Source organism: Corvus hawaiiensis, chromosome 6 (genome assembly GCF_020740725.1).
Source record: "Corvus hawaiiensis isolate bCorHaw1 chromosome 6, bCorHaw1.pri.cur, whole genome shotgun sequence".
Classification (NCBI taxonomy): domain Eukaryota; kingdom Metazoa; phylum Chordata; class Aves; order Passeriformes; family Corvidae; genus Corvus; species Corvus hawaiiensis.
Genome location: NC_063218.1, coordinates 20584305 through 20706200, shown reverse-complemented (window position 1 = coordinate 20706200; position 121896 = coordinate 20584305). Strand labels below are relative to the sequence as shown.

At 40.5% G+C, this 121896-nt stretch overlaps 2 protein-coding genes and 1 long non-coding RNA gene across 5 annotated transcripts; all 3 read right to left on the bottom strand.

The window, feature by feature from the left end:
- Positions 1-577: 577 nt before the first annotated feature.
- Positions 578-75789, bottom strand: STON2 (stonin 2). Of its 2 annotated transcripts, none has more exons than XM_048307241.1 (7): positions 75715-75789; positions 58950-59158; positions 58265-58519; positions 51833-52030; positions 11622-13457; positions 6344-6546; positions 578-5068 (listed from the first exon to the last, which is right to left on the bottom strand). In XM_048307241.1, the coding sequence occupies exons 2-7, from the start codon at positions 59035-59037 to the stop codon at positions 4985-4987; spliced, it is 2664 nt and encodes an 887-aa protein (XP_048163198.1). In that variant the 5' UTR covers positions 59038-59158; positions 75715-75789; the 3' UTR covers positions 578-4984. The 2 variants fall into 2 exon arrangements, with proteins under 2 accessions (XP_048163198.1, XP_048163197.1); XM_048307240.1 differs by lacking the exon at positions 75715-75789 and adding an exon at positions 75160-75180.
- On the bottom strand, positions 26328-31383 carry LOC125327583. The gene is made up of 3 exons (XR_007204322.1): positions 31300-31383; positions 29967-30119; positions 26328-29007 (listed from the first exon to the last, which is right to left on the bottom strand). It is a non-coding gene; the product is annotated as an uncharacterized LOC125327583 (long non-coding RNA).
- Positions 75790-83567: 7778 nt separating the features above from the next.
- Positions 83568-120094, bottom strand: SEL1L (SEL1L adaptor subunit of ERAD E3 ubiquitin ligase). 2 transcript variants are annotated; one of them, XM_048306324.1, is made up of 21 exons: positions 119920-120094; positions 112883-112920; positions 112309-112531; positions 108659-108826; positions 107964-108069; positions 106093-106255; positions 104540-104593; positions 104402-104461; positions 103704-103785; positions 103236-103390; positions 102427-102483; positions 101358-101426; positions 98815-98892; positions 97594-97656; positions 96693-96780; positions 96308-96456; positions 95561-95726; positions 94028-94099; positions 92241-92413; positions 88771-88899; positions 83568-87534 (listed from the first exon to the last, which is right to left on the bottom strand). In XM_048306324.1, the coding sequence occupies exons 1-21, from the start codon at positions 120011-120013 to the stop codon at positions 87331-87333; spliced, it is 2391 nt and encodes a 796-aa protein (XP_048162281.1). In that variant the 5' UTR covers positions 120014-120094; the 3' UTR covers positions 83568-87330. The 2 variants fall into 2 exon arrangements, with proteins under 2 accessions (XP_048162281.1, XP_048162280.1); XM_048306323.1 differs by having other exon boundaries at positions 94028-94102; positions 119920-120093.
- Between the last annotated feature and the right edge of the window lie 1802 nt (positions 120095-121896).

Here is a 121896-nt window from a genome sequence, read left to right as displayed (position 1 = left end):
ACCAGTCTGCCCAGACCTCCTGAACCCCAGCATGTGTCTGCCACTTGTTGAGTACCCCAGTACTACCGAAGGCAGTACTACAGTCACCCCTGTCCATTAGGCTTTGCTGTCCCATTATTCAGGGTTGAGAAAGACACTTTTTATAGCTAGTGTATAAAATAGTATTCCAATTACTTTCTTATATATGGCAGTTGCTGTTAGGTTTCTGATACTGTGACCAAAAGGACAGGAGTTTTTTCTGGGACTGGTGCACTTCATGTTTCAGACACATGTGCTGTGACCCACACCAGCACCTAAGCTGAAACAGTGAACTGCTCCTCCATCTTTTGCTTCAGTACTACTCCAAACGTCTGTTACGTGGCTCAAGCTCTAGGCCTGCTCCATTTCCTTTGCAGTCTGTTGCTCAATCTGTATGATCAAATGAAATAATCTCTTTTTTGTATGTAGTCCCGTAACTTCTACTTTATGTTGTCCTTTATACCATTCAAAATATTCCCTTTCCTCTTCTGAATTCAAGACCTCTGATTTATCAGAATATACAGCACTTACAACTTTAATTTCACAGTAAAGATGTGGATATGCTGTTTCATCTTAACATTTATTTAAATTTTCATAAAGTTTAAACAAAACATGACATCCCATTTCAACTGATAAAACAAAAAGAAAAAAAATAAACCACTTCTATGAAGTTAGCCAGTGTATAGACTTATTTTACAAAGTAAGAAGGTAAGAACATGTTACAAAATAATAATTAAACCAATCAATGTCAATAGTGCAAAGAATGAATTGCAAGTAAGAAAGAGAGAGGGAGGGAGGGTAGGACGGATGGGAGGATGGATGGATGGATGGATGAACGTGTGAGTGGGTGGCTGGCTGAACAAAACAGGAACATCAGGAACAGTTGTGCATGTTATCACACAAAATTTTGTATCTTAGAAAAGTAATGATGTAGATTTCACTTTAGTGGCAGAAGAGGGTAAGTACTTAATCCGTATCCGTAAGTGATCTCTGTGTGCTGCAAATTCTTGTGCTGGTCAGTTCTGGAGATTAATACAGCTATGCACACAAACTGCTAGGAGTCACTGAAAGAAATTTTTCACCATCTAGAACACAGGGGACCTATCAAAGGTGTGACTAGTGCACTGAAGGGGCAAGGAAATTACCAAGAATTTTATGCAAGCAATAGAGTCAGCACTTCCAGGCTGAACTTTGTACACTTTTCCCACTTGCTTTCATGCTCTTTTGCATGCAGTTGCTCTCTATCCTGGGAGGTGACTGTTCAAGAGGGAGTTTTAGCAACCACTAAATATGGGGACAGGTGTTGGATATCCTATCAACTAAATGTCAGCCAGCAAGCCACCAGCAAAGGAAAATTATTTCTGCAGTTTCTAATGATGCTGCTACATCTGACTCCTTCATAGGATGACTAAATTTGAGTCTAAATAAAAGAAAGAACAAAAATAACATCAGTCAGTTTTAGTATTTCTCAGCTGAATTTACCCATTTTCCTTTTCTAGCAGAGTGTCCATAGTTAATAAATGTAAGAGACATTAACTAAAATAAGCTCAGCTGCCTGGAGATATTATTCCTCTTTACCCCTTGTGATCAGAGACACTTTATGTTTCTAGGCAAATTTCCATACAATACCTCAAGTCTTACCACAGTACAAATATTAAAACTGTAATGAGAAACAAAAAGAGGACTGAAAGTGAGAAAAACTTCAGGGAGTAAATGTATGCTTACCTTGAAGGCACATTTCCTGCATGGAGTGTTTGAGTACTACAAAGCTTTCAAATATACCAAAGGACAGTGACTGCATCTTTCTCAAAAGAAGTATTAATCTGAAACTAGTCAGAGAGATTTTTCCACATGATAAAAAAAAAAAAAAAAAAAATCATCCCCACTACAGGCATTGCTTGTATCTAAATGATTTCTGCTACTTTCAAACTCACAAACCTCTCAGATCTTTTCCCTTCACTCCAATCAACAGTCTGTTCAAATTACTACTATACTCACATGGGTGAAGAGTATATGTACATAAAGTATGCATGTGACAGTGTGTAACTGAAAAACTGGCACAATTTGATCAATAAAGAACAGTGGAGACCTCAATAAGGGCACTTAGGATCCCAGTGTTCAAATTCTCAATGCTTGTAATGGTGCTGGACTGAAAAAAGAATTTAGTTGAGACACCTGGTGACACCAACACTAGACTTTCTAAAGATTTTGGTTATTAGCACTCTTTTGAAAAATCAAACTGCTTACTACAGTCCTTTATTAGGAAATAAGATCTTTTGAAACTCTGGCTGAGGTATTCATCCTAAACTCTTGAAAATTCAGTGGCAGGTACATCTAAAAACACTCTCTAGAGATCAGAATGAATTAAAATAGCTTTCATATAAACGAGAACACTTTTCCAGTTTTGCCTGCTTAAATTCATGATGACTGGAAGAGATACTTATGTGTACAACTAACTACATTAAGAAAGATTAGAGTCGGGTTTTTCATTCATTGATTCTGAATTTGAAAAAAAATCATTGATGAATTGGTAAAGACATTAGGTAAATCCATAAATCTCCAATACGTTTATCTTTCAGTTTCTGGAACATAGAATATTCTGCGGCACAAGTATGATAGAGGCTGAATAGTTTAACAATTCAACAGTGATGGAAAATTATATTCCTTTTATTTTCTCCCCTCTTAAGGGGTACAACTTAACTTTGCTAACTTGTATTACTTATTTGTGTTTCCACGAGCTGAGGGGCAATAGGTGAAAATTCAGACACTGAGCCTACAGGTCAGAGCAGAAAATCTCCATTTCTTTCACAAAACTTTCTCACATTTCCTCAGCAACATCTCAGCACTGCTTCAGCTTGGATTTTTTTGATTTCTTGATGGTGGGATTTCAAAAACTGTACATTAGGAGCTGCAGTGAAAAGCAGGAAAACCACCCAGAAATTCTTTGACTGCCTTTGAACATAAGAGTGAATTTTGTAGAGAGGAGTTGCCGTGCAACTCATCACAGCCAGCCTGTGACAGAGCTGAGAACCAGTCACAAATTCAGCCCCGTGCTCTCGGATATTTCTAAATCTATACAAGTGTTATCATTAATAATATCAGAAATTTTAATCCATTGATCTCAAAATTCTTCATAAAAGTTAATAGCATTCTTCCATTTACGGAGAGATGTTGTAAATGCTTAGTACTGACTGGTGTGCTCCAAGGAGCATCCTGGGCCCAGAAGGGCTACCTGCAACAGAGAATTACAGGGTTATTAAGAAGTCCTAGAAGGACTTCTTATTTACATATTTACAGCGCTCTACCTGTGTCACTAGGGTGATGCAGGCTTGAAATATAGGTGCATTTAAAAAAGGCATTTGTAAGTTCCCTACAATTTGTGTTAAATTCTACCTCTACCAGTTTCAGACTCAATGAAATTGATTTCATGTTTTACTTCGGATTTTAATATTGTAGTAATTTTTATAGGAGTCACAGTGAAAGTAGTAAATCAAGGGTGTATTAATTTTTTTATATCAAATATAAAATGAAATAAATTTATAAAACAGCTTTCATTTTAATTCATTATGATTTTAAATTACATTGCCAAAGTTTTGCAAATGTGTATTTTAAAGTCAGTAGTAACCTTTCAAAAGATAAATGATTTAATAAATTACTTATTTTACATTTAACATTATGTGACATAATATTACACAAGCCATAGAAAGTACTAAAAATGGGTACTTTTAACACTGTTTTCTCTGAAAATATGTGTAAATGAGTGATTTATGTCTTCTGCATTTTTATTTAGAAAGAATTTTTAAGACTTGCTACTGCTTCCAGCCAAGTGGGGATAAAAAATCTCCATGACAGAAGTTTGTTGTTAATTTTTGGAAAGAGATTTTGGGGCCCAGTTAATGTGAGTAATATAAAGATACAAATTACTTATATTGTGGGTTCAAGATAGAACATGAAAATAATATTGTGCTGGACAGACATTCAAGGATTTTCAGGAAAACAACCAACATTGTCTGTTAGAGTAATTGTGTTCTGACATTTTCAATAACCACCCATTTTACTCATCCAGGAAAACACATAAAAAAACCCCAAACCCAAAACTAAACCCCCATGTTTTTCCCTTCAATATCTTTCTAGGCAGGAATGATCTAATCTTAACAAAGTCCCTCCAGTATCTCCACTACTGTAACACACATTCCCTATTGCTAGCAGCCATAACCATGTTCAGTCAAGATACCAGAACGGCTCAGACTAAAAAGTAAAAATTTTAAGCAATTGCAGAGACTTTCTTGTAACTTGTGCAGACTCCATGAAAATCTGCACAGTGTCATTTGAGGGATGAGACAGGAAGGGGTGAACAGAACAACAGCTCTGTGATCAGCTGTCCTGTCTGTAGTTCATCTGCTTAAACACAGAGACCATTCTCTTTGTTTAGGATGCAGGGCGTGTTGATTCTCCAGAATGATGCTCAGGGTTTTCACTCTGTGGACCATTTCAGAAAGGAGATTTTATATAATTTTTCACTTGATCCTTCCTGAATTTTATTTGCCAGTTCAGAAGGAAGAGACTCAGTCAGTGACCAAACCAAAAGGCATTGAAACAAAATGCTTAATGTGGGAGGGCAAGATTGTGAGATAAAGGCTGTTTTCTAGTGTGGCTGTGATGGTTGCCAGACCATACTTGAGTGCAGAACCTAAGTGGTGAAAAGGCAGAAAAGGCAGGCTTGACTGTACAACTGTACTTACATTGTTCCAGCAAAAGCCCCTGGATCCCACCCAAACAAACCACTGACGACCTTCTTCTCAAAGTATGGATCATCACAAAGAAAAAAAATGATACTCTTCAGAGCATTATTTTAAAAGTAGTAGTCCATATTTTTTTTAAAGAAAAATACCCAAACCCTGCAAGTCCTTTCTTCCTGGTCTGTTAATCTGACCACCCGTCTTGGGACCTGCGGACTGATCTTCCCTTACTGTGTAGCACATTCATTGACATTTGCAGTACTTTCTCCCTTCAGATCCTCATCCAAGCTTTTTTTCTGCTCTATTTCAACCTGGTAGAAGAAAAAGAAGAAGAAAATTCGTAACAAGAAAGGAAAACAAAAAACATTCAAAAATCTTCCTCAGTGGTGGTTCTTGTGCTCAGGTGAAGAAACTCTTGGTGAACTGAGAGGGTTGTGAGGACAAACAGACTGAGGATCAGGGAAAATTGGATTTTATTTACTATAAGGATTTTCAGTCTAATCTAAGCAGTTCTACAATTCAACAGTGTCATGAAATAATTTCCAGAAGAGATAAAGAGAATTCACATGATTTTATATTCATTATCATTCCCAACTGTACTCTGAATACAAACCCAGAACCAAATCTGCAGATGATAGGTAGATTCCTAAGTGACACCAGAAAACCAGCCTTAATTATAAATTCTGCAAAGACTATGTATAAAGCAAAGAGATTAATTTTCTAAATGATCTTGAGTTTGAAGAGACCCATAAGGATCATCAAATCCAATTCCCTGCTCCTTGAAGCAGTGCCTAACACTACCCCAAATATCAGCACACTCCCTGCTGTCCTCAGGCTCAGAGGTGCTTTGGCCTACAGATACCAATTTGTATTGGGAGAGGGCCAAGGGGATCTATGCTTGGGTTTTAAATTTCCACGTCTCTGAAAACTCAGGAATAATCCAATGTTTTAATTCTTAAAAGGGATACTTAGGAAGATCAAATACCATCCCCAGGAAGTTTAAGTAACCACTAAAAATGTAATTACAATTACCAGTAAAAATATTTTCCATAAGAGTCTTTTCAGAATCTTTTATCATTGCTCTTAAAGAAGGCAGGTAGGATGCCAATTTCTCTGCTGAGTATTCAGCTAACATGCAAATTTACTGAGATATTTTGGCAGGTATATACATAGTGTACTTTCCCATCTGCTTCTCTCCTTAGGGCAGGCAGAAGGAAGAAATATTTCAGCAGAGAAATAACATGATCCTTTTGTCTGCAGTAGAACTCCCACGGTAGCACTCCCACTATAAAGAGCAGTAAAACTCCCTGTTCAAACTCTCTCCATAACAGCTAATCCCCGGGAGCTGGCCGTGTGCATGCTCTTCCACAGGCAACAGCAAGCAAATTTATTCCATCTTTGCTGAGGGATAATCCACTGCTTATTTGCCATGAATCAATAGCTGCACATGGGTAGCTACTGCACACACCATGGCATGTGCCAAATTCCCACTTCTTTCGTCCATGGTATTTTATTTGTCTGCCCATAGTTTTCAAGACAATGAAGCGTGCAAAGTAACCATGGTCATAACCACTGCTCAGTTTTACCTTGTAACTGTAGTGTGCTGAGTAGTTGACCCACTTCCTCACATTGGTCTTGTCCTCGACAGAGATGGACCGAACAGTGGCTTTGGACGCAGAAGTGGTGGGCATGTCAAATTCCACATCTACATAGCGGATGAAACTGGAAGGCACTTCCCGGTCAGAGCCAAGCTCTAGGTGGCAGAAGAAGCAGTGAGGATGGCCAGAAGCTGGAAAAAGAGAAAAACCAGTCATCCAATAGGATGAAATTACGCAGTCTTTAGAAGGCTTAGGCATTGCAACATCCCACTTGACCTCTGAAACAGAGATGGAAAAAAAATGCCACTTGGTGTGAGTCTGGGTAAGAATTTAATCTAGAGTCAGCCTCATATTTCAAAACAGTCTATCCAAAGTTCCCTTACTGCTGGAAGGTTTGTAAACTAATGTGTGTGCAGCAAATCCAGTGAGAGCCTGTGCAGTTCAGCAGAGACCAGGGATATGCAGCACCATAGCTGGAGCCAAGTTATGAATGAATGGGTACAGTATCAAGCAGATATAGAAGCTCAAGTTCTGCAAGCATTAAAATACATCTCCTGCTTTTCATCAGGATTAATTATCCCAAGTAGAGTACTCACTCATTTGCCCTGGTTCTGGAGTAAGCCAGGATCTCTGTTTGACAGCCCTTCCTGGCTTTTCATACATGGAGCATGCTTTTTCTGGATCAAAAGCTGTAGTGCACAGCAGGCCTTCCTGGTGGTCCTGCCCACCACAGGAGAGCAGCAGCCCTAGGAGCTCTCAGGGAGATCACCATGCCCTCCAACACTGCAGTGCTTTTGCTTCTGGCTAGTTCTTGGACTTGGCTGTGGTGGGCACAGCCATGGTAGCAGCGCACTTCAGCATCTGCCATGGGGCCCTTGGGTGACACAGCACTGCTCTCTGGTACTGCATTATGAAGATGCCTAAAACTGGCTTAAAAAATCTGTGTTCAGCACTCAGTACTGGAAAACAATCCCCAGTCTCAGGCTCCCCATCCGTTCATATCTGTTTCCTCACACTGTACACTTTCAGCAGACTCCTCATTGTAATTCTTCCTGCTCATCTGCTTTGCAATGCTTTTCCTCTCTAGTTTGCTGTGGGTTGCTCCCTCCTTCAGACTGGAGACCCCCAGCAGGCCAGGAGAAGCGGCTCTGTGCTCTGGTGCAAGCCACATCCACAGGTGCGGAATGTTCAGCTTGTGCTGCTGCACTCCTGAGCTGGCATGTGCTCAGCTGCTTTTGGGGTGAATGTGTGTGAAGGTATCACTGGGAAGTGTTTAACTGGGCTTGAGCACACTGCATGCCACGTGCTTTGGAGAGCTGAGCTTTTAAACTATTCATAATTTCAACTGGACACCTGGAATCAGCAACCTCTTTTAACACACCTAAATGTGGATATTCAAAAAAGAAAGGAGGGGGAAATGAGAGGCAAAAAAAGGTGACACTATCCCCAAATGCATAAAAATTATGGACGTTATTAATTTAAACCAGCTCAGTATGGTAAATAACAAGGCAAATGGATTATGAAAGCAACTTCTCCAGTGAAGCTACTGCAAAATTACCTAGCCCATCAGTGCTCACTACTGCCCTGGGCATGAGGCTCATGAGGCACCACCTCAGCAGACTGTTCAACAGGCTCATTCAGAGCTCTTTCTCTAATGGACAGGTACACTTCTTACTAAAATCAGAAGGAAATCAATACCCTGTTTTTGTTTTGCACCTCTTGTTTCCTTGAGCTACTAATCATTTATTCTGACAATCAAGGATCTGATAGTATAATTCATATATATGTATGTGTAACTGTGATTGGAGGGAGTCTGTTCCAAATGACTCATGACACTCCAAATGTCCCAACATGTTTAGATTAAAAGATTTAACTTACTCCAGAAAGTATTCCAGGCAGCATGCCTGGGATCCACAGCCAAACTAGAGAAAAGTTCAAATCCTGATCCAAGGCTCTACACAGATGCTACATCCCTGCTTCACAGAAAGAGCATTTTCCCATGACTGAAGACTGTTTGGATGTTTCCCTAGTATTCTACTGGTGGATTAAAAAAAAAGAACATATGAAGCCCAGCCAGCAGCAACTGTAGCTGTAAATAGCTTGCAAATAGGCTTTCTTTATCTAAACTCTTTTGATCATATTAACTTTAAATATAAGAAAGGCAATAAAGTTTACCAAGCTATTTTGGACAGGACTTCAGCAATGTGCTCAGTAGAATACAGTCTATATTTTTTCCTTAGGTCAAATCATAGTCAGAGTATGCACTGTCCTTCGTTTGTCATGTGCTTTTCAATGTTCAGTCATAAGCAGATGCTTTGGCTACAAAATAATACAGACAGTGCTGATAACACTGTCTCCTAGAGTGAGAGTGCAAAGAGCCCCATCCCATTAGAAAGCACGAAAAGAAAACATTTAGATAAGTGAGCAAAGCTGCTGAAATAATTCTTAACAATTTGGGTTCTTAGGACACTACAACCTGCACACAAGCAGAGAGCTTTGGTAGGGACATGCTCTCCTGTGGATGGCAGGCCTGGGGGTCATGCCACTCACCTCTACACAGAGACTGCACCAGTCCACATCTGGGGAATGGAGTGAAGCACAGGAGGTCCAGTTGGCTATCTGGAGACCTCTGGAGTTCTGGGATTGTGTTTGCAAGGGATTATGTGTCAGAGCACACAGGGTGGATGAACAAGAAGTCCCATAATGTGTACCTGCATAGGGACTCCTGGGAGCATGTCTGGCAGACAGGCACATGTGCTGGAGCCATGCAATGCATATGCCCCGAGTGGTGTGGACCCATTGTGGGGCCTCTGGAAGCAGGTGGAGCTGCAGGCTGTGGCCACCTGCAGCACTTCCCTCAGCTGCAATGTAATGCCACTACTACTCTCCTGCCCTGGAGTCCCAGGCACCAGAGCAGTTCATTAGCAGGCCAGATTTTACAGAAGACCCAGAGTGCTCTTAGAGGTGAGTTACAGGTATCACAGTAAGAGACCATAAAGTGTGAGTCAAGGGAGGAGTTTTATGTTTAGCGCTTGAGAACTGCATCATTTATAAGGACTTTGCAAATATGAGAAGTTGGGTTATTATTTGACTTGTGGATAGGGCTGGATACAACCAAACGTGCACAAGGCTGGCATTTAGATCCCACATCAGTATCACTTGGACAAAAGCGTATGTGGTCCATCAGGCAAATCTAAGAAGGAGTGGGAATGAATGCTTCTGAGTACCACTTATATACCTCTTTGTTTGCCATATACTTTGAGAAAAGAGAACCATAGGATGAAGTACCACCAATAAACAGAAATAGTCCCTGAAGAGCAAGGTCAGATTTAAACTACACTTGGCCTGCCCTGTCGTCACTTTGGGATTCCCTCCCTCTCACATACCTCATGTGTCTTGGCCAAGACAGTGCTTCCAAGGCTCTTCCTTTCCCTGAAATTACATCTGATCTGACCGGAGGGGTGAGGACACTCTCTTCCTCTCAGGATGTAAACAAATATCAACTGCCCTGCGTTTTGCATGATGACACTGATGGATAGATGCTCTGTGGCAGGGGTCCAACAGCAGCAAGAAATCTGTAATGTATTTCCCCCTGTCACAGTGTATATACAATAAAGAGTCACAATGGGAGAGAAGGAAACAAGAGGCACAGATCAGTATCTCCCACAGAGTAGCAATGGGTAAGGCAGCATCACATTGCAGGAGGCAGTAGAGACAGGAGTTTTGCCTCTTCTCCTGGTTTGGTACTGGCATGTTCTGTGATTGTGTTAAAGTCTAAGGGCTTTCGTTTCCTCAGCTGTAATGTCTGTATGGTACACTGAGATTTTTGGAGAGAAGACGCCACAGAAGGCCCAATTTCACAGCATCTCATTCTCAGAGCTCGTGCAGATGGCATATTGAGATTTTCCTCACAAGCATGTTACTGCTCATAAACAGTCTGAGGTTAATTTTTCATTGCTCTATTTCTCTCAAGTTTCCAAGCTTTGTCTCCTTATGCCTCACACTACAGGAAACATGGAGCCTTCCCTTTTGTCAGTGATATCCCTCCAAATTTGTAACCTGCGGTGTAAACTAGTGTCCTTGGGCTGAAACGTGACCCAAAAGATTAGGACACTTGGATCACTGTTTTGCTGACACTATAACTCAAACTCAGGAAAAACATATGTCCTTAGAGAGTGCCAAATCTGGTACTACAATGAACTTTCCTTCAGGAAACACTGAATACAGAAACCCTCTCAGTCACCCAGATGCATTACTACAGCATTAATACCGAAAAGTCCATCTCATTTGTAGAAAGCTATTCTAGATCAGAGAAGTCAAGAAGTAGAATTCACTACAAATAAAAATAAACCTGAGTTGTCCAGCTTTGTTGTGCACTGTGGATGACAGGCAGCAAATAGAATGACTGGTAGAAATGGCCAAAGGGAACAGTAGCTTGCCTACATTAATTGAATGTTTAATTATGACCATGTTACTAGAAATACAAAGACTTGGGATAAAAATACAAAGTGGGTTTCATGCTGGTATTCCCTCTTCAGGTTTATTGCCTGTCTGCACTGATTACAGAAACATAGCCACAAAATGGTGTTTGGAAATTTCTCTATTTTTTTTTAATGGTTGAGCAATTTTTTCTGTTCTCTTACAATCCCTGTTTCAGAGAATTTATGGGCATTAATTGTGGCATATGCATTGAAATATATAGCACTGGCCTAGTATGCTTGGCAATACATGGAAAAGATATCAATGCAATTTATCTGAACTACAGCAATTTATCTGATCCTGTCATTCAGCCCTATAGCACAGAATCTTGCTTTTGCAAGTTGACTGAAAAAGCCCTGCTTCCCTGAGCACAGAGTACTGAGCTGGTGCCTAGGTTTCAAAACCAAAGAATCACAGAACCACTTAATTGGAAAATACCTTTAAGATCATCAAGTCCAACCATTAACCTAGCACGAATCTAGTCTACCACTAAATCATGTCCCTAATTACCACATCTACACCTCTCTTAAATACCTCCAAGCAGACAGAGAACACATATTTTTGTATCTAGAAAACCTTGAACTGTTTCTGTCATTAGCTATATTTGTAGTATATGTAAAACTATTGCAATGAAGGGTCAGATAAATGTTTCATGCAACTAACTTATGTCTTTTGGTATACTACAAAGGATGATATATCTCTCACCATTTAAACTCAGTATTTCCTATCTTTCAAAACACAGAACTTGTTTTAGGTTATTCCTGCGGAGATGGTATGCACCACTCACCTGAGTTTTTGTCAGGCAGTCGGTTTATCCTCCATACGATGGAATTAAAGGCATGCTCATATTTGGCAGTTCCCAAAGTTACTCTCATTACTGGCTCAGAACCAGACAGACTGGTTGATCCAAAAGTGGCTCCCTTGTTCACCTTGGCTTTCAAAGATTTCTCCCCCAGGACACTCTCCCTGCGGAAGTTCTTCACCCACTCATTTGGCACAGGGTAGCGGATCATCACGTTTTCACAAGGGACCTGAGTTAAAGGGTCATGATTGGAAGAGAACCCCGTGGACATCATCAGCCAGCTCTGCACCTCCACCTCAGCACCATTGATGCTGGCAGCTGTCCTCAGAGTAAAAGGCAAAGTTTTCTCAGCAAAGACAGTCCTGAATCTCATCAGTTCAAACCGGCAGGCATCCAAGGGGTTGAACAGGATAATACGGGAGTTATTAAACACATCCTCATCCACACATGAATGGAACCGGCAGCTGTATAATTTAATCCACTTAGTGGTAGTAGTGGGCATAATATCCTGCCTTGCAACTATTTCATTCCCTTTGATCAGGATATCGTTAAGGCCCAGTCTGCATTCTGCCAGGCCAGAAAGGAAGCTGAGAACATAGATATGAGTCAGCACACTGTGCTGGAGAATCACACTATCTCCCTTGCCCAAGACGCCATGAAACTCATCCCTGACATCCACAGTGATTTCTTCTTCTTGATAATTCAGTCCCACTGTGCTCAGATCTGCTGATGAAGCTGGCAAATTCATCAGTGTATCTTGCACAGCAGTGATGAAGCTAAGGAAGTCTTCATAATCTGTAGTCCCAAGCTTGATAATTTGCTCTCTCTCTGCAGTGTGTGCAATGGCTGGCTTAGGCTGATACTTCTTTTTCTCCTTGTACGTCGTACGATCCAACCGCACACTGTGTATCCTTCCATTCTCATCATAGTTCTGGAGTTTGCGCTCTGAAATCTCATGATTGATTTCAAGTTTGAGTTCCCGGAAAGGCTTCTCTAGTCCCTTCTCATAAAAAAGCTGTATACATCCACTCTTGGTCAGCTTGACATATATTGGTCCCCAGTGCCTGGATGACATGATGTTCTTCTTCTCTGGGATTCTGAGCATCATTGGCCATCCATCCTTTGGCTGAGCTGGTGCCAGGTTAAATAAAGCTGCATCCAGATCATATGGCATCATGGGGTCATCATCAGGCAAGGTAGGACTACTCACGTGATCTGGGTCTCCAATCTGGAGCTGTTTGAGCTGCTCTAAAGCATCTGTGTGGGTTACAGTTTTGTTTGCCTCATGGAAACTGATGGCATCAGGCTCTTGATGGAGAATAATGAGAGAGTCTCTTTGGTTTTTGCCTGGAGCACTGGAGAGAGAAGAGCTTTTGGAACGCCTCTCTTGCTCCTCAAAGAATGAGCTGAATGGATTGATGGGCGAGGGTTGGACATCTCGAAGAGATTCATCCAGAAAGGGATTAGTAGCGCTCCAGGGTGGTGTTTCAACAGAAGGCAACTTGGCTAAGGAGGAGAGATCTAGTTTTTGAACTTTGGAGAGGTCTCCCAATGTGCTTTTAGGACGTTCTCTTTTCTTCAAGGATGCAGTGAGATTAAAGTTAACATCTGGAGCCTGTGCTTCTGCAGGTGGGGTATCTGTTTTCAAGGGAGAAAGGCTCTGTGGTGAAAAACTGACTTCATTGTCATCAAAAGTCACCCAGCTGGGAAAGCGAACTGTGGTTGGGGTAGATGAATGGCCATTCATGGAGGTGTTGTTCAGCTGCCAGTTGACAGCCTCCATATCTATCTCTTCATCTTCCTGGAGAGACGAGGAATTGTCTTTAAAAAAAGAGGGGAGGGGAGGAAATTTCAGCTAATTATTCTGAAGTTACCTAGTTCTCTCCTCAAAAAAACCCCCACAGTCTGCATGCTCAAGGAAGGCCTATTCATATGTCACGCAAGAATAAGATAGTCAAAAGACTTGGCTAAAATGCTGAGGAGTCTGACAAGAATTAATGAAAAAATACACAGTTGAACACAGAAAAGGAATCCAGAAAGAAATATTAAAGGAATGACAGCAATGATCGTATTGATCTCATCCCAACATAATGACCTAAAGGAGAAACCATGTCATGGTGGTTTTTTAAAACTTCCCTCTCTGAACTTTCAGGATGCATTTCTTCTCTACAGGTATCTTTTGTTCTCTGCCTGGAGTGTTCCCTCACTCTTATTATAATTTTTGCCTTTTCTGTCCCCATACCCTTTGCTCTAGAGAATAATCCAGTAGGAAGAGGAATGAACATTGAGGAAGAGCACATCTCCAGTCTGTCCCCATGTACTTGTCTGTGCATTTGCTGTTACCACAAAAACACAAGGGGTATGGTGATGGCACTGTAAAAGGTGCCTAGGTGTGGTTTTTGCCCAGGATGTGTTCAGTAAAGAAACTGAACACTACCCAGTGTGCAAAAGTCTGACAGTCCTTGGATATATCTCTGAAACATCTCTCAGAGAAGCTGTGATCTAGGCATATATGTTAGGATAAGGAAAAATATATTTTTGACTTGTGTTGTGGAAGCTGCCCTCATTCTCTCTCAGGACACGGCACCTTTGACTGCTCTTTTCCTAGTCTCAGGCTCTGTCAAGACACTTTGTAGAAAACTGTATCACAGTGTGCTGTTTCAGTCCCAGCTCTTCCCAGGATCACTGCAGTGGTAATAAGGCGTTTTCCAAAATGAGCACAAATCCTCAGTGTTCAGAAATTTAATGATTTGCCTCCCATTTTCTTCCCACTGAGCTAATGAATCAGAGTGCTCCTAAAAATGAGCAGCAAGCATGAAATTATACTCTGTAGTTGCACTGCAGGTTTGCTCTACATGATACAGCAGGGCTGGCATTTGTGCTTTTTGCTTCTCCCAGACATCCCATGTTTTACATAAGTCACTGTTCTTCAGTACAAGCGAGTAGTAAGTGTAAAATGTAGCACTGTGGTATAGCTGTGCACCTGTGATTTGAGCAATATTTACAACAACAACAAACTATTTTAAGTAATTATTTAAATTGCCACCAGTTCCCAAAAAAGATGAGCTTGATTTCCATTCTGCCTCAATCATAACAGACAATTTGAATTTTTATTTCAGTTACCATTTAGAATATGAAATAGGGAATATTCATGCTAGCCAAAGTGCTGCCATGAGCTCATTATAATGTTTTGGCTAACTTGATATTCTGGGCCTCTCATTCCAGCAATATGCAAGTTTACCCAACCTTCTGATCTAAGGACAAAACATATGATCCAAGTTCAAAGGGTTATTACAATTTAGAATTATATATGAAGGTTAATGATACCAATTTGCTTTTCAAGCCACAGTAATACAAAGCAATGACAAGAACAGATAGGTTTTACAGACTACCCATGCATTGCAAAGTGTATTTGGAAAGAAGTGCCATTGTCTCAGTTTCTCAGGTTTTCTTCTCTATCCTGCCATCTCACTCCCAGCTTTGCACAGTGCCTGTCTGTGGCCCCTACTACTGTCACACCACCAGGTGCAGTGCTGGATTCTTTATCTGCTAAGTACTGCCACAAGGCTATAAACAGATTTGGCGGGGAAAAAACAACAACCCAACTGACTATTATCCACAACCACACTCTGAGTGAGAAAGTAATAAAGAACCCACCAAGAATAATCTGATATTGTTCTGATCCTCAGTCCACACCAATATGTTATCTATGCTGTCCCACATCTTTCCAGGACTTTGGTCATGCAGTGTGTAGCCCCTTGAAGCAAAGGTTTTATGGTAGTTCCGGGAAAACACTGCCTGTTTCTTTTAGGACTTCTAAAATTCCAGTGTTTATAAGATCTGGGTTGCTTAAGAGTAGACCACCTCTTCTCTGCCGGCAATTATAATTTTCTCCCTTCCTGTATCTTAATCTTTGAACTGCAGAAACCAAATGTGATTCCACAAATAAAGTATTAAAACCTCTGGTAAATTTGACAGGCAGGTGAGAATGCCTCCTTGACAGTTCATGTGAAAACCACACAGAAATCACCTGAAAAATTTCTTTCTAAGCTGAACAAGTTTTGTAATATGTATTGCTTTCTTTGATCCAGATGCCCAGAAACACAGCAGAATCATTAACAGATTCTGGTTTCATATATGTAATAATATATAGTTTCATATGTAATAATTGCATAATTTTTATTTTCTAGAAAAAAAAATCTGTAAACTGTTATTTGATTTGATATGTGAAAGTGTCAAACCTGGGAAATGAAATAATCTTTCTTTCCCAAACTAAGATCAAACGTACATTCTACTGCTGCCAAAGCACCATATGGTTGGGTTTACAAATGTTTGAAAAATACAGAGGTGGTTCTAGAAAAAACAGGTTTTTAGCTTTGTCTGTAAGACAATGACTAAGCCAGGAAGATAAAAATACCAATATGCTAATGAGCTAAGCAGCCAAAGAAAGTTACTGAGATCTAGATGAAACAGTGAATCCCAAGAGAAATACTGGCACCTCTGCTGCAAATACAGCATGGTAAAAAAACTTGATAATGTTAGAGGATGGCTTAGATGATTACTTCAGATTTTTCCCTTCTTGACTTTTGATGAGTTCCTGAACATGGGTGCTAAAGTTTAAAATGCACAAGTCCTTCAGTTTGGCAGCACTCTTATAAGTCTGGGAGATGACACTTAAGGAAACAAGTTCCTAAACTAATTTCTTGCTTTCATACCTGCTCTCAAAATTCCTTCCTACAGAACAATCAAAATATATAGATGTGGCATTTAGGGACATGGGTTAGTAGTGGACTTGGTAGTGTTAGGTTAATGGTTGGAATCGATGCTCTGAGAGGTCTTTTCCAGCCTTAAGGATTCCATGATTCTTAGAGGAGAGCTTGCTGATGGGGTGAGGACAGTCCTCAATCTAGAGTGACTCCTGGCTGATAAAGACTAGATCTGCATAAAAAAGGCATAACTGATCAAAAGAAAGCACTTGTTTTTTCCTTCTTGACTTCCTGACTTAGCTTTCCTAAGCAAATGACTTTGATAAGTGTTTACTTAGCAAAATTAAAATATCTTTTAATTGTGTGACCTTGGCAGATTCCAACCTGACAGGTAGCTCCAGCCAGCAACAAAACACAGGAGCAGATTTACAAAGGAGGTGAAAGGGGCAGCAGCTTGGTCTCCTTTCCCAGAGACACCTGCAATGTGAGCTGCCCACACAACTCTGCATCTCTGCATTCATTCCCTTATCTACGTGGTGCCAGCAACCAGCACTGGCTGCACCTTACTGCACACTGTCTGACCTGCATTACCAGGCCATTAAATAATTTGGACAATTAGGTCCCCAGTCAACAATAAAAGGCCAACTTGCATCATAACTTTATTTTTCCTCCACAGGCCTCTTAAAATTTTGTCTTTGTAAGTGTTCAGTAGCAAAATGGTTAATCATTTCAGTATGATAAACTGGAAGACATCATTGTTGCAATGGGTGTAGAACCTCTCATTGTGATTAGCCTCTTGTGACTGACATGACAAGGAAAGAAAGCTTCGGTTCTCTTTAATGTATCATCTTTTTGTTTTTCTATTTGGCTAAACCATGACTACTTTGGCCAAAACCACCAGGCAGTATCATATTACTTGTGCCTGGGGGAAAGGCAGCCATCCAACTGCTAAAGGACGTTGATATTGCAAAGTGTTTGTGATCAAAACTGTGCCATGGAAGTAGGAAGAAGATCTGAGGGTATTACACATCTTTCAAAAAAGGCAGATAACAACTTTCAGAAGTGGATCTGAGCAAATGTCTGAATTTTCACATTTCTGAGTACTCATCTATTTTGCCTCTTGAGAGAAATTAGCTCAGAGCTTCATGAGGTGACTGTGACAAACTGAGGTGTTTCTGTTACCTGAATATATTAATTTATGTATAATTCAGATAGCTCTTTGAACTTTAATAGCCTTAATACGTCACACCTTCCAAAGGGGTGCTCACTTCCCTGATGTAGCCTACACCAGTCCCTCAGACAAAGCAAGCACTGCTAAGATTTCTGTTGGCATAGCTGGATCTCTTCTAGGACTCTTTACATAAAGTCCACCAGACACTTGTATACAGACCTGGTCTTTAAAGATAAGCCAGGTCATGAGGATGCCAGCAACAAAACCTGTGGTTTCTCTGTATAAGCAATTACAGAAAAGCAGAAAATGGAGATAGACAGAACCTGGAAGAAATCAAGGACCAAGCTGTTGCACAATTATGTCTCCATGACAAAGGCCATACTTCCACATAGTTTCCGTGACATCTGTATCTGGTCATTTTCTTGCATTTCTTTCCCATATCCAGGTCACTACAACTGTGTCTGTGCACATTTTTTGGGGCGGTCTGTCATGATTCTGATCTCACCAAGACAGATGGAGTAATTTAAAAGATATTTAAAGTGAATGGGCCATCACTCTGAAGTGATACAACTGGACTCCTATTTCCAGCCTTGGCACCAACCTCTCATGTGGCTCTGCGAAAACACTTCATCACTATCACATCACATCACAGCTTCTGGTTCCCTTCCCACTTTTTTCTAATTTCTGACTGTAAAAGTGTCACAAGTGGAACACTGTCCCTCTGTACCTCAGTATCCAGCACATTTCCAGGACTCTCACAGAACACAGTGTAAGTGGTTAAGTGTCACAGAGGTAGATATAAACCTATAAACTAACTCAATGAATAGTCCTGTTGCACCTACACACCAGAAAAGACTTTCAAGTTTATTACAAGCTATGAAGCCAGGCCTGGTTTTGTCAGCTTTCCTTTTATCACAGCTCTGTTAATGGTAGAAGGTCAAATCTGTTTCTGCTGCAGACACCAGCATAAACATACAGTAGAAAAGTGCCATGGAAACCAGTTGCAAGAATATACAGCTCAAAGCACAGAAGACTTCTTGTCAACAGGAGGGTACCACCTGCTTATTTTGCACAGAAGAAATCCCTGTGAGGATAGCAGTTATTACCTCTGCATGCTTCCTAGGTACCTTTGTTATTCGTTAGTGAGTGGTAACATTAAAGAAATACCTAGAAATGCCCTCTCACAAGCTTGCAGGACACTTTCTTCCCATGAGCTTCAGAACAGATTTTGGAGACGGAAGAAGATGCATGCACCTTGCCTCTTTTCAGAAAGATTAGGAGAGTGGCTGGAAAACCCCAAACCTCTTGACCACCAACACCCATCAGGTTGCAAGATAGGTTTGTAAGCATTCCTCAGACTTTTGAGCATCTCTGCAAGTTCCGGCATGTAGAAGAGGTGACTGCTCACACAGTCCATACCTTTTAATCTTGCTACTGAACACACCGCATACAAAAATTTAACAGCAATTTAATTCTCCAGCATGTTGAACTGTTAGTACAAAAGTTACGTTTTATGGCACAGATAAGGGACATTTCAAAATCACCACAGACTAAGTAACCAGCAGGAGAAGGTGCAAGATGAAAGACTGAAGTCACGGATCTTATCTCTGCGGTTCCCTCTCTTATTCATACCTCTCCCACTTGACTGACTTCTCATGTCATGTTGAATGGATTCATCCTTAGGTAACTTCTCAATTCATAATACTCTGCCAAATCACAACATCTCTTCGAACATGATTGTCTAAATTTAGGCCATGTAAATCACTGGCCTGCTTAAACCTAGTGTAGTTGAATTTCAAATCCATACTGCAGTAGTACTACATAGACTGTTCCCAGCAGTGCGTTAGGAACTACTTAAATACAATGCCTGTTGCTTGGTTAACTATTCGAAATTCATCACAAGTCCTAGAAGCTTAATTGTCAAAAGAATTTAAATCACCTGAAGCTACAAAGAAGTTATATCACAGAGCTTCCAGATCTATTTAAAACACAATGAATTTCATCTAGCTTCAATTAATTTATCCCCATAAGTCTCCATATGAACTGCTGTATTTCATTTTAAATGTAAGCCATCATGGAGGTACTAAACTGAAGATGAAATACAAGGAAATGATGACTCAGCCCTCACAGCCAGGTTGCAGCAGCCCTCACACTGCAAGAAAAACTGTTGAAAAGGACAGTCCTCTACATACGATCTTAAAGGACCCCAGAAGCTTTTTTGACTTATTCCATTGATATTTTGACTTTTTCTTACAGTTCTCTATCTACACAGAAGTCTGTGTTTTTGGGAAGGTAGGACTACTGTATTTCAGGCATTTGTGCTTGCAGCGCTTCATTGCCCAGAATGATTTGTCTCGTGTCTCCTCCACTCATGCCACCACTTGCTGCTTGGAGAAGGAAAAGAGCATCTTCCAAACCATTAAGACACTGGTATCAGACTACCAGAACAGTGGTAGTTGCAGCTGTAAGTCTCATTGCAACCAGCTATGTAGGAAGCTATCAATTTCCTCTTCTCTGTTTATCTTTATTCAACTGGAGAAACTAATTAATTCAATCACAACCCTTTCACTCTTCCTTGAATAAAGAAAATGTTCAAGATAAAATTAGTTTACAACACAGAACTTTCCCACATGATTTAATTTAAAAATACTCGGTATTTTTATTGTGTTATGTTTATCGAGTAGTTAAAACTCTGGTTCATAAAAAAAATTCCATACCACCCACATGTCAGATGTGGTATGGAATAACTGAAAAAATATTTCAGCAATCCATAGTCTGTGTACAGTGAACTCTCTTTTTCCTTGTACAGATCTTGGCTGCAACTACAGGTTTGTAAAAGTTCCTTACATGTTCTGCAGCGTGTGCTGTGCAGTGCCCTAAGAAATCAGAATGGATCTAGCTAGTCTTAAGACAAAACCAGGCATCTGTAACACATTGTGCACAAATCGGATAAATTAGATTTGTGCAGTTTGTGCAACAGATGTCCATATTCAGAAAATGCTCTTTCCAGATCTACTGCTTCGTTTTTAGCCTGTAAACACTTAGAAGTTAGTGTACTAATATTCCTAGACAGAACTGCAGTCAAGAACAAGCATACAACCTATCCAGGAATCACCAGAACATTGCAGCAACGAGAGATATATAGCTTTGAAATGCAAGTGCCTGTGTGCCTGTGTCTCCAATTAATACCAATTTATCATTTGAACAGTAGACTTCAAATTTGACATAGTTCATGCAAGTAATGGACAAGGTTGTTAGTGTCTTGGAGAAACTCTTAGATCTTCACGTCAGGCAAGAATTACATGGTAGAGGCAGTAACTTTTAAAAGTAATAAAATTCTCCTAGTCATAGGTGGAAAACATTTCATAGTAAATGTTTTCTAAGTAAAAGCACTGTTTATCACTTAAACACAGCTTTTTTTTTTTTTTCCAGTAAAGATGGCTACTCTAAAAAGAAATTGAAGTAAACACTTTTTGTTCTCTTAAGATACTTAAAAGAGTGGAGTTCTTCTCTTGTGTAATGCAATGGTAGTGACTGGGTCCCACAACTACTACAGAAAAAAAGGCTTTTTTGATTTAGATTTTGAGAGTCACAGATCTAGAAAGATCCTGAAGATCAGTTCATGTGTTTCCATTAGCTGGCCAGAAGGTGGTACATTAACACTGATATAATTGGAGGAAGTGTTCCAGATTTTTACAGGATTTAGACAAGACTATGCCTGTTCAAAGAATTCACATGATACATGTGACATAATACTATTTATTTATAATCAGAGCCAAGTTGTGAACAGATCTCACATAAGTGGTGGAGAAAAGATTAAAACCTCCTTCTTCTACCTGAGACCTTGCTTCTATTAAACAAACAGGTATATTTATAAAGTAAACGTCTTAGCAAGCAAGCACACCTACATGATTCATTACAAAGCACCTTCGTTTCTACCCCTGAAGACATGGCATAGATAAGACTGACATATTTTTACCACTATGTCATCTAACTGTGTTCTCAGCAAGGTGCGCTCAGCCCAGACATTACCAAGACAGTGACTACACCCTAGACTTAAGTCATTATTACTGCCATGGGAGTACTTACACTCCCAGTTTGGGTAGGCAAGGCAAAGCCTGTGTGTGAAGGGACAGAGCAGAGCTGGAAAACACAAAGCTGAACCTGTTCCAGCAGAGAGATCAATGAGAGAATGACAGATTCTCTGTAGAAGAATGAATCACGCTACTTCATCTTTCATCCACAAGGAGAACAAGGAGCAAATGAGAAGAACAAGACGTGCACGACGTTTTTCGAAAGTGGTTCCTTTGAAAGTACTCTGGCAAAGATAAATGAAGTCAGTTTTCCTCAGAGTAGTTTGTACTTTGCTTCTCTCCACAGATGTCTGCCTCCCTCTCTGATTTTAATACACAGCACATACAGCATATCCTTCAACAGTGGAACTGCCACTGAGATGAGACTATTGACCTCATGAAGAAATGAGACTGAATAAGGAAAGAGAAATGCTTCTGCAAGCCCAGGATGCTTCATGAAGTTGATATTCAGCTAGCAGAATAAATCTGTAGTCAGCCCTATAAATGCAAAGACAATCCCACTCCATCTTGGAGGAGCTGATGCTACCATCCATTGAACAAGCTCTATTTTGCAAAAGGAAATTACATAAATGCCTCACACACAGACAATATGTTACTTCATTATGCCATAATTTTTCAAGCAATATATGGTGGACCAGTAACAAAATACAGAGGTTTGCAGACCTTGTTAGTTTTGTCTTGAGTGCTTGAGGTAATACCACATGGGATAAGCCTGACATTTGCAGTGCCAGACTGCAGGTGGAAATGTGCCAGCTACTGGATCCGCTCAGTATCTGGGGTCCCACTGAGCAGCATAACCTTTGACTGCAAAGCAACACTCTGTGGTCCCATGCATTGAGTTACGGATTCAAATGGCCGCTGCAGTACTGCATAGGTGTGGGGTCTGGCCCTGCTGAATAAATGTGAGAAATGTTCCCATAGCCACAGGAGAATCCAGAGCAGGAGACCATCATGTGTGCTGAGTGGCTGAAACACTCTGGGTTTGCTACTGTCAGTCCATCAGTTCAGAAACTGTACTGGTAATGACCACAAATGGTAACATCAGCTGATGACAACTTGGCAGTCAATGCAAAATAACTGGTTTTCTGATTCCTAGGTGGGCAGTTCATGCATGGCTGAAGCCAGTGTCACCCTAACTATCTGCTCAGTCTTGTGCTGACTCTTTAGCAAAAAAAACCAAGTCAGTACACAGGGATGTTGCATAAGCCTGTACCAGTGCTCAATCCACTGCTTACAAAAATAAACATTGCACATCATTTAGAAAGAGACAGGATATTTTACATCTTCAAAACGCACTACTGCAAACAGTTCTGGCTCCTCACAGCATTTAAAAATAGTAGCGCTAACTTCCTCATTCCTGTGCCCAAGGCATTTCCCAGGATCAAGTTTTATATCATATCAAGTCAGCAGCTCACATCCTGTCTGCCAGATATGTCCACATATCTCAGGTCATCCGGTCACAAGGTAATCTCATATTGATATACTACCTTTACCCTGAGCAGTATCAAAATGATTTACAAGTTATGTCACTGGTGATATTTAAAAAAACCCCAAAGACCCATTTAGGAATTTCTAATGTAAGATCCTATCGAAACTTCAATTTCAGTTATATATTTTAATAATTTAGTTACCTGGTGAACTGTAAAGACAAATGTGTTTCATAGTCAACACACTTGATACATAGCTATAAATTATGGAAGATAGCAGTGCTCAACTTTTGCCTAATGCTAATACTTTTCACCCCTGTAGCTTGTTATGCAAACGTTTCCTGTTTAAAATGCAGAGAAGACCATGTAACTGCAGGAGAGTAACAAGGAGAGTAGCCAGTTTGGCCAGTTCTTCTTGGCTCAAAGCATATGTGAGCTCCAGGCTACAGGGAAGTTTTATGAGCTAGCAGGTGAGGTGCTCAGTGCAAAGGTGAGAAGATCTGTAACAAAGCCACGTGTATCTGAATTTGTTTTGGTTTTTTTTTTCATTTTGGAGGGGCTTTTGACACATAACACAAAGGACTGAAGGCAACTGGCCGGAAATAGTATGAGAAAACAGAAAGGACAGCCTGATCTATGTGCAATGCCTGACCCCCACAGCTATCACTGAAGATGCACCTGCCAGCTCAACACCCACAACCTCAACAAAAAATGTTAATTAAAGGTGCCTGAGAAGCAGGATGATGCAAAGGATATGACACAGGAATGGGCTGCAAAAGTCTTAGGTGCTAATCTGAACCATGTGATTGTCTAAGTGACCTTCAGCTAGCAGTTTATGGCCTCTGCTCCACAAGTTTTCCATCTGTAGCAAAGCAAAAATACTGATGTAATGGGAAGGGTTAATGGCTGTTGTCACGTGTGTTTGATAAATAGGCTATCATAAGTCATGTGAAAGCTTGTGGGCTTTCTAGGAACCATACAGGATAAAGGGGATAAGCAAGGAAACTCCTGTAGGGAATAAAATAATTGGAGACAGTAGAAGCTGTGGCCCTTGGCTGAGCAAAACTTAACTCGTGTGTCAAGGCAGCTCTTTGTGCATTGGCTGTTGCAAGCATGTGTATCTGGATGAGAACAAAGAGGAAGGTGGAGGAACTGGAGTAAACAGCTAAGGCTCAATGCTTAAATACCGGACTGGCTGTGAACAGCAAGGAGAAATGCTGGGCTCTTGCTTCCTCGTGTTTGTTCCTCCCACAGGCTGAGAAACGGGGTAGTGCCCCCATTATTTACAGGCAGGGAGGATTCCACCAAAAAATATTGGAGGCAAGTGAAAAAGTCTTATCAAGACCTTGGAAAGCAAATACTTGCAGCAACAGATCCTGAAATATGCTTGTTACACTCAGATAGGCACCACTTTATTTGGTTATTGTTCTGTTATTATCTTCAAAATTCATACTGGGCTGTTGCTAAGGTGGTTGCAGGGTGGAGTCAGGGTGCTGCATTGCCGGTTTTCACCTCTTGAGGCCTTTAAAGATGTGTTTTGCATACATGTTGAGCAAGACAATTTAGAGACAGGACACCGTAAGAAGAAATATTCCCACTATTGGTAACCAAACTTCAGCCTCCTTTACAGTGACACTGATCTCAGTTTTTGCCCACTCACAAAAAAGTAATGCTGCAGGGGTTGTCTTGGAGAGTGTTAAGAAAAGCATGGCTGTACAGTCAGAGTTCGTGTCTGCCCTGCCAGTCTGACAAGCACAACCGTACCATCAACAACTTCAGCCAACATTGGAAATTACCGGAGTTGACCCAGCTCACCCGTTGTATACATATAACAAAAGGACTCCCAAAGAGGGTGGAACACAGAAAACTTGTCAGCTTGTTCATCCAAAGACATTTTAATTAATGGTCCTGCTATACAGCCCTTGCCCAAGTCTGAGAGTCTTGTTATCATTCCCTGGTGTTATCAGCATGTCATCTCCAACGTCAAGGCAGCTGTTGACCAGCCTGGGAGGCTGCTATGACAGAATGGCTCGTTTTACAATATATTGGTCTGATTGATGAGGCCATTCCCCCTTTTCCACACTTATCTGTTCCAGGCCTGAGAGTCCCCTACTAGCACTACCAGTCCAGGCTCCCACCATAAAACCACAGCTGTTGTGCAGCTATTCACAATTGCAGGAAATCAACAGAACCAAATACTGGGTTGTTGCCTATCTTATGTCATTTGGAGTTTTGTTTTTCCTTTTTGTATGTGTGTGTGTAGCCACCACCGTACGTGGGATTGTTCAGGGTCACTGCACAGAAGCAGACAAACAGAAATGATCCAACAAGCAATTTCTTCCTTCCTCTCCTGGACCACGCTGGTGTGATTATAGTGAACAGAAAGGTGTGGGCCTCTGTTAAGCGTGAGAGTTTGAGCAAAAGAGACCTGCACATGAAGAATGGAAAGATGTAACTCATTATGTTATCACAGCACTGTGGTGAGAAGTGAAGAAGAAAGCTATACTTCTGTCCTCTGTGCTGATTTTAACTTCCCATCCTTCCATCTTTAACAGGCATCTTCAGTCCAAGCTACGATTCTGGCTGGGGGCAAAACACAAGAGTATACAAGGTCCAAATTTCTATATGCTAGTCCTGAATAACTTCTCAGATGCACTGATTTCTTTTCTCATTGTTAAGTTTTAGCAACCCTCATCATCACCTAGTCTTAGCTGTGTGTCCTATTTCATCCCCAAATGATGTTCACCATTCCTCTGATGGGAATGCAGAGTGGGGAGGAACAGGGAATCCTGAAAATTTCTGTCCTGAGGTACTAGAAGTAGAAATTAGGCAGGGTACAACGGCTGGACAGGGTGGAGCTCTGACAGTGTCAGGACAATCCCTCTACAAAATACACCACAGAAAGCTAAATGGAAAAACTTCTGCATTCTTGAAATGTGGAAGGGACCTAACAGATCTCTTCAGAGTACAGGACAAGATTAGGGAGGAAAAAAAAAGGGGTGGACAGTGTGATAGGAAGCCTTACTGCCTCTATCACCTAACTACATAGCTGGTTTGGTGGTGGCAGAGAGACAAGAGCTGAGCACAGAATGTGACCAATGTGAAGGAAAACAACAGGGCCCCCACAGCTGCTGTGCCCTGTAAACAAAGCTCAGCTTTCTGAAGGGCCATGTGAGATTTTGCAGAAGAGTCCTGAAAGAACTGAGGTCTGCTCAAAGGAAACAACAGGGATTAGAGAAAGAGGAACATGGGATAATAAGATAAGGACTTTATTGAGCTTAAACAAAAGGCACTCAAATTGTAAAATATCTATTTTAATGTATTTCTACAAAAGATCAATGAACATTCAACAGATAAATGGGCAACACGTAACGAGTAATTAAAATACCCCAAAGCAGTATCTCACATAGTGGCACTGATTGGTGGAGGAAATTTGACAGGAGTTACCTAAGAAGAACAACATTGCTATGGACAAGAATTACTGCTCAGTTCACTTGTGAGCAGTCTATTCTAACATTTCAAGAACTAAGGTGATCATGTCCTAGGAAGAGATTTTTTTTCTTCATGAGATAATGCTGCGAAATTGTTTCAGTATGTTATGAAAATGGGGGTGGGAGAAATGTTTTTTGTCCACTGATCTATTTGGATACGGTGGATAAAATACTTATATAAAGTGTCAGAAATAGCTGTCAGATGAGAAAGTACCACCAGCGGACTTCCACTAGGTTACTAAGTCTAGAAAAAATATCTAAAGGCATTTAGGAATGTAATGTATTCTGATCTTTTGCACTGCATCTCTCCAGTTTGCAGATTTGTACCGCTCATCTAGGCCACATCAAGGTCAAATGGTGGAAACAAAAAGGCCAGTCATGTGGACAAGGATATGCACCCTATGCTAAGGTTTGAATTTAACTTCTCACGTGGAATGGCATTTCTTGTAGCCTTTGTTCAGAAACACACATATGAGCACTTGAAGTCATGAAGAAGAATTCTGCCTTCACATTGGCTTAATGAAAGCATGTTTCTGCTTGAGACAAGAAAAGAGAATGTACTGGGAGTGTGTTTATTTGAACCAGAATTTTAAGGCTCTAGAAATGCTGACAGCTTGCAAGATTAAATCCTGTATTTACTAACTCAGCAGTATCCTCCCCCCTAAATTTCTCCATCATCACCACACCACAACATAAGGGGGAAGCTCTAGAAAACAAGGTATCTATTGACACTTGGCAAATCTGCACTTGAGCTCTCTGAGCTGGATCTGAACAAAACTGTTTCTTGGGGTCAGCTCTGCTGATGATTTTGGATATGAAAATTGGTTCACGCATGAAGCAAATTGAAACTCAGATCTCTCATTACACGATCTGAACAGCTGTCAGATGGCAGCAGCCTGACTGTGCAGGGATAAAAACCATGCCACAGTCCTGTGGGCGAGCCGGTCTCCTTGCAAATAGTTTCAGGATGCATCAGGAAGCAATTATCAAATCCCAACAAAACCTAGTTATGACCCCTCTCCTCCTTCACGAACTATCCCTTAGGAGAAGCCAGAATTATTTTTCTCCTCTCTCCCCTACAGTTAAGACATAAATTAAGGGGATCTTTTTCCCCTTTAAACTTTTAGGCCTGTTCAGTCTCTTTGTGCCGAGCCTTTTGTCTTCGGGAAGAGGCTATTCCGCTGGAAGCCGATGGAAAGGCAACTGTCCGGCAGACAATGGAGCTGTCTGCAGAGCAGGCGCTCCGGAGCGGGGCCCGGGATGGCTGAGCCAGAGGCATTCCCGGCCCGTTGCCACAGCAGCGGGGTGAGCGGGCTGCCCTCCCCGCCGGGCTGCCCCTCCCCGGCCGCGGGCCGTGTGCGCAGAGCCCGGGGCTGGGTGGCGGTGCCGGGCCCGAGGGGTCCCCGGCAGCCGGGCAGGGCAGCGCCGGGGCCGAGCGGCGCTCCGTGCGGGCCGGCGGTCGCGACAGGCTCCTCCGCAGCACTGGCTTGCACGGACAAGCCTGGGCGCTAATTACGGAATTTGAACTAGATCGAAATAACATGCACCAAACACGTTAAAAGCATTGCGTGCCGGGAACTGGCATCCTTCGGGGTCCACCAGAAATAGTGGGGAAACCACGGGAGGTCCCTGGCTGTAGTCATTTCACAGGAAACTCTGGCTGATCAAGGATGTTGAGTGGAAGGTTTGCAACTTTAACATAAAGCAAGGACTTATTCTATGTATTTTAGCTCCTTCTCCAGCACAGCATTCTAAGTAGGGAACCATTAGAAAGTCGTTCAATGGAAGTGGCAACACTTTCCCAACACAAAGAATAAATACACACATCATTGGTAGCATTATCCTCTGTAAACACAGGGTAGAGTTTAACAGGAGGGCAGCTACTGGAATCCTATATGCTTTCACCAACTTTTGGCTCTCAGCATTGAGTCTCTGTATATACATGTAGCTCTAGAGTATGGAGACTTTAATAACCCACACCTGAGTCTCACTGTCCAAACTGAAAAGTTCTGGTTGCTTTTGTGATAGGCAAGACTTTTTTCTCAATGGTCTTTGATGGAAAAAGAAAAAAGATCAATTATTATCTTCTTATTTCTCTTCGTATCTTCTTATTTCCCTTCTTATTCACTGTAATGCTTGGGTACAGAAATTGAGGAAACAACGTCAAGCAGACAAAGCACTTCCCTTTTAAGCCAAGAGCAGCTTTACTTTTGAGTTGGTTGGAAGAACAAGGATCCTGCCTGCAGCAGCTGTCCACTCCAACAATTTGTAAACTGTAAGTTTATATAAGTACACCAAAGTCTGAGTGTTCTTCATTGTCTTTTTGGCCTGCAAAGCAGGCTGAAAATTTCTTGAGAAGAGGAGCACTCATGAGAATATATTAACTTCAGGTCAGGACAGAGAGACTCCTGGATCAGCATTCCTGACAACATTTCAGCGATTCTCTGTTGGTCCCAGCTGGAACCTGTACATGCTGAGGCAGCTGCAAAACAGACAATAAGCTCAAGTGAACAGCTTCCAGCTTTGGTAGAGCTCTGGAGTTCAGCTTAAATTTAGGAAGGAGAAAGTTTAGGTTGATTCTTTTCATTTACATTACTTCATTCATTTCCAAACAACGGACCACCTGGAAAGGGGGTATCGCCCTGCCTACCCCTGGATGGCCAGATGCCAAGCAGATTTCACTGCTGAGTGAATATATTCCTCAGATGTCTGCACTTGCACGATGCACCAGATAAAAGATATGTAAAGCAGAACTCCTGTATCCTGCAAGCAGTGATTTTGCTGAAGTGGCAAAAGGGAACCTTTCTTGCTACATTGAGCCAGTAGGAGACACTTTTAGATGGAAATAATTTTGTACACCTCATTTACTGTTGACTGTAAAGGTGTTTTACCATAAATGGTATGTTCAGTAGTATGTACTTAGGGATAATGAGGCATTTCACTCAGGTAAGGAGTGTCAGAGGGAAGTAGACAACATTATGGGATGGATGGCACCTTTGGAAGCAGTGATTCTGGAAAAGATTTGGATGATTATCACCTCTGATGTGATCTGGAGATTAAAGGAACCAATGTAATATTAGTATTTAGGAAGAGAAACATGAAGGAGAAGGGAAATAACTTCACTTGTGTATGTAGTATGGGTCTGATTCCTAGTGGAACCTGATGTTTTGTCCAGAATTCAGGAACACAGAAAAACTGAGGACTGTTCAGAAAAGATTCACAGCAATATGAAGGAATAAAAACTCTACCACACAGCAAAAGACAAAAGCTCAACCTATTTAATCGGCTCTGCGGGAGATTCAGGAACAACCAGTCTGTAAGCACCTACACAGAAAATTATAAAAGAAAAATTGCTGTGATCTAATAAGTGATTTGTGGTAGTTGGAAGGCAACATGGAGAAACTGAGATTAAAAACCATGCAGAGGCAATTAACCACTGACCTGATTTATGAAAAACTCTGCTCAGTGAAGTCACAGGAGTGCTTTAGGCAGGTGAGATTATTCTAGTTCTCACAGGAATAAGTCAGGGTTGTGCTATGGTTTGTGATATGCAGAAGCTCCAGCTATCACTTTAAAGCTTTTTGAACTTTTAATCTGCATGGGAAAAAATATAGCAATGGTTATTTAAGCACCTCCATCTCACTCCCCTGTTGTGTGATGAATTTCAAAACAGCTGAATGAATTTTAGTGCTGCTCCCTCACAGAAAAATATTAATAAAACTAAATTAGGTGTTGATGTCAATTTGAGCATCTTGGAACTGGCTGTAAAAAATGAAAAATTCAAGTTACAAAGAAAGCCAGACTGATACTCAGGTCAAATATAAACGTGTCTGCAAGGATGTCCTCACACAACCTGCTCTCAAAGTACTTAGACATACATGATCCTACACATATTGACATTGCAGTACTAAATGATGTTGAAAATAACAGAGGAAATAAATTTTTTTCCATCAGATTATCCTTTCTTATAGAGCACAACTTAGCTGAATTTTGCTTTTTTGCACTTCAAAACTCGGTTCCCAATGTACACTTTCGTGTAAATCCAGCTGCTTATTCCTGCATACACAAGGGCAACGCACTGCTTTGTGCTTTCAACAAATACCGAGGCACTCAAGTCCCTTAACAAAGCAGCCTTGACGAATCTGAATTGCTCACTCACCCACTGAAATTCTATACAGAGCAGCTCAGAGCTGTTAATCTCACAGCAAAACCTCTTCCAAACCTTCCCTTTCTTGAACACCTCAGCGGGCACAGACACAGATTTCCATTATCCTTTCAGCAATATTTGGAGAAGATTAATATAGCTCTTTTCATATGTTTCGTTTTATCTTCTACTACAGAAAACCAGCCAATTTTTCCTCCGTCTGATCAGAGGAGAAATAACCTCCCACGAAAGTTCACGAACCAAAGCACCCTCCTCCCCCACATCCTCCTCGGCTCTACAACACGGCGCGTTCGTACCAGTGCAGTGGGCGCTATGAATAAAGCACAGGAGGACATCAAATGCCGATTTAGTTGCAAACATACAACTTACAATTCCCTTTTTAATCACTTGTTCTGAGGGGACGAAACGTCTACTCTCTGCCTCATCCTACCAGTAGCGCTCACAGCATCAAACTCTGCCTGTAAATAAAACTTTCCCAAGTCAATGATATCGTGTTGGAGGTTCCCTTGGACTTCATGTGTTGGAGATGTTTCTCCCAATCTCCTCTCTCTGTAGTATCAGCCATCCCTCCGCCTGCCCAGGCGCGCACCTGCCCCGCTGCTGCAGTACCTTGCTTCTGAAAGAAGTTTATGCGCTCCTCCTCCTCCCACCGATGCAAAAAAACCCTACCCCCAGGCGGCCGAGATGACCCGGGGGTCAGGTCCCTCCCATTCGGCGCTCGGCGGGGCTGGCTGGCCCCCGGTCGTGCCCGGCTGGCCCCCGGTCGTGCCCGTGGTCCCGCGGCTGCGGGCGCCGGGGGAGGAAGGCGCCCGCGCCCAGCCCGCCGGAGCTCAGCCCGGCTCCCGCGCCGGCCAGCCCGCCCCTCTCGGCTGGGCAGGGCGGGGAGGTGGGGAATGTGCAGGTTGTGGGCAGATCTGGCACACCCAGGCAAGCAGGAGGTGGGAGATGGACAGACAGGCAGGGAGCAGCCGGCGAAACGGGAGCGGAACTTCGCCGAACAAAACCCCCAAAGTTTTGGGTTTTCTTCCTCCGTAAAAAAAAGCTGCATTTTTTTCGGCGAAACTAAACCAAACTGCCAAACATTTCAGCTGATCACCTCGCAGAAATGCAGCAAGCTGCTCCCCGTGTAGCAGCGGAACCACTGTGTCCCGTTAACTCTTCAGTCACCAACTGCTTTAGGATTGGGATTTCCTCTTGTCCTCTCAAGTGAACTGTTTTGGATTTACTCCAGGCTGGGTAAATATAGAGATAACTTTTAAATGCAAGGCACATACCACATTTTAAAGAACTCAGTCAGTCAGCCAGTCATTTCTAATCTCCTCGGAAACATTTTCCTATGTTTCTCATTCACAGACATGAGTCTCTCTCAAACCAAAGGACAGAAATTCGAGCGTGGTTTCTGATCATTGGAAGGATACGAGATTCCAGTGCAGTCTTACAGATGGAAAATGAAAGGAATAAAGCACCTGTTTTTAAACACCAAGCAAGACAAATTTATGACAGCAATAATAGGATATGTCTATTTCTGATAGCAGGAATTAGACTTAATGATCCAGGAAGTTCTTGCCGGTTCTTGCCATAAAAAGAGGGAGAAGGAGACCCAACTTACCTACCAAACAGCCAGCTCCACCAACACAGAGTGTGCCACTTGCCAAATACACCTCTAGGTATTTCCAAATGTCCTGCTTCAGCCTGTATTGTTTTCTTTCCTTGCCCTCACCTCTGCCCCTTACTAGAGGGATATGTTTGTGTTGATAGGCAAGGAGTCAGAATGGTGGTTAGTGGTTAAATGTCTTTCCTCAGAAAAAAACAAAACAACCAGTAAATTAGGAATGGCCACATGCTGTCCTTACTTGTGCCAGCCTCTCTGCCTAGGCCTTTGCAAATTTGAGCCTGTACTAGTCATCTGAAATTAGATAATTAATGGCAGAGCCGAACATTTGTTTTGTAATCGCCCCCCCAGTCTGCCAACCGTGAAGCTGTCCTTTATGCAACACTGCCATGCCTCACTTCCCTCCCACACCTTGTTGTAACAACTGCATGTAGCAGACAGGGCGTTCTCTATCAGTGTAGGAAAAAGCTTCTTTCACAGAGGCTAAAAATTCCCAGGCTTATAGCAAGTTGAGGCTAAAGCAGAACGAGATGGAGAAAATAGCCCAAGGACAAACTGCTTGAACAAAAACTTTTAAAGGTGTGGGCTTAAACAAACATGCTGGCTGGAAAGGATGAAAACTGAGAGCTGCTCTTGTGACTTTCCAGGTGAACAGTGTTCCTTTTCTCATTTTATCCTTCCTCTTAGCCAAGGGAAAACTCTATGTAGATAATTTTGTTTGCTGTTCTGTCTGTTGCCTCAATCTTTTTGTGTGGCACAGTAATGTAAGATGAGCAGGGAGATGAAGTCATCTTTCCCTAGACTCTGTCTTTTGTTTCTTGTTCCCAATTAGGGTCCATAATTAATCTGGCCACGACGACAGAGCACTGCATGGGGTGCAGGGATGTCATAGACATACTGAAGCAAGCTTGTTTCTCAGGAAACAGCTTTTTCCTCACGAGGTGGTAGTCCCTTGACCTTTTGTCTAATACAAAAAAAATCTTTTAAAATGTGCACATTAATTAACTCAAATTATGGATAGAATCAGATTTGTGGGGAAAGAAATAAAATCTGCTTTCCAAAAAATACATGCACTATAGAGCTGTTATTATCTCTAAGCTGAATGTCTCAAAAACTCTCAAAAGTCTTTGTGAAAAATGTAAAGGATAAACTCATTCCAAAATGCCTGTTAAGCTGGTAACTTGGCCTCTGCTTGGCTGTGGGAAACTTAAGTTCAGCTCTGTTCTTCTTTACACAAGAGCTCAACCAGAGTTTCATGTCTCTCATCTTAGAGAAGGATCCTACCCACCCTGCTATTGCCAGTTTGGGTCCAGTCTGTCAAAACCCCACCTTGGACCTTGATGGAAGCTCAGTCAAAATCCAGTGTGGTCACAATACCTTTCCAACAACCCCTACAGAAAAACTAAAACCAGCTGATAAATATTGTGTGTCTAATTCACCACTTCCAAGACTGTCCCTTGGATGTTTGACACCTCTCTGGCAGATAGTGTTGTACATAGCTAACCAAAGGACCTTTTACTGCTGGGGTCTGTTTGGCAGCCTAATGGATCATTGCAGAGCAAATTGCTGGGGAGTCTCTAAATTCTGGGGACCTCTCTAAATGAGCAGGTCTAATTTTCATCACACCTCACATTCATATTTCTTTTATTCCTATTAATCCTTACAAAATATGAAAGCTGTATGAAAGTCTGTTTCAACTCTTTCCTGAGGCATTTGAAGCATAGATAACAGATAAGGACTTGCTCTTGAGCAGTATCTTGTCACTGCTGGCCTGTATTCATCCTGCAGACATTGAGAAAGACAGAAGGAACCAAGACCAGGCTGAACACAATCCTCGGTCAGCAGCCTTTGGCTTGTGTTTATCATTTATCTTGCAACCACTGAGATCTGGTCAGTTGCTATTCCAGGATCCTTTTCTTGGGAGGAAAAGATGGCAAAATTAAAGCTCAGTAGTTCAGAATGGGTTTCTGGAGTATCATCCTGGCAGGACAAGATTGTTTAGGCCAGGATATAATCAAAGCAAAAATAACCACATAGAGAATGAAAGGCATCAAAATGCATAAGGAGAAAAGATTAACTGAAAGGCAGATACTCCTCAGCTATATAACACATGGCATAATCCAGGCACTAGTCAGAGCTAAATACAGCTTCTCATGACTGAAAATATGAAGAGCCAAACCCACTGATACCTGGGAAATCTATGAGACATGGTCTCCGACGAGTTTCTGCTTGTTACATATTTCCACATGCCTGAAGCAGCATTTTGCCAATAAGCTTCTAAGGTCTGTGAGAAGAAAACTGTGTAGAGAAGTTCACAGGTCACAGTCCACTGTCCCACTGGTCCAGTTCTCATGCTGAGAACTCTCAGATGCCTCCTTCACCCCTAAGGGTGTTCTAACCATGCCTGCCATTTAAATCCATTTGAAATGGATCCCTTCAGATGCATCCCCTATCAGAAGTGACCAAGCCCTTCTCTGACTTCGAGCTGGAGCTCTGTGCCCCAAAGACAAGGCTGGTTCAGAAGTGTCTGAGAATGCTGTTTTCCTCACATCTTGGTTGGATTCCAGCTAACAGAAAACATTTCTCCTGCTGCTGCGAAGTAATCTGTGCTGTGGGCTGAGGAGACCAGGATCTGTGTGCATAGAGAGGGATGGGGTGGGTAAGGAAGCCAGGGGGAATGCAGGGCACTGTTAAGACCTGTCTGACTGAAGAGACACTTTTTGGGTTGGTCTGATGTTCACCCATCCCTTCCAACAAAAATAAACAACTGAGATTTTTGTTTGTCCTGCAAGAATTTACAAATAAGAGTATATATACATGCACACCCACACATATATAGAAATATAGATAATTATATGCATAGACAGAGAGAGCACCCTGGTTCACCTGCTGACCCTTGGGTTGGTCACCTGCTGCATTCTTCCAGTGCCTTGTGACTTTCAGGCACAGAAGAGAGAAAGGCTTCAGCCAGTGCCTGAGGCAAGAAATCTGAAATCCTGGCCATAATGAGTGGAAATCCTACCACTTCTCCAGTGCAGTAACACTGAAGAGAACAGAGACCTAATCTGAAGAAGCAGCAAAACCAGTGCCAAAGTAAATGCATGATCCTCAGGATTTATGAGGGGGAAATACAGCTTAAAACTCTGGCCTTTCATTCTTCTGGAGCAAAGCAAACTCTGACATGCTCAAGGAGTTATGTATTTGTGAAACAGCTCCTAAGCCTTTAATAACTATTACAAAAAGCTGTCTCCTTTATTTGTATCATTTATAATAACTTTATCTTCAAGTGGAAGGTGATTTTTAATGAAAGGCTCGTGTATTCTGCCATGTTACACAAAAGTCACATCTACTGTAACTTACTCCTGGTTGGAAAAAGAGGTGCTAAACATCTGGACCACAGTGTTTCGAAGCTGAGAAAAGCCTCAGTCACCTTAATGACAGACATATTGCATAAGTCAGTTTCTTTACACCAATTTAGAGGAAATTTTGTCCAGTTACTTCTCCTATTAGATTGCCAGCATGGACAGTACAGAATGACTATGCTAACTGGGTCTAACCAGCTTTATCCTCATCTGCCACTCATTTCCATGGGATTGGAGTTACATGGTTAAAATCCCATTCTACTGAATCACTTGAGGAATGCTCTGAGTGACTTACCTCAGGACCAGTAGTTACAGCAAGGGACAGCATGACTCTACCTTGGCCAAAGGGATGAGTTCCAGAGCTACTAATTGTGTTAGGAACGTGAGAAGCCAAACAAAGGCTTTTCACATCTGAGGCATCACGGTTGATTTGTCCAGGTCATGGTCTAAATGGCTGATGGAGACAAATAAATTCTCCAGCCCAGCAACATGCAGTTTAATGAAGACTTGTTCAGTCAGCCTTATTGGCAAGGAATTTTGCAGTGTCTAAGGAGGAGGGGTTGTTATGCTTTCAATAGGACACAAAGGGTGATAATTTTTAATCTCTGCTCCATTCTTTAAAATTCATAGCCAAATTATAAAGTATGAGAAGCTGAGGGGAAAAAAACCCATGCAGGTGATAAAGGCAGCCTTTGTATTCAAATTTCTGTGGGAGAAAACACAGAGTAGAAAATTATGTTGGAGGATCTTCACTGTTCCCACCATTTTACCTCATCACAGGAATTAAAAATTACTTTGTCCTTATAGTCCTGTCATTCATCACAGAAGACAGAGAGCACAAAACATGCCACAGCCATAGTTCATTGCCTTAGTGATTCTAGCAGTTATTTTTTAACAGCAGTTGTATTTTCACCATTTTTACCATTTGTTCACTGTTTTGTACAAGTGTTGACTTGAAAATTACTTTAAAGTAAACTGTACTGGCAGATGCAGCATACAACTTGGAGATCATTTCTGTATATTCACCATAGTGTTTTCCTCTTTCTAAACATCTCCCCTTTTGGTTGTACCAGTCAATGTGGAAACGGACTTTATTAAACACATTGCAAAGCCAGCTCCACTTATAATGAAAAAAATACAAAATATTGCATTTGCCAAACAGAACTGTGATATTTTGTGTTGAAGGCTTTTGAAACAAAAAACTAAAGGAATATATAGGGACTGTTAAGTTCCTAAACTTTTCAGGAAAGACAGTGAGGAATATTTACTTCCCGATGATTACTAAGCAAGTAGATTAAAAATGGCACAAGAACATATTTTACACTTTCATTTCAGGTAGGTGACAGGCTTGGTGTGACTCTAGCAAATTTGGCTGTATTATATGTCTTTCTAGACTATTGCATGGGACTCTAGGTGGTTATGATGTTAAGCATAGAGACCAGTTGCCTCCAAAACTTGTTTATCAACTTGAGTGGCATTTTCCCAATTTATGCTAATTTAAGTGAGGACTAGCATCATAATGTTGGAATATAGAAAATAAAGATTTTTTTTTTTTGAGGGGTGGAGGAATGATTTAATGAAGTTTGAAAAATGAAACTATCCACAACATTTTCATCCATAAAATAGAGTTTTAAAGATAATACACTTTTTTTAATGCAATGGTAGAAATCCAGGTATAAGAGTCAAACTCCTACCATACAAAATAGAAAATGTCTAGGGAAATATTGCAGCTTCAGATTCCTGTAAGGTGCAAAAAGTATCATCACTGATGAAATTTAAATGAGACTGCAGGGCATTCCAGAAGAGCATTAGCTACTGCTAGAATTGGTACGTGTTTTCTCAAAGATTACCATTACTTCATTACTTTGCAACAGTGCTACTTCAATTATCCAGTCAACAAAGAGAAATTTAAGTTCTGAAGTAGATTATGAAGAAATTCTTCTGCATGCAGAAGGGCCTTCTGCTAAGTAAAGGGGAATGACAGTCCCTTTACCCATTTTCCCTTCCCTGCCAGAAGGGAATGCAGGATGCAGCAGGTCACCCACTAGAAACAAGGTGATGCCACTGGCATCAAAGCTTTTAATAATTTATTTTAAATTGGAAAGAAATAGAAGTAGAGCAGCACCCATAAGAGAAAATATGGGCAGGAAGTGAGAAAATCTAAGGTGAAGGAAGGGAAAAGGGACCATGTGGGTTAAAGAGCATTTCTTAGCATACTGGCAGTTGGGAGGCTCAAGAGCCACCTTGAAACTTTCCTGTAAAGCAGGAGACGGGCTGGAGCATGGGGATTAAAGCTGTTGACTAAGAAATAATTCAAATGCAGAAAAAGTATAGGCTAGCCATCCATCCTTTTATTTTCTTCCCCCTTACTTCTTTCCTGGAGAAAGATACCGGGAGGCACATGAGCTGGGTTTCAGGTCTAGCAGGAGAAGCCTCCTGGGTCCTGCTCCCATGCTGTTCGATTTGAGAATGATCCAGGAATTAACAGGTTAACATCAAGTGCCTTTGCTCACTGAAGAGTGACTCTTTTCCCTGGCATCTGATGAGGGATGTGTTGATTTCTACTGACCTGCTTTTCTTTTTATCCAGCAGACAAGGAGCTACTGGCTCTGGCAAAACCCTTCTCCTTTCACACCTGTTTGCTCCATTAGTTCAGGTTTGGGTTGTTCAGACATGTGAGACAAACTAGTTTTATTCTGTGGATGCAGCTGGACTGTCAATCTCAGCAGAGCACAGCTCACCCTTTTTCCCCAGCAGTCCCCCAGCCTCTGCTAGACCTGTAGCAGCTTTGCAGAGGGACAGAGGACAGGGCTGAAGCCTCAGTCACCACTCTTTAACATCTGAGTCTCTAGGCAACTGAATCACCTGGTGAAAATAGATCACACTCAAAACACCTGCTCTGCATTTCCTTAACTCCCTTGCCCTCTCAATAGCCCCCCACTACCGAGAGCATCACTGTCATGGGAACCCTCACGTACATTGCCTCTGACTGCTCTGAGATGCCATCTGGTGTTGATGCCTTATCTGCTGGAGAACTGACCTCTCTTAGCTAAGCTGCCTTGACCTTTATGGGAGATCAGTTCATCTGATGCTGTCCATCTCTGGACACATACATGACTAATCAGGAAATCAACTGCTCTTTGAGATGTTTTAACTGTGCTGTGACACATAGGCTGGTCCCTGCAAGCCCGGGACACAGAACAGCCAAAGGAACTGAAGCTGTCCTGTAATTTCAAACCAAGCAGAGATCAAAAGCATACCTGCAGAGTTTGATCACATTGTGGGGAAGCTCTCATAACACTTGTTATATCTCAAGAATTTGCAGTGGCATTGATTTTAGCAGAGATGTATGGTCTTAGCAGAGCCCTGAGTACATACCCACGTTGTTAATCTGTGTCACTGTGTCTTCACTGCCTTTGCAGCCATGCTAAATCAAGGAAAACTGCTCATGCATGATACAATCTGTATTTATCTTAAGGCCAGATTTACCCTGAAGGCCTGGGGCCATCAGCAAGGGCTGGTCTGTGTGCTCAACAATAAGTACACAGCTCTGCTAAAACCCCTTCAGCTAAGCATGTTTTCACAGACAGCCTTTAAAGCAGTGCAGTTTGGTGGCTTTACCAAGAAGAGTATAATCTACTCACTGAGACGAAGATGCAGAATGAAGACTGTGCAGTCCAATTACAGCATTTGCCAAAGAGACACACCAACACTCAAAGAAGGGGAACAATGCACATGCAACTGCATCAACAGAGCGAAATGCCTTTGTGTCTCTCCCTCCTTGGTGATGAAGAACTCAGAAGATTTGCAGGGAATCCTGCAGGTCTCCCAGGATACACCATAGTTCGCACTAATAATGTGTTGCTGGAGGCAACCAAGCCTGAACAAGCAAATCAGTCCGGGGGAGGAGGAGTGGTGGGTTCATGAAAGCAAAGCCTCCACGAAAGCCCCCCTTACTTCTTTTAAGTAAACTTTCCCACCCAGATCCTAGTTCTGGCTGGCTGGTGAAGGGCCTGCTGCAGACGAGGTGCAGTGAAGTGCCCTGGGCCAACCTCGTGTCCCACTTGTGGAGCCGACTGCCTGTGCTGGAGGCAGTGTTGTGCAGCCCTGAGGCACAGGAAGCGATGAAGCTGGAGCTGTGGCTGGCGTGACAAATGCATTAACACCCTCCAGTTTTCTGCTCTGCCGGGTGCACCATGTGCCTCTCTGTACACTCTGTGCTGGCATGTGCTCCCTTTCCATCCCAGCCCCTCTTGAAGACTCATGCCTACCACAAAGCATACAAATGCATGTGTAGTGGAGGCAGGACACAGCAAGCACAAACACACAGAAATCCTTATGCTTTCTGCACCAGATGAACATTTCTGTTGGGCTCCTCAGGAAGAGGTCCAAATTTTGGTGAAGAGAATCAAGAACATTCTTGGTACTTATGCAAGAACATGAATTTATTTTGCTTCATTCAAAACTGACACTCTTCTTACCACATATTTCTTTGTAAGTACGTGCATATCTCACCACCACACTCACCATTATGCAACCAAAATTTTTTCAGAAAAAGAGGATTAATTTTTAATTCTAGATTTACCTTTCTGCATATGGAAATTGGCCTAAAGCTTGGCACCTGCCTGAGCTAGGTACATATTCTTTCTGTACAGAGTTGCATAGATTATTTTAACTACTGTCAGATGGCTGCACTTAATGCCAGTATGGCATATACCCCAGCTTTTCAAAAGACTCACAGATCCACCAGATCAGTCTGAACACAGAGTCACAGCTACCCTGCTCCCTCTGACCATGTCAGTGTTGTTGTGAAGAGTCATTTATTCCCTTCACGTTGCCAAAACCCAGAGTTTTAAAGATGCCTGTTCTGAGTGCCAGTATGCATGTTTGTGTCTACATATATAAAGGCAGCTAAAAGCAAGATGAAAAAGGTACCCAGTGGTACTAGACTGCCAGCTGTGGCAGATTCCTGGTTGCCCTGTGCCAGAGATAGAGATTGGTTGCTCTGCCTCCAGCAACTGACTCTTACTTGCTGCAGCCCTCTGGTCCTCGGCCCTGTCCTGCCAAGGGTGTGTGAGGTTCTCCCGCAAACAGCAGTTCCCACACCCTAAACAGCACCAGGACCAGAGAGCCTCTGCCTCCTGCTCTTCTCCTTGACTTCATAGTCTTGCTTCTTCCCTGCAGCAGAAACAGACCTTGGTCCCAGCTCCTCTCCTGCTCCCACCCTCCGCTATGAGGAGCCAAGCATGGGAGGCTGTGGAGACAGGTCCTGTGTTCTCGGGCGTGGTGAAGCAAAAGGCAGTAAGAAAGGGAAGAGCAGTGGAGGAAGAGTGAAAAGGGACTACTGACCACACCCACAGCTCCCTGGCACATCACGCCCCTCATCCCCATGGAGCCCTGCTTCCCACCATTGGATGCCCCGGCCCAGCTCCTCTCCACACATTCCTCATGTGACCAGAGCATTCAGGTTGTGGAAATATGGTTGTGCCACTGCACTAATATAAGTGCTGAAGATTTATTTCTTCCCTTCACTGCCACAAATTAGTTATCATGCACGCAACTAATCAGCACATGAATCCAACAGAAAAGGACCTTGCCCTAATCTTTGATTTTTCAAAGCAGCTTTAGCTTCATCCCTGGTCCAACATTTAAGACACCAAAAGGAGAAGTATTTTTGTTTGTTACAGATATTACTTATTTTACCAGTCTCACTGTTCTGCCCTACAACTAAAACTCTTATTTAAGATAAAAGGTAAATGAAGCCAACACAGGACCAGTTGACCTGGAAAGCTGAGTCTCAATGGGCCCTACCTTTCTCAGAAATAATCTTCAGTGGTAATGGTACATACTGGAGCAAAACCAAACCAATATATGCACGTATAAAGAACAAGGAAGTGGGGATATGGTGATAATTAAGCATTAACACATGTAGACATTGTGCCAAAGCTAATGAATATTTTGTCCTGGCTCTTTAATAAGAATAGTGATGCAGAGCAAAGTGATAAGGTCCCAGGAGCCAGGCTAGATAACCAAAAGGAGGGAGTGGAAATGTAAATTACCATTAATGAGGTAAGTAAACATATTGGAGAGGTTACTGTGCTCAGATGAGGAGGGCTGATAAGGTCCCTCCCTAAACTCTGAAAGAACTGACATCTGTAGTTACTGGCATCCCAAGGATTTGAAAGGAATCGATTCAGATGGGAATGGCACTGTACAAATGGAGAAGAGCATATATAGTAACCATATCTTTAAGGGGTAAAAATTGTTCTGGAAAGTACAAGGCTGAAGTCTGACTGTAGTGGTATGCAAGATTTTGGAAGGAAAAATTGAAAAGCATCAGATAATACAGACGATGAAATCTAACTTTAAAAGAGGTAGTTTGTTCCAGCCAAACCTATGAGGTTTAATCAACAACAAATTTTCTAGATAAAAAATGTATTAGAAAAACCATTTAATGTGGTGCCACCAGGGAAGGAGTTAAAATGGAGACTGATACCAATATTAAGATGGCACTAAAAACCAAGCTAAAAGGAAGACAGCCATTGAGTTTTAAGTGAAATATTAGGTTAGAGGAGCTACAAGTAAAATTTCTTGATTAAGTTTACATGATTAACACTATGTTTATCTATATTTTTAAATAATGATCATGGCACAGAAATGAACAGTCTAATGTTATTTGCTGAATACAGACAATTAGGAGGATATGGGTATATAAAAGAAAATCTGAATGTCATACTGAAAGGAGGGATTCATCTTGAGTGCTGGAGTATCAGAAATAAGAGGAAATGTAGGAAGCAATATAAATTTCACAATCAGACATTTAAGGACAATACATTTGTTATAAGGAAGGAACTAATTAATTACATATGAGAGAAAGTGATCTAGGATATAACAATCAATTTGAATATAGTGCAAGGGTACTTGCCTGATGCACTGGCACAAAAGGAAGTAAGATCCTGGGATGTATCAAGGCAACAGTTCTTGAAGATGGGAAAACTAGTATCTTGGTATCAGGCTGTGGTGAGACCTCAGTCTTGCACAGTTTTGATCACCACATACCCAAAATATTTATTCAAACAGCAATGTGAGCTGAGAAAAGCTTTCTAGGATGAGGAGGAGAATGGAGAACCAGAATACTAAAGAGCTTGTCTCATTCAGTTTAGCAAATGAACACAGAGAGATAATTACCCTGTATAAATATATTAAAGTGCTTACACTGGAGAGGGCAAAAAGCTATTTGAAAGACAATATTGGCACAGGAACACACGGGTAGGAAATGGTCATGAATACATTTACATCAGGGTCCTGGGAAATAGATTCCATTCCTATGATCTTAAGTGAATCATGTTTAAAGCTCTCTGAAATGTCTACATGTGAAAATATAGCAGCTTCAATAAACTGTTGAAAGCCTGTAATGGGCTTGAGAACACGGAGCTACAGGACATATGCTGGCAGGATCTCTAATCTCCTTTTAGACACTAAATTAAATGGCTAGATTTGGAGAGGAGCACACTGAGCTGAAGCTGTTTGGAAATTTTGTTCAGCTGTAAAAGGAATAGCTGGGACATGAGAATCTTGAAAACAGTTTTAGGTGCAAAACCCAGATCTGGACTTCTTCACAAAAAGTACTGAGCACTCTTAATAGTTTTAAAAAATTGAGTCCTAAGTGATAAATTCAAATTAGTCTCCATGAAATATACTGCAGTACCACAAGGGTACTGACAAGTCAATTGGACTGGCATCCATGTGACAAAACCCAGAACTGCAATTCTCATTCTTGCTAACCAAGATCAGAATGAAGAAATAGCATGAAGTCTCCTCTTCCTCTCATGCAATATGCACAGTCATAATGCAAATACCAGTTTATATAGGCAGAGGATTTTGGTCTCATCTCTCAAACATAAGGACACTTAAGACCAAATTGCTTCTAATAACAGATGAACATGGTTATTAAGTAAGATTCATGTCATAATCTGTGCTCCAGTATTGTATGGTTTGATCAAGGCTAGATGAGGTAAAAACCAGAGATATTGAAGTAAAGACATAAATCAGCAATCTCCCTAGAGTACTGGCATCCAGCTTTGCTCATTTCTGCCTTGAATGGACAGAAAGTGTTACATTTTTTCCCTAACACTGGGGCTGAATAAAAGAAAAAAGGCATCAGTCCTGATAAAAATGGACATTTATCACACGTTTCTAAGTGAGCACAAGAAAATAAGTTGTCAGCATAGAAGCTGAAGGTTTTGGTTAAATGATTCTATCCACTATTCATGTTTTTGACAAATCTGCTTCCCATTTTATCCCACACTGTTCTTTGAGGAGATTACTCTATAACTGATCCCCTACAGGCATTCATCATCACTTTTCCAATTCCTGTGCTGCGTAGTCCAGTGATCCCCTGAGCCTTTCTTATGGTTCAGATGATATCACAGCAAGAGAGAAACAAGCAAATCCATGCATTTGGGTATTGCGAAATTTCTCATTCTTACTTGCTCTCTGCTGCTGCCAGCTTTTTCACTGGCTGTTTCACTCTGCCAGTTCCATTCAGCCCCTTCATAATCAGATAGGAAATTCCACACAGAACTGGGATCTCTAATCAAGAGCACATGCAATGATTTACAGCTCATGTTAATTGGTACTAGTGCTGAAGCCTTGCTTGCTTCTCTGCCATGTAGAATTGAGGGTGGGAAATGCCAGTTCTCAGGTGGGTGACTCCTCCCTGCGGTGAATCCCGCTGTGGTTTGGGAGCTGTGGAATTGTGTTCCTTGGGGTGCAGCCAGTGCTGTGGGGCACTGGTTGTGCTGCTGAGCAGCACGGAGCTGGGACAGTGCTTCTCCAGAGCTACTCTATGGCTACAGTGCCATTCCTGCCTCCTGTCAGCAGTACAGCAGCATGCTGCCAGGAACTGAATGCAGCAGGCAAGGGAGGGAATGTCGCTGAAGACTGACACTGATGTTTTCCACTTTGAAAGAGCTGGATGTGGGGAGATATCTTGGTGTTCTTCTCTCCCAGCAGCTTTAAGCTTGGAAGCCACTTAGCATCCTGCAGAATTGCTCCAAACAAACCAAGCTGTTCCTCTGTCGACACAGCCATCACAGATAGCTGTTGCACTTAAGCATTCCATCTCCAATTAAGCATTCCATCTCCAATTACGCATTCCATCTCCAATTAAGCTTTACACTGAAATGTCCTGTCCAGCTGCAAAATCTCCTACTGAACTCCTCGGGCTTATCACATCAGCATGTGGGTTTCTGCATTAGAGAGCAACTGGGGCCAACATAAACACTCTGGCTGAGGAATCACAGCCTTACAAACAGAAATAAAGGGCTTTGTACCACCTAGTCTGCCTCATGGGCCTAAGACAAACTACAAAGCATCTCCTCACATCTATTTTCTCAGGATATTGCCTATATAAAGGGAGATCAGAAGGTCAGTCCTGTGACTGGCCCTGGACTTCTCCCTGCTTTCTTTTTAGCTGATCTGACTACATAAAAACATTAGTGAATAGGTGTGAAAAGAGTGGAATCCATCAAGATTACCATGTAGGCTCAGCACTTAGCTCTTCAATAATAAAGATAACCCTGCTACAAGTCCACAGTTACTGTACCGTGCACTTCCGAATAGCCATGAGAACAAAACTCAGCACCTGAACTAGGAGATGCTCCATTAGCTGTTTGCAGCACGGGGCCAATGACATACACAAGATCAGAACTGATTCTATGCTAGCATGCAGACAAGAAAACACTCAATTAAACAGCAAATTTATTACATTTTTTAGTATATATCTATTTAGATAAAAACTTTTTAATTAAAACATTTCCAAGCAATAATGAAAATGAGGCTCAGTTCTTTCATGCTGTCACCTTCTCCTCTCATACTTTGCCTCCTCCTTGTCTTAGACTTGGTTTTCTTAGAATGTGGAGGAGCAAGGAAGGACTAATTAATTCACAGGGGTAAGCAGCATAAGACTCAGCCTAGCAGGCATTAGTAGGAGCAGACACTTCTGAGCTTTCTTCTAACTCCTTTTTTACTCTAAGAGCAATGTTAAATCCTGTCCTCCTACACCCTGATATTTCGCATTGTTCCTGAAGAAAAAGCAAGAATCTGATAGTCCTACAGCAGCATCAACCACTCCTTTGGGAGGCAAGGTAACAGAGCAGATAAGTAATCATTGTTATTTTCTGGGGCATAGTTGAGGCAGATATTGAACCTTTTGAAGTTAGCAGACTACATTTAGCCCCACAAGAGCTGGCAGAGCTGAGCTCAGTGACATCTCAAATTTGCTTTAAGTGTTATCACTAGGAGAATCCTTTCTAAAAATGAAGTTTTAAAGGGATGGAAATGGCTGAACAGGGGCTAACTTTGCTGCAGTTGATGTTAATCAGGACGATATTATGCAAGTATTTTCTCAGGATATGGTAGTATTATAGAATGGCTTGGGTTGGAAACGACCTTAAAAATCATCTTGTTTCAACCCCCCTGCCATGAGCAGGGACACCTTCCACTAGACCAGGTTGCTCCAAGCCCCACCCAGCCTGGCCCTGAACAGTTCCAGGGATGGGGCATCCACAGCTTCTCTGGGCAATCTCTTCCAATGCCTCACCACCCCCACAGTAAAGTTTCTTCCATATTGCCAGTTCATGTTGAGCTTCTCATCCGCCAACACCCCCACATCCTTTTCCTCAGGGCCGCTCTCAGTGCATTCTCTGCACAGCCTGCATTGTGCTGTATATTTCAAACTGAATTTAGGGGTTTGGTGCAGAAATGACTGGGTGAGGTTCTTTGGCCTGAGACATGCAGGAGACCCGACTGGACAATAATAATGACAGCACAGTCTTCCTTTCTGACCTTAAAGTCTATGACTCAGATGACTGCACACCAAGATTATTTTGTAATTCTCTCTACTGAATTGATAGAAAGAAACCTTTGTTTATTGTTGTACCTGTTCTTTCCCCATTCTAACACTTCCCTCTTTCTCCTGGCAGATTTTCTGTGCCTTCCTTCCTGCCATAAGGAGGGACTGAGACAGTAACTCTGGTCCACTGCTTTTAACTGCAGTCTTCATCAGAGCATGACTGTCAGTCTATATGGCAAAAGCCATTTCTATTTCACCTAGGTCCAGCTTGCACAACCAAGCTGCAGGCTTCCCCACTGAAGAACAGGGATGAGGACTGAACACTACTGCAGAGGTCATTGGGATACTGTGGCCAGGAAGCTTTGAAGAGTAGCTAATTCCCAGTACACAGGTCTACTTTGGGATCACAGCACTTCTACTGCTATGAATTATCTAGACCTAGCTTCCCAGATCTGCCCTGTATTAATCTTAAAGAAGCTAAAAATGCTTCAGAAAAATATGGGATGACAACTACGATATGAAACTCCTGAATTGCTAGTTGGTATTGGACATGAAGAATAAAAAACCCCTGCCTCTGGTGCTGAATTTAGCTCTTACAGGTTGGAGTTGTTTAAGAGTATATTTTAGGTGCTATTTGTTCATGGTACTCTGGAGTCCCCTCCTCCTTGAAGCAAGGGTTGGATGTTCCTCTCTGCAGCCTCTCCAGCTGGCTTTGGCAGGCTCTCATGTGCAAGTTTTTCATGAGTCTGGCACTGGGACACCAACACAAGCTGGTTAGTAGTTACACAGCATAACTGAAGTGCAGTTCTGGATGCAAGGTGGTAATCATCAGCATATATAATTTTCCCCCTTTCCCTGGTAATTAACATGGAATAACTTCAGAGCTTGTAGCCTGTTTCTGACATTCAGTGCAACCACATTGCATGGCTATATAATCTGTTCAAAGCTGCTTGTTTGAAACTCACAGAACACCATTCTTGCCATCATCATATCAGGATTCAGTATCTAGCTGGCTGCAGTTACAGAAGAAATGCATGTAAGAAAACTACTGCAGAAAAGCATTAGGAAAAGGTTTGAAAAGTTACTACTTGCCCTCTATTACCTTCAAGAGATAGCTGGAGCTGAGCTTGTCAGAATTGCCATTTCCAGGTTTTGAAACAGAAGCACCAGAACCCCCTTAAACCATGTGTTTTACTTTGAAAATAACAACATTCTCAGAATTAATTTCTTGTGCTATTTATTAACTGTCTGGATTTTGAGAAGTTAGGGGTCACATACACAACCTTCTATCTCCAAACATGCAGATGTTCTCAGAAAATAATAACATAGCAATTTCCTCAGTATCCCAGTAGTCCCAGAGATTCAGGAGAGTGCCAAAGAGAACAACTGGTCAGCAAATTGAACTGTTAACATCAAATGTGGCTTAGCTGCAGCTTTGCTAAGATACGAACCACAACAGAAACAACACAACTAGCAATGATGCACCTAAAACTGCTATGAGGAAACTTATGCCTACACACAGACATACACATACTTTATTATATGACTTTATTATATAATACAGATAGATTCTATTATATATTCTATTAAATTTGTAATAGAATATAGTTTATAAGCGATGTAAATATAGATATTATCTTCTTTATTATATACATACTGACCATATATAAGTATTTATATTTTGTATACAATTTAATTTCAATTTATATTAATAAAATTATTTTAAAGAAGAATGGTGAAATGCAGAAATATAAATCAAGTTGTTAGGGTATTTGGGCACAACCTCAGAACAGATCTCAGTGCTTCCAGATCTATAACCACAGTTACAAGAAGGCCTCTCCCTTGCTCCTCTGACTCGCAGATATTTGGCCTTTTTTGAAAGCTGAGACAGGCATCTGCTACAGAAGGAACAAATACTTGTATTGTATCAGTAACAGAGATGTCCTGTGTTACTTATCTTGCAGAGCACAGCACAAAGGCCAAAAGTTCCCACTTCTTTTCATGCTCATTGATCCAAGCTGAGCGACACGGCGAGGCATGGTAAGAACTCTGAGGCAAGGGGCCACTTCACCAGCACCAAACACAGCTTCACACACACTGAAACCCCGGCTGTTGCAAAGTGCTTGCTGTTGCAACCATGTAAACATGCCCACGTTAAATGGACAGTCTGCTATCACCTGACCCACATTTATTGGCTAGCTGCTGCAGGCTAAAGAGCCCCTCATGCTGACAAAGATGAGGGCAATATAAAAGGCTTCTTGGTGCCAGAGTTCAAACAAGCATAGGCAATGAAGTGCAGCATCTCTCAGCTGCACTTTGATAGAAAAGCAAATCTTTTTCAGTTCTGCTCATGCAACATTTACCTTCACCACTGTGAACATTGCTGCCTTTACATGATATCACTCTGCTTATCCCAACTCCATCAGTCAGGAGGTTTTCTGCAGTCTCCTGTAGCAAGGGTAGACTTTCAGGTTGGGATCATTCAAGTCTCTCTCATCTTTTTCAGATATTCTCAGATATCTTCCTAAGCCATATCGTGCATAAACACATGCATTACATAAAGCTCAAGCCCATAAGTTTTACACTCAAATCTTGTGTCAGTTGTGAGAAAGTTAATTCCCAAACAATTTTACCTGTTTAGACACCAAGATGCACATTCTTATGGCTGGGACTTGTCTCTGTGTAGGCCTGCAGTCAGACCTACCTCAGGCTTTCATCTGCTCCCACACAAAACCCTGTGCCCTGAACTATCACAGGCAGTTGGTGTTTAAGCATTTTGCATGCAGGATAAATTCAAGACAAATGGTGAAATTATGGAACAGAGTATCCTTTCATCCTATTCAGGCAATAAAAATTCACCATGGCTAAAACAGTTATTTCACTTAGCATCTGACCACAGAGTGGAATTTTTCATGCTTTTCTCAACACTAAGTTTTTCCCACTTGAAACAGTATTAAACCCAGACTATTTTATAGACCTGATTCTTCACCATCACGAAGTAGATCAAACATTGATTACTTATTTTCATAGGGTTTTTCAGCAATGAAATTAGTCTGATATTTTTTTCCCTTCAGCAAGCTTGACCTTGGAATCAACATCCTGGCTAACAGTCAAGGTGACTTCATCATCACACAGAGCACGAGGATTCCTCTCTTTGCCTTCATGGCAAAAATACATGCCATTTCATTGCCTTGATGGAGCCTTCAAACTTCACTAGAGACTGAGGCAGCCAGTCTTCTGAGGGGAGAAATGCAAATCAAATGCTTGAATCAAGTCAGGTTTAAAGAACTGAATTTCTGGAGAGGGGCAGAGAGGAAGGAGAGAAGAAATTGATCACACATTTTTTGTCCACTGTGATGGTGGGATGATGGTGGACTGAACAGAAAAGCAGCAAGAACTGTACAACAATTCCATGGCCACTGGGTCCTCAACTTCCCCACTTCCACAAACCTTCCTCATGCCAGCAGCCAGCTCAGCGAGTGGGCTGTGAGGCATGCCAGGAACAGGACAAACATGCACTTTGTTCATGCTGCCCTTTTGCAAACTCCACACCTGGTGATAGGAAGACTCAATGTACTATTTCATACTTTAAGTACCAGTACCTCTAAGGTACTGGAAGTGTATCTTATGTTTTAGGTATCTTATGTTTTAACTAATAGCACAGCCTTGCTTTATCTTACCTACTTTTTTACTTCAAAAATTTTTAAGGTGACTGGAATGTGTTTTTGTACTCATCTTGCTAATAAATATGTCAGTTTGTGACTGACTGAGAAAGAACTAGTAAGAAGGTTGCACACAAAGCTTTTACTGAAGTATCAACTTCACTTTGGGCCATATATAGGACATAAAGTCCCATATGTGTGCCAGGCATATACAGCAGCCCTTTTGTCTTTGACTTTCCTATATGATGCAAAGTTACATATGGACTGGGCATCCCTCATTTCCTTCGCTCAGATGGAGACAGCCCCAGTGACAGCAGCCTACAACAAATCAACAAAACAGAAATATCCAGCACATACTATGTCTTGCCTATTCTACCTTTCTACCAAAAAGTGGTTTCCAAACGCAGAGGTACAGAGAAGCAGAGTGTTCTAAAATAAAAATGGTCACACAGATTTGTGGTAACTTCATTGTTTGAAAAAAAGAAATAGCTCTACTTATCCAAAGTAACTACTACTTCTCCACAAATCCTTTGTCTAAAGTACTGAGCCAGCACCTACCATGTTGCTGTTTATAAACTTGCCCAGAAGTCTAACCCAGCTTCACTGAACCACCAAATAATACTCTTTGCAGGTGTTACATGTATATATTTCTTATGGAAGGGACATATGACTTCAGCAAGGCTTAGGAAGCCTATTCTCACAAAACAGATCTTATTTCCAACATATTTTTACATTCACCACCTGAGAGAAAACACATTAAATATCTCCCAGGTCTGAGTTATCAAGACACTAGGGAATCAATTTTCATCACCAAACTGGCTAGCTACTGACCTTCCTCAGCTTGGGTTGAACAGCTTCCAACATACTGCAGGTGCTTCCTCCTGGAGCTGTGTATTGACTTTTTGTGTCCTGACATGTCAGCTTTTTTTATGCACTGTGAAAGTCAGCTTTGTCATTCAGGAGTTTCCATTCTCCATGGCATGACTGGCACCACTCTGCTTTATTTCTCCTGCTTCAGAGATTACCCAGAGTACAACTGAGGAGCAAAGAGCTACAATGCCATGTAGCATACCTTTCCACAATCAGGATTGTATCTGAATAGAGCCCTACAAGGTCAGATATAAGATCCTTAAATGGTTAAACTCTGCTAGTGAACCATCCTATGTCATGTCTTACACTCTCTCTGCATTACTGTTCAGTAACAGTGCAAAGCACAATGCAAAGAACGCATCCAGCAAACTGGATCTGTGTCTTGGCACTCACTGAAACAGAGAGGGCCATGCAAAGCTGGGCCTGCCTCAGCTCAATACAATGTTAAGAAAATTTCTGCATGGAAATTCAGGAAAGGCATCCAGCTTCTCCCACAACGTACTAGTTCCCAGATCAGCTTAAGCTGATGTGGCACGTGAAAACCAAGTCTATCAACAGGTACACAGTCGCATTTGGCTCTAACTTCAGGAGCCTGCACATGTCAGGCATGTGTAAAATCCAAGTGTGATTTTTTTGGAATTGGAGTAGAACAAAATGTTAGTCTGCCTAATCCTTGAGTTTGTTCTGCTTTGGATCCATTCCCTGAATGGCTCAGTTCTGAACAGTGAGTTTGAGTAGCATCAAAAGGATCGAGATGGAAGCTTGAAGGCTTCCCTCTTACCAGCTGAATCTGCTGCAGATGTTCTACCACTGGTCAAGTCCTCGGTATTAAGTGACTGCAGGTCTGTGTAGGAGGGGGCAATGCTTGGGCTGCTGGTGTCCTCTGAGTTGGTTGTCCAGCTGCTCTCTGAGGCATGGGCTTGCCTCTCAGAAGAGTTGGAAGAAGGGGAAGTCCAGCTGGGTGCTTTTGATGCAGACACTGATTGCAGAAAACAGGTATTGGTTAGAGACATATAGGGCAATCTACCCAAAGATCACAACTATTCCAAAGACATGCTAGATCAGTGTACTGAGGCTCTGTAAATATAAATTCCAACATCCACAGCAACACAATTATTTCATAACAAACACAGAGCAACTTAACCAGTGCCAGGCACTGTTAACCTCCAGCAGTACTCAGCTATCTTGCCTTAGATCCCATACTGCTGGTAGCCATATGCTTTCCTGTTGCTCAAGTATTGGAGAAGCTGTGACTTTTCAGAACAAAATTTCATGTTTCTGACACTGCTGACAAGACCTGAATATGTCTGTTGAGAAACACAGAGGAGTTTTTACAGTACCACAGATTTTTTTAAAGTGGTTTTATTATACTTAATTAAGCATTCCCTATTTGTGACACCCACTCAAATGCAGTCATCAACTCAGGAACGCTCCACATGTAGGGGTAGCATAAAAACAACCAGAAATTGACCTATTGATGTGCACTACGAACAGCTTTTGTTTTTGAACATGCGGAATGGAGAGTCCCAATCTGAATACACTACATAACATTTCTGCTCAGTGTAGACCAAAAATCCTGTTCTACTCATTTGCCAGACTTGCATGTCAAACAGTTAAGTCCTGCCTAACCACCCCCTCAAGTTCAGAACACAGTCATACACATCCACTGCTGTGAGTCTGTATTGTGTACTCTTTCTATTGCATACTCTTTGCCCACAACATCACTTGAATGGTAGGAACAATAGATGACTCTAGTGAGGAAATAATACTAATAAAAAGAAAGTTATGGTTAAAGAGTCTTCCTGAACTATGGAAAACTGTACAGGTAGAGACTAGTTCTAATTTAATATCAGCATAATAGCTATTTTCTAAGTTAGTACCTCTATATTTAGCTGTTACACCAACAGAGATCCTCATGCACCCCAAATCTTGCAGTTACTGAACAACTGCTGACACAGAGCTTCTCTTCTCAGCGTGTAATAAATAAACAACCCTTACTAGGTTGACAGAATTTTGGAAAAAAAAGAAAAATTAACGTTAAAGAAGATTTATCTCTCTCCATCCAAGTGATGTGATGGGGCACTGCCTCATTATGGAAACCTTGTTGTGCGCGCAGACGGAATATCCTAACAGTGCTCTCTGCCTTGCCTCTTGAGAAGTGTGAATTTATTTTGTATCTCTGCACTGACGGCTTCAGGTAAGCAGGCACTGGTATTTTTATATGTGTACAGCTGTGAGCCTACAAACTGAGAGGCTTCTGAGTAGAGTCATCCCTAAGGATGAGGAGCTGAAAGTCAGATCTGTCTCCTTATTGCACAGGTTGACAGCTGTTGTGTTAGACACACAACCAAAGCCCACCCCTCCTCCCTCCAGGAACTGTGCACTGCTGTGCTCGATGCCTGTAGAGAAAGGATGATGAATGTGTGATTATAATGTCAGTCCCGCTCTCAGTCCTTTTGTTAAACATGGCATGAGGCACCTGAAAAGCCATCCTTAAAATTTCACCTGAAATTGCTTTGACAGACAGCACCTTATTTGGACGTAGAGGACAAGCTGAAAAACTGAGCTCTGTATGTGGATCACTAACAAGAGCCAAGTTTATTTTAAAGTGTGCTTTATATCCTAGAAACTGTGGAATTATTCTATTAAAAAAAGATCTTAGATTTGCAGTATTTTTTTGTTTTAAGTCAGTCACAGCAATATGAAAAACCGGCTAATTTAGAACCATGTAAGATATAACAACTTATATACTGCCAACTAGTTTTGTGCTTTCCAAAACCAATTTTTATCTAATATGGTGACTGACTGGACTAGTGTTGCCAAATACTTCTATTTAAGGGCAAATTAATTTTATTCCAGGTAAATTGGGCCATCTTGAACAAATAGAATAGTTTGGTTTTTTTCTAAAAAGAGTCTTGTACTTTGGGAAATCAAAACCACCGACAGCTTTTTCTGCAACAGGTGTTCTTTAAATTCTTACTACAGTCAACTTCTACCTGTGACTGTTCTAGGTTCCCCAAAACTAACCCTTGAAACTAGCAAAAGTGTATTTTCCCCTATGCTGAGCCAAAAGGCTATTTAGCAATCTCAAAAAGCAAGACAAGCAAAAGTAAACATCTACACATGTTTAAGATCTCTCTTCAGATGCTTCTGCTGCTGCTTTTCAGATTCCTGGAAGTACTGCAGCCAAATTCCTACATGAGGCAGGGCTTTTTTGTAAAAATTTTGAATTCAGTCTCTAATGCCAATAGTTGGAGAGTCACAGCCTTTCTGTTGCAGGAATTTCTCAGAAGTCTGTTTGTGTTGAAAGACCAGTGCCAGAACTATCCCTAAAATGCAAATTCTGTAGCATGTGTTGGATACTGAAAATCAACTCATTGTTTCCCAGACCAAAAAATGTTTCCTTCAACATGCATTTTACTTTTCTTGACACTTGGTTCTTAAAACAATGGATTGGTTTTTAATATGCAGATTTACCTTGAAGCATTAATTCCTCTTTAGTGTTTTGAGGACCTGTTCCTTGATCCCTACACTGTATTACAATAAACCATGTTGGTGTAATTTCCTTTCTTATTACATAGGACTTCAAATTTTTCTGATTTTAGGACAGCATCACAGTTTCTAGTGACAGGTGTAGTTTCTGGCTGTGGATCTTGTGTCGCAAATATTGCCCACTTTCAGAGAGAACAGCACAAAGTAGTTAAGCTCAGATATGCTGTTGGATAGCCTCTCAAGAGGCATGGTAGGAGTCCAAGTTATTTGAGCCATTTAAAACCAGACAAAGCTCTTGGGAAGAAGTGAGACTGGCTGTGTGTGTAGGATGGATGATGTAACAGATCTTGCCTTAGTCTAATTTTGGTGCTCTGCTGAATACCTCATTGAATTGAAGAGTGCAGCTAACACTGACAGAATATGAGACTGTGAGCCGGAGGCCCATTGTGTAACAAATGCAAATGTTTTGTCACCCGCTGGCTGTGATCATTTACAGATTGTGTAGTGTTCATGATAGGAGCATTTCGGTCAGCCTAAAAATCTCATTTTTCACTTTGGCAGCAACAGTTTGACTAGGCTGATAATAACCATAACAAAAATCAAATTTCTTCTTTTCACAGCAAAAGGAAAACAGAGAAGAGGTCACCACAATACATCATTTCTGTCACTAAATATTTCTGTAGCCTCACCCAAGAATTTTTGCTGCTCAAGGAGAAATCCACATGATTTGGCAGCTGTCAGTTAACTATACATAAAGCCCAAATGCAGAAATATTTTGAAACAAACATTTTGCTTAGCATTTACTCTGCCTGAACCTGGTAGAAGGAAGGGTTTACAAGAACATCCTAAATAAAGATAGTTCTCACTGTGAGGCTTACTATGGGCGCTTTTCATTTCTGTAACTCAGATTTTGACCTTTCTTCTCATCTTCCATATTCTTTGCCTGTTTGTTCAGCCCTGTTTCTTGCCATCAATCCCCCTGATCTCTGCTCCCTCAGTAATGTCTTCACTTTTCCCAAAACAACAAGGGTTCAGCATTAGCCTTGGTTTTCTTTCAAATTTATTTCCTATAGGACAACCACTACATTCTAGCTGTCTTTATTGTCTTGCTATTTTTTTAGACTCTGAGCAGTTTGGGACAAATATTTGGTTTTGGGGAAACCTGCACCAAAATACTGTAGCCCTAATGTCAGAGTAAGACAGCATCTCTCTCTCCTAGGACCCATCCTCTTTGCTCTCACGGCACTCTGGAAATCCCACTTTCCAAGCCCTTTTCAAAATGTGTTTCCAGGCAGCCTGGCCATCAGCCTGGGTAATTATCTAGTCAGCTGAGCAGCTGCTCAAGCAGGGACAGACAGACAGACGATTTCCCAACAGCGCTGGAGCCCTGACAGGAACGTGACCGGAGGTGCTGAGCCTCCAGGACGTTGCTCTTCACAGCTGCCTGCACAGGAAGCAGATTTCAAATGTGTCCATCCTTCTCACACCAATCCTTCTGTTTGTACTCGGCCTTTATACTCTTCCCCCCCTGCCACCGCCCCAGTCTGGGTATTGGCTATTGTTCTTATGCAGAACGTTTGCTACTGGAAATGAATAATTGCTGTCACCACGGGCTTTCCACGGAGTGTGTCAGCGTACACAACGTCTCCAGCTTTGCTGCCGCCCACAGAAACAATCGTGATCTGCACAATAATGGAGAATAACTAGGCTGAAGTTTACCCTACCTCTTGCTGTCAAATGTCCCTCAAAGCAAAGGGCCAGAAACAAAGAGCTGTCATTTCTTCTTCCCTTTAGAGGCTGTCAGCTGCACTGGTCTGGCCATTTATCATACGCGGTCCAGAATAAGAGTGGGACCAGCTCATAAGCAAGCATTTTAAAATATCCTTAGGAAACATCTCCTTAGGATTCCTATATAGTTCATAGAATAAAAGCTTCCCATGCAAGAATTACATGGAGTACATCCTAGTCTGACTGCTAGGGGAACAACCCTCCTCCATGAATCTCAGTCAGATGCCAAAGTTAGCGTGTAACTATCCTCCCTCAGTGACATGGATCACACAGGACAAGCCTCTACAGGGGCACAAATGAGTGTCTTCAAAACTGCAATGCTTTTGGAAAGTCTATTCTACTCTCCTCATCTCGATATCCTAGACCTCTGCCTACAGACTAGTATTCCCTGTGACTGAAAACACACACCAAGAGGCAGTGCTTTTGCTAAGCACATAACTTAACATTGGGCCACATCCCTCTACGCGTAGGACATCAAGTAATATACCATAAAATTCATTTTATGGAAGTCTCTTTCTTATGATTAGCTTTATTAAGGTTGAGCAAAGATTTTTATTTTTCGTTTAAGAAGGTGCATTTATGAGTTTTTCAGTTAACAAGGATATAACAACATTAGGAAGGAAATACCAAGTCAGAGCAACCAACAGCCCCATTTGAAAAAGTATGTGGCTGTATGAATAAGCATAAGGATCACATAGCCATGAAACTAGAGAGAGAGGTAGAGCACCTCAGTTTTACATACTTACACTTCATGGGTGCTCTTCCTTCTCTCCACATCACAAGGATCAACAAGTATTTACAACTAAGAACCAACAAATAAATATCAACATAAGAAAATCAGAGAAATATCTTGTAGCCTGAAGATTCTCCTACTTCTGTACAAAGGTCTAACCACTGTCTCAAAAGGACTAGTCTGTAGGACCCATCAAAAGAGCAGATGGAAAACCAGATGGGGTTTACCCAAAACCCAATCTAAAGCTGACAATCCAAGTTTTCTGACAGAAGTATTATTCTTGTTACAAGGAATATCTGAAGGACTCAGTGAGCAGAGGAAAGCTATAACTCTTTAAAGTGTTTTAATAATTAGCAATCATAAAGTGGAATTAATAAGAGATAATCTCACTGTAAACATGAAAAAGTAAACTATTATTTTCTTGGGCAATTACTCCACAACCTCCTGCAAGGAAGGACAGAAGTCTGTTCATGCAGAAAAGCAAGAAGCTCTTATAGCCACATCAGTTAGCGTAAGCTGATGAGGCAAGCCAGAGGATTTGCATGCATGTTTAAAGTATGTCAGAAAGAACTGCTACATCTGAAGAAAAGTGTACACAGTGCTGGAATTAAGGTAAACTTCTGTTGTCTTTGGAATTCTGCAGCTGCTAAATCATAGCATCAAAAGACAGCAGAAAGTACCAATGAGCACTAGCACAACAGTTATTGGTATCAATAAGCTTCTGGCAAAAAAAATATGGGAACTATGAGCAGGTAAAGACTATGATCAAGAGGTGATCACCATTCTTTCAGCTCCAGATTACAGAGGCAAATATGGCTCAGACTTTTTTGATGGCTGTTCATACCTCTATATAAGAAATGTCACTACTGAAAACACTTCTATGCTCTTTCCCCATGAATGCATTTTGGCAATCTCCAAGACCTAGTCAAGACACAGGTAGAGTGAATCACAGAAGGCTTTCATTTTCTTTACAAAAAGAAAATATTTCTTGTTCAATGCAGAAGAATAGTGCGAGCCCTTTTTGAAACTCTGATAACATTAATTGGGTTAAAATAGTACAAACAGTACAGTACAAACAGTACTGTACAAACTACTCAAAGTACAACTTTGAGAAGCCAAAGAACAAGACAAAAATCTTGTATGCTCTCATTGTACTCTGTTATCTTACTGGAGCAGACCTTTTCATTGCTTTTGCCTCACCTGTTTGGGGGTGGGTTGATGAAGCACTGGTCCACGGTGCCTCTTCAAACTGAACCCAAGCACTGATGGATGATGACAGATCAGTGCTTGGACACACATGGTTACCAAGCACAGCAGAATCCACCTTGGGTTGGTCAGGTGCCTCTTCCAGTGCTGTGCGGAAAAGGTCTTGAAATTCTCCATTTGCATTGTGGTTCTCTCCTGAGGATGTGTCTGAGGAATGAAAACATTTCACTGGAGGATCCCCAGTGCTACCTAAAATAGAGACAACATAGAAAGATTTACAGGATTGACCATTATTTCATTGTTTTTTATTGAAACATCTAAAATTTGCCATTAAATGTAGGAAATTTTCCTTCACCTAATGCAGTTTTTCATTAACACTGGGAAGTCTTGCACTTGATTATAACAGGTGAGATTTCCTCCATGGTTGGTTGGATACTGTCTTCCATTTTGAAGGACAGCTCCGAAACCTGTAGTAGATCTACATTACATCACATGAGGAGGGTAATTTGCCTTTTTGACCCAAATTCTCCTATTCCATAGGGGTAACAGGAGATAATTCAATCTCTGCACAAACTGCTTCCATGTAAAAGGCAAGCTCTCTAATGTTAGATATATGACAGTAGTTGGTCTAAATCAAGCAAAGAAAGTCTCAAGTTTCAAAGAAAATCACAAAGCTTACCTCGTGGGTTAACAGGGAGGAGCAGCTCATCAGTGAAGGACACCCACTCAGACTGGTGGGAGGCAATGACACTTGTCAGAGATGTCATATTTGCAGCAGGTCACTCATCTTCACTTGGGGATTGTAAGGAGGAGGAAGCCGAATGGGAGAGGTACGGTGAAGATGAGCCAGTAGAGGGAAACACCTCCTCTGCACTTTCTTTTCAAGTGCTGTTAAGACAAGAAAGAAGATGATGTCTTTTTAGAAAATGAAATGGGAGAAACTACTGCCACAGTTTTTTATAATGTACAATGTTAAAGCAATTTATGTACCACAGTCACAGTACTGTCAAACCACTACTGCCTTTGAGACAGGAATGGCACCCATGTCTAGGGGAGGGCTACACTTGAGCAACTCCTTACTATAAAGCAACTGAGGGTCTCCAAACATCTTCATGTTACAACAGTCCAGCACCAAAACCAGTATTTTAGTCCTTACTCAAGGGGCCATGCCTTTCATAATCCCAGCAAGAGCAGATGAGGAGATTCTCCCAGGTTTAGCAAATTTTGATTATGATGCAACTTAATCCTTTCTCCAAGCTGTCAACATGTCTTTGCTCACCTTACTGCTTACAATGTCTAATCCCTCTCCAGAGCAAGCAATAAATTGTATGTTTCATTATCAAAAACATTTATGTAGCTGGTTCTGGAATGAGGATGAGTGGCCAATGACTGTTACCATGGTCTGTGTATAGAGAGATGCCCTCTCATCAAGCTGCACTTTCAACTCTGCTGCTTGACTGGAACTTCACATTTTAATTTTGAAAACCATCTTAGACCTTGTCTGGAGTTAAGCATGATTTTGCTGTAGGTCAGCAAATGTTTTCACAGATGTGGCAACTGAATTTAGTAGGGCCTCCAATGGTATGCACCCCACAAAGATCTGGGAATCTGCTAAATGGAATGGAGCACTGCCAAGTGCTCTGGTTGTTCGCTAGTAATTGGCAGGGTCAGGTCCAGGCAGAGAAATTCTCTCTGACAGGCACCCACGACCACCTCAGATTTGCAAACCACTTCAAAACTCTCAGAAGACTCCTCCTAGGGAAGTATGCTAATTCTGTCCCCAATTTTCTCAAGCATTGAAGCTCTTGTTGCCATGGTACTGAAGTACTTGAAAATACTGAAGCTCACACACTTGACTATTTGAAAGCGCTTTAAGCAGCATTTCTTGGCCTCCTGTCTGTCACCTAACTAAAGGGCTTTTCAGGGTGAAACTTCACATTAGTGTACAGGAACAGATACTTCACCGAGACTTCTCTTCACCCTGTATTAACAACAATTGGGCCTAAAAAACAGACGTATTTAAATGCATTCAATCTTTAAGTATTTTCTGAAGGAGGCAGATCATCAAATGGCTTCCAATATGATTATTCTACTCAGGTACACAAGGTCATTTGTCTGCTGAAGGCAGATCAGCAATCCAGAAAGGGCTGAAAACTTCAAAAGTTTGGAAGTCACCAACCTGCCTGACAACTAGAGAGAATTCATGTTCAGTGTCTGAAGATTAATCTTTTTGAGCAGAATTGAATGCAAAATGTACAATTTCCTGCAAACACAAAAAAGGATTCTTGGAGATAATCCTGATGGTTAAGTGCAATCTGCCATAAGACTGATCCCCTAGCCACAGACTTTCCAGAGCCTATGGCACCCTGACAAGTCACCCTGCATATTTTTCCCTTCTTACACAACCAATTCCCTCCTGCAGGAGGAACAGCAGCGCTTGAGCCCTTCTTCCTCCACTGCCATGGCAGGACGCCTGTCTCCATGCAGTGTGGGCAGGTACATTTGCCTGCCTTGCACAACATATCTTTTGGATACTGTTAATAGAAACTACAAAGCTAAACATAGAGGCAAGCTAAGAGAAAAAAAAAAAAAATCAGATGTTTAGGGTCACTTGGATGCCATATGAGGGAAGGAGAGGATGACCTTGGCATCTTGTTTTCCTCATGTGACCAATTAAGCTATTTGTTTTGGGCTTGTTTAAATATCTGTAACTAAGTTTTCTTTTCCCAGACAACTGGATACTGACCTGCCCTTTCTCCTGGAAAAGTCCTGACAGAAGCATGAAGTGGCAGGAAATAAAAAAAGAAAACAGTTTAGCTTGCTCTTGATGCACAGAGACTGCAGTAGAGCTCTTTTTTTTTTTTTTTTTTTAATTTCAAGGGGAAAAAAGATATGAAAGGAGGCAAGAAAATGGAATGTTTCAGGTGTGCAGATATATGGGAGAATTATACCACTATTTTAAGATGGATTTCCTCTAGAACCCTACTGCCCTGTGACAACCATAATTCTTAAAATCCATTTACTACCAGAGAGAAAAACTAGCACTTCAAAATGGACAGTGAGGTCTATAAGCCCAGAAAAGCATCAGAATACTGTGCATTGAAGGTTATACAACTTCCCCATGACTGGAATTTTCTAGAGATTTCCTAGTTTGGTAAATGAAAGAGACTGTGTTGACTTATCAGGGTTATCACACCTGCAGCCTGAAAGAGAGGAAAGGCAGTCTGAGCAGCTAATAACTTCAAAGATATTCAGAATAGAGGCATTTTGAGGATGCATATGTTAGGTTAAAAAAAAAAAAGAAAACTATAGACTTTTGCATTCTTTCAACATTCACAAAAAAGCCTCAATCCCTCCCCTTGACCTAAATGCCTGTACAGAATTATGAATCATGTATAGCTAATACCTGTGCAGACTGTGTGGAAAAAATACTTCATCCACAAATTATTTTTCACCTCTCATTCCCTCTCCAAAATCCTCCTTAGAGAAAGACCTAAGCCCATCCCACTGTGAACCAATGAGCCTCAGCCAGCCCAATACCAGTGCCACTGTGCATTCAGTTAACACAACGATGCTGCCATTAGCAGAACTACTACAGAGGTAGTAATTGGCACCTCCAGAAGAACCATCTGAATTGTGGATAAACCTGGATCCTCTCCATAGCAAAGCAGTCAGCACCACTATTTAAACACTGCAGCAAGTACTCTGCAAGTGAATTTCAGAGTGCTCCTTCCTGTTCTTCAGACTTCTCAAACATCTCTGGTTATTCGTAGAGGAATTAATTTTGGAGCCTACAAGGACTAAGAACAAATAAATCCTTTAAACTCCAAGTGAGCTACAGTTAAAGCAAAAGTTCATGCTGCACAGCCCAAACAAGAGCAGATGGAAACACATTTCTTGGAGCAAGATATTACCAGGCCAGACCAGCATTATTTCTCTCTACATGAACAGGATTGTTTAGATTGTTACTTCTGGATTTGTGCAATTATGTGCACTAAGCTTTTGGTGCTGAACTGGTTTAAAAAAAAAAGTAAGCTAATTTATCAGATTTTTAGTAAAAATTTGTGAATTAGAAGTTTGCTTGTTTATTTGATACTATCACACAGTAAATACAAAGTAAAGCAGATGTTATACCTGCTCACCCCAATGATTCTTACCATCAATTCCAAGGCAGTGACTTGACCATGAGGCAGAAAAACCCCTCTAAGAAGCTGAAATTTCTGCTTCAGGTGTCCCTTTTTCACATTACAGTTTCACCGTGGTGCATGTAAATCTGACTGACAAGTAGGTGACAGTTATTTCATTTTCCAAAAGGTAGAGATCATAGAGCTGGAAAAAAACTCCTTGTCTCTTTAGTCCTCCTAGTGTTTTGATAAACCCCATTACACAAGTCCTTTTTAAAACTGATGAAGGTTCATTCTAAAATGACAAAACTGCTTTGGTAACTACAAGCCTCTCATTTCAAAACTACGTAAATTCAGTCTACAGCCATTCCTTCTTGTGACATGATTACCCATCTGTCCTTTTGTACAAGTCCCCTCTAGCAACAGATGAAAAGGGGTATCATTGTTCCTCTCCCTTTATCTTGGTACATCAAAAACATGTATTTGAGAAAGACACATAATTATCCTGTGCCAGAAGTGTGACACCCAGCACCTTGTACAATGAGCCCTCACTTTACACACTGTGGGAGTACAAACACCAACAGTAGTAATGTTGATATGGAGAAATGCTTGTGGCTTTTATTGAGGTTTAGAAGTATCAGAAATATCTGTAATGGAATTCAGAAGTATCCGTAATTGCATGATGTTTTTGTAAACATTCCGTTCAAAGTATTTAATTACTCATGTGCTTGCACAGTAAACTCGAACACTGTTTCTCAGTAGATTTCAACTCTCCTTAGAAGAAACAGCTCAGCACAATTAATGTTTTTAAGCACTAAGGGTCATTTCTCCAATTGCTTCAAGTTACATCCATATGATGCAGGCTGCAGTTGGCTTTCTGATCACTACCCAGAGTTACTAGGTTACAGTTATATGGGAAAATAGGAAAAAAAAAATCAGAATAAAAATACTGAGAATGAAATTCAGTTGTTTGCTTTCTTGTTTTCCAAATGCAGTATCAATAGCAAGCTTGTGCTAAGTGTATAGACTCTAAATATATTGCCTTACAGTAATGGCAACACTATTGAAAAAAAATCCTGTAATCCATACAGCAATACTGTTTCTCTTGCTTATACATTCCCTTACAATCCCAGGAACTGAAACATTAACTGGTTACAGTAGTTTGCATTTGGTTTTGTAGGAGACCATTAAGGGAAAACAACTAGACAAGCTGTTAAATTCCACACAGCAGAGAAAAGAAACTATGCCAAAGGGACAGTAAGGAAAGGAAAGACTCTGACCAGGGCTTTTCTCGTAACAATCAAGCTTCTCTCCCACCAGGAAAGCCTCAAGGAAAAATAAGTAATTTTATCTTGACCATGTGTTTGGCAAACCTGTACAGATGAAACAATTCTAGTAGCATGAACTGAGGAATGATTGCTGCCTTGGGCAAATTTCCAAGTGAGAAAGAGCTCATGGCTCTTCCTCTCGGCTTGGCCTGTAACAAACACTGACCATCAGCACATCATGATCTGAATAATAAACAAACTCCAAATTGGAACTCTGTTCTTGAGCATCAAAACCAAGTCCCAAGTACTTCAAGGTGCAACGGCATAAAGAAAACACAGTGCTAAACAACAGGAAAAAAACAAAACAATGAACTTGAGAAACCCAGTGAAACAAAGGAACTGGACTTGGATATCATTCTTACTGATAAAAATTTTACCAACCTCTGCCTAAATGCCTGAGGTAAGATTACCTTATGAATGACCTAGATGATGACAGGAATAAAATCATATCTGGTTGAGTACTGTATTTTTAATATTGATAATATTTTCTCCATGTATACAGCCCCACCAGCTTGTAAATTGCCCTGAGCAAGTCTCTGGTAAAACTCTGTTTTAGATCTCAGACCAGTTTTACCTACTCTGATATATGCTTTTATATGAGTTCAGATGTAGCTTAACAAGTTCAGTCACTATCTGGTGCATTTAACACTCACACAAAAGCTCTCAATATGAAAGGAAGAATTAGGGCCCCAAGGGAGACATGCCTTATGAAACTCCTGCAGCCTCTCTGGAAGAAAGGATGGCTTTTCCCGTTATGGATTATACCAAAGTGAATAGTAACAAGAGTCTTGACAGTGCTGTGTCTGCAGAGCCTGGGCAAATCCACCTTGTCCCATTACAAGGTAGGTCATTACTACTGTCTCCTGGTGATTTTAGACAGAGATGGAGTGGGGCAGAGTGTGGCACTAAAGGTGACATCTGGCACATTGAATGACAGAAGAGCAGATTGGGGGTCTTCCTGAGCCCAGGGCCCAGTGCAGCCACACTAATGACCATTCCCAATTAGTCCAACAGCTATGAAGTGATCTGCCTAAATCCACACTGCAAGTCCACGGCAGAAGCAGCGTTAAAGCTGAGGTGACCTGGAATGACCTTATTTTCTCCAGCACAACCAGCACACATAAAACCATATGCCACAAACACACATCCCAACTTTCCTGGAAGCTCACATTTCAGTGACAGTAAGAGAGGAGAGTCTGTACAGGATGCAGTGGTAAGAAAGTCATAAGCATCTCCCTCAGGAATATTTGCGTCAAGGCTAACATCTGAAAGGTCAACAGCTGCTGTTTTCCCTACACCAAAATTTATCTGCCACAGAAGCTCCTCTATTTTCCAAAGAGAGAGAGAAGACATGTAAGATGCCCTCCTGCAGGCAATACCAGCAAATTTAGGCAGTTCAGAAGGCAATATCTCTCCTTCTGTCAAGGCCATGCCTCAGAAATACTTCATGGATTCTGGATGCCTCATAATGAGAGACAGGGATTCAAAGTCTGATGCTGGAGAAAAATTGTACAACCTCCTCTATTACTTGTACTTCTAAAAACTTGAGAAATGTACAAAGACACTGTAGAAGACCAGCAGTGCAAAACAGAATAGGAATTTTTAATTTAAAAAAAAAAGTTATTTTTATGATTAGAAGTAATATACAGCAGGCAAGCAGGCAAAAACCAAGGGAGGATGTGAGACAAAATGTTTGACAGTGATAATTCACATCACCAGTCACATCAGGAAAACAGAAGTTCTGCATTTCAGGACTTTCAATATAGTTCACTCTGGGTACACGATTCCTTCAAAGTGTAACTGAAGCCTCCAGGCATGTAATTGCATGGGAACTTGAAGGACAACTTCCCAAACTGCCAACCTTTCAACTCAAACTAGAATCTGAGGCAACAATTAGTCAAATGCTTCTCTTACCATATAGAGCAACAGTGCAATAAAACTAGACTGGGACAAGATTACAGGAAAGAGGCAATGTGTCAATTTGTTTAGCAGAACAATTACATCTCTAAAATCTGGCACTTTTATTCCCCCAGGCAGTATTGTACAAACAGGAGAAAAAATAGAACAAAACCCACTAATTTCAGGTTTGTCTTCCCAAAGACTAGAATAGCTCAGATCAGGTTTTACTTTGTTCAGCAAAATTCTGTTGGTAGTAACAGTAGGCAACAGGAAATCTAAATGCAGTAAGGGAGGAGAGGTTGCTAACATTCCCTTTGGTGAGGGTGGGTACATGGTCCTTACTACTCTTCCTTGTTTTCTCAAGGCCTCCACAGGGCAGAAGTCAAAAGCAGCATCCTGATCCCAGACTTCCACACCTGCCCATTGCATGTGACACAGATTTTTCTCTGCTTCAGGATGGTGAATTTGCAGTAGACACAACTATTGCACGACACAATACTATAAAACTGATGCTCCAACCCACAGTATGTGCAGGGAACTGGGTTTAAAAATTGATTTATTCTTTCAAACCTCAAAAAGTTTACATACAAGGAACGTGTTTCAAAAGAAAATTCCCACTGAGCAACGTGGTTTGAACATCTGATATTGATGCTTTTGTATGTTCTTATTTAAATTCTGCACAGACAAGCTACCCAGAGGTATTCCATTTACCAAACCCTCCAAAAGTTCCTGTACTTTATTTGCTGTTGTGATGATTATCCAAGTAGTTTTTTGAAGTTATCTCACTATTGCAAAAGGCATAATGTTCTACAATTAATCCCTCTAGAACCAACTATGCCATCGCAGCCTGACATCACTCAAGACAGCCATCAAGAAGTAAACACAGATAATAAAATCCTATCTACCTGTCCTTCTTCTATACTGGGACTAATAACAAAAGAAACAGGGAAGTAAGTGATCACAAGTTTACTGGAATATCATGCTGGATGATAAACACTCTTTTAGAAAACACACAACCTGGCTTGTGTGAAATGCCATCCTGTTCTGACAGATATTAACTTTCTAGCACTGCTTATATGCACTGCAACAAATTACTGCATTTCAAGTATTCACTGTACAACTCAAAAACTGATCCTGCTTCCATCAGTAAAAGGAGAGCCAGCAGAATTCCCCCTGTGCCTCAAGTTTCAACTGCACAAACGAAACGAGGGCTTCATTTTCTGATTACAAATAAGTTAAATGCTAGAAGATGGGTGACAACATCTTCACTGAAGATGGTGGGTATATGTGTTTGCCATCAATCAGTATCAGTTAAACTCTCATTTTGACTAAGAAAGCTAGGGGAAGAGGAAAAAAAAAACCCAAACCAAAAAAAATCCAAGAAAGAAAGAACTCAAGCCCTCAAACACTAGCCACATTCAAGACAAGAGAGGAACTGAATTCTGTAGACAGAGAAGCTTCACTGGAAGCTGTATGCCTACACAGAGGATGGGCATTGATCTGTCTGAGCTGTGAGTACGCACAGAACAGGAGAACAGATTCAGAGTGAGAGAAAAACACAGAATCCAACTGCGAAAGCATCAGGAAGACAAGGACTATTGAGGAAGTGATGCAGCCCTGAATGAAAGCAAAGAAGTTTTCTTGTGCTGAATGTTGGCTCGAAAGGGGGATTAGGAACACTGAGAAAGTCATCTTCTGTTCAAACCTTCTCTGTATTTCCATATAGCTAACAACTATTACATGTAAATAATTTCTGTGTAATTGTACTTCTATGTGACATCTTTTGTAACTTCTAATCTGTATCGGCACAACCCTTCCAAGGAAAAGAATTAAACAGGGATTTTTGTTATAAAGGAGATCCTTCTCGATTGTTATAGATAAAGGCAACATTAAAATGTGAAATTGTCTCCCAGTTTAAGGAAACCCTGCTTGATTATTTAAAGCCAGGCAAAGTTCTGGAAGAGATGTCACAGGGAACAAGCTTGCTCTAGCAGAAAATTCTTTCGATGATCCAACCAGTCTTTCCTCATTTCCAGTGTCTGAAGAGTCAAATGCAACTTAATGTGATGCCAGGACACTGCAGCCCTTCAGGGCAACCCATAAACATCATGTTTGTTGTCACTCTCTATTTTAGACAGCCTAAATATAGGCCCATTAGACTTGATGTTTCTATTCCTTTAGCATGGCTACTCCTGTTTCAAGAGAATGAAAAACAACTCTAGAAAAAAAATGCTTGTGCAAAGATTGAATTTAAAGGTACCCAGTATTTTATAGAACATTGCCAAAAATTTATCTGAAGTAGAAACAAAGTTCTTGACAAGTCATATTCATACACAGTACAAAAGAATATGTTTGCAATGGTACTGTCTAATGCATTTGTGTCCAATTGTATTTGTTTAGTTGTCAAAACATAAGAATGCATGGTATACTAGCATGATGTAGAACAGAGGTTATGAGAAAATCCTTCATTTTTTCTTGTTTGGTTTTATTGAGGTTTTGGGTTGTTTAGTTTTTACTAACACACACTAATAAGTGGTACTCTATGGTAGTACCCCGATGATAGTGCCTGTGAGACAGCAGGCAACCTTGTGCATTCCAAAAGAGGAATTACTGTCAAAGTAAACTGTCAGAACTGGAATAGCAGGGAACAGTGCATACTGGGTGCATGACACAGCTGTGCAGACACCCTAGGGGAGGTCCCCGGAGACCAAACCCTTTGCTGGGGAAGCTTCTGCAGTGGCACCTTCTTGTATGCCTGGCTTGAGCCAGTGGGACACAAGTGCTGTAGGTGTGTGTACATGCACAGGTTACACAGAACCAAAAGTAAGACCACTATTTATAGGTGCATGGAAAAAGATAATCTCCAGTTTCCACACAGATATAGGAATGTGGTTCAATCTTTTGAAATTCCATGTTTTGAGGAGAGAGAATAATTTAGTTGGATACACCAAATCAATATTCAGAAAAAAAAGAAAGAAAGAAGAAACAAAAAGAGAAAGGGAAAAGCAGATAAATGTACAGCAAGACACTTCCCTGTTCTTTCCTGCGCAAAAAATTAATGCTTCAGTTTCAAATAGCTGACTTATTTTATCATTTCATCATAGAATCAAAATGTTAAAGCTTGAAAAGGACCTTCAAGATCATCTAGTTCCAACGCCCTGCCATGTGCAGGGACACCTTATCCAACCTTGAACACTGCCAGGGTTGGGGCATCCACAACTTCCCTGGGCAACCTTGCAGTGCAGAATTTCCTCCTAATGTCTAACCTACATTTCCCCTCTTTCAGTTTGTACCCACTATGCCTTGTCTTATCACTACAGTTCCTAATGAAGAGGAAATCATGTAAAGTTTAACTGCAGCAGGTGACCAGCCATTCTATATAGTTAGAACTGTGCTCTCCTACATTATGCATGTGGAAACTTACAGAGTACAATGAGAGTCCCATGGTATGACAAGTGAAGTCATGAACATATTCCAGCTCTCAGCTGAGCTTGGGTAATGCAGTATCCCAAATTTTTAGACAAGAATTTAATTCACGTTCCATTTCTGAGTGCTGTCAGATATTCTGTAACTTTCTTCTTTCTGGTTAATGCATGACCTCTTCTGTGTTATGCAAGTACTTTAGTAGAGCAACTGTGTAAAAAAACCCAACAAAATATAAAATCAGAAGTCACTAAACAAACTCCAAGGCTCCTTTTCCATCCAAGCCACCACAAGTTTAAGACAGGTTTATTGTTGCCTTGAAAACTCTAGCGTGTAGTCAGGAAAACAAAGAAAAAAGTTATGAAGACTTCACTCACTTCATCGAACAAAACAATGTAAAGCACTGTAGATGGATGCTGGGCACTCAGGTCATACCAGCAAGGCCTTTCTCCATTAAAAGGTTTGGAATCTGAATACCCTGCCTGTGCAACCCCTCCTAGGTAAGACTCCCAGCAGTGCAGTGTGTTTGACAGCATGGCTGCTTTCTGAACCTGCTCTGGAACTGGAAACAGTGTGGTCGGGTCACCCCACCTCCCACCCAGCCTTACGCAGCCCAAAGTGACCGTGGTCATTCTGTTCCTCAGCCCACAGTATGTCTCAGTAGCACAGCAGCATGATTTTTGGAAATGCCAGTTCATGGCAATGCTACTGCAGTGTTACTGCTCTCTTGCCCGCTCTGGGGAGGCTGAATCCAGCTAACCTTTGGCAAGGGCTGCCATATCCAGTGGACAAGTTTTGGTAGTGGGATGCAGACAAGTAGATTTAAAAATATTTGAGGTATTTACTTCCTCTTTCATAAAGGCACAGGCCCACAAAGGGACAGGGACACTCTGTTACCAAGACTCACTGTGTCAGAGTTGTAAATTTGACACATAATTCACACAGACACAAAAGTATGTTAGAAACTATTAAAAAGTAGCTGAATAAGAACTTTTTTTTTTCAAGACAAACTTCCGGAAAAGAAAGGATTATCCCTTGAAAGTTACTGTCTGTTTCAGTGTCACTGAAGAGCAAATGTAGCTGTTTGGATCTGTGGCTCCCAAAGATCTGTGGCTACCCTCAGTCAGCCTTAGCTCCAAGCACATTCATATCAATAGCCTGGATTGGACACAGGGAGAATCTGCAAACTTTTCTGGGACAAAAAGGGTGAATGCTGGTGTCAAACTCTGAGCCCACATGCAGTGTGGTGAACTATTACAGCAGCCTTCATTCAGAGAGACCGGACGATTAAACTGCAGAGGTCAGAGATGTGTTATTTAGGAGAGGAAAGACCACATCTGCCACATCTATTCTATCTCAGTTTTATCCTCTTCACTGACATTTGAGATTCTGGCTGTGAATGCCCCCAAAGTAATCCATGCACCTATCAACTGAGATCTCATTCCTCATGCTAACTGATGTACTGTATAATTTGCATGCACCTGATGTTTTCACCATGTATAATTTTTATACATACAATATAAGTTTTAACCAGGTAAATACTTGAACTGTGGTGAACTTGAAACAACCTAGCAAGGACCAGAGAAAAAGAAGCATTTCTGCTGGCAAGTTTCTGTCCTTAAGAACAGCTGGCAACTAAACAGCCACTAATCATTAAACTTCATAGGCCAAATTCTTCCCTACAGCCATTCAATTGAAACTGCTCTATTAGAAAACAAACTGGCCTTGTGCTGCGGAGCTTGACCAGCTCTAGTTTCAGTTCTGCAGCTAGTAATACTTTCTCTCTTCAAAAATGCTTAGTAGATGTTTTTTCATGCATTTCCATCACCCACACAACCACAAAACCACCACGAAATTCTGTGAAATAGTACCTTCTGTTCACCAGAGGCCCCTGATTCAGATGGCAAAATTACTGTATCATATAGCCACCCCCTAATTCAAAAATAAATTGAAGATAATTCTTTCATTTAATTTCACAGCTGGCAAACTCAAGAGCACACAGAGCGAATTGGTTTCTGTAAATATTCATGTCTATAAATGCCAACTAAAACTTGGCCTAAAGGAGCATAATGAATCAAGAAACCGCTCAGCAAAAAGACATCCTTTCTCTCTAGCTCACCAGGCAGGTCTGCTGCCCTTGGACCAGGAGCTCCACTTTGAATCTCAGCTCTGGAGCACACTGTCTGCTCTTTGAATAGCAGGAGAGTTTTGAACTACTAGAGCACCTCTGTAGGATCCTGAAGCACACTGGTCAGTTCTGCCCTCTGTTTCAAGCTGAAGGAATTGTGCTGAGACATTTAGTTCAGTTACCTTAATAAAGCAAGATGAATCACACCTCATTTAACTCCAGACACCCAGCCAGACATCTGAGATAGTCACCTGATGCTCTGTTTATAGTCAATAGAAGGAACACAACACCTCCAGAGGATCCTTCACCTGATCTATTTTCAAGTGAGGTGAATCCCCCTCCAAGGAGATTATGGTAACTAACTTGGACTTGTATGTCTTTTTCACACCTAGTCTTACACATATTTTTAGACATTTCACTACAGCTGACTGACAAGCCTTAGTATCACTGCTGAGAAATATTTTCAATATTTTGGGAAATACTTCCTGTCAAAAAAGCACCTATTGAAGGCATTTTGGGATTGATGAGAGCAAAAGCTCTTCAATTTTATGGCTTCCCTTCAGAAACTGTATATCTATAGAACTGATGTATAATAAAGCTATACATTTCAGTAACCTACTTCTTTTAAGATTATTACCTATTAAAGAACGCACTATTTGTTTCTGTGCTTATCTAAGCAACACATTGTCCTAGCATTGATGTCTCCTCTTAACTCTTTTAGCATTTTGCTATGATATTTTTTTTCTGTCAATATATACTAATGATTATGCAAAATTTAAAAATGGGTTGTCAAGTTGGTCAACAGACTGTATCCTAAGTTTACCCTAATAAGCAGCATAAAACCTTACCAGTAGGAGCAGAGTGGTGGAGTGAAATACTTAGCATTAAGGGTACAGCTCTCACACTACCTTTTTTATGGTTTTTACTTACAATTATCTCCAAAATGATCCTGTAGACTTAATTTGCATTAGCACTTGGAGTACATTAAATGAGCTCTTCCTTTTGCTCAGTCTTATCCCAAACAAAATCAGTTTATGTGCTCCAAGATGCACATTGAACTGCAGAAATGCAGGTGATCAGGACATTCATTTTAAAAGTGCATTCCTGCCCTAAATAATGTGCTCATGTATTTACATCCATAGTTTTTCCAGAAGAGAAGAGAATCCTGGAACACTGATGTGTGTCCCCTGGTATTTCCATGGGACTGTTTTTTCAATTTTTTGAATCACAATTTCTGAAATTTTACCCCCCTTTCAGTTTTAAAAAAACCAGGACATTCCACACTGTTCTACTTATTTGCATATTTAGAAGACAGTGAAAATTGATGGCAGAAGTCAATAGGGGATACATAATCCCTACCTGGAAAGCAATCTTACCCATATAGACACCTGTGGATGGATTTCTGGCCCTGTTTAAGGTCCTGGCAAACCTTTCACCACCTACAAGTAGCAAAGATGTAATCCCTAGGGTTTCCAGATGTACAAGCTGAGTTGTATGGCTTCTAATTTCCTAGGACTCAAATTCTTGTGGCCATAATTGCAGCTATAGTTTTGAAGACAACACATGCTCATACCCAACACATACAAGGACAGGCATTCCTTCCTTGAGGTTAACCACTTGTGAAGTTATTACATCCATTAGCAGAATTCACAATTCTGTAAGAAAACATCTGTCATGTTAGACTCCAAAGAAACCTACTAAGGCATCTGAGGACAAAATAATCTGGTTTTGCAGTTGAGTATTTTGTCTTTTTTTTTGTAATGCAACTAATAGTTCAGACAAATTTGCCAAGAATTGCCTTTTGAAGGTCGCCCTTTCCTGGCTGACCTGCAGAGGGAGTTTAAGTGATTTTCTTAGATAAACACAACTTTCAGATGGCCAAGATTATCTTAGACTGCCACCACCACATGAATCCTTAGATTCTATAGCTTAGTTCCTAATGATCTTTTTAATTTTCCAGCTTTCAAACAGAAAGCTGATGGTATTGCAAAGACGGCCTTTAACAGGACTTCAACAATTCAAAACTGATTCTGTTAGCTTACTGCACAAAGCCTCAGTGCAATACCTGGGTTAAAAGCTGCATGAAGAAAGGGTACTACCAGGCGCCAAGTGTCAGAGCAGGAGAATCCACAAGCCATGACCTTATAGCAGATGCCACCTTGGAAACTGTCTCCCTGACTGGAAAAGGCACTGCTTCCGGGGCAACAGAAGCCTTGCAGAGCAAAACATCTTGAGAGGTTTGTAACACACATAGATACCATTTCTCATCTTTACTTGCTGATGCCAGACTTGAAACAGCTGAAAATTACGGACTCTATAAACACGATGCATTTAGCCCACTTACAATATGGTTTTAACCCACTCACAGTCTGGGTTTCTCAACCAGGGAACTGTACCAGCTACTAGTTCTTAACAAGATAGCTGGCAAGGCAGCACAAACAAGGACTTGAGATGGGGAGTTGGCCACTACTGAGATGTAGCTGTTATCTTTTTACCTTGCATCCCTTGGACTGTAATCTACACCAACCACACAGAGTATTAATTATGCCACTGATGTAGTGAGGGATACAAGGAACTCAAATTAAGGAAAGCTCTGCAGTTAAAGACCAAGATATGCTATTCTATTCTTAATGATAATGAAGGACACAAATTATAAGACAGTACAACTAGTCAGAACTGAGATACCATGTGAGAGAGAAAAAATCTGACCCTTTTCTCTTACTGAAAAGTTTAATGGTCATGCTCCTAATGACATCGATATTTTAAAAATAATTTAAAAGCCACAACTATAAAAGAGCAGAGAGCTAAAGTTGCCAGCTGTATTCCTATATATAAGGAAACCTGTATGTTAGATCTGCCAGGGAGTTACTGCTACATGCTATGTACTTTAAAGCTAAATATGAATATAATGAAAAGCCTTTAATAGTATACAGAAAAGGTTGAAGATTTACCTGAAAAAAAGCATGGCATAACAAAGTAATTCACTGTAAACACTGCTGTAAATTATAATCAATCAAATCTGAAAATTCTTGGAGAAGAGAGAACCTACCCATTAGGAAATTAAGTATTTAGGAAAGTCCAATGCATTGCATAATCCCACATAATTAATCTCATACAGATGGGGGAAATAGCTCTTCAAGCTTTTTGGTGATAACACAAACTTTATTAAAACGAACCTTTTTATCTGGACAATATTAAGGCAAAGTCCAGATCTCACTTGTCTGTGTAATGCAGGGTATGTTTTGATCACCTTGGCAGAGAAAAAACTAAATCAGAGTCACATGCCAGAATTAGCAAACACAAGCATTTTCCAAGCAACCTGTAGGCTGAAGTTTACTTGCCCAGACTAGTAAGTTTGCAAAATTTCACAGAAGACAAGAATGATTCATATCTGATTCACAGGTAAAGAAATGCCAATGTTTGCCAAATTTTTGCAATTTGGCAATACTTGACAATACTAAAAGTGCCCTCAAACCAATACTGCAATATTACCCTAAGGATATTTCCCAGCAAAAGGCGCAACTAAAGTACGAGAAGACGTGAGTTGCAAAGCATCACCTGATCTAGTCAAGCAGTCGAGCATTTTTAAACTTTTGTGTGTCTGGAAACCCGAAGTCTCAAAAAGATTAAACCATGGGAAAGAAAAAAATCCAAAAAGTTGAGGCTGATTACAACCAGTTAATCCACAAAACGATTAACAAAAATCAATACAGAAAAATAGAGCTGCAGTACAGAAAGAATATTTAATGTATGAACTAAACAAATAGGCAGAGAAAAGGCTGCCTGGTCGTACGTCAACACAAAACTCCACTTCGCATGGAAATATGTAATTTGAGCTTTTTTAACCTACAATTTACATAGCGTATTGAAACGTGACAACAGAAAGAAGAGCGAGCGATTTTTGTTTTCCTTGCAATATCTTAACCGCAGAAAAACGTTTCAAAGGCAGCACAATTCAGCGGACCCAAGCAAGAAAAAAATCCAAACCGTGAGTAATTCCATGGAGCAGCTGAGGGGTAGGTGGATACAAGCAGCTTTCCCGTGCTGCTGCTAATGAGCGTTAACCCTTCCGCAGCCGCAGAGCCCCGACCCGCTCGCACGGGCACAGCCGCGCATCCCCGAGGGGTGCATCCCCGGAGAACGAGCCGCGCATCCCCGGAGAACGGCCCTGAGGGAGGCTGCGAGCACCGAGGGGAACAGGTCCACACTCGGTACAGATACTCGCGGCGGGAGCAGCGCCACGACCCCGGGCGGGTAAAGGGCAGGAGCGCGGAGGGGAACCCCGGTCCCGTCAGGGCGCGCAGCCGCGGGCGGCCCCGCTCCGCAGGTACCGAGGAGCAGGCGGCGGCCCCAGCTCCGCCAGCAGGGCCACCTGCCTTCGCTTTAGGTTTCCTCGGCTGCAGTTTTTGATGTCCTCCGCCCGCGCCAGCGCTGCCCGCCAGCCCCGAGCCGCGGTGCCCCTCTCCCGGCGCTCAGAAGGCAGAGCGCGGGCCGCGCCCCCTCCTCCCCGCGGGCCGCAGCCGCCCGGCCCCGCGCACCTACCGGCGGCAGAGCTGCTCCGCGGGCGCGCTCCCAGCGCGCTCGGCTCCGGCTCCAGCCCGGCCCGGCCCGGCCCGGCCCGCCCGCCAGCGCCGCCGCCATTGGGCGCTCCCCGGCGGCCGCGGCGCCGCATTGGCCGGGCCCGCCCCGCCCCGCCCGCGCGGAGCCGGCCCCTGGCCCCGCGCCGCCAGCGGGCCCCCGCGCGCAGGTGGCGGCGGAGGGGCGGCTGTTCCGCACTCTCGGTATTGAGCCCTTCCAAGTTTCTCAGGACCATTCTAAATACGATTCAAAGTCAACGGACTTTGCCGTCTCCGCTCACCCACGGGCAAAAATAAATAGCAATGTGCAAATAAAAATTGATAATGCAAACAACTATCCTTCTGTTCGGGGTCATTCAACGGGCACGCTTAAATACAACACTATTTATTTGTAACTGGTGAATTAGTGTACCCACTTTGAACACCAATTAACAGGCACCTCAATTCTTTTGTTGCACCCTGATGAATTTCACGGATTATGTATTAGGCAGGTATAAGAAAGTTAATACAACATCTATGAACCAAATTGTTTTTAAGCTGTAATAGTATTATTATCCTAATAATATAAATTGCATAGTAAAGATTAATATTAATCTTATTTCTGCTTTTAAATAGTTCAGAGAGCAATTTGCATATGGAAATGTCCTTATGGAGGAATTAACTTCTAACCCCAGTACAATTCCTATACTCCAGCTGAAAGGAAGCTTATGCAAAATGAACATGTGCATCATTAGCCCAAACGTGAGCACAGATGTGTACATTTACATCCATTAGTAGATTCAGAGAATGACTCTGGAGAGCTGAGGGAGTAGCAAGCCACCAAAGAGCTTCCTAGAAAATTGAACCTTGCAAGCTGAGAGATGTTAATGACCTTAACATTAGCAATAAATAGTATAATAACAGCCTTAATTAGTAATGGAGACTGACTGTAAAAAAAAAAAAGTTTAATTCTTCTCTGGGTGACCAAAGAGTTTTAGAAAGTGTAAAAACGCTGGGAAAATCTCAAATGCAAAGTGCAAGATGCAACCATGTAATTACAACTGATGTTACACTCAGCATCTTAGCGTGCCTGGTTCACCTGATTGTTTCGAAGGGGCTTTCAAAGAAGGTCGAAGGTTTGCTCCTGGTGCAGAGCAATGTGGGGACACACACACTACAAAGAACACTCGAACCAAAGCTCCTGTGGCACAAGCGGAGGACATCGCGTGTCCCAAAGCACCGACACGAGTGCCAGCTAGAGGTGGCTGGGAGAAAATAGCACACAACTCGCACATTCACAAACCGGACTTGCAGATCCTGTTTTATGCAGCAGTAGAAGATGTTGATTGCCCAGACAAAGCCAGTCACATGGAAGATGTTTAGTTGAATACGCTGCCTGTGGGCCCAAATGGGTTTAGGCTGGGAGTCAGACTCATTTACACGTGTACAGGGTAAATTCAACAAGGACACGGATAGCTCTACTCAGGTACAACTGGTGTCTTTGTTTCTTCTCAGGATTGTTTTATGAGCCAAAAGAACTACAGATTAGTTTTCCAATTGTTTCCCTTTATCTTCCCCATCTTTAATAAATCCATGATCCAGAATAACATTTTTGACCTCTGATGTACTGTGAGAGATCCTGGAGACTTGAAGGCCGTCAATCCTTCCCTGGTTTTGGTCAAGTCCTGAACCCCATTTCTTGTTTTGCCCTTTCCCCTTCTTTGTTTTCTGAATAAAAGTAGAAGCCATTACAGAGTAACTTTTCACAGTAGTATTTGAACTTGTAGTCACAAAGGCAGCTACAAATGCTGTCACAAACAGTCCAACAGTGGCAGTAGTTGCTGTGTCTCGCATTGCTAAAGCACACAGCATGAAATGTCATCAACCAGGTTGTAATTAGGACTTAGCACCAGAAATATATTTTCCATCTTTGCTTTCTTTTCACTCCAGAGCATATTTACTGATAGCCTTTAGGTGGTTTAAAGGCTGAGGAAATGGATGTTTCCTCATTTAAGAAATCATTAAAGGAAAAAGGCTTGCATATAATACATTATCCTTTTTAGCACTTTTTCCTCCTTTAAGCAGATTACCAGGCTTAAATTTGCTCTAGCACCAATTACTTTTTCTGATATTGGGCAAATTGACGTTCCTGTATTAAGGGGGGAGGGGGAGAGAGGTGGGGGGAGAGCAAAGCCTCGTTTTACAACATTTGATTTTCTTACACAATTTATTCCATCCAAGTTACTACATCATTACCACATCAGACAACTCTGTTTAGTACTATTATTCTGTTTGAACTTGCAAGAAATTTTTGCTTTATATTTCTGAAGTTCTTTTACTAGTAAGATCTGGAATGGAAGGAGCAGCAGATAACATACCTGATACAGGTTCTTATATTTTCTTGAGTCTTCTCAGAATCAAAACCACAGAAAACACTTTTGGTCAGCCCTGCAGTGGTCAGGCAGCTAATGGTTATTATAGCTCCTTTCCACTGAAATATTTTTCTACATCAGAGAATAAAACCCAAAATTATTCTATTTAAATAAGTATATTCCATTTCCAGTTGAACATTGTTGTTCCTACAACAGAAAGAGAAGTTAGAATATACTTGAATGTTTATCCCCCCCAAAGTAAGGACATAGGGGAGAAAAAATGAAATTAAAAAATCAAACATACTCCAGAGAGTCCGATTTGCCTACTTCACAAAGATTATATTCTTCCATTTTCTAGAATATGACAATGTTACATATTAACCATAAAAATACAGCATTCTACTCTTGGTATTCTGATTGATGTTAAAAATGTATTTATGGTATGACTACAGGGTTAGAGCATGTGAAATCATAACTAGAAACATATACACTGAGTGACTAAAGGTTAGAATGATCCCACTTCTAATTTATTTTGAATATACACATTGCCTGTTTTTGTTCTTTTAATTTGACAGCTAACTAGGGTTTTTTATGTTAATATTTCATTATAAAGATATTAATAATTCATTATATCTTGGGAAATTATGCTATTTTATTCCACTACAAAACAACGATTCTCATGCAGGCTTTTCTGCAGATTTAATTAAATTTGTCAGTTAACAGAATTCAACACATTTCATCATACTAAATGAAATGAGGTGGAGTGGCTTAACCGTTAGTGGTGTGCCAACAGAGGCTCAATTCAGAAGCATACAGAAGCACTTTGAGATTTTCTTTACCTATCTGGACCTGCTTCCACAATTAAATGTGTACTTCACATATTTCTTTAGACTTTATCACAAAGTACAGTCTCACAGGAGTGATACTCCTCAGCCAGTGAGCTGATATTGACTCAACACACAGAGCAGTAGGACAAACGTGTAGTGCCAGATGATTTGCTTAGCTCCCTTGCCTGGGACCATGTACATACACCTGAGGGGTCTTTGCTCCAGCCGCCACTGCCCAGCCTGGAAGATCGCGTACTTCAGGAGAGACTTGTTTAACTGCACGTCTCAGTAATGACAAGATTAGTTTAAAATGAATATTGCTGGGACAAAGGCACTATTTCTAGCATGGAAGGCCATCACCTTCACTTCCCTTTCACAGACTGGGCATTTTCCCCACAGAAGGACATTTCTCAATGACCAGACACCTTGTTTTGCCATCTAGCAGCGAACCAAAGTAACCAGTATCCACAGAGCTTGTTCTGCCTGCAATCTGAGCAAGTGAAGAGTTTGCAGAATAGCAGTGCCAGCAGTGTAATGGCTAGTGGAGAAGTTTGGAAGCATCAAATGCTTAATGTAAGCATAGAGGGAGCTAAAGGCTTATCAAACATATTCATTTTATGTAATTTGAAAGCTTCTTTTTTTGTAACTGCAAGAAAGCCTTTATGATTTGGCATTTAGAAATCCCACAGAGACAGTGGAAATGAATATTTTATTTGTTGTGTTTAAATAAGGAATAGTATTTTAAAATGATGGAGTCTATTGTTTGTTCTAGCACCTTTCACAGTGCTAAATGGGATAAATAAGACAACTAGATCTGAAATATTAAAGGTGATTTATTTTTAGTTTACTTTTCTATTAATTTTCAGTATTTACCATAGAGTTTTTCAGTTTTCAGCCAAAGGATTATTTGCAAACTGTTTACTCTGAACATGAGAGCTGTGTTTTATAATGCTGAACTAGTATCACCAGAAACATTTAGAAGTATTTTGTATCAATCTATCTTTTGGAACTGAACTGAGAATAACAAATATAGTAAAGAATAAACTCTTTGGGGCTTGTAAACCCAAACATAATAATTAGGCCAGTGTTTTGCAATTACACGTGCAAAAAACCTGAAGTATTTTTTGTGTCTCTATGGAGCTATTCACTGAATATGAAAGATAGAGTAGGCAAAGTTAATATACAACGATTTGTTCAATTTGTTGAGAGATTACATCAATGAAGAAATCCTTTCTTGCTCTGTTTTGAGAAGTTCCTACCTACTTGCACCCTTTGCCTTCCAAAAAATAAGACTCCTAGTAGGGAACCCAGTAAGGCTGTTTGTTTAGCAAGGAGGCAGGAAAAGCCAACACAGCTGCGTAAAGTGAGATCACCACATTTATCTCACTGGGTCTGAATTCTCTTGCTAGAGTCACCTCCCTTTTGTGCAATGTTTCCCAGATTTCAACAACCAAATCAAACACAAAATTATTTGTAAAAAATGTGAAATTCTTTAGTTATCCAGTTACAGCTGAACATTAACGTAACACCGGATGCCACAATAAAATGCATACATATTTTGGTGTGCCTATTCTTCCTAATGAACTGTCCAGTCCTATAATTAATGTGATGAAAATCAGAGATTAAATTAAATACAGCCTGAAAAGAATTAACTAGAGTCCTCCTGACCTCACAGCCCCAGTAATGAAGGTAACTAAACCACTTTGGAAAACTCCCCAACATGTAGATTGCCAGGCCTTCAGCCTTTGAATTCAAAGCTGGATGATTGTTCAAGAAGTATCTTTTTTATAATGCAAAGTTGTAACCCTTAAATGGGAACATTCCACATACTTCTTCAGTAATTTTAACATCAGCTATAATAATGACTTTAAAGTCTATGAAGAGTATTTGACTTTATCGCATATCCCTTTTTAATACTAGCAATGCAAATTGGCTTTTCCTTTAAAATTGCTGTTGATTAGATCTGGAAAACTTTCCAAATAGTAGTAGTAGTAGTAATAATAGTAATAATAATAATAAATTATTTAGAAGCACCTAGAGTGCCATTAAATAATGGAATTTCATACATAGCAAAGTCTAGAGCCTAACAAACATTAAAGTAAGATTGGACAGAAACAAATAATGTAAAATATTTTAAATTACAGTTTTCAAGCTATTTGGATAGCTCAAATAGTGCACCAGATGGTCCCAGTGAAAGAGTGATTTAAAAAATACTTCTTCATCACCTGTTGCTAAACATTTTCACTTATTTTAGTGGGAAAGATTTTGTACTCTAAGAAAATATGGATTTAACTTTGCAAAGAGGCCACTCTCCTGGAAGCCACTCACGTAATATTCCAAACAATGTTTCAAGACAGACTGGCACAAGAGGTTAATGGATTTACATACTAAAAAAGTTTTAATAGTCATGGAAAGGTAATTCTTTGCCAGGTCTTACCAGAAGCTACAGTGTATTTTTAGTTTTGAACTTTTGCTCCACAACTATGAGAAAAGTAAGAGTACTGAATTGTTTAATTTTGTTAAGTGAGTTTCTGAAGCTCCTGCAAACAAGGACTTCTTATATCTCTATGTATGTGTGTGTATATACACACACACACACACTCATAGATACACACACATACTCCCAAGATATGACAGTGACTCTAAGGGTGGAGACTCTAAAGGTCTCAATCTTTGAGACCTCAAGTATTTAACAAGTCCAAGTTGCCAATATTGTCTAATATCTCCTTGTGGCTGCAAACACACACTCCAGGTACAACTTCTTCCCCCCCCACCCCCCCAGAGAAGCAGTTAATTAGATGCAATAAAAAAAGTTGGTATGAATCTTGTACAGAAATGGAGCCACATTTATAACAGATGGGAACTAGAACAACTAATTTTACAGAACAGCCTGTGTTTAGGAGGAAGAATGAAGAAAAGCATATAAAAAATAAGGAAATACAGAAAATTATTGACAGCACAATTGAAGTGCTGTAATTTCAGTACTTTGCAACACAAAAAATTGATGTTCTTCAAAGTTATTTTCAAAAATCTGGAATCGCAACCCATGTTATATGGAAAGCTCAAAAAGTTGGATACCAAAGAAGTAAAAACGTGAGCAACTCATCTCTGAAGTGCTGCTGCCCTCAGAAATCTTACCAGATTTAAGTAGCAATGACACTGATACCTTTTGGGGTTAAAATACTTTGCCTGAGGCTCACTACAAGATTCAGGTACTGTGCTGTAGAAGCTCAATCACATCTATCTCTCTTACTACCTGAAGTGCAGTTATAATGGTGCTCCATCTTCACTTACTTTTCTTTCTGAAAATAAAGTATAAGACTGTATGTTACAGTTTTCATTACCTGGACAGATGGTACACTGCCCTCCCTCACCCTTGGCTTTAGAAGAAGTTGATTACAGTTGTCTGAAGATTTTTAACAACAAGTAGGCTAGAGTGACTTTTTCCTCAATTATTCTTTATAAAACTAGGAATCAAAGTCATGATTCAGAAAATCCATTAAGATAATGATAATTTAAAGAGGAAGAACATTTTGTCATTATACCAAGTAACTAATGAAATGGGTCTTATAGGTTTACAAACTATGCTAATAATATTTTAATTGGTTTTAGTCTCAAGACTAAAATATAGAGAATACAGCAACATAAAAACCAAAACCAAACAAAATACACTAGTTTGCAATGAATATTATTCTGTGGCGTTTTAAAATAAAAAAGCAACAGAAATCCCCAACACTCCCCTACACCACATCATATATATACCTGGTGCTCAATTAATTCCCTCCACAGAACACAACTCCCTATTTTACCTATAGCCTGTAGTCAATAAAGTATCTATACCTGATCTCACCTCAACTGAGTATGTCAGCAATCACATCTCAAACAATAGACTTTTTTGGAAGGTGAGGTATGACCTCACTAAGCTTGAGCTTTGTTAGTTGAACTCAAGCTGGTTTTAGTACCCGTCGTTCTGTTTTTACCTGCAACAAGTGCTATTGGCAGGAGCAGACAACATGGGAAGCCTCCAAATAGTTCAGAAACTATGTAAGTTGGGCTGACGCACAGGAGCACTTACCTATTGATGCCTTTCCTAGCCATTAACATTGCTCCCCCCCCATCCTTACTTTCCTTCTCCCCAGTAACAAGCACACTGGAAAGCCAATCAACTCAATGCATTTACAAGGGTGGACTTGGTCTCAACAGGTGGAGCCTGAAGGGATGAATGGGTCAAAAATGGCCTGAAAAGCAAACGGATTTGTCAGCTTGGAGTAGTCCCTCCCCTCCCCCAGTATCTCTTTCCAACTCACTGAATTATCCCTGTATCAGTATTGAAAATGCAGTAGTAATTCTGAAGTTACTGGTCACGACTCTTGAATCACACAGCAGTTCTGTGTCTACCAGGCATGGTACAAATGCTATATACACTGTCACACACATATACACAGCAGGCAAGTTTCTAGCACAGCTGAAGACAAAATACATAATGACCCATTCCACCTTCTATGCTCCTCCTATGGAATGGAAGTGAAAGAAGTATGACAATCTTTATAGGAAGGGATGCATTTAACAGTGGCATATACCAGTGCATATGACCAGCAATTCACATCCTCTGTTATCATAACCACTGTGAACACTGAGGGTAACCACACAGGTGGTATCTTTATTTCACAAGATTAAAGATACAGTACAAAATGAATCTGTACATCTTTCTATTAACAGAATTTGTTTACACAATTATATTACATTTGACCAGCCTTTATACTGATTTTAAATACAAAATAAATTTACAAAACTCCTACAAGACCCTTTAAAGAACTGTAGCTGATAAAAACAAAGGGTTCCCCCCAATAGTTCCTATTTGCCATACGCATTTGCAGTAGTTCAAATCAAACTAAATCTTTTCAGTTTAATATTCTCTGAAACAAAAATAGAATTTCAGTTCATTGTTGCCTATCTAAAAGGAAAGCAACTTGCAAAGGTGAGTGTAATCCCCTTTTATAGGCCAAAACTAGCATATAATAGGTGGAAATTAGATAATGCATAGTCTTAAAGTCCTTTCACAAGCCATATCTTAATGCTCTTCCTCCAAATTAATAACATTTGATAGTTGTGGTTTTTTTTTTTTTTTAGTAAGAGCAGCTGACTTACAGAAGATGGCTAAAAAGTGAGTAAAACTGTCATAAGTGTCTCATGGGGATGTTTGTATCAAAGGCCTTACCTTTTATTACGCTGTCCCATGATGGACAACATAAAGCAAGAAAATTATTTCAACATATAGCTCTGGGACAAGTTTCACCAGTGATGAACTAAAACCTTGTTTTCTCAACAGTTCAGCATTTCTTTGAACTAGCAAGAACAGCTAATGTCTTTGATTAATAATCTGAGATGCAGAACAATGTGTCTCTCCGTATTTTCGCACAGCTTTCCTACATATAGAAATCCCACCAATAACACTTACTGCTCTGTGGTTCCATTTTCTGTAGAGGGAAAGAAGAGCATGTGTCTGGGAAGGTCAAATAGGCAGGCTCTGGCCTATGTTACTACACACAAAGAATACAACTTTTCGATTCAAACCATGCTGAACACACCCAGAAAGGCTTCTCTTAAATCAAGTTTCCCTTCTAAAATATTCCTGCATATAAACTGTAAGATAACCTGTGTGCTACCAAAAGGAAAAAGTACTTCACTGCATTAAACTGAGCAACTCAGCTTCTTTAGGAAAAAGATGCTTGATTAACTGAGTGCACAAGGAACATATTGCTAGTAAGAGTTAAATATACTTTCCTCAAAATGCAGGTTTCAGAACAGAGTAGCAAGGGATTGTCATAAAAACTTAAGTCATGGTGTAGATAACTGATTTAGAAAACTTATTCATTTCTTTAATCCCTGAGTTAACTTGCCATTATTTATGGTAAGTACCTTTTTTCTTCTACCACTGCATTCAAATGAATGTCATCTGAAAAGTTAGTGGTAGTAATTTGGTGGAAGGGAAAAAAGCAGGAGAAAGACTTCCTTATTGCTCCTTCAAAAAGCAGTTTTTTAAAACGAAATAGCTTGCTGATCTTCAATTGTTTTCTTCTGCTGATTTCTTGGATGTAAAAATGCATCAGATTCACTGGAAATCATCTGTAAGACTGTCTTATAGCAGCAGTGATGAGAGATTCTCATGCAAGTAGGACAGAGCTTTTAGAATTTAGTTATAATAGATCAAACAACCAAAACATTTTAATAATGCAGTAACAAAATTGTTAAATTGCCTAAGAGACCAATACCAATGAACCAATGGTATTTAACTGAAAAACATTTTCCATATAATCTTTAATTTATTCATGCCAAGCTAAAAAGAGTTATTAAGTGACAGTGGCAAAAATATTTCAGAGGGAGTGCTCAGAAGTCACAGATATCTTAGAAATGCAGCTGGGAAATGCTGTACATATAAGACACTATATTTAAGTTCAATACTGTTTCATCTGCTAATGATGATTAAGACTGAACAAGACATTCCTCTACCACATGCTGCAACCCTCCATACTAAAATTAAAGATTTGTCTTCATATGACAAGCATAAACATTGAGAAGTACTGAGAAGTTCTACCTATAATACTAGTACCTTTAATACTAGTCATCCGTGACATTCCCATTTACAAAAGAATGGATTGCTTATCTTCTATCCCAAACTAGAGATCTATTGTGCAATGATCTCCTTGCAAAGGTACCAAGTATGAAACATACCAAAATCTCAATTCTAAATGAAGTGTATTGATATGTTGTTGCCAATACACTGGAAAAACATTTGCATTAAAAGAAGCCCTTAACCCTTTAAACACAACAGCTTTTGTCAGAAAGCAGCTAAAGCCTCCTCATTTGTATTCATTCAGCTTTAAGATGGTATATTCAGAGGGTTTAATGCTAGTACAGAAACAAATATTTAATTACCATTGGTAAAAAAGAACAGACACTTCTGCATTTCGTGCTTCTAAACTACTCCCCCACTGCTTCCCACCCCCAGGCCCGGAAATTATAGTTCAATGAAAATCATCACTAAGTGAAGATTCCTCTTGCAGTCTTAAATCACCAGTCCACAGGTCATACTCTTTACACTCATTAAAAGGCCTTTACATTGACCTGGTGGCATCAAGAAGCCATAAACCACTAGTCTTCTTTCTCTTTGGATTTTCTTGTAACAAGAGGTCCTTGAGATGGCACAGCCAGAAACATTACTGTAACTTTCATCTATGCCAGGTACAAGAGAGGTTGGCTACAGCCAGAGCACCCCTGTAGCTTTGGAGTAGCATCGCTGGCATAAACCCATGCCCTTTTGTAGAGAGTATGCATTTTTGTGGCTCATTTTTGTAGATACATTAAGCAGATGCATGCATGAGATACATACATTTCTTTCTTGCAGTGCAAATCCCTAACAGGATTGTTGAAAATTAAGCATAGAACTTCCAACTCTAAAAGCAAGTCAGCTAACTCACTGAGATATCTGGCTCTCTCCTTTCTTCAATGTGCGCAGTAATACTGGTGCTTTCTGCAATCTAGACTCAGCCTCTTTGTAAAGACAAATTTAAATTTAGGAACACTACCAATGTGGTTTCATGTCATAAAATATTGCAAAGTACACAGGCTCCTGAAAAGTTTTAGAAGTATGTGAGATCTGGGCGCTGTGAGGACAGTTTTCAACTGACAAGCTGTACAGATCCAATCTGTCCCACTCCACCTCACAGGCTACATACTGACTGCTGAGAGCTGTCTAAGGGGAATGGAGGAAAATACTCAAAACAAAAAAGCACAAATGGAGAGTGGCATGTTTGCTGGCTTATTTTTACAGGGTTTATCAATAATCTATGTTAAACCATCCAAGATAGCATAAAAGACCAAAGTGTAAGAAATACTAAAAAATAATGAAATAAGGACTAGAAATACTTGGGATGCAGATCAGGATTTAAGTTCCTAACAGCTCTAATCTTTTTAGAATTTGAATATAGTTCAGCTTCTTAGACTTAAATTGGCCATAAATGTACTATTATTACTTTTATAAAGGGCAACTGCTATCAAGCAGGCAAAAACCTTCCACTGCTATCCTTCTGTCTCTCTGGGAGATGAAAAGGACTCTGAATAAAGAGGAACTAGATACAGCAGGCAACATTTTTGTAGTAGCACTCTTGTGTTTCCATGAAAAAAGCCATAGTGTTATTCCATTGGCACTGAAATAACATTCAAATCAGTTTCAAAATAATTTTCTTATCCCTGAAAAAAGGCATCATTCTAAGCAGCTTTCAAACTTTTTTTTAAACTTCTTTGCGCCTCTTTTGGGGGAGGGACTGTTGATCCAAAGTCCTAATTCACAATGAAAATTGTTCCTTATGGAAAAATCCAGTTCTTTCACTGAGGCTCTTGTTGCTATTGTGGTGGTTGATGCTCTGGGGGTGGTTCTTGTTGAGGCACAGCTGGCCGCAGTCCTGCTGGTCTGGGAATTGCTTGGTGTTGCCTTTGTCTGTAAGCTATAATTGTTCCCAGGAGCAAGGCGATGATAGTCATAAGGTAGAGGTCCCACTCAGGCCCCAGCAGCTGGTCCATATCAATACGTGAGAATACCTCCCTTATCTAAGAAAGAAGAAGTCCACATCATCATGTCAAAGAATACAAATGGGAAGTTACTTTGATTTTAAATTTGACTTGTACCACTTTTAAAACTTAGTGGCTCTTTTCCTCTCTGAAAAATAGTACCACATCAGTGACATTCTTAGTTTCCAGGAATTAAAATACCACTAAGATGAAGAGCCATGCTATATAGAATGAGGTATTCTATTTTCTCTTTTAGAGACTAACGTTCTCACTGTGGAGTTTTGGGGCTTTCCCATAAATGATAGAGCACTAAGCCCCAGGACACTTGTGTGGTACAATGCTGAGGTCTGTGCAGGTAATGGACAGGGAAATAAAGTGACTTACTGTTAGTTTTGATTGAAGTACCTTTTTTTAAGACTCTGTTTGCATAAGCATTAGCCAATATGCACTTTTCTGCTTCGCTACTGTATTGGATGATACTACAGTCAGTGCCAATTTGAATCTGCATCAGCAGACTTAAAACTGGGAAAAGCTGTGTTCTGCACACTAGCTTCTGTGAGTGCTACATGGGTATTTGCCCAATTGGCTGAAGAATATTTTGACTGTCCACCCCTGAAAGTCCTCAGTCTCGAGACTACTACATTTTGTCGAACTTTGCTGAATGGCTTGAAACTACATTTGCTCTAAGTGGTAGTAACTTCCATATCATTTTAATTTATTAACTAATCCACAAAGGCAGTAAGATGCCAGAACACTGAGAAATATTGGAAAGACTTTAATTTCAGACAAATTTTTTTCCAGGGCCATCACACAGTAAAAACTCTACAAAACACCTAAACTATCTAACACAAATACATTTTTCCCCCCCCACATAGATCAAACACAACTCTAATGGGGTTGGTTACAGCTGAATATAAAATAGCATGAGAATTAGGGATATAAAAAGGTTTTTTTTTCCCTGAGCAATTATGTCAGTTAAATCTACTTCACTTTGGTAGCAGATGGTCATGGATAAGAACAGTCAAACAGTTTTGAGAAAGTCTCTTCAAGGGAAGAGGAGCACAGAAGAACACTGGCTGTACACGTTTCAGTTTCAAAGAATTGAACAAATAGGAATCAAAGCTTCAGTGACTTTCTTAACATGCAACAACAGAAAACAAATCTAAGTTTGCAGAAGGCTCAAGCAATACTTCTACTTAAGAAAGATTACAAATTGAGCTTCTTTTAAAAATGGAAAACACATTTGCTGTGTTCTTTTAATTCTGCATTACTTACATTGATTTCTCGTATATACTGCAAGGAATAAATCACTCCAAGCTTGCAAAGTGCTAGGAAGACTGGAACCTGAGCATCTGGGCTTGCCTCAGCTGCCATGTCATAGAATCGTTTTGCAAGATGAATATCCTAAAGTTAAGAAAATTCAAAGCTCAGTTTTGAAAAGCTTGAAAAATTAACCATAATTATTTTTTCCTGAGATATGTTTACCTTTGAATATGCAACTAAATGGAAGCTTCAATTTGAGATGAAGCTATTTTAACTGATGCTAGAATGGAAGTTCACAAAGAGATTAGTAGTAGCATATTCAACCTATTCGCTGTAAACCAAAGCAAATATTTAGGTAACTCTAGTACACTCTAACATCTTCAATACCACACAAAATATGACAGACTAAGAAAACTCAAGTTCCAGAGGAATATGCAGCAGCATTTCCTTTTGGTTACACTACAGTATGCCTGCTGCGTAGTGCAGCTTCTAACCACTTCTGCCCATATGCACAAATTAGATTTCACTATGTCCAAAATGCACATAACTTGCATTAGTGCCTGGCAAAAGTATGAGCACAAACAGAGCAACTTAAGGAAGAGCTTAACTTAGTGCTCTCTTTGGTGGCAATTGAAACAAAGTGGTGACTGTAAGGACTGAGGGTACACGTACTCAACAGCTTAACTTTCCTTGTTTGTTCAGTGTTTTTTTGGCTCTGCTACAGATACAAACTGTGCAATGTTAGGATATTTGGATACAAACTGTCTGTGTTCACCCAATGACATGAAGAACAAGCCTGGGTAAGACTTGCCTCTGAAAATGTTCCAAGTTGGACACTCAAAATAAGAGAAATCTCCAGGACTTCACATCACATGCTCATTTTATAATTTCCTGATGGTGAAATACCATGAAGATTTTCTGATCATTGATACAGCAAAGCTTAGTTCCATAACACTTGGGGAAATAACAGTATGAAAATCAATACATTAAATGAATGAGATGTAATAGCTCATGTTAGTATTTTAATTCAATGGAACAACTTTGAATACTCATTGAGGCTGGCAAGTCAATCTTCTGTATAGCTATTTAAAAGAGCTTCCTTACCTCCTTTATACTGTGCTAGTGTTGGTGTAAAAGGAGATCCTAAATAATGGCTTGTTTTCATTTCTAATTAGCAAGCACTTCATTCTGCTTATGCATACTTCACTCTTACTTGACAGAAAAGTGCAAACCATAGGAATCTGAGTTATAACATACAAATAGCACTGCAATACCACACCAAATCTTAAGACCATAATATAATTAACATATTCTTAATTTTGAGCAGTATATGGAAACAGTCTTCATTCTGACATGTAGCCTCAGGGACTGGACAGCATTAAATGTATGAAGAGTGTCTAAGTGTACATGTCTGAGATTTCTGAAATGGCTTAATATTTGGCATTGACCTGATCTCAGTTTGAAAACCATCTTGGTACAGGAAGTGTAACATAAAATTCTATATGTAAGAAAAAGACTATTTATTCAATAAGTGAGAATACGGCAAAAGCTGTTTAGTGGGGAAAAAAAAATCCCCACATTAAGAAATACCATGTTTATCCAGAATGAACAGTGCCCTGAAGTTGTGCAGGCCATCTTATTGGAACATTCTCCCGAACACTGGAGTGTTTGCAATCTTAATGACATGGATCTAGGTGAGGAGAGATTTAAAGTACACATTCCTTTCATCAAAACACTAACCCCCCAATTTTGTTATATATTACAGTGCTACTACAGTTTATATGTCCTATCCACAGGCCTCTAGTGGAAGAGCCTCTAGTGGTAGACATCCTACTGCATCAGGAAATACGATTTTAATTGTCAGTCATTTTCAGAGGTGCTCATAATTCAGCAATTTCCAGTCTGTGAAAGGAAAGCCAAATACTCTGCTTCAAGCAAAACTCAGTCTTAGCCTTTTCCAGAATATCCTGGCCCAGCCCCATGCCTTATCTAGTCAGTCCTAAATCTCCATCTTCTCATCTTACAGTTGTAAAGTTTTGGAATGCAGAAAGCAAGGATATCCAGAATTACTAAGACTGGTTTTATACATGCAGTTTCCTTGCTTAGACACTCTCAGTGCTCCTTTCCTATATCTAAGTTACCTATTTTCCTTGCAATTCAACTTTTCATTCCATAGTAGATCTGAAGGAGAGAAAGTATTACTCCTCTGCATAAAGGAAGGCTACATATGCTCATCACAAGCCTCTGTGCATGCATTTTAGCTCTCTGTGTGTAGCCATCTCTGCTTCAGGTTGGAGAATACTCTGTGCAAATGACAGCATTAGGAATAATTTTTCCCGTCATGCTGAACATGATGCAATAATTTTTTCAAACTTTTTTATTATTTGATCTAAACTGTGTTGTATTCAAGGCAGAAGCAAAAGAAAAAAGTCCATGCCTGAAATAATTTTTTTTTTAAGAAAACCTCCAACTTTAGCACTGTTGCTTTTAGCCACAGACTTATTTTCTGAAGTTAACTACTTTTGAGGGCTCAGTTACAAAGGGAAAACAATCCTAAAGCAACATTTGAAAACAAACTTTAAAAAAATGTAGTTTGTCTACTGTATTGTCACTCCTACATCTAGGTCATTACGCATTTTTCAAATGTTGATTGCCTGATGTTGCCAAAGTAACAATACTGACCTATGATTTGCTCTGCTTTGTTCAGATATTTTCTCAGGAATTTACGGGAAAATAAACAAAAATTGCTCTTTTAACAGACCAACAGAATAATTAAAAGGTGCATATGTAGATAAAAAAAAGTTGAAGCTCACTGAAAATACAGAAAATTAAGCCATTTCTTACAGTTTCAGGTCAAGTTATTATTAAATTCATATATTATGCTAAGGTAGGCTGCTCAAAATTAGTATGCAATTGCCAATTACATTATTTTGACACATAGAGAAATATGTTGCTCTGGATCCCATAAGAATTAACTCATGGACAGCAACACACCACAGGGTTCCTAGACCCAGATACACTGTCGTCTTTAGGTGATGTAGTTTGCTTAACTTGAAAAACCACATATAATTTGGTCGTGGTTATGCTTTGTTACCTTGTTTTCAAAATGTCATGATACAGGAAACAATTTAACCAGTGTTTCAGAGGACGAGAATAATCCTGTACTAAAATGCCACTAGCCTGGAGATGATTTGCATTCACTTCACTACACTTCAAAGTCTTGAAAGCATTACAGAAGCATATGGCACTCATTTTGCCAGTATTCACAGTTTTGGGCAAATGTTTCTTCCCTGTCTACGCATCATTACTTCACATAGTTAAGTGTGAAGTCAATATACTTGTCCATTGCCTATTGGTGAATGTACTGGTAGATATGCTTATTCCAATTAAGTGGTTATATAGTACCCAAAGCCCAGTAGTAGTAACCAAACATTAGCAAATGTACTCTAATGACGGAGACTCTCAGTCTACAGCTTACTCACCTGCTTGATGCCCAATCCCTTCTCATGCATGTAGCCCAGATTAAACATTGCTTGAGCACTGTGCTGCTGTTCTGATGCCAGTCGATAGTGAATAAATGCAGTTTCATAATCAACATCAGTACCAAACCCATAAAAATGGTAATCTCCAAGTTTAATTCTTGCAACAGTATATCCTATAAATCAAGAAACAACAAAAATGGATAAAACAGCTAGGCAAAGAAACCCTTTTGGCGTCCTATGAAAATGCAGTAAGAGCTTTAGTATTACTTTTCAGTTTGTACACACTGTTTACCTCTCACCACTTCCTCACATATACAGCTTTTATTTTTTAAATTTGGTTAAGCTAACCAAAACACAACCAATTTCTATTTGCAGATAAGATCTTTTCCTGGTAATCCTACCAATATTTTTATTGCTGTGAAGTGGTATCAGCTGAAAATCCGTAACATGTTCATAATCTGTCACTTATTACAGAAAAACTTTTCATTTGCTATAGGGCTATTAAAGGATTCAACTTTGTTTCAAAAGCAGTGACACTGGAAACTTGAAAAATAGTGTCTCATCATCCATGTCATCATCTCAATTTCTTAACTTTCAACTAAAAGCCTTGGAAGTCTGAATTAGGCTCTATTTGCATGATACTCCGAAGTAAAAAACTAGTACACAGATATTAGTGTAGATGCACCCATTAGGAAGTTAGACACCTCAAGATATTTCATCATTAAGTTCACTTTTGCTTATTTTAGGACAGGATCGCGAGCACCAGAGTTTAAATTTGTGTTGTTTGGACATCAAGGCTGCATTCTTCATCACTGGACTCTGGTTACTTTGAATAGGAAATTGCATTTCTTATAAATGATGACTATTAACAAATTACTCTTTAGGATTTTGGATCTATTTTTCAAAGCAGATATATTTTTAGAAAAGCCAGCATAAACATTGCTAATGTTGTTTAATGCTGCTATGTATTCCATACGGAACGGCAAAAGAAACACATGGTACATTTGTATTTTAGTCCTTCTAGTCTTCAGAATCACAGAAAGGCTCAGACCTGCAAGCATATTGCAATGACACTATAGCTAACAATGGAACAAAGAACACCATCTATCCTACCTGGGATACAATTTCTGTTGAACAGAAGGAAGTAAACGTTCCCTCCTCACAAGTTTCATAACAAAACCTGTGAAATTGGACATTAATGGCTCTACTAAATGTTAAGGAAACCTTCCTGTCTGACCATTGGGAGGCACTCAGGCCATCACACTCTCACCACTACATATTGTTACTGTGGGGACTGAAGCCCCTTCCCTCTTTGCAGTGGGTGGCTCCAAGGGCTGATGGGTACTTGACTCCCTACTTGTGCCACTCACACAGTCAGGCAAGCTTTCCTTACTGGTTCGACCCTGGGTTTCCAAGAGCACAGTCTCAGACGCCTGAAGCTTTTAAACAATTTCATATTGACACTGTTAGTCAAAAAACAGCTTGAGCTCATACTTCCCAGCAGGAACCCTGAACAAAGGAATCCCTAGGCTTTTATACCCTCACACTCTGCTCATACTTAAGTCTGGGGTCCTTGACTCTGCTGTGTCTCTGAGTGTCTGGTCACCTGGCTGGGCCACAGGTCCCCAGGACCTTTGTTATGCAAAAGGTCGGCGCTCATGGCTCCTTGCTTCGAGCTCCTCCCACCCAGACCTCAACCTGCAGCTCCTACTGCAGCTGCAAACCTACCCTGAATGTATTCCTCAACATAAAAATAAACTGATTGGAATTGTGAAGTAAAGACATACCTTGAGAAGCTGCTCTATTCCAGTGAAGCAAAGCTCGAGGATAGGTTTCATTTTCTCCTACTATGCTAGCTTCTTCTAAAAAAGAAAAGAATCCAGTTAAATAGAACCACGGTATATGCACCCACGACCACAAAAAGCCCCCTGCTCATCTTCAGTCTGCTGAAATAAGTAAAAAACTTGAAGCAATCTATGTTATAGAACAAACAAGATTCAACCCATCTGAAACTTATAAAAACCCCTATCATTCATATGGCCTTTCCATTTATCTGCCCACAGAAGAGCTAGGAACAAACTATATAATTTCACCCTGAACTACTGCTTACCAAGCATCTCTGCCATTCCAGCTGTAGGAGATTCTGATGCATACTTGAGGAATGGCAGAAGATGCAAGTTTTAAGAGCACATAATTTGGACTGCGACAAATACAAGGTTGAAGTATAACCTGTTATAGTCTGGCCATCTGAAACCCAAGACTAGCAAAGTAAAACAAAGGCTTAAACTCCTTAACCAGCCAGAGACTGCATGTTTTACACAGCAGTGCTTCAGCTACTTCAGAAGTTGCTCATGCCACAATTTGAGGGTTCATGAACTATCAGAGTTCAGACAATTCAAGGGATTTGTAACCTGAACTTCTAGTGTAATTATGGTTTCAGTTGTACTATCTCACAGCTGACACACAGGTTTTCTGTATAAAATGTATAAAATAATTTAAAATCAATCTTCAGCTGAGATGCAAATACAGCTGAGTAAAAACAATCAGAGTTTTAACCCAGGGAAAAATGCTATTTCTTTGCAAGCATGCACTTCCAGCCAAGACTGTCATTACTGTACCTTATCTAAGGATGATTCACTCAGACACCTTTGAAAAACACAAACTGGAAATTAAGATGTTAGATTAGCCCATCAGCCACCAATAGGTGCTTTCAATACTAAGATATAAAGCTGGCAATGAGACCTAGATTTGGTATAGAGAAAGTTTAAAATATTGGGTTTTGCAGTTTCTAGAAAGATTTGTCATTGTACTTCCATTGTCTCCCTATGACTTCAAACTCTAATAAATTCAAATTCTAGCCATCTAGTTCCAGTAAGGCACATGGGACAAGTTTTTTTCAAATCTAACAGAACCACCTGTGCAGCTCCTCATCCCTGCTTCAAGAGTAGCATCAGTAAAGTCACACAAAGAAGATGATGCTGAGAAAATGAATTACAAGAGAAAGAACAAAGGACACAGACATGCATTCACAGTACAGGCCAAAGGTAAACCTAATGCAATTCCTACGTTTACAACTGTGCTTAGGAAATCCAGAGAAGAGAATTTTTAGCACTGTGCAAGTTTCTAAAGACTCTGCCTAAGCCATTTAAAAACCCTTACGTCAGAAATTAAATTTTTAGTCTAGGAAGTCATCCTTAGAAGAGAGAATGAAAACTGATTGCTTTCCAGTGTGAAGAGCAGGAAAGAGGACAAGAGCTTCATTTAAGTTCTAACATGCCAACTCCAGAAAAACCCTTTTCAGTACATATGCAGATTCTTACTCTGATCAAGTATGAAAGCAGCATTGCTTTGTGCAACTTCATAGCCTTGTTCTGCCAGAAGAAGATACTGAACCACAGCAGAATTTGAATCACCATCTTTATAGCTGTTGTAGGCAGTCATCAGTCTTTCAGACCAACGCCCCCGTTCACATACGTTCTTAAACAACTGCAGAGGAAAAAGGAAGGGGGAGGATAGTGGTTGTCAGGAACTTCAAAAATTTAGGTTTTGCAAGAAGTAAACCTTTAACATTCTGATGCCTGTTCAAAATATTTATATTTCACATGAAAAACATGACAGGCAAACTCCACTGTTTAAGACAGGCTTAATTTAAGATACAAGTTGCTAGGCAGATAGATGCTTAGTAACGTGTAAGGTTCCTGGTAAGTAAAGATAGTAACTTGTAAGATTCAGATGCTTACTCAGAATTATTCTTTAGCATTAGTTTTTTTGTTATACTTAAATCGAGGTATAAAAGAAGAATTTGGTACTTATAAAATACTGATGCTTGCTTTGTATTACATTCTTTTGATTTTCTTCAAAGTTAATAAAGCAAATACAAATCTGACATAACACAAAAGCCAAAGATTTTTCTCATGAAATACAAGCAAGTTTGCTAATATATCACTTTCCCTTTTGATAGCCTTGACTCTGCAGTCACTACTGGAAATGTCCTATATAGGCTTATGTGGTTATAGCCAATCTCTTGCAAGTCAGTATTATTGACCTTTATAAATGGGTGACCTTACCTCAACAGCAGTATGACAGGACCGCATCACTCCAGTGCCAGTAGCATGCATCTGAGCCAGATTATAGAAAGCCAGAATGTGGCCACCCTGGGAGGCCAAGTTAAAATATTTCAAAGCTTGTTTATAGTCTTTCTTGACTCCAATGCCATCTAGAAGAAAGATTAAATCATTGCTATTCATTCCTCTTGAAAAGCAGTGTTGTATGAAATACAGTACTTTTTAAAATTAGTCAAGAAAAGCATTGTGAAAATGTTAGGAAAAACCAGAAACAAGTTCAATGTAGTAAGCCCATTCTACATGCAGTGTATGCACACTTCTGCCACCTAGTGAACAGTGACTGAAAGGGCAGGTGCTTAGACCTGCAAATCGTTTTGATGCCACTTACTGTAATACATGGAACCTAGCTGAAGTTGTCCATCAACCCATCCCTGTTCTGCAGCCTTCTGGAAATACTTCAGCGCTAGCTCATAGTTCTGCAGGAAAATTTGGTCCAGTCATTAGAGCCTTGCAATACACCAAACTTTAAGAGAGAAAATATGCAATATAAAAAAGTTCAAGAGAGAAAATATGCATGTGCCTACGTGTAAGGACAGTTTTCTTTTACAGAAAAATTACAGCAAGATTTTCCAGTGAAAATACTCCCCTGTTCAAAATTTGGAAGCAAAAAATGAAATAGACTACAATTATATTTAGCCTGTTGAAATTCTGCAGCTATCTCAAAGCTGGCATCCACATACAGCATTGCTATGAACAGTTATGCTTAACAGAATGGAAGCTCTGTTCTGTTTCTAGAACACCTATTTACTTCCTAAACTTTGGGCTAATTCAACTTTTGAATATCTGTTTGCACAGCTAAATATAAAACATTTGACAAGAAACCCTCCTGTGGGAAAAGAAATAAAGCAAATGAACTAATTAAAAGTTTCAAAGTGTTCCTCCACTCCCACCAGAGACACAAAATGGGGACAGTTAGGATTTGTTTTATTTCACAAGAAAATTATAGACAAGCTCAAATCTCCTGCTAAAATGCACACTTCTATGCATTTCTAATAGCTTAAGCAACATTTTCAAACTTTTGAGAGGAAAATCAGGATGTTCCTTTCATAGCTGCTAATTTCATAGCGCATTTTTTTACATTACAGATTTCCTCAAGGAATTTTCAGCGTAACAGAAATCTTCACAATTAAGCCTTCTACGGTACTTCACTCCAGAAAAAAAAAAAATCTATTGACAACAAAAAGTCACACAATCACCTATGATTAGAAAGACGATTGTCAAAAGCTTACCACTGGAACACCTCTTCCGTAGAGGTAAGCCATTCCTAATCCACTCTGTCCGACCGGATTACCCTGAAAACACAGAAAAACACTTCTGCAAAGAAAGGCAAAACCTACGCCTACATCTTTCAAATCTGGCATGCCTTTAACATCACTAAAGCATACAGTACTAAGAGAGACTTATTTTTTACTCCTAGTAATAGTTATTTAGGGAGGAAACAGCATCTATGGTAACTTTTGTTCATGTATGGTAACTACACAGATGATGAACAGGGAAAAACTTTCAGTATTAGTTATGAAAGTCTATTGTGCACTTCTACAGTGTCATAAAAGATATAGAACCCACAACCCTAGAAAGATGGGGCATTAATAGCTTACTTTAGTTTTTCTAACTTCAAAATGTTTTGAATGCTACAGAAGTTCCCAAATCAACTCCAGGAACTCTAAGAACCTGTCTTAAGGGCAGAATGGTGGCTGTCCTGTGGGCTGCATTACTAACCCCTGCCCCTGCAAAAGCAGGCACTATGGCACTCCTTCAGTGCCAGGACAGGCAATGGGACACATCAGAAACCTTCAGTGAATGTAGGGAATGAGCACATTAAGACATCCTCACTTTAGTACACAGATGTGAAACAGCATTCTGATCGTGGAATGTAACAACCATGAATGCAGTTCTCTTACAACAGTCCCTTCAGAACTTGATCTACTGTATTTCACATGCTAAACACCCTTCCTGGAGGACTACTCACGCTTTAACTGTACAATCACCACCATAAAGGATAGGTCAAAGACGGATACACGGGATTAACATGATCAAAAAATGTCATCCCACAAAACAAACAGTCCAATGAGATGAGAGATATAAAACTATCATATATTCACAAAACAGAAGCACTGTAAATTCCTGTGACGAGACAACTTCAGATTAACAAAAATTAGCACTTCACAGAATTGGAACTATTTAGGTGGACAGTATTTCATATTGATGAAATAGAGTTAGACTCTATTCACGGGAGTTAGACTCCTTATGCTGAACACATCTTCATGAAGCACCATGGCCAGAGCAGTTTTTGACATCTTAGGCAAGCAAGATTATGGGCTAATTAATCTGGGACAGAAGCTGGGAGTACGCATGTGCACATGGAAGAGCACATGAAGCATTTCCAGCATTTCAGAGCTAATCAACTTCTTAGTGCACATGCTGTAGTTGCAGCTTACAGATAATCATACCATATCAGCAGCTTTCTTGAAATACTGAAGGGCTGTTTCATTGCTCTGAGGTACAACATCACTTCCTTCTGAGTACATCTGAAAGAGAAAGCCTTTACTGAAGAACAGCCAAAGTAGTCAGCTTAGCATGAAGACCATGAAGCATCTTCATTTTACATATTGTGAGGGAGTCTATTGTACTTAGATTATTCTGACTATTGCATTACTGAATAATCAGTAAAACTTGTCCAGAAGCAGCAAATACATCCCTCTGCTGTAAAATTCAGAGGGTTTAACTTTCTAATGGAAAATGAACTGCCCATAAAATTAAAAAGTTTTCATGACAGTACCCTTCATTTTTAATTTCTACCACAGTGCAGTGAAAAACATGTATCAGGCAAAAACCTTGAGACCAGTGGAAGTCAAACTGTATTGGCAGTCAAAATACTTTGTGAAAACAAAGCAAAAATTGGTTATTAAATATAGTACACTTCAACATGTATTAGTGACAAAACACTCAAGCAATAGAGAAAGCAGGAACTGCAATTTCTTCTGTCAGGTGCCTTGAATAGCACATTTAAGGACATGAATTTTGCATCCTCTACTGCAATGACAGCCTGAAAAAGATGAGCTAGAGCTGGTGCTTATTGTAGCCTAACCTTAGAGGGTACTCAAATGGAGTAATAAGGATTTAGTTCATCACAGGCTGAAGGTAGTCTGCAACCCAGATCTCAGACAAGTGACCTAAATACCTTTCTAAGCAGTAATGCATCATCATCACTGCCAGCAGCTTGCCAATCATGTATTAGACTAAAAATCACAGAACAGATTGGGTTAAAGATCATTTAGTTCCAGCTACCATGCCATGGGCAGGGATGCTAGCCACTAGACCAGGTTGCTCAGGGCCCAATCCAGCCTGGCCTTCAGGAATTCCAGGAATGGGACACCCACAACTTCTCTGGGCAACCCCTTCCACTGCCTCAGCACCCTCTGAATAAAAGAGCTTCTGCCTAACATTTAACCTAAAGCTCTCCTCAGTTTAAAACCATTCCCCCTTGTCCTATCACTATCTGTTGTGCAAAATGTTGCTCTCCCTCTTTTTGTAAGACCTTTAGGTAATGGAAGGCTGCAATGAGGTCTCCCTGGAGCATTCTCTTCTCCAGGCTGGAGAACCCCAGCTGTCTCAGCCTGCCTGCATTGGAGACGTGCTCCAACCCTCCAATCATCTTGATGGCTCTCCTCTGGATTTACTCCAACAGGTCCATGTCTTTCCTGTGCTGAGGACTGCACACCCGGACACAGCACTCCAGGTGGGGTGTCATGAGGGCAGAGCAGAAGGGGAGAATCACCTCCCTCAACCTGTTAGCCACTCCTCTCTAAATGCAGGCCAGGATGCTGTTTGCCTTGTGGGCTGCAAGTGCACATTGCTGGGTCGTGCAGCTTTTCACCCATGAGATCCCCCAAGTCCTTCTTCGCAAGGCTGTTCTCAATGAGTTCATCTCCCAGTCTGTACTCATTTTTGTACAGGTGCAGCCCTCCCATTTCCACTTGTTGAACTTCATGAGGTTCTCATGGGTCCACTTCTCAGGTTTGTCCAGGTCCCTTTGGATGGCATCCCATCCTTCTGTTGTGTCACTGCACTACTCAGCTTGGTGTCATCTGCAAACTCGCTGAGGCTGCACTCGATCTCACTGTCTGCGCCACTGGTAAAGGTATTAAAGAGCACCGGTCCCAAGACAGAGCCCTGAGGGACCCCACTTGACACTGGCCTCCACCTGGACATCGAGCCATTGACCACGATTCTCTGGCTATATCCATCCAGCCAATTCCTTATCCCCCAAATATTCCACCCTTCAAATCCACATCTCTCCAGTTTGAAGAGAAGGATGCTGTATGGGACCACGCCGAAGGCCTTACAGATGTCCAGATCGCTGACATCAGTCATTCTTCCCTTGTTGACCATTGCTTTCACTCCATCACAGAAGGCAACCAGATTGGTCAGGTAAGATTTGCCCCTAGACAAAAAGGCCTTAAATCTGAGAAAACTGAAACAATGGTGTACCCTGCAGATAGACTCAGGCTTCAGCATAGAGCAAGTACAGGCCTACTGGCCATTTTTACTCAGATGCCTCAATTCTCTACATAGACTGAAAGGGGAAGAATGTCCTTCCCATTTCCTCTCTCAACTTATTATTTCCTACTGGGCAAAGTTTTGAGAAGTGCAGCTTTTCCCCTCACAATGTGTGGGGAAGAACTGCCTATTTAGAGTTTTGAATTCCACCGCAGAAAAAGGACATTGAGGTATTTAATTATTTGATTTAAAAAAAACCCCCTCTCTAGTTCAAGCACTATTTAGAAAAAAACAAAAGGAAAGGAAACTTAGACAAGAAATAACAGACTAGAAGACTCAAATCTTGCAGAAAAATTCAAAACAGTAGCAAAAAGTCAATACCTAGATTCCAGAATTCAAGTTTTAGACTGCCTGATATCAGAAAGTAGGAAACATATGCTATTTTTCATTACAAGGCAGTCAGTTTCCTTATTTGAGGGTGTTCATATTTTACCTTTCCTAGAAAAGCCATAGCATGGGAATTGCCAGCATTAGCTGCTTGATTGAAGTATTCAAATGCTCGCTGTAGAGAAGAAAACAAATGTTTTATCTACCATGACTATGATTTGAGTAACTTTTCTCACAAATGGAGCAGAGACAGGTAGATTGTTTGCCGAATTACCAGGTTCTTCTGGCAATAAGAGTTATCATTCCCACCTAATTTAATATATGTAACAGGGTTCTTCACTCATAATCTCAACAGTAAGCGGCAATCCCTCTAATAAGTGTATTCCAAAAAGCAGAAGGAAAAAAACCAACAAATTACAACTGCTACTATGCGCAAGCTACACAGGTAAATCTTAGTTTCTTATTGTACCATCAAATCCTGTTTAGAATAGGTGAGATTTGCCAATTCCTATTCTACTTTTACACAGAATTTGGTTATAGCTCCTTCTGACCACTCACTATCATCTCTGAGCCCTTCTGAAGCAGTCATTTTGAGGTATTTTAAATATGATGACCAGTAAATAATTTCTGTTAAATAATTACTGTATTGGATGAAATAATCCTCAGGACTGCACATCCTTAGCTCTCCATTTTTTCAATACATACCTCAAGACAAGGTTAGCTATTTTAACTCCCATACGCAGAGTAGCTAGGTTGGCTTACATCAGCAGAAGTTCTATTTTCTATGCACACTTAATATCTTTAGAATTTAAAGTTGCACTGTTTTGTCTGCAGAAGCAAAATGTTCTAGACTATCATCTCTAATGCATGCTCACTGCATCATAAAGACTGTCAAAAACAAGAACTGTTCTTATCAGGTAGCACTGGAGCTGGCTGAGCTTTTGTACATGTGATAACATTCTCATTTCTGAGATAGTTAATCTTAAACTAATTATGTAAAAAAATCAGTTCCATTTTCTAGTCACATAAAGATTAAGTTTTATTGAACAAGGCTATTGAAATCGCTACATACCATACAGTGGCACTTACACACTTTTGCATCACTTGTTTTGTCAGTTATACTTTCTTCCCCTCTGCCAAGTGTAATATGCATCAGAGTTATAGAGAAAAGGTACCTGATGATTTTGCTCTACTCCTCTTCCCCCATGCAAGTGCAACTGCCCAAGGCCAACCTAAAAATAAATTTTACATTGCAAGAAAGTCACTTTTCCCTCAAGACTTCCTTTTTCTAGCAATACAGATACAGGTGAGCTAATTACATGCACAATGACAGACAGTATCAGAGTTAAAAGATGCCACAAAGTTTGAAGGCACAGATTTGCTTCAATAACTACAATACAATCCTACTTTTTCACACTAGCCTAAAGGGAAATTTATCCTAGATAGAAGTGAGATACTGTCCTAGATGCAAAGTAACAACAGTTCATTTGAGTCCTGCCTACCTATGTCTTAAGTCATACGTGACCAAGTTGGATTGTAACTATTTGCCTCTATTAGCATCCTCCCCACCTGCACTGTGTGTAGGAGAGGTCCAGCCTGCAGAAGTCATGCAAGAGCAGAAGCAGTGAGAAATTGAAATCCCCTGTCAAGGCCAGTTTTTTTATCTAGCCTTCCTCCACAACATCTGAAGTTATCCTTGAAATAGTCTGGCTGATTTCTAGTGAAAGCCAAGACCTCATTCCTAAGCTGCTTAAGTTGTAATGTTATGGACTTGTTTTAAAAAAAAATTTGCATTTTCTGTCCAAGTTCTACCTTAAACACACTAAAATCTAAGTCTCTTCACATAAAAACTAATGGGGAAGTAGCATTCAGGTTGATTCAGGATGAAGAGAACACTAAAGCTCCAATGTCTTTCTGCATTTCATAAAGCTGTTCCTGTAATTCTTGCAAATGTCTGAATGCCATCAGGGGAAGTGAATCTTACCTGTGCCTGTACATCTCCTTTCTCTGCTAAAAACTGGTAATACTGGATCAAGTCTTCTTCTAGCATCCCACTTGCCATTCCTGGATTTTCTACTTCATCTGCTAAGCGAATTCGCTGAACCACTGTGCCACCAGTCAAGGAAATGTCACTAGCAACTGGAAAACAGATGAGATAAATTTTCACACGGGTTTTTTCAATACAGAAGTTACACCATAACTTAGTAAAACCAGATGTCTACAGAGCTTCAAGCTGTTACTCAAGAGAGAATTAATTACTTTGACACCCTCTAAGACATTTCAATAGAGACAAAAATAGCATATCATGATTCAGAGCCAAATGGATAACTTATTTAATAGCAGGAATTCTCTGTTTATACTATCAGTGTTAGGAGTACTTTAGTATCCTCTAGTTGGATGATACAGCAGTACACACAAAGTCAAGAACGCTACCCTAGTAAAAGGTTTTTACCATGATTAGCTACAAGTCGGTAGTGAGTGAGAGCAGATTCACAACTCTGAAGGACTCCTATCCCAGCCCAGTAGCGGTAACCCTAGAAAGGAAAATATAAAAATACGGGATTATCAGTTACTTGAGAACATAGTGCTTGCTGTGTTACAAACTTTTTTCACATTACTTGAGCAAGATTTGATAAGACAATAGGCCGGACAAAGGCCACAAGTCCATTGTAGCTACAAAAAAAGCAAAAGACAGATACTATTAAAGGTTAAACATGGCCAGTATAGTTTGGATATTACTCAAGAAAAAGCAAATAAGCAGAATGATGCTTAAGGGTGAACATGTAAAGCCTTTTACTTACATATGCACTTGGTCTTAAATCTCACAATACTGATTAAAACAGCATCTTCTGTAAAGATCTCTTTCATAGTTCTCATTAGATTACAAAAATATTAAGTCTGACAATTCTGATTTAAGTCAAGAGATATAAACATAGTCCATCTAAATTCATAGTGGCATATAGCTTAAAATGAGCAGACTCATCCTTACATTAAAAATGAATAATGGGGAAGGTATTACTGCCCACCCAATGCACGTAAAATGATCTAATATTTGGACAGGGTATTCATATGAAAGGAAATCTTAACACTGAAAATGTAGGAGTACACAAACACTCTTGCATATTTAAAGTTATTAACCATCTTACTTACCAGGATCATATGAGCGATCAGATTTCCTCCTAAAGCTCCAAAAGTGTAATACACCAGGGCCTAAAACAAAATCATTGGTTATTTAACATCTGCCGTAAGAGAAAATACAAGAGCACACACTGGAAATTTCTAAATTACCTTAGCTTGACTAGAATTGACTCCTAGGCCAGACGCATACAGAAATCCAAGAGCCTAGAAATAAAATAAAGTTTGTCAGCATACCCTTTGAAAAATCAAGGATCAGTTTTCCTGGAATACATAGGCATAAAGACTCAAAGATGGAAAGAGTATGCCAAGCTCTACCTTCAGTTTGGTACTGCCTCTATCTATGTTCTTCCCTGCCCCTTTCAAAGTATGAAGTTTCTAAATTACTCAGTTGTTTAGGATGCTAACATAAATTACTGTTTCACCAGAATTCAGATGAGGAAATTGAACGCAAGGAACAAACTACTAATTCCCTGAATGTCAAGTATAGATCCAAAGGTCCTAAAGAGTGAAAGTAACCCAGTTTAAAGTTTATTATCTTTATTGAAGACAAGCAGTATCTGTCAGGTTATTTATGTACCAGTTTGCCTCATACACCAGTGTAAACATACATGAACCACAGCCTTGTCTAGAGGGCTTGTTCTGTTTGATTCACAGATCCTGTGAATTTACAGTTTTGCATCTGTTCTGCCACAGGATAGTTGCAACTGTGACTATAAACAGTCAGAATGCACTGAGCTGTTTGGCTGAGGTTCTTCCAGAAGTTATTTTTGCTCTCAAGATTTACATAGTTATTGCTCTACCTATCACACCTGTTACAGCTGGTGGCTCAGAATAGAAACTAGTAGCACAGAAAACGGTATATATATAGAGATGTCTATATTTCACAGTGCTCTAGCGCTATTCTAGGCAATCTGAAAGCATACACAAAAATTATGTCATGCAGACAGTATTGAAACTCTAGACCAATAAAAGTCAAGGTCATCATTGAGAGATAAAGTCTCTATAGAAAACATGTTCCTGCTTTCTATGGTAAATCCGTATTCTACCATTAAACAGGGAACAGCTGGTAGCCAAAGAGATAAGAGAAAATTAATAGTTCATTAAGAAGCTGACACTTCCAAAACAAGAGAGAACTAAACAATAAGTATATGCAGATACTGAGACATTAAAATCAAAACCACCCATATTTTATGACATATTGTAACAGTAAGTATGAACCATTCTATGTTCAAAGGCACAGGGACAAAGCAATCCAGTAATAATCTAATTTACTAATATCTATTTACTAATCCAGTAAATAGCTGTCAAGATTCCTAGGAGTTATTTCCTAGATTATAAATTGGTGTGTATATCTGCCCATCTCAGATTAAATTGCAAATGAAAAGGCACAACATTGCACAAAAACCACATAAAAAGTACACAGTTTCACAAGGTTTGTCGGCTGCAGTCACCTGTATCTACCTGTTTTTTGACTTATACATCTAATGTAGTCAGTCATGTAACAGGAAAGAAATTAAATTAAAAGACCACCACCATCCCATATTACCAGTAGTTAAACATTTTTTCAAAACTCAAAGAGAAGATATGTTTGTGTTTACTTTGAGGGTGCAGGAGCCATCTAAAAAAGCACCTTAGAATAAGTACAATCTATAAACAATTTGTAAACCTACAGAAACACCTGTAGAATCCAAGGATATACATACCATTTGTCCTTTAGGAGAACCTTCTTCTGTTAGTTTTTCAAATAGTTCTTTTGATGACTGGATGTTCTGCTTCAAGTAATCCCCAAACAACAAAGCATAAGACACTTTCTCCATGGCCTTGGTATGATTCATGTCAGCTGCTTTCAGAAGATACTGATATGCTCTTAAGAGAAAACAGTTTCTTTGTCAACTTGAAGCAAAGAAGCAGATTCCATTCATAAACCTGAAGATTCTGGAGAGGTGTTTTGTTTCTCTGTTTTAGCCTTTATTTTCTAAAAGCGCATCTACCTACAGTCATTTCTTCCAGCCTCAAATCATCAACATAAGCAACAACTCATGATTTAGTTAACGGACAAGCTGAATTTTAATGTTCACTCTATTCCATAAGCAAAGCAGTATGCACTTCCTCCCCTCTAACATATACAAGAAATTTAAGGTCAAATGCTACATTTTAAATTCTAGCAACAATTTTAAGTTCTGTGCTAAGTATCCAGTAGAACCACTCCCGTAACAGTCTCGTAGATCACATTAGAAAGAAGCAGCCTGAAAAAGACTATGGAGTCTCTCTGATTTGAGTACAAAACCACTCCAGTGAAAACACCAAGCTTTGGGCCCAAGACAACTGCATACGTGATCAATTTTGTGATGAAGTCATGCTAACAATGAGGAGGATCTCTGGAAGCTCCTCTTTCTGTTTCAGTCTCAGAACTTAAGGTAGCCCTTCAAAGTAATTTCACAACAGCTGGTTTCACAGCAATTAAAAACCCCCTAACCTTAAACATGCCTGCTTCGGCTTGTTCTCAGAGACCTCTGACAGCACTCCAAGACTTTTATTTACCTCTCCCCTTTTCTACTCTCAGCCTCGTCCTTGTTCTTTAGGACAGAGGCATACATGATTCCTCACAGAACTTCATCTTCTAAGAAAGTGTAAGGTGTACAAGAGAACTAACACCTAATATTGTTTTACAACTCTTACACTATTTTATACTAAAAAATACTACTCAGAATCCAACAGATATTGTCTCCCTTTGTCTTTGCCAAGGTGCAGACAACTTTAGATGTGCCTCACTTTCTCTGACACAAAGTAGAAATGCACCCCTTTATTTCCACAAACAAATTTAAAATAGTAATAAGTCCTCACATATTAGTTGGCAGAAGTCACTACTTACTAAGAAGTTATCAACATGAATAAGATCTAAATTAACCTAGCCATTCTAAATCATACTGGTAAAGCCACAGCTACTTAATCCGTAATTGGATCCATACAGAAGAGAAAGTAGAGACAAGAATGAATAGTACACTAATTTCTTGTTGTCTGTTTTTGTCTACAAGCATTACCCTCTTCCTTCTAACAACATTCATTATCAGAATTTTAATGATTTATTGAGCTTAAGTTTAATACTATTTTTATGGTGACCAAAACCATCAGAAAGCAGGAGATAAAACAGAGCAGGACAAGAATTGCCAATTTTCCCCACATCGTTTTTGAAGCGGAATGAGAACCAGACTGTAAGAAACATCTGAAAAAGGACAATTACCTCATATCATGCTCTCAGTTTTTCTCCTGGGCAGTTGCCACGTAAAACTGGGACTAGAGAACTGCAGCATCATCTTGTATTAAGTCAATGTTTTGATGACACCCACTCTTCAGAAATTAATCATACACAATTTTTACTGCATTCAAAGGAATGCAGGCATAAATTTTTCTAAATACCCTGAATTTACTATTTATTTTCTATCACTGTATAGTTTGATGTTGAATCCAATAAAGCTTGAAATCTCAGGGCAGCTCATTCAAGTTGTTTTTGAGTTAAAGGAGAGTGACCAGCCATATCATCCTTCTCCTGTGGGGGTGGATGAGGTATACTTACACTTTCTTCTGAGCCTTTTTACTGCTTTCATTAAGAATTTTCATTCCAATCTGATAAACATCCTCAGCTTCTTGCATCTGCCTTCTCTTATTAGACTGCTCTTCAGCTAAAAAAAAAATATACATTAAGAGCTCCAATTACACCACTCAAGACTATCCTCTCAAAATTCTTATTGGTTCTAAAGGGTAAATACAGCCAGAAACATGTTTTTGAAGATCAATAAACAAAGTGATTACAAAAAGCTGTCTAATGGATGTGCTGGATATATTCACAGATAATTTCTTCTTGTGGGATGTCTCTCATGTACAAGTTTGCTGATAAAATTCATTTCATTCATTGCTCAAAAGCAAGCTGTGCAGGTTCCTCCTTCAGAAGGACATTTCCTAGAGAAGGGTTGCTTTTGTACAACAAATGATTAAGTATAATGGGCAACTGTCAAACCCCTACCCTCCTACAGCCTCAGGAACAGAGTTTTACAGATGCTTTCACTGCAAGATTTCCTAATCAGCTCTGGGAAGTGGCATTTGCATTAAAACTTCTTCCATCATGAAAACTTTGCCTTCACAACTACTTGTTTATCATGGTATAAAGTGGCCAGGGACTTCTACAACCTGAAATAAGGAGTGTTAAGAGGACCGAAAACACTACCTTAAAAAAGTATTCCTTGAACAAGAACAAGACAAAGGGTTGCTTACATTCACAGAAGCCCCACTTTTGATCTTTCTTGTAATCATAGGTTGTTGCACACCAAAGCCTGCCATCTTCCCTCCCATCGGCAGTGCACTCTGCATATTCCTTCTCCATAAACAAAAACGGAAAGTGGCAAGGTTCACCATCTGCAGTGCCTCCAATAGCTGTCAAAACTGAAAGTACACACCCAGCAATTAGACTACTCTCCTTTATGCCCAAATTGAAATCATGTATTACAACATACAAAAAAGTGCTCCTATGTTGGTTTTAATTTCTATGAGCTACAATTAATCAAGTTTCAGTAAAATTTCTAATTTACAAAAGCTTGAAAAAGCAGTTTTTCTAAATAGCACATGAAAAATATAGTTCTTAGTTTTAATTATGAAATGAAGCAGAAGGTATGTAGTTTCTTATGTTCTTAGTTCTAAGCAAAGAAATTATTGTTTTGATTGGAGAAGGCAAATCTCAGTTACATTAGGGCCTACCAAAATAAACAGTCTTTCCTTTTACTTTATCTTCTCTGCAAAAGACCTTGTAATGCACCCTTGAAGTGCATTACAGAGCACATTCATTTTAGCACCAGGGTTGGACACAATCATGACAGAACACCACACATCACGAAATGCTCTTCTGAAAGTACTGGAATGTCAGCAGGGAGTACACTTGAACATACAACTATATGAAAATACATAAGGGAAATCACTACGATGAAAAGATTCTCATCACTATGAATCTGGTAATTTTCTACTCTTGGAAATACTTAGATTAAAAGCATTATTTCATTTTGCCAGTATATTTAGTTGCATTCAAAATAGCTTTGAACAGCACAATTTATCATTTCTCCTGCACTAGAACTTCAAAGGTTACTGATTACAATATCACAATATTTCAAAATCAAATCAATCTTCTATGAAGACTGAGAATTCTCTGGGTTTTGAAGATGGGATTATTTCAATTAGACATTTACGAAAGTTTTCCTCTTTCACTAAGCTAAATCCAACAGTTGGGTTCATCTTCATTTGAAAACATTTGTAAAATCATGCAATTGACAATGCCAATTATACAGTTTTTTCAAGTTAACTTTGTAATTTTTGTAATTATAGGGAAAACTAGTTCTTTTTTTGAGGGTCTATAACTGAAAGGCCTAAAGACTATACTAGTTTAAGTATTTCGTGCTGATTTTCTGAAGCAAAAAAAAAAGTCTTCAGGTATAGCTGGACCTGTTCAAATTTCTCTCCATAACTGGATGCCTTGGCAGAGGTTTCACCACATCACTCCAAGTTAATTGTATCACAAGAGGAAAACTGTTATTTTCAGTAACTTCATTCAAAAATAATGTGTTAAGATGCAACTAGCCTGGAATAGTTTCATACATCTGTTAACTACAGAGTAGTATACAAACTCCTGCTAAGGGTTCATGTAACTACAACTTATGGGACCTCTTATGACTGTAATTTGAACAAGCTCCAGGTCCGGGATTTTAACACTACTCAAGAACTCAAGGTTTTACTTGTATTGTTCTGTACCTTGTCTCCAGTGTGGAAAGCAGTTTTATGCAGTGCTCTGCATGAGATTTAGCTGCATACTAAAGTTACGAAACTCTGCCCCAATGCTCCCCTTTGCATTTTTTTAAATTCTAAATTCAACCATAATGCTGTTTCTGCTCCCAGATAGTAACAAAGACTAACCCCAAGAGCAACACAGCAAGACAATCACAGGTTAAAATGCTTACCACAGTTATTTATGTAAGAGAATGATAAATACAAAGTGAGGCAAACAATTTACCCAGAGGATAAATTAGCTTTTGTCAAACCAAGTGCTCCAGAAGCAATTTACTTCTTTACTATCTCTGAATAAAATAAGTGGTATTTCATTATATTTTGTCCTAATTTACTTATGTCTCGTTTCATACTTTATGCCGCAGGAAGCCCAAATATAAATTACTTATAAGTATTGGCAATATTACTGTAAGATTCTTCCAAATAGGAAAATAAATGCAACAGGAATTACCAGCTCTGTATAAACTTGTGAGCAGTTTTCAGCAAAAATTGTTAGTATGGAACTTTAATAAAACCCTAGAACACAAAATAGCAATAACTAAAAAACCACCATTTTCCTTACACATAGTCTCCTCACTCATCAGAAGAGAGCAGGACAACTTTCTAAAAAAGTTAAAAGCTTTACTAGCACTAATTCTAAATTACTGATTTTTTAATATCCAAATCCTACAAAATATATATGGAAACATGAAGAATATACTTTTTTCCCACACAATCGCATGACCATACACAGTAGCTAAACTGTTTTTAGAAAAGCTTTAATGTCCCTTAATGCAGCTCTGTCACCAGTAGCTTATCTGGGGGTGTAACATCTGTACCTCAGACAGATGCTCACCTGAAGAGTTTGTCAGTAAAGCTGTCTTTTAGCGCTGTTTTCTCCTGACAGAAAACAAGTACTTTCCTTTCAGAATTGCTTTTTTTAATGAAAAATCCCTCCATTCACATTGCTTATTTAATTCATAAGATGTTCCAAGAACTGTGCAAGACTTAAATTTATGGTTTTTGAAAGTCACTTGCAGTACGTTGATAGGTATAGTTAAAAATCTTAGCTGCCAAGAAGCCAGTCATCTGGATATATTTTTGTATGAGATTAAAAGTATCTTAAAATTTACTTTTGAAATAGACTGCACTGACTAAATATGGTGCTTAGCTCACTGTTTTGTGGCAGAAAGATATTTAGTGGATTTTATATACCTTTTTCCTGTACAACACAGCATCAAAAGCAATTGTGAAGTCTATTACTGAGTTTTCACAAACTGATACTAGTTCTGCTCTAATAAGGAAACAGCTTATTAGAAAACAGTCAGTACATTACAGAGCTCATTTAGTAACTCCTGCTTTCTTTTGACATTTCAATCTGAGTTGAGAAGACAAATACCATTAGTGCCATGTAACTGTATTTTCAGTAATATTGAAGATTTTGTTTTCATGGACAAGTGAAAAGTCTGCTGCGTAGGTTAAGGTACTCAACTGAGCCATCTAGTTATCTACTACTAACTGCAAATCAAAAAATCATGAAATTATGTGGTAAAAATGCCACATTAGAATTTCCTGGGAATTAAGGCCCATGACATAAGGTTTTACCTATATTTAAAAACTTCATGAAGTTTACATGCAATTTAGATGCTGCTGAGACTCTCAGTGCTGTTCTAGGAAGCTTGTCTTTAGATTACTATTTATTCCTTTTCTGTCAACTGACTCACCAGGCAAACAGTCAGGGGATTGAAAAAGACTGATGTAAATTTCTCTTTGTATTGCCGGTGTACATACACAGAGCACAGGATCTGTACTTGACTTCTATTTGAAGAAATCAGGGCTTTCTTTATTTGATAGTTAAAGCCTTCCAGCAAGATGGAAACAATAAGAAAAACGGAAAATTCTTTCAAATGCATCTGAAAAGAACTACTCAAGATTTCAATTCCAATACATTTTGATGCTGCTTTCTAAAGAAAAACGGAGAAATTACCATTCCATTACAGAAAGGTTAAGACACTAGTTATTCCATATGTTCAAAATTACTGTTTGTGTTCCCCACATGCTGGAGTTACTCAGATGCATCCTTGTTGTCACTTGCTCAAAAGTCTGTGAGCAGTTACCTGGACTCTGTATTTCTGCTTCTTCCAAATCCTTATTTAACAGATTTGACATTTCTAGAGAGTTTAACTCTTCCAGTGAATTCTCTTTTTCCTCTTCTCGACTGTGAAAGTTCTCTTCATTCTCTGATTGAGAGTCTGATTTCCCAGATTCAAGGAAGATCTGACCTGCTACCACCCGAGTTCCTGCAGAATGATCCTTTACCTGGTCCTCCGCAGACAAAGTCTGAAGGAAAGCAGCCACATAATTTAGAAGATTAGAAATTGAGAAGCAGCAGCTGGCTAAACACTCATTTATAAACTTCTTAACAGATATGGTTAATTAACTTAAACAGAATCAAAAGTAAGCTAAGCTACCTCTATCAGCTCTCATTGCCTCTATCCCTTTCAGGTCTTTGAAAAAAAATGTTTCAAACTTGTAACACCGTATTAATTTCTCTGATGCACAGAAGAAATTAATGAGACAGCAAGAGCTACAGAAAAGCTTAAAACCTAAAATCAAATTATTGTTCTGAATTTCAGACCTTTGCTCTCACTCCACAGGTAAAAGAGAATGACTAGAAACTTATCTGCTCACCTTTGACTCCAGTGATTCATCTTGATTTCCTTCTTCATCTAGAAGATACAATGTAAGTCAGTAAAATGCTTTTCCATGAGTAACTATCTCAAAAATAAAACTTTTAGTCACAATATTGTACTGTGGTACTGAAATATTCTAGTGTACTAAGTCAACTAATGCACTTCAGAAAAACCTTATTAGTGTGATGAGGAGAAATCAGATGTTTCACAGGTGATCCTCTTAAATTATGCCAACACAACTGTGCGTTCCATAGTGAAAAAAAGTGTGGTTTTTCTAAACCCAAATCACAGTCTGAATGGTTCCAGTCCAGTTAAACTACTTAAAAACGTGTGCATCAAGTGAAAAAGGTCTATGGAACATAAGGTTTTTAGTCACCTAATCAGCTTTAGTATGAACAGCTTCAGTTGTGACCAGAAAGTTATATTAATACCCCCATGCTTGTAATTAAACATTGTCCTTTATAGAATGCCAATTCATTCCACCTGACCAGCATATTCAAACCTTTAAACAGCGGTTTCTCTTCAAAACTGTGAGGAATTTTGTCTTTAAGATACTCTTCAAGAGATGCAAGTCTTGTTTAACTGTCATCTTTTTTGTCTAAAAGCTATATGATATTTGATTAGAAAGACAGGAAAGAGAAGAAATTGTAAAAAAGAAAGGCTAACAGGCAGACATCTAAAAGAACACAAGTGAAAAGGCAAGGATAATCAGAAAAGCTTATTTATGACAGCTTTACCATTGTTTTTCAGAATTGTTTCTGCAACAACTGTTTTGTTCCTTTAACTAAAATGGGCTACTCACTGTGCTTCAAACAACTTGGTCTGTGCTATCATTTTGATGGGAAGCCTCTAAAATTAGCATCACTGAGATGTGACTGTTGACAGTTATCAGTATCTGTTACCACCTCATTTCAGCAAACCCCCCTACATTTGAAAGAAAATGCTACAGGCCTCCCTCTCTCTGGTACACAACTCACTTACATTGAAATAAAAGCTCAAAACATAAACAGACCACTTAGCAAAGCTGCCACTAACTCCTCCCACATTTAGAAATCCCCCTTTCTGAGGCTCTGAGGTGCATAATGCCCTGTACTAGTGGCAAAGCAATGACAGTCTGGAGGCCTGCACTGTGACTAGAAAAAGTGTCTAAACTCATAGAAGTTAATGCCCCGTCCACGAGATACATTTCATATGTTACAGTTAGCTATGAAAAACTATCTGCACAAACACTTCAACAGTTTTATAGAACTCTGCTGACTCCTGTAAGCATTTAGCAGCAAACAAAACTTGCATAATTTTCATTCTCATGCAAGTAATGTGACTTAGCAGAGATAAACCATCTCTGAATGACAAATTCCAAACATGACACTTCATCAGTTCATGTTTTGAAGCCTACTACCATAACCCTTGCAATGAAAGGCTTTATCTTGGAAATCACTTTCTGGAATCTAGATGCCATATTGTTACTTGAAGTGTAACTTTTGATTGGAACAAGTACAAAGATGATGGAGAATTCAACCTTAAGCTGTAACAGCATAATAGAAATTAAGAAAAAATGCTGAGACTTAAAAGTGAAGCTGCAAAACTATGGTGATAAGATGATTGAGAGTGTAACTGAGACATATAAATAACAGCCTGTTGAGGACGGTGAAGAGGATGTAAAGCTCAAAGAGTTTGACTGCCAACAGACATGGAATTAAAAAGGATCTAGAACAGTTGATGTGGGTAAACAGCTGTACTCTACAGGTCCAAACACGAAAATGTGTAGAGAACTTCAGAAAAACTTGTGGAGACAGCAAAGAGCACTCCAGATGAAACAGACCCTGCAAGGAGCAACCAAGACAACATAAGAACAAACACCAATTTGGAAAAAAACCATTATGAGGCATAAGGAATAAACAAGGCTAGCTGCATTTTTGGCAGAGACCTCAGGGCTTAGCAGCTTGAGGAATCTAACAGATAAGGGTGATTGTAGTAAGTCATAAGAACTTCTACCACTGAACTTCGACACTCCAGATCATGACATGACAATTGGTCTTTAAATTCAGTAAAAGTACACATACATTTAGGTTACTTGCTGGTGTTTCTATTTTCAAGCTACAGAAGAAGTTGGAATTTACCACATTTCCCACATATTACATTCGATTATCCTAAATAATTTTGACCTAAGACCACACACCACCTTTAAACTTCAGAACTTGTCAGGACATCCAGACATGCTTCTGGAGAGCAGGAAAACTAAGACAGGGTAACCTACCCAGTAGCTTGTATGCTCCTTGTAATATATACAGAGCACTTATAAAGTACCTTCTATTACAGTAGGAAACATTATGTTTATTTTTTTTGAACAGCTACACCAGCCAAGGTGACTGTTTTTGTCTGCACAAAACCAGCCTATATGCCTGACAGCTCTAGAGCTTTCTAATATTTTGGTAAAGGCTTCCCTAACTGATTTCAATCTGTGGTAAGTTGACTTTATATCAAAAGACCACACAAGACCAAATATAAATAGGTTATACTATCTGTGCACACATATGAAAGGACAGTTTTACTGTAACTTCATATGCAAAGCAAAAGGTTTACTAAATTGAAAGGCAAGAGACACCTGAGCAACATAAGGTAGAGCTCACAAAGTACTTGCTCTTCCTCCTTGAAAGTAAATAAACCTCTTTCATTTCTATTGCATCATTTAAATTCTCTGTGAAGGAACCAGCTTTGTTACTGAGAAGTTGTACTCGAACAATTGTTTTCAAACAGTGGTCCCAAAATGCACTAAAGCAAAACCAAAATATTAATTTAACTTCTCTTAGCTCTGAGACTACTTTCTAAGGTAGGCAGATGAGGTTGCAGTGGTAATGAACAGTGTGACTAGAAGAGGGATCACTTACAGCCTTGTTGTTTCATGGAACTGCTGACCAATATGCACCCACTACTTATACCTCTGAAACAGTTAAAAAAACTGTTCTGAAAGTGTTAATGAAAAGTCTGTGGAAGGTCACAGTTGGGCCTAAGAACAGTTTATTAGTCAAGGCTGAGCTATTGAACAAAGTCACAGATGTTATGTTTGTGCACCTGCTTCAGAGATTAAAGCTGATAGTTTAGCTTGTTTTTCCACACTTCAATAAAAAAAAGTAACTTACTTTTTTTTTTTTTTTTTTTTGATTTGGATCTGTTACCAAGGCTGTCTAATTCTATAAACCTCTTCTAAGAGGGCCAAGTGGAAATTAATCTCAACATCTGTTAAACAAGTTAGGGAGATGCAATGATATATTAAAAGAAAAAGGTAGGCAAAAATACTTGTGGCTTAAGTGGGCAGCTGACAACATTGTACAGAATACTTCACTTACAAACAGTGCTGAGATGTAGACATTGCTGGGTGCTCCCATGCCCAGCTAGGACTCTAAAGCACTTCACAGAGCTAAAATCTTATTTCAACCATCCGCCACTTCATGGATAATTAAAATCAGCTTTAAAAAGTACTCATTTTTCCTCAATCAGAAAGGCCAGTGTTCAAGCATGCTACGTAAATATAGCAAAAGTACTCTGGCAGCCTACGTTAGAGAAAAAGATCCCACCATTTTGTGAGAATTACTGTTTTCAAGAGAGCACTAAGGAGAGAAGGGTAGAAACCAAAAGAGCTATGCAGTGTGATTCAGCAATAACATCATTAGCTTGAGTGAGTTCAACAGTTCCAAAGTTTTGCTGTATTAGAAGATCAACTGACATCCCATAAAGCTAAAGGGCTGCTACTACCAGAGAAAAAATACCACTAGCTTCAATGTTAAAATGATCACTCACAGCCAGGAAGTAGCCAAAAATTCAGAAAGCAAAACAGTCTCCCACAGCGCTGATGAATCCCTAACTGTTACTGTAGTCAGTTTCCTTCTAGTTTTTGCCAAGCTCTTCAAGCCTCAAACACTATAACAACAAAGCAACTAGTGGGATTCTGCTGAGAGCAGGGATCTCTCCCACGTGGAGCGTGCACACCTCAGGGAGTATGTCACACAACATGCAGGGGCTGCAGGAAGAAAATACCTTTCATACTGTCAGTACATAAAACTTTTCTTAATACTGTGGTCATTCCACCTTTGTTTCATTATTTTTTCATTTGTGTTTTTGTGCATGTTTTATGATGTACATATTATGTTAGGACCAGAATACATCAATGTTTAACTTACAAAAAATACATGTAAAATGCATACTCAAAAATCTTTCTATGGAGAGAGGTGCACGAACAGAAATGGTTTGGCAGTGACTGCTTTAGAGCATCCTTGAGAGATTTTCTGTGGTATTTTTGGCAATTTCTTTCAATGTTGCTTTTGTGCAATTAACTAGATAGACATTGAAAAGGAATGCAAACTCTGTTTATCCAGTTTTTGCAGGAAAAAAGGAAATCTTAATAAAAAAAATACCTCAGACTGCTTTTCATCAATTTTTGACTGTTATATTCAGCACAGAAACAGACTCGATAGCATAGATACTATTCCCATTACACAAAGTTTTAAAACATGCAGTGAGTTAAGTAAAATCCTTAAGTGGCACCTACTCAGCAAGAATAGTTCCAAAGTATCCTTGGCAGCAAGTAAATTGTTCCCAGCTACAATCTGTGCAGCATATTCATTTTAGTGCAACTAGAAGATTGAGATATAGGTCAAGCCTCATCCTGAATAAAAAACTTTTTTCCAGTGTCCTTGCAACTGCTGGCTACCTAGTTACAGAACTTACTCTCCAGCAGTTCCTCGGCAGGAACTGAGATTCCCAATCAAGCAACAAGGTAAATAGTTTAGGGAATGTTTTTCAGTCAGTTAAGTAAAACCAGAAAGGTCAGGGAAAACCACTGAGCTCTGTCTTACAGAAGAACACGTTCTGAGGTTCCCTACAGGTAAATGACTGTGCTCAGTATGAAAACATCTGCTTATCGCTGAAGTTAGCCATGGAACATGCAGGATAGTCAGAGGAAGCATCACTTACTCTCTTCAAGCAGAATGAGAACATTTCTACCTCTTAGTCTTGTGAACAAGAGGAAACAATACTGGCAATCACAAAAAAAAAAAAATTAAAGGGATTTTTTCAATGTTCTCAATGACTGATCAACAGGGGAAGGCCATCACTGCTGCGATGAGCAGAAGACAGCCAGTTTTGTCTGGAGAACACACACACGCTTAGCATTTTTTAGCTGATTTTGGAAATGCTTCTTAATATCTTTCCCCAGTCCCAATTTTAAACTCCTTCATAATCTGCAGTAATATCATATGTTTAGAAAAAATACAGTGCCCATTTCTTTAGGCCTGAATTTTCTCGTATTCACCTCAAGTTTTCAATAAATTGATTTAAACAAATATATATTTAAAATACCCACTACTAAAAAAATATCCTCACTAAAAACTCCTCCTAAAGTCAGGAAATGTAAAACTTGAACCATTTTTACTCATTCTTCTTAAAACCCCTCCCAGATTACTGTTTCCAGACCACACATTAGAAACAAATAAGCATTCAAGGAAGCATTTAATACACAGTCCCAAGGTTTATACCAGTCTCTCCTACAGAAAGACATACAGTGGGAAATCAAAGCATGAAGTGAGGACAACTTTCTTTCAGAATGATTCTTGTCAAAAATTGGAGCAAGAAAGGTATTCCTCTCATAGATTTCTGCCAAAGATGGACTCAGAACACCCTCTCCTAATTAATTGTGGATATCAATGAACAGCTTGGCATCACAGTAGCAATTTAAATTTGTAAACAGCTCCTACACCTACATTCATGTACTGTGCTTTCTTCAGCTTGCTAATTGTATTAGTTCAATCAACTGTAAGCATATTGTTTATACAGGCTGAATTAAACTACCAGAACTTCATACTCACAAATAATTTTGTGATAGTGGACAAACAGTCAAGACAGAAGAGCTGTGTGGTAGTACAGCCACTGCTGCACACTTGACCAGCCCTTGTCACCTAAATTCCACGTATACAACAGATGATTCATCTGACATTCACAGCCTCATCTCACCTTAGCTTTTTCTTTATATACACTATAAATGAGAGCACATAATTCAAAAGCTTGGCTACATCTCTGTGGTTTAACAGAAATTGCATGTATCTTTTCTGTAACTTGGAAAGTGGCCTGCTGGCTTATAGTGACCTACAGAGCTCATATAATCCGAAGTCAAGTAATATTACTTTAAATTTAAGTAATATTACTTTAAATTTCAACTTCCTACTGCATATAGGAAAATGACCCCCAAACTACTGAACTTACCGGTAGAGAAAACGTCTAGTTACTTTCCTGAAATACTGTAAAAGCAAATCCCCAGTAGCATCGCATATGGCTGTCGTTAAGGTAGTGGCTTCTCGCTTTATAAATAAATACATTGCACATCCCCCCCACCAGGCCGTGGTGGAAAGAAGGATGTGGGAGGTAGAAACCCCAGGAAAGGAAGTAGATGACAACATATGAGAAGCACACAAACCCCGAAATGCATAACAACAAGACAGGGATAGGAAAAAAAGCATGGGGACCTAAAGCAGGATGCGTAAGTATTCTCTATATATCGTGATGAGAAAGCCATTCTGATAAGGCTGAAAGCAGCATTACCAGCGCCTCGGGGAGAAAATCTGTTCTAGGGAGAAAAAACGCCTCACTTCGCTTTTAAGCGGTGCAAGCAATCCGAAGTGGGCTCCTAACGAGCTGTTTAAAGGTAGGCACCGCACTGAGCAATGTATCCTCCCCTATCAGGCCTACGGAGCAGCCTCGGAGAGGCAAAGCTCAAGCAGCTGACAGGAGCCCCGCTCCCGGCCTCCCCTCCGCTCCGCCGCCTCAGCGCCCCGGCGAGGTCGGCGCTGCCCCCACGCACCCCAAAGCCCCAGCGAGAGCACCGGGTCGCCTCCCCCGCTCTCACCGCCTCCGTGCCTCGCTACAGGCGCCAGGACTCGCAGAGATACCTCGGCGCCCTCCTCCCCCGCCGCAGGCCCCAGGGGGCGATGCCGCCGCAGCGCTCGGGCCCAGGGGGGCGTAGGGAGGCGGGGCCGCAGTACTCACCGGCCGCGGGAAGCGCTCCGACCGCGGGCAGCACTCCGGCCCAGAACGCGGCCAGGCACAGCATCAAGGCCAGCCAGAGCGCCCACCGCCCCATCCCGCTGGGCTCTGAGGGGCCGCGCCGAGCGCCCCCGACTCCGGCTCCCTCGCCCCGCCCGCCGCGCCGCCGCCACCAATCGACTGCCGCGCTGACGGCCGACTACGGGCCGCTGGCAGCAGCACACGCAACCCCGGGGAACGGCTGGCGCTACATGGCCCGCTCCGATTGGCTCGGCGGAGGCCTGGCTCGCCCGCCACGCCCTCCCGTTCGCAAATAGCGCCTCACGTGTGCCAGCCAGAGCCGCTGCGCGAGCGCTTCCTTCCGAAGCGGCTCCATCCATTGGCTCGTGCGCCGTTCCTACAGCACCCACAGAGCCTTGCGAGGGCCGCGGCGCCGCCTGGGAGCGTGTACCTTCAGGGCCCGCGGCGGGGCAGAGACTACGTCACCCATAACTCCCCGCGCCGAGAGGCGCAGCGAGCGAGCGCGGCGTCACCGCCCGCAGCCCCGCCCATTCCAGACCGCAGAATTCCCGGGAACTGGGTACGCTTCGTTGACTGGGAGTATGGGGAGCAGCAGTAAATTAACTGTGTCTAAACCAGCACAGATGGAGTATGTGAAACATAAAGAGTTTAGTAAAACTTTATCTTCAGAAAGGCATCAGTTCTGGAAAGGGGTTGAGCGCTGAGGGACACAACTCTTCGGTTCTCACAGGAATTGGGTCAATTAAAAAGCAAACGAGGAAGGGAAGTAGCAACTCAGCCTTTAGTGGACTGAAACATGGCTAGGTGGTAAATGCCACCGCCTCACAGGACTGCGCCGTTACACAGTGCTGTGCTAAATTATAAAGTGGGGTTTTCCCACACTGTCTCAATAGTGTCAAGCCACCTCAGCCTTACAGCGGTACACCTGGGATCCCTGCAGGGCGAGAGTGGCCACCACCGGCTGCCTTTCTCCCGTGGGACACAGTGGCAGAAGCTGTGGCAAGTGCAGTCCCAGGCCAGGGCTGGCTGAAGGATTTTCTGCCCGCTGGGGCAGGGTCTGCAGGCAAGGGAATGCCTGCACTGCTGCAGCCAGGAGGTGTCTAAATAGCATGTAAGCGCCTTGGATAGAACTAACGAGTGGTTCTGATTCTAAGTAGGAGAACACTGAAGTACCAGTCAATTTTTTTCTAGCTACAGTACAGCTAAACAGCACACATGGCTAAACAGTTTGACAACACGAAGCTGCACAGGTATGGGAGTGCCGTTTCGGAACAGGTCTGAAGGGGTTTCACCAGGGCGCTTCTCTGTGCCCGGATCAGCCCTAAGTTTAACCTATGTGTTGGTAAATGGAAAAGCATAAATCCACGTGCCTGTGAATGTCACCGCCTGGGGCGGAGGACGGGAGCCCGCCCCGTTTGGGGAGCGGCGTGAGCCCCCTGCGTGGGCGGTGAGAGCGCTCAGGGGAGCGGGCCGGGTCAGCCTGCGAGGCAGCAGGAGGGGCCGTGAGGTGACCCGGAGCCTCGGCCGTACCGCAGGAGATGGCTCCGGCCTGCCCAGAAGGCATGAGGGCAGGGGTGGGTGGGGCAGGCTGGGGTAGCCATGGGGGGGCTACAGGGGTGGCTTCTGTGAGAAGCTGCCAGAAGCTTCCCCCCTGTCTGACAGAGCTAATGCCAGCCGGTTCCAAGAAGGACCTGTCGCTGGCCGAGGCCGAGCCCGTCATTGGCAGTGGTGGCACCTCTAGGGAAGGGGGAAAAGTTACTGCACAATGGCAATGGCTGCGGGACAAAGTATGTGAGAGAAAGAGCTCTGCGGGCACCAGTGTCAGCAGAGGAGAGGAGGATGTGCTCCAGGTGTGGAAGGTGAGATTCCCCTGCAGCCCATGGAGGTTGATGGAGGAGCCAGAGATCCCACGCCGGAGCAGGTGATGCCTGGAGGAGTCTGTGACCCCGTGGGAAGTCC

Excerpts from the sequence above, each read along its gene's own strand:
- STON2 (XM_048307241.1), bottom strand. The coding sequence starts at position 59,037 with ATGACATCTCTGACAAGTGTCATTGCCTCCCACCAGTCTGAGTGGGTG. Across the intron at positions 58,520-58,949 it reads CCTCCCTGTTAACCCACGAG|GTAGCACTGGGGATCCTCCA; the intron begins GTAAGCTTTGTG and ends TCTCTATTTTAG. Across the intron at positions 13,458-51,832 it reads ATCTGCAGCAGATTCAGCTG|ACAATTCCTCGTCTCTCCAG; the intron begins GTAAGAGGGAAG and ends CTTTTTTTAAAG.
- SEL1L (XM_048306323.1), bottom strand. The coding sequence starts at position 120,013 with ATGGGGCGGTGGGCGCTCTGGCTGGCCTTGATGCTGTGCCTGGCCGCG. Across the intron at positions 112,921-119,919 it reads CGGAGCGCTTCCCGCGGCCG|ATGAAGAAGGAAATCAAGAT; the intron begins GTGAGTACTGCG and ends TGTATCTTCTAG. Across the intron at positions 104,462-104,539 it reads TCAATTCTAGTCAAGCTAAG|GCCCTGGTGTATTACACTTT; the intron begins GTAATTTAGAAA and ends ATTTTGTTTTAG.